General features: G+C 32.2%; 1 protein-coding gene across 1 annotated transcript; it reads right to left on the minus strand.

Moving 5' to 3' along the window:
- Positions 1 to 10,399: 10,399 nt before the first annotated feature.
- On the minus strand, positions 10,400 to 73,057 carry LOC126889902 (uncharacterized). Its single transcript, XM_050658617.1, has 3 exons — positions 72,965 to 73,057; positions 47,398 to 47,478; positions 10,400 to 23,175 (listed from the first exon to the last, which is right to left on the minus strand). Exons 1-3 carry the CDS (start codon positions 72,977 to 72,979, stop codon positions 22,045 to 22,047), a joined length of 1,227 nt encoding a protein of 408 aa, XP_050514574.1. The 5' UTR covers positions 72,980 to 73,057; the 3' UTR covers positions 10,400 to 22,044.
- Between the last annotated feature and the right edge of the window lie 71,122 nt (positions 73,058 to 144,179).

The raw sequence follows: 144,179 nt of genomic DNA on the forward strand, positions 1-144,179 counted from the left end.
TTATATCAGCGATACGATATATTTTAATTTTTTGCATCATGTTTCTCTTAAGTAAAATCAATTAAAGGGTTGTTTGGGGGTAAAAGGGATGAGCTCAAAAATCGAAACTATATCATTTCAAGAGCTCATAAATATCTCGTAATTCTGCCTCAATATTCCTATTTTTAAGTAGTAGGGGGTGGGGGCTGAGTCTGCCACCCCACTAAAATATTAAATTCCTGCTCAGTGTAACGAGCTCAAAATTTTTAATTTGCGGAATATGAGAGCTCATAAATAGCTCATAAATCAGGGCTATTTGTTTTTTAATTTTTACAAGTGGGGGGCCAGCTCAACACGGGTTAGATCTTTGTACCATTGACCTTACGGTTTAAATTGGAGAGATTAGAGCATTTAGTATCGTTCACAAATGCGTCTAGATTTTGCTGATTTTCAAGGGTACCAACAAATCAAAGATCTTATCAGTTGGCTTATCCATTTGATGGTGGTGGTCTTATGGCTTGAGCTGGAAACTGTTTCGGTTAAAGAACGGATTTCTACCTTTGTCGGGACACTATGAATGCTGAAATGTTCAGACGGTACATTATTGAGGATATTAGTGTTAATTTTCATGCAACTACTGGGAACCAGTTTTTCTTCCCGGCAATAATGCTCGACCATAATGCTCGACCACATATGTCTGCAGCTGTTATATTTTCAGCTGTCCAAGAAAGTAGAGATTTGCATTGAATTGCTCATTTGGAATTACTCACGATATCTCCAGACCTCAATTCAATTGAACATACTTGGGACATGCTATAAATAGGGCTTTGGGTAGAAAGATTTGAGACAAAAAGTCCTTTTTTTATTTACAGCAGCTTTGTTTTTAACAATTAAGATATCTAATTGGAAAAGTATTTCCTTTCAACAGAATTGTAACATCTCATAAGCGATGGAGGGGGAATGAGCTGTTAATCGTTTCTATGGTTTTTGTTTACGGATTTATAGCTTTCTTCTCTTAACGTGTATGTTCTTTTCGCATATTTTATAAATATGCATTATTTAAATAAGTATATTTTTAAATAAGCCAACTAATTTATTTAAACTGTTTTTTCAATTTATTATTTGAATAATTTTATGAAAACTAGCGCCATCCTTTGCGTATTAACTCCAACAATGTGAAAGTCTAGTAAAAGTAAACCAGGTAAAAAACAGAAAACTATTCTAAGTAGGTATCACAAACAAGCAGGTACCACTACATGTATAATATTAATTATACATATTAATAATTATATTAAGCCAAATTATATTAATATAATTATATTTATAAATTATATTAATATTAAACAATATTAATTTACTTTTTTACTATCATAATAATATTATCATGAGATAAAGTAATTTTAATGTTTTATTTTTTCTTTCAATTTATTTACACAATCTGACAATATAGGCGAAGCAATAAAGCACTAAAATCGACCTTACCTCCGAAAAAAAAACGACAAGACGGATCTTAATAATTCTTTTTACATTCGATTCGTGAATGCACCAGAAACTTTGTAACCTAGAACCATGATATAATAATGAAAAAATGCATTCTTAAAGTGCATCTCAATCAGACAATAAAAAAATTCAGAACTCGTCAATGATCGGCGGAAATAAGTTCAATTTTGTTTATTCAGAGGTTTTTGAGGTCGCTAAAAACGAATATGACGTCGAAAGTGATCTCCGGAATACCTCTTGCCCAGGGTACCTACTGTTTACCTCGTATTGTGGAGTTTTCGGAAAATTCATTAGAAAATTAGTAGAAAATCATTACTCGGGGGATTTTGGGGTCGCTAACGACGGATATGACATCGGAAGTGATTTCAGGGGTACCTAGTGCCCAGGGTACCTACTGTTTACCTCATCTTGCGGAGTTTTCGGCAAAGAAGTTATTAAAAAATTAGTCAAAAATAATTACTCAGGGGTTTTTGGGGTCGCTAACGACGAATATGACATTGGAAGTGATCTACGAAGTACGTGGTACCCAGGGTACTTACTGTTTACCTTGTTTTCTGGAGTTTTCGGCAAATTCATTAAAAAATTGGTCAAAATTCATTACTTGGGAGTTTTTGGGGTCTCTGACGAAGAATATGACATCGGAAATAGTCTCTGAAGTACCTGGTGCCCAGGGTACCCACTGTTTACCTTGTCTTCGCGAGTTTTGGACAAATTAATTTAAAAAATTGTCAAAAATCATTAGCCACGAGATAAACAGTAGGTACTCTGGGCACCAGGTACTCCGGAAATCACTTCCGATATCATGTTCGTCGTCAAAGACCCCAAAAACCAAGAGAATGAATTTTGACTAACTTTTTAATGAATTTGCCGAGAACTCCAGAAAACGAGGTAAACAGTAGGTACCTTCGGTACCAAGTACTCCGTAAATCACTTCCGATGTCATATTCGTCGTCAGCTACCCAAAAACCTCCGAGTAATGAATTTTGGCTAATTTTTTAATGAATTTGCCGAAGTTCCAGAAGAAGTAGGTACCCTGGAGACCAGGTATTCTGTAGAACACTTCCAATGTGATGTTCGTCGTTAGCGACCCCAAAAACCCCCGAGTAATATTTTTTGACCAATTTTTTAATGAATTTGCCGAAAACTTCACAAGACGAGGTAAACAGTAGGTACCTAGGGCAACATGTACTCCGGAGATCACTCTCGATGTCATCAAAAACCTCCCGAGTAACAAAATTAAACTCATTTCCGCCGATAATTGACGAGTTCTGAATTTTTTTTATTATCTGTTTTAGATGCACTTTAAGAATGCATTTTAGTATGGTATAACTAGACCCAAACCCAGACATCCAAAGTGAAAGTTATCCTTCAACACCAAATTGTTCTATATGGTCCACATAATGCTCAGAAAAAAGTCACACTATTTTGAGCGTCGGGTTTGGGGGGAGAGGGGAGAGAAATCGGTAAATTCGTAGTTTTTTAAGTTTTTCGCCAATATTTCTAAAACTATGCAGTTTAGCTTGAACAATCTTCTATACAAAAATATTCTACATAAAATTTAAAATAAAAAAGGTCCTATGCATAATCCTTCTAAAATGAACGGTTCCAAAGTTACGGAGATAGTATTTTATAATTGGTCCAAAAAAAGGCCTAACCCAGACATCCAAAGTAAAAGTTTTCCTCCAACACAAAATTGTTCTATATGGTCCTCATATTGTCGTATAAAAGTATGCTTTAACTTAAAATATGTTCCATAATCAAATTTTCTACATAACATTTAAAACAAAAAAGGTCCAATACATAATTGTTATAAAATCAACGGTTCCAGAGTTACGGAGGGTGAAAAGTTGGTGAAAAATTGCCCCAAAAATATTTTTGGGGCAATTTATAATATTATTACTGAAGAAAGAAATTTTTTTGTAAAAAAAATTTGCTATTTCAGTGGCCGATGGTATGTTAGTGATAAGCCCTTGATGAAAGGAGAACCTCACCACCCAAAATCATCATCAATTTTCCAAATAATATAAACAGTATCGAAAACCTCAACTTTTCACCCTCCGTAACTCTGGAACTGTTGATTTTATAACAATTATGTATAGGATCTTTTTTGTTTTAAATTTTTTGTAAAACAATTTTGTGAAGAACATTGTTTACGCTAAAGCATAGTTTTAGAACTATTGACGAAAAACTTAAAAGAACTACTAATTTACCGAATTCTCCCCCATCTCCCCCCCAAACCGGACGCTGAACATGATGTAACTTTTTACTGAAAAATATGTGAACCATATAGAACAATTTGGTGTTGGAGGAAAACTTTTACTTTGGATGTCTGGGTTAGGCGTTTTTCTGGACCAATTACACTATACTACCTCCGTAACTTTGGATACGTTCATTTTAAAAGGATTATACATAGGACCTTTTTTATTTCAAATTTAATGTAGAACATTTTTGTATAGAAGGTGGTTCATGCTAATCCGCATAGTTTTAGAAATATTGACGAAAAACCTAAAAAAACTACGAATTTACCGATTTCTCCCCCTCTCCCCCCAAACCCGACGCTCAAAATGGTGTGACTTTTTTCTAAACATTATGTGGACCATATAGAACAATTTGGCGTTGGAGGATAACTTTCACTTTGGATGTCTGGGTTATGCCATTATTTGGATCAATTTTATCATACTATTATTTGTATGCAGTTTGTCAATATTATATCATGGCTCCAGTTCGCACAGTTTCCTGACGCATTCACGAATCGAATGCAAAAAGAATTATTAAGATCCGTCTTGTCGTTTTTTTTTCGGAGGTTCAGTGCTTTATTGCTTCGACTAATACTATTGTCTTATAAAATTAGGCAGGCCTTTTAGAATAAATTGTAGGGGGTTAGCAGTTAGATTCACGTAAACACTGATGATGATCGGTTATCCGATCGAAAACTAGTTCTGTTCTGTGATGTAGCCCTGTATAGGGATTTTAACAAATATACATTTTATAAAGGATTTTATCGTTTTTGTAATATATGGTATACAGCCAACTACAGGAATACTTTTTCCTCCTGGATCTGTTGGGAGGATTCCAGTAAGTATTCTCCTTTCAAAAGTCAAACATAAGATTTATTAACCTGGAAAATATTTAAACAGCCTACTTAAAACCAAAACCCTGTAGGTCAGTCAGGTGGTTTGAATCTTTTAAGTCTTTTACTTTTTTGGTAAGTTTATTAGATCACTTGTTTGTTTGGGTGTGATTTCACTCCTTCCCGATAGGATCCACTAAACTTTTGATCAGTTCTTTAACACATGGAACGTTAATATCCCTTGAATTATGCTGTTGGATACATACCATGGCGCATTCATTAGTAGATATGCGTAATATCTTGTTTTGTTACCTTTGGATGATGGAGTTTGGATGGTCTATGTTGGAGTTGCTGGCGGTGATTCCTAGTTGTATATCATCCATGAAGTCCAATCCAGAGTGATGATAGTTTTGTATAGGAGGTGTTTGTTTTCGAGGTTGAGTTGTGATTTTCTTTCTCCAATAATACTGTTTCAGTTTCAGACCTAATTATTTTCTTTTGGCGAAGACCTGCTTCTGCCATGTTAATCTGCGGTGGTCCAGATGCATCCCTAAGTATTTAGCGTGATTGGAGTTTTGAAGCTGACGTCCATCAAGTTTGACTGGTGGACAGTTATCTCGTTTCATAGTTAACTTTATATATGAACAGATTTACTGGAATTTGCCGGTTCAGTTTTGTATGTTGTAAAGAGTGATTTTTAACCCTCGCAGAACTAACCTTTTAGTAGAAACGGCGAGGACCAAGGAGGGTCAATAAATGTCCACACATAAATTAATCAAAGACGTGCTTCTTTATTTAAACTAATTTAAAAATTACAGTTTTAAATTATTCCTAGACGTTAATGGAACAGTTAAAAGATACGAATTTATAATTTACCCGGAGTCTTCGGCTTCAGTGGAATTGGCATCATCGTAGGATACAGAAACATTTTTAACTTCTTGCTGGGTTTACAGCATACATACTTGCATTTTGAACAATGTATGGTTATTTTTGCCCACTTATTGGCCTTTTTTCTTTGAGATTTTGCTAATTTGAAACATGAATGATATCGTCCCTTTCCATTTTGGGATGGTGTTGAAGGTATTCAAGGGGATTATTTATAGTCCATTGTCAAGCTTTTATAAAAGTATTAGGAAATGAATTAAATCATAGAAATTCTAATTATGCCATCTAATAGGACAGTAGTACGCCGAAAACTACTAATTATTGAGATTTTTAGAAATAAAGGTATTTAGAAAATCGGATGTAATGCAATGTTGCTGATATTTTTTGACCCTCCTTGGTCCTTCTAGGGTTGTCTCTAGAGGGAGCTTCAGGCCTGGTATGTGATTCTATAATAACAATATCATCAGCCTAGGTTGCAACTAGCTTTGGTTTCGTTGCAGGTAGATCGGCAGTAAATAGCAAGTACAAGATTGGCCCCAGTATGCTTCCTTACAAAACTCCTGCAGAGATTAGAAAAATTTTGAAGAATATTACATATATTTCGCAAGTTTCGCATACCCAGATTAGATTTGATCATTTCATGTCATGGGAATGGTAAGTTTTGTTTTATTTTGTAAAGTAAAGCTTAGTAAATTAATAGCAGATGTATTTGTTCTTATAGCTGTTCAAATAACTCAAAGGATTATTCTACAACATAATATCGGAACTATTTAGTGTCCATTCGTTTATACACTGTACGGTAAATCGTCTTCTAATGTCTTCACTTCTTTTTCTATCTCTCAGCATATTTCCTGTAATTCTTCTCAGTACCCTCATCTCTGCGTTTTCAGTAGTCTTTGTGTTGTGGCTGTATCGGGTATTGTTTCTGATGCATATCAGAATAATTATTGGTCTTACACTGGCTGTATAAATTCTTGACTTCAGCTCAGTGTTAATATGTCGGTTCTTTCATATAGTATTATGAAGGCGAATTTATTTCAATTAAGGCACCATATCAGTCTCTTTGCTTTTTGCACTTGATATCCCACTTCTTTATCCAGGTCTCCGTAGTTGGACAATGTAATTCCAAGGTATTTTATTTTCATTACTTGTTCAAAACTGATGCCATTAATTTCTATTTTACATCTGACTCGTTCTTTACTGATTGCTATTGTTTTAGTTTTCTGAAATGAAATTGTCAGTTTGAATTGTTTTTGTCTTATGTTAAATTTGTGGACTAATTTTTCTGCAGACTTTTTCCATCTTGGTATATCAATATTGCGTTGTCTGCGAAATAGAGTATGTATTTTTACTTCTTTGTTTAGTATTCTGTACCCCCTTCCTTTGTTGACACTTTTGATAATGATATCCATGATTAATTTCCATGGGGCTCAATGAGTCTCTGTCTTATGCCTATATCTATAGATTCTGTAAGTTGTTCATCTATTCTGACTTCCATTTTGTTGTTTTGGTAGATGTTTTCAATAGGTAGTGTAGAGGTTAACTAAACCTACTTATAATATGCAGCCTGATTTGGAACCTTTTGTAATTTTTCACTATGAAGATTATATATTTTCCAATATCACAATTGCTTCATTGTTTTCTTAAAACTTTGTAATAGTTGAACTGCGTGAATCAGAATTGGAATATTAATAAGAATTGGTTATAGTAAATGCCATTGTACGCTATCGAGGCTGTACGTGATTTTTCTATAATTTGTCGTAAATTCAAATTTTGCTTTCGTGTTTTTCTTATCTTTACGTTCATGTATTATTTGGCTTGATGTAATCTAATCTATGTTATAATATATGTAGAAATTTTCTTGCATGTTATCAATGAGAAAAATCTATAGCTGTTACAATATGTAGAATAGTTTTTATGCAAAGAAACAATTACAGAGACGATCCACATTATCCAGAGCAGTCAGGTCATATTAAGGATTGTCCACATGAGTTGACAAAAGTAATATACAAGTTTTAAACTGGTCTTCCCATTATTTATATTTTTTAACAATTCAAATTATTCAAATATTATTACTTAGGTTATTTATGCAAGGGAAGATACAAGGGAAGAGAAACCCAGGACGACGCAAAATATCCTGGCTAAGAAATTTGAGAGAGTGGTTAGGTTGCAGCTCATTAGAATTATTCAGAAGTGCGGCCAATAAAATTAAAATAGCGATGATGATTTCCAACTTCCGATAGGGAAAGGAACCTGAAGAAGAAGAACAATCCAAATGAAATTGCATTTACACCAGGAGATTTATGTTGTACTACTTTCTTTACAGAAACTTCAATTTCTTCCAACATAATATCTGACTCTTTTTCATAACCATTTTTATCGATGTTAACTTCATATATATTAGAGTTTAAATATAGTTGTTCTTCTTCTTCCTTCTTGTATGTCAGCTTTAAAGCTTGTTTATTTTTCAATATTAACCTCCTAAATTGTTTAAATTATCGCACCACATTTATATTGATCTGCCAATACTTCTTCTTTCATTTGGTGACTTATCTCGTGCTATTCGTACTATCGTACCCTCTGCCATTCTACTAATGTGTTCGTTCCACTCTTGTTTCCGTTTTGTCACCCATCCATTTATATCTTCTACATTGCATGATCTTCTTATGTTTTCGCATCTCTCCATATCCAACGAACTTTTCCCTGATACTCTTCGAAGTATTTTCATCTCTGTTGTTTCTAGTAGTCGTCTCGTTTTAGATGTGTCAGGTCTTGTCTCCGCCGTGTATGTCAGTATTGGTCTAATCGCTGCTTTATATATTCTTGCTTTTGTGTCTTGCCTTTGGTGTTTGTTCTTCCAGAATATGTTATTAAGAGATCCCGCTGCTTTATTTATTTGTAAGCTTTTTTGTCGTACTTCCTCTTCAACATATCCGTAACTGGTTATAACTATTCCCAGATATCTAAACTTTGCTTCCTACTTTATTATTTCCCCATTAATTTCAATATTACATCATAGTGGGTATTTAGATGTTGTCATATATTTGGTTTTTTCTTCTGATATTATCATATTGTATTTCTTGGCTGTTGTATTGAAGGTGTGTGTTAATTTTTTGGAATCATCTTTTATATCGGCGATTCATGCGGCGTCGTCTGCATAACATAATATTTGGATTTCTTTGTTTCCCATTCTGTAACCAGACATTTACTTACTCGTTCTGTTATTTCGTCCATTACTATATTAAATTGCACTGGGCTTAACGAGTCACCTTGTCTGACTCCGCTTGGTACTGGTATAAATTGTGTTAGTTTTCCATTTATCTTTGCCTGTATTCGACTATGAAAATAGATGTTTTCGTTGGTTTGTATACTATTGATGTCTTCTATACAGTAAGTGTAAGATGTCTTTGACTTGGATGCGATCAAAAACCTTTGGCAGGTCTATAAAACACAGATATGCTGGTTCATTGTACTCGATGGCCTTTTCTGCGATTTGTCTTAGTACAAACGTGGCGTGTACACAGGACCTTCCGGATCTGAATTCTTGTTGTTCATTTGATAAAGTTGTTATTTTATTGATTTTGTTGGTTAGATGATTTTGTGATTAGCTTAAGTGCGGTGTTTATTAGATTTATACCTCTATAATTGTTGAGATCCTCTTTGTCTCTTTTCTTGAACATTGGTTTCATTATGCTGTTTCTCCATGCGTGTGGAATATTTTAGTGCAATATTAGTTTTCGTATAAGTTTTGTCATCTCTGAGGTTACACTTTCTCCTCTGTATTTTAGAAGCTCGTTGGTTATTCCGTCTGTTCCTGGTGACCTTCTATTTTTGAGTGAATTTATGGCTATGTCTACTTCCTGAAAACTGATTTCTATTTCGTGTTTTAATTGAGATGCGTTATTGTGTTCATTATTATTTTCCGTTCCTTTAAACTGTTCCGTCAAGTATCTTTCTGATTCGTTTTCTGGTATGTTATTGTATTCCTGTAATTCTGCCATTTCTTTCCGTTGATTTCTTATAAGTCTCCATATTTGTTTTTGTGTACCGTAGAAGTTGCTTTCTGCTTTGTTTCATTTCGTATTCTTCTATGTGTGTCTGGATTCTGGTGTATTTGATGTTTATACTTCGTGTAGGCCTCTCGTTTCTCTTTACATTTTTCTTTTTGTTCTTTACTGAACCATGGTGTATTGTTGTTGTTTCTTTTGTTCAGTATGACTTTGCGTTTCCTTAGAGCTTCTGTTGCTGTCTCTGTAATGTTGCTTTTAATTTTCTCCCAGTTCGTGTTTATATCTTTGATGTCGTCTATTTGTTTTAGCTCTATCTTTTGTGCTAGCCTGCTTTGGTACATTTTTCTTGTAGAGTCGTTCCACAGTGATTCTACATTAAATTTTTATTCGGTAATTTTCTGTATACAATGTTTTGGTGTTATTTTAATTCTTATTTTTGCTAGGACTAGCTTGTGTTCACCCCCTGCGTCTGCTAAGTTTAAAATTCGAATATCTAAAATCTCCTTTGGGTGGCTTTTTCTATAAATGACTATAAAATTAACCATAGATTTGTGTTCCCTGGATTTTCAAACGTATATTTTTACTAAAGCTTATGGTCGAAAAATGTATTATTGATTCTCAGTTCTTCGTTAAAAGCACACATATTAGTTATGAGTTCTCCATTTGCGTTGACATGGTTTTCATTGAATATTTGTTTTACTAGTATAGTTTAAATATACTTCATCTATATCTGTTAACTTGTTTATCTTCCTTCTTGTATGTAGGCTTTAAATCCTGTTTCTTCTTCAATATTAGCCTCCTAAATTGTTTAAGTTATCGCACCATCTTTTTATCTGTTAACAAAAAATTTTGTTAGCAATGTATACTGCACAGAATTTTGGTTGTTGATCTTGTCTACAACCTCGTTGGATAAATATGTGATGAGATGAGATAACTGCATAATAGAATAAAAGTCTAGAACAAATAGCATTTTTTAATCATTAATTTTATTTACAATATACAGTAATACTAGAAAACATCTTAACTTGGGTACTAAAATTTATGAACAACATAGATCTACCTTAAAACACTCAATATGTTTTACAATCTAAGAATGTTTGAATTTTCTAATAAATCAACAGAGAGTAAAATGTTAATATCTGTAACGTCTTATAGCACAAAGCTTTCAACCACTATAATTGTGCATCTATTTACAGGAAACTAGTATTTAAGTATAATAAGGAATTAAACAAATCAGAAAAGAGTACCCCCTTTAGGATACGCAAAATGCCCTCAATCCCAGAATTTAATTTTTGATATTGTTTTAAGTTTTTTGTGATTAAAAAACAAAATTCATCTCGATGTCAACACGCCACTACCTCCCAGCCCCCTTAAAGGGTTCACTTAATTTAAAAATATCAAAACAAAAATTCACAGGCAAAGTTCAGGCTTTTACAAAACATGTCCATTATTTATAAATCCGTAGGTTGACTATAAGTACATGACCTCAAAAAGCAGTCTTTTCGAAAAAAACATATAACCTTTTTTTGGAGATGGCTGCATGTCTAATTCTTTTTATTCTGTATATTTTATCAAAAACTATATTTCTAATTTTTGCCAGATTTTTTTATAAGTTGCGCCACCCTCAAAAATCATAAAAACAGTTTTTAAGAGGGGTTTTTGGTGATTTACCTCATTTTATAGAATTCAAAATGGATCAAATCAAGATTTTTTTTGGTAGATTACATATAATTTGAAGTAACTGAATTTTTTAAGACAGTCAAAAATTGGGCGAAACAAGTTCAAGCCCCCCAAAAACCCTCTTTTCAAGATTTTAAGGGTTTCTGCGATTTTTGCGATTTTTTTGCGTGGTTAATCATATTTTTTGAGATTGATACAACCTGAATCATTTTTTTAACTTTATTACTTGTTTTATGTGATGAAAAAATAAGACAGCGTAATTTCATCCCTCCACCCACTTCTCCTTTTTAAAAAACCGTCATTTTTTTCGTTTTTATTTGTTTAGGTGGGATGCAATCAATTTAAAAAATTTACATGTGCCGTTGAAGCTTTTACAAAACATATTCTCATAAACATATTCTCTGTTACAAAACACATAACTCCAAAATGCATCTTTGTGGAAAAATGCCTATAACTTTTTTTGAAGATGGCTAATTTTGTTTTTATTTTGGGTATTGGGTCAAAAACTATATTTAAAATTTTTTCCAGATTTTTCCTTAAGGCTATGGGTACATAATTCGCAAATATTTTACGACTATCCCTACCTTTTCTGTCTTTACATGGCAAATTACGTGTAGTAAAATTCACACTGGTATGGATATTTACATATTACTAGACTGTCATTCTACTTGACAATGTCATAACTAGCTTAAAGAGGGCTTTTGAATGTTCTTGGATAACTGTTATTTTTTGTATATTCAGTGATTGTAATAATTTATATGTACCTACAGCAAAAACTAATACTCAATCGAGAAAAGAGGAAAAGTGTTAAAGTGATTTTTTAATAATATATTGTTACTATGTAACGCTTACAATTTTGAACATTTTTAACAACAGAATACTTGGATCACAGAATATATCTTGATGTATTCTCTGCTTCTATCTTCCATAAATAATACACAATAAATAACTTTTTATAAAGTTCACCTCTTAACCTTTAACTACCCGCGCATCAAGTTATAACATAACTACCCGCGTGTCGTACTTTATACGCCACAAAAAATACACTTAAAACAGCGGACTTGTGTTTTTTTTTGAAAAAATACACTTAGTTGTTTGTTATAAACCTTATTCAGCATCAGTGAATACTTGGAGTTCCTTCTTAGTAAGCCAATCTGGATTTATAACTGGAATCATGGAATAACTGGATTCCATGATAAATAAAATTACTAATAAAAAATTTTTTGAAATGTGATTTTTTACAGGAGAAAAATGTTTGTAAAAAATTGTTTATAAAGAAAAATATATTTTGTGCCATAATGACTAAAAAACAATTGAAATATATGTACTTATATTACTGCTTACATTAATATATTCGTGATGTATATTGTCCACCACCGGAAACAACAAATAATTAACTGTAAATTACGATCTTGCCAGAACGCCGATTATAACGAAACTAAAACCAAATTGTAAAGCACATTCCAGTGATAGGTTATAGAGATCAACAAGGTCAAAAATTTAATTTTTAAATATATTTGCAGTAGAATTCTTATATCTGGCGTACAAAATACGCCAGCGCGTGTAATTAAAGGTTAAATCAATTATTTATCAAATACGCTATCCGCTCCGAGCTTCGCTGGTATCGCCACCTACAGGATTACTAGTATAACTTTTACCGGAAATTTTCTGGAAAGAAAAAAGTGTTGCCTATACTCTGTGAGTTTCGCTGGTATGGCTGCTATCGCCATCTAACGGTTGACTAGTGTTCCCATTTCGGCCGGAATTTTAAAGAGGACAGTAGAAAAGCAAGTAATAGTTGTTTCAAACTTATTATTTAATTCTTATCGTGTAATATTTACAACGTAAAGAAGTAATTGGATTGTAATCGATAATTAATAGCAGTAAGTACAGAATTTATTATTCATAGATTTTGCTTATCGTTTTGACGTTTATGTTGACAACTAATATTAAAAAAAATTTATTCTCCAAAAAATTCTATAATTTAATATAATTATAGTATTACTTCTTAAATATTAACTTATGAATGACAGTTAACGGCATTCTACGTTTGCTGTGATTGGTCGTTATCTTCACGCATTTAAATTTTGTTTCAGGATTGGATTATAAAATTAAAACCGTAAAATTTGAGAGTGTGCTAACTGATCCTTTAGCTCCTTTTCTACCGTTTTAAAATTAAAATTGTGTTTACTTACTTTTTTCTAATTGCATCAATCAATTTTTGTCGTTAAATCACCTTATGCTTAGCGACAGGAAAGTTATAGAATACACAGTTACTATTGTAACCAGTATCTCGACACTCTTTAATACAACAACTTTCTTGAGACATTAAAGCTATAATATGCAACTCTTAATGCAGAACGTCAAAAAGCAAATTTCCAGTAAAGGTTTACAAACTTGTCACTACTGGCGCTCGAGAATTTTTCATTATCCCCTCTACCTACGAGCTCACAGGGTATATATCAATATTAGTATAAGAGCTGTGAGACATTTTTGAGTAGGTATTTTAGGCAACCTGAAAATTTTTCAGGTGGCTCTTCTATGATAGCCTAATACAAAAATGCCGGTCTGGCTGGAGGGTAGCGGTTATTTTCCCCAAAAATCCCCCCAAAGTTAAAAAAATGGTAAAAATTGTTATTACAAAAAATATCATTGATATGACTTAAAAGTAAATTTAAATATTCAAATATAAAGAAAATAAACAGACCAGGCGATTTGGGGGCGATTTTAACTCTGCAAGATACTTTCATGGGCGCCCCAGGATTATTTTCAGGGGGTGTATCTGAACTTCAGAAGATTTCATCTGAATCTGTACATACTATTAACGAGTATAAAATATACAACTATACATGCATTTTTATTTACATTCCTTCCGGACAGGGAGGTGCAATTGTTATTTTGACAGGGTATTTTTTAATTTTAAAATTAAATATTCTAAAAAAGACAGGTTTTTTTGTGAAATTATCCAATTGCCATGTGATCAAATAAATTACGCGTGCATATAAATAAAACCGCTATAGGTAAGCAGCAGTGTGAGAAAAAGCGTATACCGATAGCTGTTTGCGTCCTCTGTTGTAGCTGAGCGAGTCCGTTCGCTCGAGAAAATCACGTGACCTGGCGATATCCATGTTGTTGTGCCTCGAAACGTTAGATTAATTATTATATATATATTATAGTTTTTTAAGTAATTTTTCTTAATTAAAGGAAAATAATACGTACTATACAATAGATTTTGCAAATATGATAGAAAAAGACAAATTTATTATTATAAATATATAGGTAGAAAAGTATAAAACTATAAACTAAATTAATTCTGTGTCCGAATCTTGTACTTCTTCTTCAAACTCCTCATCTGAGCTTAAATGTTCATTCTCTTCTTCTTCGTCAGACTCCCCTCGAGACTCAGATTCCTCTTCTACATGATCTGTAAATAGTTGTAGTATGTATTTAGAATTAATTAAAAATTAATCAGTGATTGATTAATTGAGTTGCTACGTATTTTCTGTCCTTTTATACGGAGTCGAAGCCTGGACAATCACTGGCGCATCTGAAGAAAGACTTGCCATTGTTGAGAAGTGGTGTTATCGAAAAATGTAAAAAATATCATGGACACATCACTTACCAAACAGGGAAACATTAAGAAAGATGAAAAAGGCAAAAGAAATACTCAACACTATGAAGGAAAGAAAAATGAGCTAAAATAAATATACATTCTCTTCTTCTTCGTCAGACTCCCCTCGAGACTCAGATTCTTCTACCTGATCTGTAAATAGTTGTAATATATATTTAGAATTAATGAAAAATTAATTAGTAATTAATTGATTGAGTTGCTACGTATTTTTACTTATATAACCAATGCTTAATACTTTTCCTTATATAACCAATCACATCACGTTTTTTATTTCTTAGTATATGACCAAAGTAGCTCATGTTTCTTTCCTTCATAGTGTTGAGTATTTCTTTTGCCTTTTTCATCTTTCTTAATGTTTCCGTGTTTGTTACGTGTGTCCATGATATATTTAACATTATTCAATAACTCCACATCTCAACAACGGCAAGTCTTTCATCAGATGCGCCCGTGATTGTCCAGGCTTTGACTCTGTATAAAAGGACGGAGAATACGTAGCAACTCAACTAATTAATCACTAATTAATTTTTCATGTAGAATTCAGATCATGTAGAAGAGGAATCTGAGTCTCGAGGGGAGTCTGACAAAGAAGAAGAGAATGAATATTTAAGCTCAGATGAGGAGTTTGAAGAAGAAGGACAAGATTCGGACACAGAAATAATTTAGTTTATAGTTTTATACTTTTCTACCTATATATTTATAATAATAAATTTGTCTTTTTCTATCATATTTGCAAAATCTATTGTATGCACGTATTATTTTTTTTTAATTAAGAAAAATTTAGTTAAAAAACTATAATATGTAATAATTACTCTAACGTTTCGAGAAACAACAACGTGATTTTTCACTAGCGAACGTGATTTTTCTCTAGCGAACGGACTCGCTCAGCTACAACAGAGGACGCAAACAGCTATCGGTATACGATCTTTCTCAAACTGCTGCTTACCTATAGCGCTTTTAATTTATATGCACGCGTAATTTGTTTGATCACCTGGCAGTTGGAAAATTTTACCAAAAAAAACCTTTCGTCGTTTTTAGAATATTTATTTTTAATATTAAAAAATACCCTGTCAAAATAACAATTGCACCTCCCTGTCCGGAAGGAATGTACATAGCTATGCATGTATAGTTGTATATTTTATAGTCGTTAATAATATTTATGTACAGATTCAGATGAAATCTTCTGAAGTTCAGATGCATCCCCTGAAAATAATCCTGGGGCGCCCATGCAAGTATCTTGCAGAGTTAAAATCGCCCTCAAATCGCATGCCCTGTTTATTTTCTTTATATTTGAATATTTAAATTTTCTTTAAAGTCACGTCAATGATATGTTTTTTTAATAACAATTTTTACCCTTTTTGTTTAACTTTGGGGGAGATTTTTGGGGAAAATAACCGCTACCCTCCAGCCAGACCGTCATTTTTGTATTAGACTATCATGGAGGAGTCACCTGAAAAATTTTCAGGTTGTCTAAAATACCTACTCAAAAATGTCTCACAGCTCTTGGACCGTATTATTTAATCAACAACTAAAAATATTCCCGATTCATGTCAAATAATTATTTAAAATTGTCACTGATTGTCAGTGTCTGACTGACAATATTCTTTCTATTCGACTAAGTGCGTTGTATGACAATGATAGATTTGGAAAATATTGTTGTTTATTTGGGTTTATATGACTGCGGACACTAAATCCATTCGCCAAGTGGAAAATATTACCACGGACATTGTGTTAATTTTTTTTGGAATCCTGAAAAAACCAATAAATATTTTTGAAAAATCTAAACGCAGAATGAAAGACTAAATTATTACCGAGGGCCGAAAGTCCCATAGAATAAATAAAAAGTTTATTTTGACTGAGATATTTGAAATTAAAAATAACACTAAATTTTCTCTTAGTTTTTCAGCCATGTTACTTATTAAAATAAACATTATAGAAGTTCTCAGGGACTTTCGGCCCTCGCTAATAACGTAATATTTCATTCTGCAATCTTTCATTAATTTTTTTAAAAATACTTATTACTTCTCTCAGGATTCGAAAAAAATGAATCCTTATTTGAATAGCATTGCCGCCGAAAAAACGTACCGATCCTCTTAAGGTGGATCAACTTCAAAATGCGAAAAACTGGTTTTATAAGGTTATTTGGGGATTTCTTTTTTATTTTATAGACCTCAAAATCAAAATTCAGAACAAATCAGCATTTGTTTATAAGTTACATAAAATTTGAATTAACCGAGTCATTTAGGACATTTAAAATTGAGAAAACCACTTTCAAACCTCAAAAACCCATGTTTTTGGTGGTGTGAGCGTGTTTCTCCCATTTTTGAATATTCTTATGGACTCCATAGGACACTGCTATCATAGAAAACCCTTGATTTAATCTTAATGGGGAAAATCCCCAAAAATCCCATAAAAACAGTTTTTCGAGTTTTTGAAGGTGGCGCACCTTACCGAAAAATCGAAAAAAAAAAAATATTAAAAATACAGTTTTGATAAAATACACAAAATAAAAAAAGACCTGCGGTTATTTCCAGAAAAAGTTATACGCTTGATCAAAAAAAAATGTAGTTTTAGGTTATATTTATTATACACTCAACAGTATAAAAAATAGACAAATTTTGTAAAAGTCTCAATTGCGTGTGAATTTTTTGAAATATATCAATTGATTTTACCCTACCTAAAAAAAAAAAATAAAAACCAAAAGCCTATTTTAACAGGGGGTAGTTATATCTTTTTCGGCTGGTATATGTCGCTTCTATTAATCTTTATTTGTTTTCAATGACATTGATACTAAAAAATATAATTTAATTCCTTGAAGAATTTGATTGTTCTTCTCATTACTTCTTCAATATCGTTTTTTGATTTTTTGAATTTTATTGCAGTTTAAACCCCTACTGATCTGTTTTCCTGGAAATATTAAATTGCTGATTTAAATTTTAAATGATAATTTTTTATGATTTTTGTTTTAATTTATTTTATTTTTTATTTTTTAAGTTCTTATATTCAGTTAAAATTACCATCACTTCTATCGACATATTATATTATTATGATTATTTTCAATAAATTTATTATGTAGTAGACGTATTTCAATTGTATACTACTATAGTATTGTTTTATGGCCCCTTGGCTATCTGAATTATAATTTCTTACATGCATTTACAATTTTACGTACTGATAATTTATTATGAATAAATCAAACTTTTTTTACTTTGGATGGAAAATGTTCGATATACAAATATAAAAATATAAATTAAAATATAAATAAATAACAAATTCTATAATCCTAAAAACTCTTAAAAATAATAAATTGGTATGAATATTGCACAAATATAAAACTTTACATCCAGCCAAGAAAAACTCTTATATCTAAAATGGCAGTTTAAAATTTGCTGGAATTTTTAAAGTACTCCAACTGGGCTTTGATTTTTTATAAGTCGATACAGGAAACGTGATAGATATAAATATAGAAAAATTTATATAATATAATCGGGTATAATTTTCTAATTATTATTATAGAATAAATCTAAATTAAGTAAACTTTTAATCGTTTCGAAAAAATCTATATTCATCAACAAAACCTAAAGGTGCGTACAGACATGCAACAAAACTTCGTGTAGTAACACCGTCGCTTTTTAAGGCTGGAGCGACTTATGTAACAGCGTAACACCGTAACATAGTAACATCGAGGCGTTCCATCAGTTGTCGATAATTTGCAGTCGTATCAAATAAATTTTGCTCGCTGATGTTGCACCACAGGTTTGGACACTATTGGATAGGTCTGCGTACATACTTGCGATTTACCTTGTGCTTCATTTATTCAGTTGAAATAATTGTATTCTTTATCAGTGGACGGAATAATCTACCGTTGATTCTATAACAAATATGTAGTTACTATAACTTCGCACACTTCCCGAACTATAACACTTATCGATTGTTTAGAAATTTGGAAAAGATATTGTAAACTAAAGGAATTATCAGTCGCCAAAAACGAATTGTTATTGCCAATCTTTCTTTGGCAGAAATTGCCCTTCTCTGGCTAGTCATACTATTTTAAGTCTTTCTTTTTCTTCTTCTTTTTCACGTGCCTTATCAGAATTATCTGACGTTAGTGATCACCATTGCGCAAGCTTCTCGATCTTCTGAAATTTCGAGTAAATTGTTCTGTATTCGATATCTGAGCCCATTTACGAATGTTTTTTAACCAAAAAACTTATTTTCTTCCCACATTTCTACGGTCCACTTAATGTGCCTTTAAGGATCAGTCTTAATAATCTATATCGATCTGCCTGGAGACATTCTGATAAAATTTTCAATAGTATTTTTTTTTCACCTATACAACTGTGTCTGTCACCAGCGCAGCGTCTTTCTGGCCACCCTCATTTTTTAGCAAAATAATGCATAAATATGTAAGCTTCCTCAGCAGCCCCCATTTCTTTAACCGTACTACACACCTAAATATGTGTTACGATGTTACGATCCGAAGTTTTGTTGCATGTCTGCACCCACCTTTATTATTAGAATATTACCAAATTTTAATACAACTGTATGAAATATTAAGTTTTTCATATAATATGATGAAAGGGTTGCTTGTGTCAGCACATATTTATGTATGTTAGGGAAATAACGCCTCTACTCAAAATCGTTTAGATTGTTTTTATTAAATTGAAAAAAGATTGGGTGACCGGTTTCGCTGTTTACCAATTTTAATACATTTTTAGGCCCACAAGAAACTAAGGCTAAAACCATACAGTGCGTGTAAATAACAATCCAAAGTGTAAAGTGTATAATATAACCATACAAACAAACAGTTATTAGGGTAGTACGCGGAGGACTTAAATATTCAGCTTATATAATACTAATTATAATAGGTATGCTTTAAATTAGATATTAAAATATTATATAATTATTAGATAAATTTTAAGTGTTGACCAGCTCTACTGTAATGTTGACTGCATGAGTTGTTTCTGTAAAAAGGTGGAATGAAAATATGAACAAATTTGAAAAAATGTAAAAGAGAATATCGGTACATGTATTGATATGTAAGTATTCTATTTTACAATTTTCTCATGTTTGCATTCCACCTTTTTACATTAATTTGTAAACAGCGGAACCGGTCGCTAAATCTTTCTTTCAATTTAATAAAAACCATCTAAAAAATTGTTGTAGATGACTAATTCCTAACATACATTTAGTCCAGAGAAATAAGAATTTTGTCAGGACACTGAATTATTAAGGTAGCTGACTACTTTTTTAGTTATTGTATACATATAGGCAGAAAACCTACCTGTTTCCTGCCTAGAGTTCGCGTTCGTTTTTTAATTATTAACAATTTAGTGCAAAAAATGCGAATATTTCGATTTTTTGCACCTCATTAAAAACCTCAATAGTAAAGATAAAATTACAAAATTTAATTTTTTAGAACGTTGAAAAAGCTTAAAAATGCCGATTTTTGAATGTTAAAAAGTCAATTTGTTGCTTCGCAAGTTGCAAAATAAATGAAAGTCGATATTTGTTAATAACTTATGTTTAAACTAGAACTATAGGGCTTCATTCAAAGTTGGGTATTGAGGTACTTAACAAACAAACCAAATTTGAGACCGATCTATTAATTATTTTAAAAGTCATAGGCGTAACCAGGGGGATTTTGGGGGTTATAACCCCCCCATTGGGATGTACTTTGAGCTCTATACGCTTAACACCATAGCCCTCAGAGACCTTCCAGTAGTTGTAACCCCCCTTTCAGGTAGTTGTAACCCCCCCTTAGGATCTTCCTGGTTACGCCTATGTTAAAAGTTATTCTATTTTTTATCCCAGAGACCTTTGTTTTGCAATATCATAAGTTAGAAGTCAGAAAATAATAAAGATAGGGCAATTCTGCGTCTGCCAAATGAAAGTAGAAGAGTGATACTGTCAAAATGTATTAAAAAGGTAAACAAATTATTTAATATAGTCAGAAATCCTAATGACACATTATTGAAATTTTGTAGTTTCCAAACATTTAGAATAACTTTTAAAATATTGTCCGCACAAAAAATATTTTTATATATTTGAGAAGGTAGTATTTTAACACGAATTTTCAAACTAAAAAATTTAGCCTAAGTTCATTTGGGCCAAAGTTAGCCATGTGTCTTTTATAATTCACAGCTAATTTGTTTATAATAATTATAATTTTTTGTTAAAAAAATTTGCACAAACATTGTACCTTCACAGAAACCTCAACGAATTTTCAAAAATGTAGTTTAAATGGTTACTAGAATAATTTTTAAACTAACGAACGGATCGGTCTCAAATTTTGAGGGTCTGTTAAGTACCCCAATGCCCAACTTTGAATGAAGCACTAAAGTTCTAAGTTAGTTTTACTAAAAGTTATTAACAAATAACGAATTTCACTTAGTTTGCAGTTTGCGAAGCGACAAATTAACATTTTAACTTTCAAAAATCGGCCTTTTGTAATTTTATGAGAACTATTAATGTAGCTTTTTAATCAAGTGCAAAAAATCGAAAAAATCGCGTATTTTGCACTAAATTGTTAATAATTAAACAATGGGAGCGAACTTTAGGCAGGAAACAGGTAAGTTTTCTTCCTATAGGTCTACAGTAACTAAAAAAGTAGTCAGCTACCAGGATATTTTGGTGTCCCGAACATGGTCTATTTCTTGCTTATTTCCCTGGAGTAATTAGTTTTTCATATTTTTTGCAGTGTCTTTTAATATATTAAAATTGTAGAGAGTCTCGGGTATAAAATAAACATAGACGGTTGCGTTTTGATTTAATTTAAGTCTGTTACCATCCTCTAACACGTGTTTCTGGGTCTACCCCTACCCGTTATCAAAGAGGCTTGTGGGAAGACTGAACTGAATCAAAACACACCGATCGGTTGGTAAATATATTGAAATATATGCTACCAACATGCCTTTACCGACCTCTAACGAGCAAATATAAAGAGAGCGTCGATAACGGTTAAAGTAAACTGTTAAACCCAGGTTTAGTGAAGCTATTGGGCAATTCTAGATTTTCTATTTCACTATTGCATCAACAGTTTACCCATCTAAAATATACCCGTCTCTGGTATGACACTTTCGCAACCATCTAAGAAAGATCAGTGACTAAATACTTCTAAAAATAAAGTTAAAGGACTTAAAGATATATTTAAGTATAGTTGAAAAAGACTAGCTTGTACTCGATTTCTTAAGAAAATTCTACCACTTTCCATATACTCGAAAATATATCTTACAGTTATTCATCTCTACCACTTTCCATATATTTGAAAATACATCTTACATTTATTCTTCTCATTGCTGGTGCTGAGCATATGTAGCATATCTCACATAACCTCGATTAGGTAAAGAACGATATAACCTAGTTACGTCTTTACTTTCCTTTCCTGGTGCAGCTTCTTCAGGTGGGAAATAATAATGAAAGCTTGGTGCTTGAACTGCGGTTGTCTGATAATAATTTGGAGCCATTTTAGGTTTTCTTCTCATATGTTTTGTACGCTGGATCCCTTTGGTGTTGTAGGTACTTAAACCTGGAGTTGTTTTGGGTTTTTTGTTAGAAGTAAACGTCCCTGGAATATTTGGTTGTGTGATGGTGTCTTTGGACTTGGTTTTGATGGGTTTAAAGCCAGTTTCTACATAAGGATCACTAGGTACATCGTTATTCTGAAGATAATAATCTTGAAGATACTTCCTGATTTCTGCTTCAGTTAGCTCATGTGAAGGCTGTACAGATACGTCTTTGGCTGAGTATTTGTGTGAATGAAACTGCTTACTTTCCTCTAAATCTTTGAGGTTAATCTCTACAGGATTAAGAACGCTAACATCGACAGGCTCTACGTGGCTACCTTTGATTACACTTAGATCTATTGGCAGTTCAGGAACTAAGTTTCCGTAATCTTCTTTAATAGTTAACTGGGATTTTATCGCGTTAGGATTATGAGATTTGTAGCGGTGTTTAGTTTTAACTGGTGTATGCTGTGATTCTTCTGCACTTTCTTCCTGGTGATTGTAGGCATAATTCTGTTGTAATAACTCTTCTTGTAATTGATGACTTGAAGCTTCAGTTTCATATTTAGCTTCTTCTTGTTCTGGATAAATATACTTATATTGAACATTGTACTCTGGTGCCTGATGCAGTTTCTGTGCTTCGATGCCCTGATGCAAAATTAACTCATGGTGACTAGATGGTTCGATTTTTGAATGTACGTGGGTGATTGGATGTTTAAAGGAACCTGTATGTTTGACAACTGCATTGAAACCACTGTGTTCGTCGGCGCTGTATTCAACGGATCTAATGGAACCATCTGGTTCAACGAGGGAGTAATGACCTGTTATTTTATTTCCATCTTTCTTTTCCCATTGGTGTTTGATGTCTCCTGTGTGGTAATCTTTTACTCCATAACTAAAACTGTAGTCAGTTGGTTTCTAAAAACAAACAAATCATATTAGTTATCAAATCGTATCAAAATTTAAGTTATAGTCCATTTTGCTGTCAATTTTAAAGAAACGCTTGATAGAAGAACCGCAATAAAAGCAGAGTAGTAGCAAATGGAAAGTAGATTCTTATTCGTCAAATCGAATATCTCAACGTGAAATAACTAAAAAATTAAGCACTTTTCGGGGAAAACTAATCACAAAGTTTTTATTGTATTAAAAACCTTTATTTTTGTTTTGGAAAATAGTTTCTAGCATCAAAAATAATTTAGCCTTTTTTTTGTTAAAAAAAAAATTGAAAAAATCACTCCTTATTAGCATCCCAAATTAAATTAAGCATTACCGCCTCATAAGTTACTTTAGTTACGTAGGTGTTTATAGGATCTGTAAGTGTCATTGTTTCAAAGTGATCATTTTTGAAAACATTTGGTTTATAATTAACCCTTATCCGGGCAAGGTGGGTCCAACGGGCCCGATACGCCGATTCTTTTATCATAAACTGATCAAAAATTTTTATTGAATTTTATGCATCACTGAATTTGTTTAGAAGTATGTTTCCTTCAACATAGTCATGAGCTATTCAAAATATTCATTATAATTTTTGAAATTATTGCGTCGAAAGAATTTTTTCACGTAAAGGGGCAATACGGCCCGTCGGACCCTATTTCTCTTTATGCTTAAAGTCTAAATTTTTGTTACAAAAGTTAATCTGGCATTCAGATAATGTTTTTGTGGATTATCTAAACGACTTTTATGATTCCGGAAATCCCATAATAGAGTCTAAAGGTGTAACGAACAATGTAAATATCTCTTTGATGTGGACATCAAAAAGATGCTTACAATAGTCGTTATATCTATTCTAAACTAATTTTAACTGAAAATAATTATTAGAATGCAATAATATTTTTAGGTAGGACCTATACATATTTTGAAATAAATAATGCATCTGCTATCAGTCGTTCGATATCGATGTTAGTGTCGACAACTAAGCTCCTGAAAATAAATAAATGACAAATAAATAAAAGAAAAATAAATTACTAATCTATGGTTTTTTATTTTTATTGTTTTTTTAACCTAATATTTAATAATAATTTAATTTGTCATATTAATTTGCTATTCTAGTTGGGAATAAGCTAATCTTGTGGCTTAGTCCCAACTAAAATAGTAAATTGATATGACAGAGTATTAATTTGTAAAAGTAAAATAATAATATTCTCCTGACTTATGCGTTTTATTCATTTTGTAAAGATAGCTTTTGTCGGTACTTTATACATGAGCTGCTAATTACAATAATATTTTCTCAGATGGGTTTTCACACAATAATAAAAGGCAACAACACCGTAATTTTTTCCAGGGTATGCGTAAACATCAACCCCTCTTTTCAAATAAAATGGCCTGTTAGATTTACAAAAGTTTTTATTTATTTATTAATTAAGTTTTTATTTGGCTCCAAATGTTTATTACTTGTGAATCAATATTTTTTCTACAAAAGTTTTTTGCGCACCATCGCACCCTCGAGGTAGACCGCATACTATAGTAGCACCTTTTTTTTTAATGTAGACAATTGAAATTTAACTTTAATAAAAAATCAAAAAAGAATATTAGAAATATATGAGTAAATATGAATAGTACATTTAAGAACAGTGGTGGAACCAACGTACCCGAGTTGCCCGGTTACGCAAGTAAAATTTGTTGCCCGGATAAGGGTTAAAAAAAGTGTTTTTAATTTCGACAAAAATTTAATTTTTAAAAAAACTTAAATATATTGAAATAAATATACAGGGTGTTAGTAAATAAGTATGAAAAATTTTAAGGGTTAATGCTACATGAAAAAATAATGCCGGTTTGCTCTATAAGCATATATCCGCAAATGCTTCGTTTGCGAGATACGGGGTGTTGAAATTTTTATTTCAAACTGCCAATTTATTTATTGCTCAAAGACCAGTTGAGCTATGGAAATAAAATTTGGTGAGTTTTAGGACGTAGTTATTGCGCATTTTTTGACATTCAATTAAGAATTCTGTATTCATCATTGGCGCGCCTACGGGTAATGATCTGAATTTTTTAAAGAAAAAAATAGTACGCCACTGAGATATTTTAAATTAAAAATTATTTTTAAATTCCACGTGTAATTTTTGATAAAAAACCTTTCTTGCCTTTTTTCATATGATGCACCGTTTTTATGCAGAAAAATAAAACATATTGGCGCGTATTTTTCATTTCTTAATACATCATCAAGAACTATCCAATATAATAATACTAAACTAGAATAATAACAGCAAATATTACTAACAAGATTTCAACTAGGTGCAATGCTGCAAAAAATATTTAAAATGATCTCCTTTACAGGTAACAGAAGAATTTTATATTCATCATTGGCGCGCGTACGGGTAATGGTCTGAATTTTTTGAAGAAAAAAATAGTACGCCGCTGAGATATGTCAAACGAAAAAACATTTTTAAATTTCTCGTTCAATTTGCGACAAAAAAACCTTTCTTGCCTTTTTTTCATACGAGGCGTCGTTTTTATACAAAAAAATAAAACATCTTAGAGCTTACAAAATATTTGAGGTGGTTTCCATATGCATAGAAACTTAGTTCAAATATTTTGTAAACGTTAAGATGTTTTATTTTTTAAAACGGCGCCGCATATGAAAAAAAATGCAAGAAAAATTTTTTGTCATAAATTGAACCAGCAATTCAAAAATGATTTTTAATTTGACATATCTCAGTGGCGTACTATTTTTCTCTAAAAAATTCAGACCATTACCCGTACGCGCGCCAATGATGAATATAAAATTCTTCTATAACCTCTAAAGGAGGTCATTTTTAACATTTGTTGTAGCTCTGCACCTAGTTAAAATCTTATTAGTAATATTTTCTGTTATTGTTCCAGTTTAGTATTATTATATTGGATATTTTTTGATAATGTATTAACAAAATGAAAAATACGCTCAAGATGTTTTATTTTTCTGCATAAAAACGGTGCACCATATGAAAAAAAAGGTAAGAAAGGTTTTTTATCATAAATTAGACGTGGAATTTAAAAATAATTTCTAATTCGAAATATCTCAGTGGCGTACTATTTTTTTCTTTAAAAAAATTCAGATCATTACCCGTAGGCGCGCCAATGATGAATACAGAATTCTTAATTGTATGTCAAAAAATGCGTAATAACTACCTCCTAAAACTCACCAAATTTAATTTTCATAGCTCAACTGGTCTTAGAGCAATAAATAAATTGGCAGTTTGAAATAAATATTTCAACACCCCGTATCTCGGAAATTAAGCATTTGCAGACATATGTTTATAGAGCAAACCGGCATTAATTTTTCATGTAGAATTAGCCTTTAAAATTTTTCATACTTATTTACTAACACCCTGTATATTATTAGTAAAATAAATTCTGGATTCTTTTATTTTCCTGTAAAACAAAAATTGGTTGAGATCAAATATAGCTGTTCTAAATTTGCATAAACTATTAATCAGTGACTCGTTAAAACCCTTTTACTTTCAGCCTTTTTGAAAATAAACACTTTCAACAGATTAAACTTACAAATCATAATAACCAATACATGATTTTCACGAATATTTTTTGCCAAAAAAAAAACCAAAAGGGGCCAACATTATTTTGAGCTCAAATTTTTAGTTTTGATGCTAGAAACTTTTTAAACACAAAAATAAAGCTTTTTTAAATACTTAGAAGTTGTAATGAGTTTTCCCCGAATAGTGCTTAATTTTTTGGTTAATTCACATTGAAATATTCGATTTGGAAGTTGACGAATAAGATCCTACTTTTCATTACTGCAAATCTGCTTCTGCTGGGTCTACAGATTTCATTATATACACCGTTTTTTTTTACTTTTTTATAAGCTATATTTTTATTAAGAATAAATTTTTCGATAAAATACTTACTTTTTGAGGGTTATACAAAAAACCGTCAAAAAACCGTGTTGTTTTTATTGAAAAATGGATATATTTACTCGCAATTATCTCGAAAAGTATTGACTTCGTGAAAAAAGTCAATAGAAAAACCGAAAGTTGCTTAGAACTAGTCAGTTTCAGTCCAATTCCGGACCTATTATGAACTTATATTTTTATTTATTATTATGTCCCTTCACCCACGAGAAGGGACAAAACTCACTCTTAGGGCAAAAGCACAGATCGGAAAAATATCACTTTTTTCTTTGACTTGTTAGCTATGTGTATGCCAAATGTCATGTCAATCCAAACGATTGTTTAAAATTTGAAGGTTTTGCAATATGTTGCCGTGAGTTAATGGACTATTAATCATTTGAGTGTAATAAATTTTGAATATTAATATAAATTATTACAAGGCAGATGAATAGTAGAGGCTATTTGCTTTCCAAGACAGCTGATGGAAAACTAATTACATGGTACTCGTTGATATCCAGAAAGCATGTATACATACAATTGTAGAGATTCTTACATCGACACTAAAGTGTGTAAAGAAGATACTAAATCATATAAATTTCTTTTTCTTTTTATTTCAATTGCATGTCCATTATTGATCGTTGCTTATCATGTTGGCTACCAGGTTTCCTATCTTAACTTTATTTATATCAGCTCTAAATAATGATGTAGTCTATATTTCTAACTATTGCCTTAGATTTTTTGCCATGATATATTCCTTCTACCAGCACCACTTTTATCTTGGATCTTTACTTGAATTATGTGATGTCAAAGCTCATATTTTCAGGGTATCTCATAATATGACCAAAGTATTCCAGCTTGCGTCTCTTTATAATATTTACCAGTTATGTTGTTTGGTTCATACGCCAAAGGACTTCCCCATTTCTAACTGTGTCTACCCAGTTTGCTACCATGTAGTAGTACTGAAAAGATATAGCAGGTTTATATTCGAATCGGAAGCTCAATAAGCTGATTCCTGCTTTCATTGATATTACTGTCGAGTTTCTCCACTTTGTCCAGTAAGCCATCTCTGACTTTTATACCGTCATTATTCTTCTTCTTCTTCTTCTTCTTCTTCTTTTATATAGGCAGTACTGCCTGTTTTTCTTCAACGGTGCCTTTCATTCTGCCCCTAAGTTATCATTCCATCTTTTCCTTGGGCGTCCTATACTTCTCCTGCCTAACGGTGACTTGTCCCTGGCTATTCTTACTATCCTTGATTCAGACATCCTGCTTATGTGCTCATTCCACTCTTCTTTTCTGTTCTTTACCCAGGTATTTATATTGTCTACTCCACATATGCGTCTGATTTCCTCACTTCTTACCCTATCCTGTAGTCCTTTTCCAGCAATCCTTCTTAAGATCTTCATTTCGTTGGTTTCCAGATGTCTTCGTGTTTTGCTTGTATCTGGTCTTGTTTCGGCCGTGTAAGTCATAACTGGCCTAATAACTGACTTACATATTCGGGCCTTTGTTTCCAATCTTAGGTGTGTGTTTGTTTTTCGAAATTGTGTCGTTTAGGCATCCGGCCGTTCTACTGGCTTTAATTATTTGGTCTTTTACCTCTTCTTCGATATTGTTGTCGGCTGATAGATTAATTCCCAGATATTTGAAAGTCATTACTTGTTGTATAATTTGATTGTCTAACTCCAATTTGCATCTTATTGGTTCTTTGGCAATTACTAAGCTTTTTGTTTTTTGGACTGATATTTTCATATTCATTTCTTTTGCGTTAATGTTGAACTCGTGCAATAATATTTGTAGGTCGTCTTCGCACTCTGCTACTAACACGGTGTCATCAGCGTAACAGAGTATATCTCTCTATTGCCCATTTTGTACCCTCTTTTTTTCTTCACTTGTTTTATTATTGCATCCAATATTATGTTAAACAGTAGAGGGCTTAGTGAATCTCCTTGCCGGATTACTGTGTTTGTTTCTATGGGTTCTGTTATTACTCCATTGACTTTCATCTATATTTTATTTCTTATATATATATATGTTTTCTATCAGTTTTATGATATCCAGTGGTAAATTTTTCTCATATAGAAGGTGTATCACATCTTTTAATTGGATTCTATCAAACGCTTTCTAATTATTCTAATTATAATAATAATAATATCTTACGGCATTTTTGCCGGGGAGATCCTTTCGGATTGTTCCGGCGCCATTTACATCTTTAACCTTGTTTCAAGTAACTAGTGTCGATGTACACTAGCCCAGGAGTACCGACGGCTTAACGTGCTCTCCGAGGCACGGTGAGACGGCTCGTATCATTTTTAGAAATGAAAAATTGTTTGTTTTTGGCAGGGCTCGAACCCACGTGCACTGGCGTATGAGGCCAGCGATTATGCCGTTACGCTACGGCCGCTCACTATTCTATTCTATTCTAATTATGCTATATTTAATTTTCTTAGCGTTGAGTTTTAATACATATTGATCACACGTCTGGTTTATTTTATTTATTAGATTTTAAAAGTCTTGACTGCAACTAGCCAGAACTACGATAGCGTCGACGTATATTTAATATTTTCCACCACCAATAATACTTCGTGTTTTCAATGTTCAGCTTTTGTTATGTTTTGTGTTGTTATTAAAAACCTTTTCAATTTTGTCTAGTGTTCCATTCTAGAGTAAATATAAATAAAAAATTAGATAAACAACTAGTAACAAAACTTATATTAAGAATGGTTTTGGGAGATTATACACAAGATACAGAGGAGTTAAAAATACAAACAGAAAGGCTAGGTCTGGAAATTAACACAGAAAAAACAATAATAATAGCTCAGACGAGAAGAAATATAGTCCAACAAAACATTATAATATAATGAAGATGACATTGAAACCGTTGGAAAATTTACATACCTGGGAGTAGAAATATATGCCGAAGGATCAGAAGATGGAGAAATACGGAAGAGAATAACGCAGGCTAACAGAGCTTATTATGCCCTTTCCGTATATTTCGGTCTAAAAGGATCCACCGAAATATAAAGATGAGAATTTATAAAACCTCAATTCGACCAATAGCATGCTTTGGCAGTGAAGCCTGGATCCCGAGAGAAACATCCAAAAACAAAGTCGACACATTCGAAATGAAAGTACTGAGGAGAATAACTAGGACCTGTGAGGGAAACGGAATATTCAGAAGTCGACACAACAGCGAGCTTTATCAACTTTATAAGGAAACACCCCTATTAGACTTCATTAGAATACAAAGATTGCAATGGGCCATACATGTGATAAGTATAGGAGAGGACAGACTACCAAAAAGAGCACTGAATGCTAGAATGCAAGGAAAGAGACCGGTTGGAAAGTCAAGAAAGCGTTGGGAAGACACAGTAAACAGCAACGCACAAGCCCTCTTAGGATTTCGTGTATTACTCTGGACTAATTAGCAAAATTCATGGAAAAGTTACTTACCAATAATTTTATTGCTGGAATCGAATTATAAGATCCTATATATTAATAATATAGGTATGCAAAGTCCGCAGACAGTGTGCTACTTTTTTTATAAACAAAATGGCTCTATAACTCCAAAGATTTTAACATTACAACGAAAACACTCAAATAAAAATTCACCGTAATTAAATTCTAGATAGAGATTTGTTTTTCCCGATTTGCTCCGACGAAAATTTTCCTCGGAAAATGCGGGTTTTCCAACAAAAACTTTTCAAATAAAGTTTTAGGTAAGTAATTATTAATCAATAATTAAATAACTTAGTGTCATCAAAGCTTTCTTGGTATAGATTGTAATTCCAGAAGCCGGTGAAAATTAAACGAATATTTTAGCAACAATTCAATTGTTAATTAACAATTTACGATCGCAATAATAACCAAAATAATCATGATACATTGATCAAACTTATAAAGATTATAAAGATGAGATGCTTATTTAATATTTTATCGACAAAATATAAATTTTTCCTTTTTTTTGCATAATTATTAAATTTTGAAAAAAAAAATAGTTATAATACGTGGGTCTAATTAGTAAAGTACAAAGAAAGGTTATTTACCAGCAATTTCATTGCTGTAATCGAATATTATGATCCTAAATATTAATAATGCAGAGTCCGCAGATAGTGTGCTACTTTTTTTATTAACAAAATGGCGCCCCCAAATCGTGTTTTTTTCAATTATTGGTCTATAACTCCGAAGATTTTAACTTTACACCAAAAATAGTCAAACAAAAATTCACCCCAATTTAATTCTACATATAGGTATGTTTTCCCGATTTACTCCGACGAAAATTTTCCTCGGAAAATGTGGGTTTTCCCAACAAAATCTCGAATTTTCAAATAAATTTTTTGGGCAAGTAATTATTTATCGATAATTAAATAACTTGGTGAAATAAAAGCTTTTTGGCATAGATTATAACTGCAGAAGCCGGTGCAAATTAAACGAATATTTTAGCAACAGTTCAATTGTTAATTAACAATTTACAGTCGCAATAAAAACCAAAATAATCATGGGACATTGATCAAACTTATAAAGATTATAAAGAAGTGATGCCTATTTAATATTTTGTCGACAAAATATAAATTTTTAATTTTTTTGCATAATCTTTAAATGTTTAAAAAAATAGTTATCAACAAATTAACATTTCTCAGAAATTGTTTACTTATTATATTCTAATTTTAAAAAATACGGTTTCAAAGGTCTTGAAAATAAATGCTTCAAAAAATTTTTCCAACTCTTTGCAAAAGAGTTATGAAACAGCAAAATAAATATATGATTGCTCCGTTGTTTATAATTTGTTTTAATTGTTTCAAAGCTTAAAAGTGAGTCTGTGGTACAACCTAATTACTCACAAAGAATATCAAATATTAGTTCAATGGTTCTATTTTAATCAAAGATTAAAAATACTTTTTTTTGTAATTTGTAGCGCAAAAGTAGGTTTGATACAGAGCCGGAGATGTTCACTCGAAGCGACTGACACGCTTTAAATTCGCACGAGTTGTGTATGTGGACGGGTTTAATACATAATACATAGCTACGGTACTGTATTAGTCTACTTTCGCGCGTGTAAATTATAAAAAAAAATATATTTAATCTTTAATTAAAATATAACCATTAAACTAATAATCGATCTTCTTTGTAAGTAATTAGCTTGAACTTTAAGCTCAGTTTTACACTTTGAAAGAATTAAAAAAAATTATAAACAACGCAGTAATCGTATGTTTAATTTGCTGTTTCATAACTTTTTTGCAAATGGTTGTCAAAAAGTTTTAAAATATTCATTTTCAAGATATCTGAAATACGCATTTTAACAATTTTTTAAATTAGAATATAATAGAAACTTTCTGATAAACGTTAATTTGTTTATAACTATTTTTAGATTTGTACTTTTTTTGTAATTTTAATTTTAACATTTAAAGATTATACAAAAAAATAAAAATTTATATTTTGTCGACAAAATGCTAAATAGGCAACTCAGCTTTATAAGATTTCAAAGTTGTATCATAATTATTTTGGTTATTATTTCGACCGTAAATTATTAATTAACAATTGAGTTGTTGCTAAAATATTCGTTTAATTTTCACCAGCTTCTGGAACTATAATCCAAACCAAGAAGGCTTTTAAGTCACCAAATAATTTAATTATTGGTATATAATTAGTTATCTAAAATTTTATTTGAAAATTAAAGATTTTGTTGGGAAAACCCGGACTTTTCCGAGGAAAATTTTCATCGGAGTAGATCGGAAGAAACATGTCTCTATCCAGAATTTAATTGCGGTATTTTTATTTAAGTGTTTTTGTTGTAAAGTTAAAATCTTCGGAGTTAGATAGAAATAGAGCAATAATTGAAAAAAAAACACGATAAACACGACTTGGGGGCGCCATTTTGTTTATAAAAAAAGTAGCACACTATCTGCGGCCTTTGCATACCAATGTTATTAATATATTGATGTGATCTTGATTATTGATATGAGATAATATTCTTATATGTCATTTAATTTAATCAATGTATTAATACTAATCTAATTAATTAACCAGATCACATATCAATATGTTTTCAATCTCAGAGCGAATTATAAATTAATTACTTACTTTCGTGGCTTCTGAATATTTCTTAATGGTTCCTAATCGGGATAGAAAAGAAAAGAGTAAAATAATACACATATATGGGTTACAATTATAATCAAATTATTTTTTATTTTATTTAAAAGGCAATCAATGCTTAATATTTGCTATTTCTTATTATTCTTAAACATAATATTTACAAATGGGAATCTTATTTCCTTTTGGTTTTCAATTGAAAGTTTTTATTAACATTTAACTATTAGGAGTTATTAGCAACAACTCTATTTAAGTTTGATGAAGCTTTTCTGATATTATTGATTATGTTATTCAATTTTTTATGTGGAATTTAATACGAAAAACCCATACATTCATGTCCAAACAAATGAGACTGACCTTTTCCTGGTGAACTGAAAATGACCTCACACAAGACCCGTTTCCTGCTATCCTTGGCTGCGATCAAACCTCGTCCTGGCTTCCAGTAATGTTCTCCTTTGAAAAACTAGCTCGAATAGCTCTCGTTCCTGCTTTTGTCGTGATGCTGTGTTCTACCTTTTTCGAAAATGCTATCAGCTACCGGGACACTCTTGGCTCAAGGAGGTTCTTTTACTCTCGACCTGGCCTACTTCTCGTTCCACGATAGATACTCCACACTCACGGAACTACACCGGCTTTCTCACTCTCCGTACACTACCGTCTACTACTCGACTTCACTTCTCGACAGCTCAAAACATTCTGCTCTCACTTTGTCATTCATTCACCTACTTTCTAAATATCCCTTCCAGATTCACAAATCAATCTTCCACCACCAACTCTCATTCGCAGTATTCCTCAAAACCAATTTTTAATCTTTCTAAATATGCTTAATGGATTTCAAAAGAAAATATTTAATTCCCATTCTAAAATAACTTTCTACTATTTACAAATTTTAATGACCTATTCTCTCTTTCAAATGAGTCTTATTTAGCATAGGCTAATGATCGAAACCTTCCGCGAAAAACGATAATGAACTATCATCTATTTCACTGAGTTTTTTCTAAGCACATTGTTAATGAGCGAACCTTCCGCGAAAAAACGATAATGGTACGCGTCATTCACTTTGTTTATTCTAAGCACATTGTTCCGAGTTTCGTACGCTTATTCTAATCACTTCTTAAAATTACATATAACAATTTGTTGTATACAGGTTGTTTTAAATTTATATGCCCGTGGTTGAGAAAATTGAAAATATTTTATATTAAATTGAATTTTGTTTATAATTATCAAAATTTAATTTTCATATCAAATAGAAATATAACAAATCCCCGCCTTGTATTCGATAAAATTTATCTGCATTTTTAAATAAATTTTCTCGAGGCAAAACCAACTCCCTGTATATTTCCTATGCGTTCCTCCATTTTCTTGTTGTTCTCTTCTATTGCTTGTTTTGTTTCCTTCTGATTTTCTTGCATTATTCTTTTTGTTTCATCTATTGCTTGTTTTGTTTCTCTTTGATTGTCATCCAGTTTTTGTTGTGTTTCATCCATTTTTTGTGACTGGAGTTGCATAAGTTGTAATAGTTTATCTATTCCTGATAATTCTTGCTGTTCTGATGCCATGATTGTCGTGTCTAAAATATCTTCTTGGTCTGAATATTCTTTTTGTTTTTTGTTGTCCTTGCTTTGGCTTCTTGTCACAGACATTTGTTTTCAAGAAGTACTGTCCCCGCCAAATATGAAATTTTATTAGTATGTTACCAAGACGACTTTTTCTCACCCAAATATTATAAATTGTCAATAAATATATCAAATGCAAATATCGTAAAAATAAAATATTAAATCAGCTATGTAAAATTTGTACCTAAAGAGATCTAAAATTTTATGTTATCACATGTAAGTATCTCACTTTTTACCACAGGCATATAAATTTTCAAATACCGGCTTTACTCTTTCTATCCTTCAAATTTGCCACTAGAAATACTTTACAATGCTTTCCACGTTGGACGACAGTTGATGTGATCTTGATTATTGATATGAGATAATATTCTTATATGTCATTTAATTTAATCAATGTATTAATACTAATCTAATTAATTAACCAGATCACATATCAATATGTTTTCAATCTCAGAGCGAATTATAAATTAATTACTTACTTTCGTGGCTTCTGAATATTTCTTAATGGTTCCTAATCGGGATAGAAAAGAAAAGAGTAAAATAATACACATATATGGGTTACAATTATAATCAAATTATTTTTTATTTTATTTAAAAGGCAATCAATGCTTAATATTTGCTATTTCTTATTATTCTTAAACATAACATTTACAAACGGGAATCTTATTTCCTTTTGGTTTTCAATTGAAAGTTTTTATTAACATTTAACTATTAGGAGCTATTAGCAACAACTCTATTTAAGTTTGATGAAGCTTTTCTGATATTATTGATTATGTTATTCAATTTTTTATGTGGAATTTAATACGAAAAACCCATACATTCATGTCCAAACAAATGAGACTGACCTTTTCCTGGTGAACTGAAAATGTCCTCACACAAGACCCGTTTCCTGCTATCCTTGGCTGCGATCAAACCTCGTCCTGGCTTCCAGTAATGTTCTCCTTTGAAAAACTAGCTCGAATAGCTCTCGTTCCTGCTTTTGTCGTGATGCTGTGTTCTACCTTTTTCGAAAATGCTATCAGCTACCGGGACACTCTTGGCTCAAGGAGGTTCTTTTACTCTCGACCTGGCCTACTTCTCGTTCCACGATAGATACTCCACACTCACGGAACTACACCGGCTTTCTCACTCTCCGTACACTACCGTCTACTACTCGACTTCACTTCTCGACAGCTCAAAACATTCTGCTCTCACTTTGTCATTCATTCACCTACTTTCTAAATATCCCTTCCAGATTCACAAATCAATCTTCCACCACCAACTCTCATTCGCAGTATTCCTCAAAACCAATTTTTAATCTTTCTAAATATGCTTAATGGATTTCAAAAGAAAATATTTAATTCCCATTCCAAAATAACTTTCTACTATTTACAAATTTTAATGACCTATTCTCTCTTTCAAATGAGTCTTATTTAGCATAGGCTAATGATCGAAACCTTCCGCGAAAAACGATAATGAACTATCATCTATTTCACTGAGTTTTTTCTAAGCACATTGTTAATGAGCGAACCTTCCGCGAAAAAACGATAATGGTACGCGTCATTCACTTTGTTTATTCTAAGCACATTGTTCCGAGTTTCGTACGCTTATTCTAATCACTTCTTAAAATTACATATAACAATTTGTTGTATACAGGTTGTTTTAAATTTATATGCCCGTGGTTGAGAAAATTGAAAATATTTTATATTAAATTGAATTTTGTTTATAATTATCAAAATTTAATTTTCATATCAAATAGAAATATAACAATATATAATCATAAGCTTTGATATCAGCAATAAAGTTGCTGGTAAATAACTTTTCTCAAAAATGGCCTATTCTCCGATAATCAGCCCAGACTATATGGAGAAGAGCAGCCAGAGACAAGCAAAGGTGGAAGCAAAAAATAAAGGAGGCCAAGCCTCAATTTGGGCTGCAGTGCCATAGAAGAAGAAGAAGAATACATAAGAAACCCATTAGTAAACTAAAATCATGACACCGATGAAAAACACATAAAATTATCGCAAAGATCTACTGAAAAGAAACAGAGAAAACAAAAATGTAAAATAGAATAGCTGATCAACTATGTAGTATTTAAAGAGAAGTACGTCAGGTTGCTTTTCATTTTATTTACTGTTCAATATGTATTCGGTGGAAATCTTCAACAAATCTTTGGAACAGATAATAATAATATACAAATACATAGACATATAATAATACGTTAACATCTGCCAGTAACATGGCAAAATATACGCAAATAACAATGATCATTGCTACAAAGGTATAAATATGTAGGATAGCCAGAAGAGTTGGGAATAAAACTATACATAACCAAGACCATCTTGAGGTACATATAATAATATGTAAGCACTACGAGCCTAGTAGGCCCATGGCTTGATGTACTATTCTTTTCCACTCCCTTTTGTCAGTCGCTTTTCTTTCCCAGCTCCTTACGTTAAGTCTTCTCATATCTTCCCTAACTCCATTACTCCATCGTGACCTCGGTCTTCCTCTTCGCCTTTTCCCTGCCAATGCACTAGATAGTACCATTCTGGGAATTCTAGATGGAATCATCCTCTGCACATGGCCCAACCATCTAAGTATTTGCGCCTTAATTACTGCTAATATGTTAGGATCTTGATAGAGCCCAGTTAGTTCCTTATTTGCTTTTCTTACCCATTGTCCATTTAAGTTTTTCACACCGAAGATTTTGCACAGTATTTTCCTCTCCCAAACTAATAACAACTCTTGGTGTCTTTTTGTTGTGACCCATGTTTCAGAAGCATACGTTACTATCGGCCTTATTACGGTCTTTTAAGTTCTTAGTTTTGCTTCTTAACAACCCATTAAGAGCAAATAGAGCGCGGTTGCCCGACATAATTCTTTTTTGTATTTCTTCTTCACAGTTAGAATCTCTTGTGAAGACAGTTCCTAAGTACTCAAATCTTTCAACTTCTTCGAATTTATACTGTGTTCCCTTCGCTGTTGTCATTGTTATGTATTGCCCCCGAACGAATTGCTTATTTATCCATTCCATATACTTTGTTTTGCTTCATTTATATACAATCCTTTTGTTGCTGCCCTCTCCTCGAGTTTCCTGACTGTTTCTTAAAGTTCAATTTTGTTCCTAGCCAAGATTACCAAATCAAATGCCAAGAACTAATGTTTTTTGTGGTAGATCACACCTGTTCTATTAATGTTCTTTTCCTGTATAACCTTTTCTAGTAATATGCTAAACATTATAGACGATTATGGATCACCCTGCCGCACTCCTTGTTTGACCTCAAAGTTTTCTGTTATAGTATTGTTTATCTTGACTTTGTTCATTGTTCTTTGGAGAGTTAATTTTACAATTCTAATAAGCTTTGGACAAACGTCCATGTCTTGCAATACTGTGAATAATTCGCTTCTTTTGACTCGATCGAAAGCCTGTTTAAAGACAATGTAAAGAACCATGGTGTCTTTATTATATTCGTAACTTTCAGCCTGTATTTCTCGTAGTGTTAAGACCTAATCCACAGTACTTCCACCTTTTCTGAACCCACATTGATATTCTCCTATGTTTTTTCAACCTTCGTTGTTAATCTGTTTTTAATATGCATAGCCAATATATTTTACGTTATTTTTAGCAGCGCTGGCTATGCCTCGATTATTCTGACAATCAGCCATATTTCCTTTTATGTGAATAGGACACAGTATTGCTTCCCTCAGGTAGTATTTATTGTTCCCATATATTATTAATTAGTTTATGGATTTTACCTACTAACTGATTTCCTCCAAATTTAATCGTTTCAGCCAATTTCGCTTACAGTCGGAGCCTGCTCTGCACTCTGTTGATTTTGTATTTCATTAACCTTTAACTACACGCGCTGGCGTATTTTGTACGCCAGATATAAGAATTCTACTGCAAATATATTTAAAAATTTAATTTTTGACCTTGTTTATCTCTCTAACCTATCACTGGAATGTGCTTTACAATTTGGTTTTAGTTTCATTATAATCGGCGTTCTGGGAAGATCGTAATTTACAGTATAGTATTTGTTGTTTACGGTGGTGGACAATATATGCCACGATTATATTAATATAAGTCGTAATATAAGTACACATTTCAATTGTTTTTTAGTTATTATTGCACAAAATATATTTTTCTTTATAAACAATAATTTTTCTCCTGTAAAAAATCACATTCCAAAAAAATTTGTATTAGTAATTTTATTTATCATGGAATCCAGTTATTCCATGATTCCAGTTATAAATCCGAATTGGCTTACTGGGAAGGAACTCCAAGTTACTCCTGACGCCGAATAAGGTTTATAACAAACAACTACGTGTATTTTTCAAAAAAAAAAAATAATAAACAAATCCGCTGTTTTTAAATGTATTTTCTTGTGGCGTATAAAGTACGCCACGCGTGTAGTTATGTTATAACTTGATGCGCGGGTAGTTAAAGGTTAAATACATCCCCTGTTTCCTCGTTATTATCGTCTGTCTTTTCAGGTCCATTTAGAAGCTCATCGAAGTACTGCTTCCAGCGTTCTAATATCTCTGGTTTACCCATAATTATTTCTCCATTTTTGTCTTTAAAATGTGCAGTTTTCGGTTGGTGTCCTTGTTTCTCAATTTTTATCCCTTGGTACAGGTTACTAATTTGATTATTTTTGTAGCTTTCCTCTATATTTCTTAGTTTAGCTTCATAATGTTTCCTTTTTTTTTCTCGTAGTATTTTTTTGGTTTTATTTTTTGTTTAGTGTATTTTCCTGCCCTTCTCTTGTTCCTTGAGTTATCATTTTTAATCGTAGCTTGGCCCGCTCTTCCAATGATTGTTCACATTCTTAATCAAACCATTCTTTTTGTTTTTTCTTTGTGTTGTCATTGGTGCTGGAAATATTTGCTGCTTCTTTAATTACATCTTTTATTGTTCCCCACATTCATTCTACATTCCTTTCATCCACTATGCTCTCTAATTTGTTGTTAATAATTTGTCCATAAAACGTTTGCTCACATTCTGTCTGTAATCTGATTGGTTTGTTTCTTCCGTATTTTAATCTATCTCTTTTTGTTTCGAAGAGTTGATAGTAATTGTTTCATCCATATTCCGACCAAATAGTGGTCTGAGTCCATATCGGGTCCGCTATATGTTCTCACCTTTGTTATGCAGTGTTCTTCGTTTTTATCAATTAAAACATGGTCCATCTGGTTGACTGTACGGCCGTCTGGAGATTTCCATGTTCCCTTATAAATGTCCTTTCGTTGGTGGTACGTACTTTTTATTATAAGTCCCTTTTCTTTGGCAAAATTTACCAGCAAATATCCATTTTCGTTAATCTCTGGATGTAAACTCTGCTTGTCTATAGTGGGCATTAATATTTCTTCTCTGCATATTTTGGCATTAGCGTCTCCAAGAATGATCTTCATATCATACCTGGGTGTAGCCTCATATACTTTCTCTAATTTGCTATAAAATTGCTCTTTCAGATCTATTCCCTTTTCCTCCTATTGAGGAACATATTGGCAGTAATTTAAACATTTCTGTTTCACTAGAAGAATTAATATACCTCTGTATTTTAGGTAGTGATTTTTACAATATCGCACTGTGCAAGAGAAACTAAGATAAGTGGTTTTGAATTGGCGAGTCATATGTTATGATCAGTTCGGTATCATCATAATATATGTTATCATCAGTATGTCATATAAATCATCAGTTCTCCTGGACCATCTCAAAGAAGCGCAAACATTTGACTTCACATTGGCAAGGTAACATTGCCGAAACGTTGTCTACTCTAAACAATGAAACGATGGTTTTTGTATATGTGTATGTGTTTGTGTACTTGGACTCTCTGATAACTAGCAATGGCAATTATTGCTCTTCAGAAATCGACCGTAGACTAGCAGTGACCGCGATAGCTAAATTAATTAAAATATAGAAAGGCAAAACAAAAACAAGGAATAGTAAGTTCAGATTAGTCAATGCCCTTATTTTTCCCACACTACATACGTAGCTGAACCATGGACACTCAAAAAAACTCGATAGGAGTTAGATCAAAGCTTTCGAAATTTCCCTAACAACACAAAACATTCCAGGAATGTACTATCAAAGTTTTATTAATGTTTGAATGTCCTGGACATTCAAGGAACATTCGGTGAATATCTGATTAAATTATTGGTGGTATGTTACCACAAGTCACTCTATGAACATCCTTCCAATGTCCTATATTTTAAGAGAGGCCATTTACTATTCAATTTGCGTTCATTTATAAATTTACCGCGCGTGTAGGGTAGCGTGGTCATCACATTTCATGATAACCTAAAAATTTCTGGAAACTGGAAATTAGTGGCCTTTTTTTTGCTGTTCTGTGTGTTAGTTTTGCTCTGCTCTGGCTGGCTCTCTTTTGTTTAAACAATTATATAAGTATTATAAAATCCTTCAATTTTCTTTTCTTTATGAAACGATTCATTTATGCATACCTGTAAATAGTACCTATTTCTTTTGATTTTTAATTGTAAATAATAGGAAAATTACCATTCATTTTAATTTTTTTTTTAGAATCAGCTGAAAGTGGTCTAAAAAACAGATATGACCAAAAGAAAGATATAAAAAGTGTATTGGCTAGTTGGAAGAAACTCCATATTGTCGATGCATAATAAGTTTACTTTATAAACAAATACTAAGACCTGTATGGACCAAGTAATATAAAAATTATACAAAGATTCCAGAACAAAATACTGAGAAATATTGTAGATGCTCCTTGGTATGTGACATCTCCATAAGGACCGAGGAATGGAACCTGGATATAATAATCAAGAAGATAGCAGGAAGTCACGAGCAACAACTTCATAAGTACGAGAATATTGAGGAAATTCAGCACCTTGATACTACTGGACAAACTAGAAGATTGAAGAGGACAAAGCCTTTTGAACTAGTTTGAGTGTCAGGTAATAGTGAAAAGCAGAGCATAGTGCTTGTGTGCCTGTGTATGTTAGAATAGTGCACGATCTTGTTAGATTAGATAAAAGACGCTATGGGGTAAGCTCTTCATTTTAAGGAACAGTAGTAATTTAGGTTAAATTAAAATTGCTCGTTGGTCAGTTATGACCAGATTGTAATTGTAATGTACAATTCAATACAATGAATCATCATCGTAGTGATGATTATGGAAAAAAATATATGAAAAGATTTTGTGCAATAAAAATGTTTATATCTATCAAGGATGTATTATTTGGTATGGCCACATATACTTCTGGTATATCGTCGGTGATGTGACAATACCTCCTATCTGCTTTTTCATGAATTTTGTAGAAGACGAAAAACCATTTTAGGGTCATCTCCTGTTTTCACATGTAAATTTTGACATGTTTTGTAGTAAGTAGATACATAGTTGAAATTCCTACAAAACATGTCAAAAAATATCATATGAAAACATGAGGCGACTAAAAAAGGTTTTAGTCTCTCTTACAAAACTCATGAAAAAACAAATCGAAGATATTATATCACATCAGCGACTATATTCAGGGAATGTCTAAAAAATATACTGTGAATGTCCAAAGAACATTCGTAGACATTCATGCAATGTTCCAATAAGACATTCAGGGAATGTTTAAAATGCTGACAGAGGACTTTCCTGGGATATTTAGGGGACGTTCTTGTGCTTTTGGGGACATTCCAGGAATGTTTTCAATGTGCTGTGTGTACATTCTAGGAACATACATGGAATGTTTGGTGTTTTTAGGGTTGGCTATACAGAAGAATTCTTCGCGTGGCCTGGACATAATACATAACTAACCTATTAGTTCTGGAAGAGCTTCATGTAAGGGATAGTGTGTTAAAAAAAGTAAACCGACCCTACCTAAATTACTTCGAGCAGCATAGCCAGAAGATTGGGGACCATAAAACTGTCGGTAATAGAAAGATAGGTAAAAAACTAACAATATTTAGAGTGTCAACATGCCCTGACCAAACGTCAAGGAGTACAACGTATGTATGTGTGTATAGATATAAGTAAAAAATCAAACAAAAATATTTCTAAACCAAGAATAAACCAATTAAAATTTTAAAAATAAAGTAATCGTATAATAAAATAATAAAAAAATGTGTAAACATTTTCAATTTCTTTGCAACACGAAAATGCATCAGCTGCATAATACTCTGGTTAAATCGGAGAGTGCAGGAAGAGTCTATACCGGTTTCGGAGATATTTTCCTCCTCATCAGTAGTCCCATATCCTCTTCTCTCCGATTTCCCCAGGTATCATACTTTGGGCCTTTTCGAATTGCAAAGAACGAAATGTCACGGATGAACTAGAGCCATCTACCGGAAAACAAAATAAGTTATCAATTGATGTAGCACAAAAAACGAGAAGAGGATATGGGACCACTGATGAGGGGGAAAAGACCTCCGAAACCGGTAAACACTCTTCCTGCACTCTCCGATTTAACCAGAATATTATGCAGCTGCTGCACTTTCGTGTTGCAAAGAAATTGAAAATGTTTTTACATTTTTAATTGATTTACTCTTTTGTAGAAGTATTAAGGAATCTTTCTTGTTGGAACTTTCACCACGCTGAGCAAATAAGTTATGAATTATTTAAAATTCTCTCATCTTAATTTATTCGGCATCCTATTTGATTTAAAAATTTTGAAAATCTCAGGAGGTGAATCCAAAGAAAGTATTCCACCTGTTGTCAGTCCAGTGGTATGGGAACGATATTTATTGTCGTTTTCTGTGCTACTTCGATTGATAACTTACTTTGTTAATAAAATAATCTTAATTATTTATTCCTGTATCTTGGCGATTATATAAAACTTGATACTCGCTGGTTGTTGTTTAGTTAAAAGTTACCATAAGGCTACGGCTCCACGGGCGAGAAATTGACGCTAGCAGTAGCAGTAAAATGAACTTAAGGTTCCGCGAAACTGAATAGGAGTAGCCGAACTGTACCGACTACGGGACTTGTGCGTAGTCGGTTCAGTTCGGCTATTCCCATTCCGTTCCGCGGAACCTTAAGTTCATTTTACTGCTACTGCTAGCGTCAATTTCTCGCCCGTGGAGCCGTAGCCTAAGGCTACAGTCAGACAAGCGACAATTTACGGCGCTGTGAAAGAAGCAGTAAAATGAAGAGCGAAAATTGGGTCCTATCCTATGTTGATATGTTACTGCGCGATATTTTACAGCTCAGTTTGGCCATCCACTACACTCACCGTGGGACCCATACCCCAGTTAATAGGTAAAAAAAACATGAAAAAATGTTAAGCACGGTTTTGAAGGTGCTAAACGGTAGAGGAGTGATAACTGATGATAATTCCGTGAAGACGTACAGCTAATTTTTCTTCTTATTTTTTTAAACAGTTACAAAGAATGAAAAACTCAGTTTTTTGACGATAAAAGGTTTTTTGTTCATTTTGGAGAAAAATGTTTCAAAGAAATATTGTAGACCTTAAAAAGTTCTTTAATTTGGTGGGACACATATTGAAATATATAAACAATTGACCGAGATAATTGCAAAAAACCCTCATTTTTGCACTAATTTATAAATATTGATAACTTTACTTTTTGCATAATGATATATAATTTAACAACTTTAAATTATGCTATTTAATGGGCTATTTAAGTGTGCCAAATTTCAACCAGATCGACCAAATAGTTTATAAGTTATTCAATTTGTTTATCCAAGAGAGCAATTGTTTATACAACTGTTCTTGCCCTAACAGTGACTCTAGAGATATTTAGCAAATCGCAATCAGTTATTCGAGACTCTATTTTTAAGATATATTAAAAAAATTTAACATTTTATTAAAATTGTTATTAAAAAAACCGTTTGAAAAAGGCCCTACTTTTTAGGTTATAAACAATTAGAATAACTTTGACAGTTTTTATGTCACACGTTTGCATGTAGGCTCACTGAAAAGCTGATGAAAAAATACATATTAAAATAGAAAAATTAATTGTATATGACTAATATGAATGAAGTTATTATTTTTTTAATAAATCAATTTTGCCTTGTTTATAAACATTAAGAGCTGAAAATTGAACATATTGTATTTATGGGAATCTATATTTTATGATCCAGTGTATAGATTGCATAGGCAGTGAAATAATAAAAAAACTTATTATTATAACGGTATCGCTAACTGACGGTACTCGTAAAACACCACCAACGAAAGTGAAGGTGGGAACTGTTCGAGCTTCGCTTCCTTTTTTGGAAAAAAAACTGCAATAAATTATCACCTTCCATAGCTCGCGCAACCTTCTTTTTTTAACTGGGTTAGCTCAAAAAAATAATAAAAACTGTGCAAATTTCAACTTCCGGGAAAATGGGAAAATCCCGTGAAAATCAATTGATTTAATTATACTATAAAAGTTATTGAATTTTACAAGTATTTCGTAAAAATTCTTTAAATTTTATTAAACAAAGTATATTTTTTATATAAGTATAAAATAATTATAAATTAGTACAATACAATGTTTATTTATTTTAATTGCAATAATTAAAAGTATATAAAAGGCCTTAATAGTTTTTAAAAAATTAATTTTTGTTTTATTATGATTTAATTGAAAGAAGCTATTAATATTTGTCTAGGTAGGCATCTAACAAGTATAAAAATAAAAAATAAAACATTGTTTATGAATTTTAATTTGATTATTCTAGTGAACATCTACAACTTCTAAACTTCTCGGCAAGTTACAGTTAGTTCATCGTCTACAAAGTCTGACTCGACATCGTCAAGAACCACTGCAGCGCGTTTGCAACATTTTTTCTCCTGTTCTTCCACTGCACACTCTGCACAGTGTGTACAAAGATCCGTACAGTTTGTACCATATTTTTTACAGCCACATCTTGTACTTTTGCAACCCGTTAAACATTTACATGCTATTTGTTTTAATATCACTTAAGGAGTCAAACAATATAAGGTGTAAATGGGTTCAAAATCCATATCAGTCTTTTTCTATCCATATTGGGTATGGGTAGCATCCAGTTTTTTACGTAACCAGTGTTGTAATTGATGATAAACGCAATTTTTTTTCCCTGTATTTCTTACAAATTGTAAAAATCGTAACTCATTTAATGCCAATATGTTATTGTGTTTTTTTATATGTAACATCAATTGCAGCAGAATACAAAGCAACAATGATATATCCGTTTTTCATGATGTCCTCCTTGTTAGCATTCTCGTCATAAAAAATATTTATCAGATCTAAAAAGTTGTATCACACCCAGTAAAACTATATAAGAAGAACCCAACGTATTTTCTTATATGAGATTGTTTAAACCTATTACAACTATAATAGATAGATAGATTGTCCTTTTTCGCTTTTTTTTTCTTTCAAAATATATGTAATTGTCCGGAACAGAGAGTTGCGTCAATACTATGATTATATCGGTATCATTACAAATTATTACAACGATCTTGTCAGGTTCATATGTATGTTCGTAAAGAGATGTCTGCACTATTAATACGTCTGCATCTTCATCTGCTACTTTAGTTCGGTACCCAGATTTGTTAAGCTCTGCACATAAAAGTTGAATTAATTGTAAATTGTTTTAAATTGGGATTCCATTCTAAAAAATAAAACGAAGCTATTCTCACCTTCACATTCGTTGGCGGTGTTTCACGAATACCATCAGTTTAACGGGTCATGAGTAGTCATGACTTTTTATTTTTTCACCGCATATGCAATATATGAAGTGGATCATAAAATATAGATTTTCTTAAACAACTCATTCAATTTTCAGCTCTTAATGTTTATAAACAATGGAAATATGATTTATTGAAAAAAAAATTCTAACTTCTGACCTATATTGGTCACATAAAATTCTTTTTACAATTTTAAAGTATATTTTTTCACCAGCTTTTCAGTGAACCTACATACAAGCGTGTATCATAAAAACTGTCAAAGTTATTCCAATTGTATATAACCTAAAAAGTAGGGTCTTTTTCAGACGGTTTTTTTAATAACAATTTTGATAAAATCTTAAAACATTTTCAATACATCTTAAAACTAAAGTCTCAAATAATCGATTGGGATTTGTAAAATATCTCTAGAGTCACTGTTAGGGCAAGAACAGCTGTTTAAACAATTGCTCTCTGGGATAAACAAATTGAATAACTCATAAACTATTTGGTCAATCTGGTTGAAATTTAGCACACTGGAATAACCCTTTAATTGGCATAACCTAAAGTAGTTAAATTAAATATCGCTGGGCAAAAAATACAGTTATTAACATTTATAAATTAGTGCAAAAATGAGAGTTTTTTACAATTATCTCGGTCAATTCTTTATATATTTTAATACTTGTCCCACCAAGTTAAAGAACTTTTTAGGATCTACAATATTTATTTGAAACATTTTTCTCTAAAATGTACAAGAAACGATTTATAGTCAAAAAACTGAGTTTTTCATTCTTTGTAACTGTTTAGAAAAAAGAAGAAGAAATATTAGCTGTACGTCTTCACGGAATTATCATCATTTATCCCTCATCTATCGTTTAAAACCTTCAAAACCCTGCTTAACATTTTTACGTGAAATCGATGAATTTTTTCCCTATTAACTGGTGTACCATTTTCGCGCTTTATTTTACTGCTTTTACAGCGCCATAAATTGTGGCTTGTCTGGCCGTAGCCTAAGCAATACTTACGTAATCTTCATGAGCTGGTGCATAGGAATGCAATGGATTGGAATTTGTGGTTGCCATAAACAGTAACAGCCCCAACAATTTCTAAAAAAAAAATAATAATTATGAACTGTTGGTCAAAGGTGAATGAATTATTAAATAACTAACTTAAATTGGTGAAAATAGTCAATTATTAAAAATATATCATTTTCATAATCATCTATATAACACTTTCATAACAAAAAACGGCGAACTATTTTTAACCATAGGATCTATAGTAATCGCACAGCGACAAGCTAGAAGCTAGACTTCATTTGCTTTAACATCTTTTGTTTGACCTGTACTTTTTGGATATTACAAATAGATCAAACGTAATTAGCGAATGTCAAAAATATATTGCTTTCTTGGACGAAAATCCAAATTACCTCTAAATAACAAATTACTTCTATGCAAGAAAGTCCTGAAATCCATTTGGTCATGTGAAGTTAAGTTCTGAGATAGATTAGTCAAAAGATGATAGTCAGATTAAAAATAATCCATGGATTTTTTTAATTAAAAGTTGTCATATGTAGTAAAAGCATCTTATTCTTTTTCTCATGATCATCTTTCAGTGCGTCACAGTTTTTCGATTTCTTTCTAACGCATTAAATTGTATGTGACAGAAAAAAACGTACGTCGCTGATTACAGACATTTACAACATTTATTCTAGTTATTCTAGTTGTCGATAGATAGCGCCATAATAAAAAAAATAATTTTTTTTTAAATAGATAATAATATTACAAATATAATCTGTATAATTTATAAGACTATACAAATCAAAGAAAATACCATTTTATAAATGCAAGAAACACATTTGATTTGTTTTTATTCCAAATTGAAAATAAAATATGACAACTGTCAGATTTAACTAAAATGTCATGTTAGAATAAATTTCATAAATGTGTATTATCACGGACTTACCGTTTTTCCTATCATTTGTTACGCACTGAAAAATGCTCATGAAAAGGACAATAGTGATTTACCATCCAAACTCCACACAACGACTTCACCGTAAATTATCTCTTATTAAAGACAAAATCCAGTAAGACAACTACTATAAAATTACAGTAATATGCTAAATAATCATAACAGCGACCTGAATTAGCGAGATGAATGTAGTACCACTTTTTTAAGTAAAAATATTAAGAAAATAAAAATTCAAAAATGATGATATAGGTAGTTTTAATCTCAGACAGAGCAGAGAAACTGCAGAAACTAATAGATATTTGGCAAAAAGAGATACAGAATTTAAAAATGGAAATGAATCTTAACAAAACAAAACTTATGATAATAATAGTTCAGAAAAATAAGGAAAAAACATATCCTGTTGGTGACACATCCCCCTCCAGGCTGAAACCAAATTTTTTTAATAGCATGGATATCTGTGTTTATAACCTATATGTTTCCTGCAGCCGATTTTTATAATATACATAGTTATAAACAAATGAAGATCAAAAAACGGTAAATTTTCGATTTTTTCGTCTATAACCAAAAAGTTAAGAATTTTAAACAAATTTGAGAGAAAGAAACTTATAAATCGTATAAAAACCTTCAATATAGCGTTCGCTGAATATGTCTATCCTTATTGGTTGCTTAGAAAATTGCAAAATAAATCATAAATTTTGAGTTTTTATAAATATTCATAACTTATGTAAAAATTAACTTAGAACGTTCTTATTACACGGAATGCTGAGACTTCTAGTGCTTAAAACATACCTAAATTTCAAAGCAATTGGCCAAATAGTTTAAAAGGTATTTAATTTGTTTATACCAAATTAATTTTTTTTGCAACGCTCTAAATCAGAAAATGATGAAGTTAACTTAACTAATACTTTGGATAGTTTATGAAAGAATAAGACTTATACTATTAATTTAATTAAAAAAAATGACAAAAAATAACTCTAAATAATGAAAAATTATTTTGCAAAAACATGTGAATTAAAAAAAGGGGGTCTAACTTCGTCCCTAATTGTCCGAGGACAATTGTTTTTCTTTCTAAATGTGTATAAAAATTCAGTCTTTCCAAATATGAAAAAATAATTTTTCTACGAGCATGCAAAATGTCTACTTTCGCGCACGCAATTTAGTTTAGAAAGTTTCACTTTTCCGCACGCGTGTTACTTTTCCGCACGCGTATTACTTTTCCGCACGCGGCTTTTACTTTACGCGTGTTAATTTAGATATGTTAATATGGCCTTAAAGTAATTATAATACATGCAATAAACTAATATTTAGATATTATTTACTAATTTATTTCAAATATATTTTATTGTGTTCCTGTTTTAATGAAATTAACGCGACAATTCGATGGAATAAAATTATTGACATAATATTCGAAAGTCAAATCGGTAGACAATAACAGTCGTTTTGAATCATCGTCATGGAAACCAAGATCGTCGTCATGCTAACTAATTATATTGAAAGTTTGGTTTTGACAACCTTGTCAAAGAATTAATTTGTGTATGTATTTTCATATTAATTAAATTAATTGATTAAGGTTTGGTAATTTTTTAAAAACTCTTAGAAAAAATATTGTTCCTAACTCTTTCTCAAAAGAATGACTTTCTGCACTTGTTAGGAAAACAACTATTTTCTGCGGGTAACGGTCAAAAATGTATTCTAATTGTTTATAAGTAAGCCAAAAATCGACGTGTTTTTGCAAAATAATTTTACACTGTTTAGAATTACTTTTTGTCATTTCTTTTTAATTAAGTCAATAGTATAAATGTTCTTTTTCCATAAACTGTCAGAAGGCTTACTGTAACCTCATAATTTTCTGACTTATAATATAATATTGCAAATAAAATGAATTTGGGAAAAACAAATTAAATAACTCTTAAACTATTTGACCAATTGCTTTGAAATTTAAAATATAATTTAAGCAGAAGAAGTCTCAGCAATTTGTATAATAAGAAGGTTCTAAGTTAATTTGTACATAAATTATGAATATTTATAAAAACTCAAAATTTATGATTTATTTTGCAATTTTCTAAGCAACCAATAAGGATAGACATATTTAGCGAACGCCATATTGAAATTTTTTAGACGATTTATGAGTTTCTTACTCTCAAATTTGTTTAAAATTATTAACTTTTTGGTTATAGACGAAAAAAGCGAAAATTTACCGTTTCTTGATCTTCATTTGTTTATAACTACGTAAAGGAAACATAAAGGTTATTAAGAGGAAACAGTAGTGATCAACAGGTATCAAAAACGCGTTCCAAGGTTGCGGATGTATTTTTAAATATTTTTTGAGATATTTGGCAAAAGTATTCGTAATATAATAAAGAATGGCGGTACAGAGCCCAATTTGAAAAATATATTAATATGTGGAAATTACTCTCTAATTAAATACAATTATAAAAAAACGAGCCTGTACCGCCATTAAGAAGAAAAAAAAAATACACTTTCTTCAAATAAACTTTTTTATTCGATGCCTATAGATTTTGTGTCATTTTGGAACTACTAAAATTTTTTATTTCATTAGTTGTTCCAAAATGACACAAAATCTAAGCATCGGATAAAAAAGTTTATTTGAAGAAAGTGTATTTTTTTGTTCTTTTTAATGGCGGTACAGGCTCGTTTTTTTAATATTGTACTTAATTACAGAGTAATTTCCACATATCAGTATATTTTTAAAATTGGGCTCTGTACCGCCATTCCTTATTATATTACGAATACATGTGCCAAATATCTCGAAAAAAATATTGAAAATTAGAGCCGCAATCTTGGAACGCGTTTTCGCTACCTGTTGATCGCTACTGTTTCCTCTTAAGATAGATATCCATACTACTCAAAAAATTTGGTTTCGACCTAGAGGGGGATGTGTCACGAGAAAAATCTTATTTCTCTGGACTATAAATGAAGATGAGAAAAAAGAAAGGAATACTAATATAATAGTAAGGGAACAAGTAATAGAACACGTATTTGCTTTTGAATATTTGGGAAATATAATAACATATGATGGGAAAATGGACTTGGCAATAAGTAAAAAACTGAAGAAGGCAACTAATAATACAATTTTTGGAAAGTCAGAAATAAACAACAAAACTAAACTCAGAGTATATAACAGCATAGTAAATCCGATAATGACATATGGGGCGGAAACATGGATTGTGCAAAAGAAACATGAATCAATGATAAACACGACCGAGATGAAATACATGAGAAGAATAGCCGGAGTTACGAAGTCTGATAGATTCAGAAATGAAGATATCAGAAGAGATCTGGAACAAGAACCGATAATGAGGAAGATCGAAAACAAACAATTAAGCTGGTTTGGACACATACAATGAATGGGGCAAAAAAGACTTACAAAGAAGGTACAGGAAGCCAAAATGGGAAACAAAAGAAAAAAGGGAAGGCCGAGGAAGACATTGATGGACCAGATCCAGGATATAGGTGAAAGAAGACACATAAATATGAGGGATATGAAGAACCTGGCCACCAATAGAAGCGATTGCTAGAAATGGTTAAAATCGGAACCCGAAATCCCACGTCCTGAAGGGCACTAAGGATTAGGAGAAAGAAGAAGTTATAATTATTATTTGTGATCATTAGGCTGGCAGGTATATGTGTGCCTTTGCGTGCCTCTTATATCTGGTGGAGGTAAGTTTAGGTACATATGCCTAAGTTGGCAGTCTATTAACCAGATACATACTCATTCAATTTTATAACTTTATTTTATTTTCTTTCTGTTATATTTTTAATTTCTCTTCAATTTAGAAAACTAGTAATTCAAAGTGGACATTAGGGTGGAACGAAAAAGGTCAAAAAAATAAAAGAAAAGAAAAATTCTTGTGGCTATCGTTTAAAAGTTGTGTCAGGTGATAAAAATAATGGGTGCTAGAGCATTTTGAAATAACAAAATATCTTGGGGTTCCATATTGCATTTGAAAAATGAAAAAACAAAAAAATTATTTTTGTCGAAAAAATCCATATGGCTCTGATCAAATTTCAATGATCGCGTTTTACCAACTAAGTGTGACATTCTAGAGTGCTTTCTCTTTATTAGTAATGAACTTAAGTTGACAAATAATAATAAAGATACATCTATCGCCGACGTCTTGAATGCCGTTGCAACAAAAGTAGAACAAATATGAATAAAAGATTCTATTCCAACATTATCGCATAAGTGCATTCAAGATATGATTAAAAATATTTATTCAGAATATCAAAATCTTAAGCGAGAGGTACACAAAAACTCAGCAAGCATCTGATTCATAAATAGTGTTTCGAATGCCAATTTCATAAATAGTGTTTCGAATTCCAGTTTCGAAAGGAGTGTAAAAAGTTACTGAATATCGCGGCTTGCAAGTGCCAAATGACTGGAACTGTGTGTGATAAAATCAAGAAAGTACCACAAAATGAGCGAATTTTTCTTCAAGATCAACGATCCTGTCGAAAAATGGCATTTGGACTAGTGGATATTGCAGCATCTGCAGCAATAAGGAAGAAAATGGAAAGAACCATGAAGGCAAAGGCAAGTTCTCAAAAATATAATACTGACGAAATCGTTCTTAAAGCATGTACCGTTGATTCCTCTAATCCTTCCATAAGTAGCAGCTTGTTTGATTCAAATTCTTCTGATGCAGATGATCATGAAGAAGAATTCATTGCTCCTTTGTCAACAGTTACAGTCCAACCGTCTACGTCACAAATACTGCGACACTTCACTTCAATGGCTAGTATGCTTAGCTCATTGCAATGAGCTACCTCTACGTCATCTAATTCAACAGTTAGATGGACGCACCAGTGGACCACTTGGTTTTTCAAGGCAAATAGGGAAACTTCCGAAACGCTGTGAAGAGAAGGCTGTTGTAGATTTTGTCGCAATCGAAAACAACCTAGCAATATAATTAGAAACAACAGACCTTAGTACCGATGAGAAGTACTTGTACCAAATCAGTCAAGCAATTGCTGCTGGAAAATGTCCTAATGATTTGAGCCTTAAAAAACCTGGGAAAATATCACACGCAAGGTGGCTGGCAGTTGATAATCGGTTGATTCGATTGTATGTTGGAACTGAATGTCATAGCCCCCAATTAATTGTGTTAGTAAGTTTCATCCAAAAAGTGTATGCACCAGTTTGGTTTTATATAAAACTGTATCCTAGCTGTTCTGATGGTTCAAAACTATATGGCGAATGATCCATTAATCACGATTTCTACCAGTTGACCAAAGAAAATTTGTCGATGCCGTTATCCAAAGGAATGCTTATTTTGCCCATCCCGAAAATATATTACTCGGTAACATAAAAGATGAACGAAAACATATACGAGAGCTAGGACTACGCAGAGTGCCAAAAGCTAGAGAAAGTCAGAAAGAAAAAAATATCTGGAGATTCAAAGTACCAACATTAAATTTTAGTGCTGCAGATTATTATGACATGACTTAATTTCTATTTCTGGATTCAAAGTTACGGCTCCTCCTTTGCTAAAACATATTTCCAATGAAGATGTAAGGGATAAGATTGATTCTGGGAATTACAACAACATAGAGGTCTTAAACTGCCCTTGTCATACAAAATCCGTGGTAAGAACTGTTAAGTTAGTAACTGAAGCATCAGCTGCTGTTTGTGGACCATAATCAAGGGATGGCTTTATTCGTTCAAAGTTGCAGTCTAGAAATATTATTCCGTTTTTTAACACAAAATCAGACTACAAATCTTAAAATGTATATTGTATCATAAAACAATTATTTAGATTCAAAGAACTGATAAAAAATAAATTTTTGAAATTTTATTTTATTTTTGTTATTCCCCAAAATTTAAATTTAATATGGAACCTGAAGATAGGGTCCACTACAAAAAATATTTCTTGCAGTTTTATTATACATCAAAACACAACTTTTTCGCACTAGCCCTATAAAAAATAATGACTTCTAATTTTTCGTTCCACCCTAGTGGACATGTTTTATTTCACAACGATACATTTCTACCTTGTTCTATAACCTTAGCCTTTTTTCTTCCCTTGTTAATTTTATTTTCATAAAAATTCAGACAACCATTATGTAGGTACTTCAATCTTATTTACTTCACACCATATTAACTTACTCTTATTTTTGTTTTTATTTCCTTTTTAATTTACATAAATTCAGGCAACCAGTTATACTTTTAATTCAATTCCTAGTATGTCATTTTACTGAAATTCCATATCATGACAGTCGATCTCCATATTATTAATACTTATTATTAATACTTTATATTTATTTTATTTTAAAACAATTTCTTTTTTCTTTTTTCCTTATTATTTTCTTCTTTTTGAACAAGTGACGTCATTGCCTTGTTGACAAAATTTTCGCTTTCAATATTCATAGAATTATCATAAATAATTATACTTATGTTATTATAAATTTAAACTGTTTTCTTTCTTATTTATTTATTTAATAGTTAATTAAATTCATTCATTTAGAATCTGTTTGCAACTTTTTTATCCGCTCCGAGCTTCGCTGCTATTGCCACCTACCTACAGGATTACTAATATAACTTTACCGGAAATTTTATGGAAAGAAAAAAGTGTTGCCTATACTCTGTGAGTTTCGCTGGTATGGCTGCTATCGCCATCTAACGGTTGACTAGTGTTCCTATTTCGGCCGGAATTTTAAACAGGACAGTAGAAAAGCAAATAATAGTTGTTTCAAACTTATTATTTAATTCTTATCGTGTAATATTTACAACGTAAAGAAGTAATTAGATTGTAATCGATAATTAGTAGCAGTAAGTACAGAAATTATTATTAATTATGATTATTTTTAAGATTTTGCTTATCGTTTTGACGTGCAAAGCTATCCCTGCAAAAAAATACGTATGTCTTGTTTTAATAGGAAAGATCGCCGGAGTGTGACGTCCCGGCCAACTGGGGCTATATTCAGTGTTGTTATGGTCACTTTCCAAACAAAGATTGAAAACATTGGGAAATTCTTCAATAAATTCTGCAAAGGTATCTCGGTTGGAGTAAACCCATTCTCCGTTAATTTTTTGGTCATTTCTCAATTATATTTCGAGCATAGATCGCTTGTGTTCATGCGTAAAAACCATTGTTAATAATAATTTTGTTTAGTAAAACTTGAAAAGTCAAAGTTGACGTACGTACACTGACAAGTATCAGTCAAAGTTGACGTAAACTGGAAAGTATATCTGAATTAATAATACACATGCACTGTATAGCTATCTCTGTCGTTCAGAGCCACCTATGGTGACAATAATTTTTTTTATCACACATTATAATAATTTAATTAAGTATTTTCTATGGGAAATAATCCACAATTTTACTAAAAAATGAATTTATTAACGTTTCGAAGCCCAAATCGAGTTTCGTTGTCAAAATACAAAATACTATTAAAATAAACAAAAATGTTGTTGCTAAGTAAAAAAATTCTTCTAATAATTTATTTAATCTGACTCATTTATATTGGCAATTCAGACGTATGTTATACATTTTAAAGTAGAAGACTTCAAAATCATATCGCCAATATTTATGAGTTGCGTTCCTGGGACGACTTTACTAAAAGATAGTTCATTCGATTACATGAAATCAATCCCAACTCAAGAATATCCGTCGCAAAAAAATCATAGCATGTGATCTGTCTTTAAAAAGACAACCAAATGCAACGATGACAGTAAAATTCTCGCGTAATATATCTCGTATAAAAGATAAATTCCTTTATCGTTTATAAATAAGGAATTGACAAGATTAGATCGAATGGAACAGAACAACTTAGAACGGGATCCTACAACATTCACAAGAAATAATACGAGGAAAATAACAATACCATATATAAAAGGACTATCCGAGAAACTTAAAACAATAGGAAATAAATTCAACATTTCAACAACATTCAAAACAACAAACACATTGAGATCTATTCTATCTAAAACTAAACCTAACAATGAAGAAGAAAGAACAAAGAATTGCATTTATAAAATACCTTGTGAATGCGAACAATTTTATTTAGGTGAAACATCAAGACCATTAAACGTTAGAATAGGTGAACATCAGTCTTATATTAAAAATAGAGAATTTGATAGATCTCAAATATGTCAACACGCATGGGATAATGAACATAGAGTTCAGTTGAGAGATTCAAGTATAGTCCTGAAAGAATCAGATAGTAAAAAGAAAAAAATCAAAGAATCGGCTCTAATTATGCTAAATGAAACCAATTGTGTCGCAAATTCGTCGGTAGAATGCAGTAGGATGTGGTTACCCATACTGAAAGGGGAAGTCAATAGAAAGAAAATACCACGATTAGTAAGTCAATAACATATCGAGTTAGTACAAATTTTATATTTAGTATTACTTAGTCTATGTATTATTAATATTATTTATAATTTAAACATATTAAAGTCGGAATTTGGTATTAGTTTTTTTAAGGTAAATTAAATGTAAGACCAAATACTTACGATGTCGGGATAGTATCACAAGGTTTTTTCCTGGTTTTCCCTCGTGATTTACTATGGAATCTCTTACACGAGAATTTTACTGTCATCGTTGCATTTGGTTATCTTTTTAAAGACAGATCACATGCTATGATTTTTTTGCGACGGATATTCTTGAGTTGGGATTGATTTCATGTAATCAAATGAACTATCTTTTAGTAAAGTCGTCCCAGGAACGCAACTCATAAATATTGGCGATATCATTTTGAAGTCTTCTACTTTAAAATGTATAACATACGTCTGAATTGCCAATATAAATGAGTCAGATTAAATAAATTATTAGAAGAATTTTTTTACTTAGCAACAACATTTTTGTTTATTTTAATAGTATTTTATATTTCGACAACGAAACCCGATTTGGGCTTCGAAACGTTAATAAATTAATTTTTTAGTAAAATTGTGGCTTATTTCCCATAGAAAATACTTAATTATAAAAATGCCATAAGGAAATAGCTTCAGAACAACATAATAATTTAATATAATTATAGTATAATACTTCTTAAATATTAACTTATGAATGACAGTTAACGGCATCCTACGTTTGCTGTGATTGGTCGTTATCTTCACGCATTCAAATTTTGTTTCAGGATTGGATTGTAAAATTGAAACCGTCAAATTCGAGAGTGTGCTAACTGATCCTTTAGCTCAAAATTTTCTACCGTTTTAAAATTAAAATTATGTTTACTTAGTTTTTTCTAATTGCATCAATCCGTTTTTCTCGTTGAATCACCTTATGCTTAGCGACAGGAAAGTTGTAGAATACACAGTTACTATTAATTACAATTATTGTAACCAGTGTTTCGACACCCTTTAATACAACAACTTTCGTGAGACATTTAAAAGCTATAATATGCAACTCTTAATGTAGAACGTCAAAAAGCAAATTTCCAGTAAAGGTTTACAAACTTGTCACTACTGGCGCTCGCGAATTTTTAATTATCCCCTCTACCTAGGAGCTCAGAGCGTATAATCACAAACCATACATACTCATAGACGTTTCACGAACATGTTAATATTTCGGATCGAATTAACGCAATCTCTTGATTGGAATGGAAACTAAATTGACAAATTTTAGTTACGTGGGAATTTCAAATTATAAATTTTGCGGGATTTTTGATGAAATTTCGCAGGAAACTAAAACAACAGAAAGACAATTCAATGTTTTGCTGAAAACTTCAAATATTCCAATTTGTTTTCAAAATGCTAAACGCTACTGCCATGTGTCACGTGAAAGCACTGATGTGTAATATTGAGTTGAATGAAAATTTTTGAAATAATCTTGTAGGATGATTGTTTAGATAAATACCTTATAATCTTTTACAAACTTCCAAAAATATATAGGCCCGAAATGTTGATGACACACTTGTGCTATTCGAATAAACTGTTTCAGGATCTATTATATTGTTTTTTTTTAATGTGGAAAAACACAACACGGGATGATCAAGGTAAACTAAAAATTCTACTCATAAAAACGGAGAGGAAGTTAATACAATTGATTAAAATTGTGATTAAATCTAATTAACAACGTAACACCACTATAATAAAATAATTAAGCCACAAACCGTAAAATAAAAAGTAAATAACAAATTAATTTAATTGTCAACTGTCAGTTGTTAAATATGACAAGAGAATTGACTGAAAGCGACATCTCTGGATTGAAATGGTAACTAATTTGCTGTCTTGACCTTGACTATTTACGTGAAACATCTATGAGTATGTATGGTTTGTATTTATAACACAAAATAACTTTACACACATAAATTCCCCTACCTAAAAGGTCTTGTCAAGAATCTTTCAATGTCAAATTTTAATCAGTATGTTTGCTACTGTCTTCAACATAACCATGTAGTTTGAAGCCAAGATGAAGACTCTATGTTTGTTTAAATATACCTTATTCTTTTAATATCGACTTATTGTCGCTCTCGATGTAGCTGAGATGGCTAATTTTTTATATTGGTAAGGTCATTCGACCTACCTCAGTAGCTAGTTCCAACTGCTTTGTATCTGGAGTAAGTAACCACATGTCTTAATTTTCCTTACTTTTTTAACAGTCAAAATTTCAACTTTTGTCATTTTTATACAGTGCTTTATTTATTTTAGGCTTTAACCTGATGATGGACTAATTAGTCCAAAAACGATTGTAGCCGTTCTTTAACGGTAAAATATTGCAAAACCTCTAAATTTTAAAGAACCGCTTGGATTGACATGAAATTTGGCATACACATAGCTAACAAGTCAAAGAAAAAAAGTGATATTGTGCCGATATGTGCTTTTGCCCCGGGGTGCTTTTCACCCCCTTTTGGGGGTGAAAAAATTTTCGTCCAAAGTAAGTCCGGAAATTGATAAACTGACTAATTTTAAGTAAATTCTGTTCTATAGAGTTTTTTCACTAAGTCAATACTTTTCGAGTTATTTGCCAGTGAATATGTTCATTTTTTCAATAAAATAACCACACTTTTAGACGGTTTTTTGCAAATAACTCAAATAGTACGTATTTTCTTGAAAAAACATTCATAGTAAAAATATAGCCTGTAAAAAATTTAAAAAATGGTGTATATATCACGTTTCTATACCTAGTAGAAGCAGAGCTAATTAAAAATAGGTTCATATTCGTCAAATTCCAAATGGAATAATTTAACGTGCAATGACCAAAAATGAAGCACATTTCTGGGAAAACTCATAACAACTTATTTAAAGTGTTTAAAAAAAGCTTTAATTTTGTTTTATAAAAAAAATTTTTAGGATGAAAAGTAAATAAGTTACGCTCAAAATAAAGTTAGTCCCTTTTTTTTGGTAAAAAAATTGGGAAAATCACCCCCTAATTAGTATCTCAAATGAACTTAATCGTTACGACTTCACAAGTTTCTTGACCCGTGTATGTATTGTTTATATGATCTGTAAGTTTCATCGGTTCAAAGTCCTTATCTTTGAAAGGGCTGTAGTTAAAAGGGGTTGAACGAGTCACTCATCACGAATGTATGCAAATTTAGAAACACCAAATCTCAATCAATTTTTGTCTAACAGAAAAACCAAAAAATACATTATATTCAGAAAAGCAATGCTGACTTTTTTTGTTTCACGAGATTTTTGGTATCTCTAACAATTTTTAAGTTATTTTGAAAAATAGCATATTTTTCAGAATTAAAATTTTTTTAAATTTTACTTTAAAACAAAATTTTTTCCAAAATAAGTATTTTGAACCGATAAAACTTACAGATCATATAAACACAACATAAGTAAAATAATTTGTGGAGCGGTAACGATTAATTTCATTTAAGTTGCTATAGGGGGTGGTCTTCCCTATTTTTTTTTGCCAAAACAAAAGCGACCAATTTTATTTTGAGCGTACCTTGCTTAAATTTAATGCTAGAAACTTTTTATAAAAACAGAAATAAAGCTTTTTTTAAACAATTTAAAAGTTAAAATGGGTTTTCTTGAAAAAGTGATTAATTTTTTGGATATTTCACTTCGAACTATTCTATTTGAAATTTGGTGAATATGAATCTATTTTTCATTGGCTATAACTCTGGTTTTACGAGGTCCAGAGACCTAAGGCGTACACCATTTTTTTTTTTTACTTTTTACAGGCTATATTTTTGCTAAGAACGTTTTTTTCGACAAAATACTGTTTTTTGAGTTATTTGCGAAAAACCGTCTAAAATGTAGTTATTTTGTTGAAAAATGAACATATTCACTCACAAATAACTCGAAAAGTGTTGACTTGGCGAAAAAGCTCTATAGAAAAAAAGTTATTTAAAGTTAGTCACTTTATCCATTTCCGGACTTATTTTAGACTTATATTTTTTCACCCCCAAGAGGGAGTGAAAGTCACGCCCAGGGCAAAAGCACACATCGGCACAATATCACTTTTTTTCTTTGACATGTAAGCTATGCGTATGCCAAATTTCATGTCAATCCAAGCGGTTCTTTAAAATTTAGAGCAAAAACCGTGAAAGTATGGACTATTGTTTGTAATGTACTAGTGATGTACCAACTTTGAGTCCAACTTGGATCTATTTTAGAAAAAAATGTGTATACATAATGTATAAATTTGTATAAATTACATATATACCGTCTACAAGGGAAGATTTTTACTTCATTAGTAATATTATATTCTAACTTACTAAATTACTGTGCAAATATTTTATTTTAATAAAATCTTAATAATACGAATGATATTATATAAATAATAAAAGTAATTATTAAAGTACATTAATTAAAATAAAATGCTAATCAGAGCAGTAAGAAAAGATTAATGGTATAATCAAACAAATCTATCTCACACATCAGAGACATAAAAAATAATCAAAAGCGAAAGTTTTTAGCAGTTAGTGAAATGATGTTTGTTTTGTTGAGGTATTTAAAAGATATTAAGTGAATTCATAAATATTTATATTATCTTCTATAACAGTTCATTTACCTTGAAATATAAAAGAATAATTTGTATCTAAACTGGTTTAAGAAATTAACGTAACTTCTGTTAAAAACACATAAAATTTAATGAAAATAACAATAAAAGGGATAAACAAAATAAAATAAATTTTACTTATAGTCCAGGGCGCATCGGTTTTGAGATGGACGTTGAGAGGTGACTCAAATTTTTTTGCAGAAATTGCTTGAAAATAAATCAGATAATAATAGTTGAGTTATCCTCCCTCTCAAAAAGGTCCGGAACATTGTTTAAATAATCAAAATGTCAAAAATTGAAGGAAAAATTCGATTTTTTTCTTGGTTTTTTGATTATAACTTTAAAAGTATTCATTTCAGAGAAAAGTTGTACTGACATAAAAGTTGCGTAATTAAATTTCCTACAATATAGAATTGGTAAAAAATTTAAAAAATAGTCACCCTAGTTGCAAAATAGCAATAATTGCGAAAAAACCATACAAAAACAAGTATTTGCATTTTACGTTTTTCAACCATTTATGCTACCCTTAGGACCTTCATATTTCATCCAGAAAAACTTTATGATACAGTAAAATAATACTGTAAATTTCATTAGGATCGGTTTAATACATTTTGTAAAATAAATTTTGCAATCCAGCTTTCGCAAAAAAAAATTCATTTTTTCAAAATGTTACAGGACTGAAAATAAAGCAGATAGCAAGTTGAATTTTTTTTTGCTTATAGAAATATACTGTACCTTTCATTTGCAATTTTCAAAATTAAAATCGATTAATTACCACGGCGTCAGAAAATTTTTGAAATAAACAATAATTTTTGGTGCTACGCGCAGGACAGCGGTGTTCGATTCACACAAGTTGACTTCCACCAAAATTTCTTCCAATCTTTATCTAATATATTATTATCTTATTCTATATTTTGTTGTATTTTAATATTTTAATTCCACAAAAATCAAACTAATTTTATTATTTTTTGTGAAATATTTTTTAAACAATTGCATACGTTTAAAAATAATAAAGTTTTATTATTTAAGTTAAAATATATGAACAAAGAAAGTTTTTGCGAATAAAAGTGTTATTTCAAAGGATAGAGTATGTGTTTTTATTTTGCAATTAACAAATTTATTTATTTATATCGAAATGTAATAAAAATTAAAATTTATCAATCATTATCAAAGGTCATTGGAATGCCCAATCAGAGCAAACTCTCCGAAGTCCTGCGCGTAGCACCAATAATTAATGTTTATTTAAAAAAAATTTCTGACGCCGTGGAAATTAATCGATTTTAATTTTGAAAATTGCAAATCAAAGGTACAGTACATTTCTATAAGCAAAAAAAATTTCAACTTGCTATCTGCTTTATATTATGTTTTTTTCACAATTATTGCTATTTTGCAACAAGGATGACTATTTTTTTAAATTTTTAACCAATTGTATATTGAAGGAAATTTAATTACGCAACTTTTATTTCAGTACAACTTTTCTCGGAAATGAATACTTTTAAAGTTATAATCAAAAAACCAAGAAAAAAATCGAATTTTTCCTTAATTTTTTGACATTTTGATTATTTAAACAATGTTCCGGACCTTTTTGAGAGGAAGGATAACTCAAATATTATTATTTGATTTATTTTCAAGCAATTTCTGCAAAAAAATTTGAGTCACCTCTCAACGTCCAAATGTACCAATATTTTTACAGATGCGCCCTGGTCTATTATGGCATTTAATGAGAACGTAGAAAAACAGTTCCAGTAACATATAAAAAACTAGAAAAAACCTGGAGAGTCGACCACTCAAATAACGGAATATGGAACAACTAACAGGAGGTTCGGAAATTAGCACCCGGGAGCAGATGGGGAATATCCCGAGCCCAAAAGAGAAACGACGGTCTCGACCAAGATTGCAAAAAAAAATAGCAGACGAGAATAACGATGTGGTACCTATGTTATTAAGCACCCTTAATAAAATGAACATTAAATATGTTTACGCTTGATTCTGAATAATGTATATATATAAAATTCTAATTCGTAGGCTTTGTTACCGTACTCCTCCGAAACCACTTGACCGATTTTCATGAAATTTCGCAGGTGGACTCGACCGGAGAGGGAGTAGGTTGTTATCTATATTTCATAGCCGTACGTCTAAAGGGGCTCTGCCCCCCTAATAATTTTTTTTTATTTTTCGACAAACCGATTTTTCTTAATTGTATATGATTCAGAAGCAAAAGATACATATAATCCTAAATTTTCACTTTTCTATCTTTAACCGATATTTTTTTTTTTAATTTCGTGGTTTATCATCTATATATATAAAATTCTAATTCGCAGGGTTTGTTACCGTACTCCTCCGAAACCACTTGACCGATTTTCGTGAAATTTGGCAGGTATACTCGACCGAGCATGGAGTAGGTTGTTATCTATATTTCATAGCCGTACGTCTAAAGGGGGCTCTGCCCCCCTAAATTTTTTTTTTATTTTTCGACAAACCGATTTATCTTAATTGTATATGATTCAGAAGCAAAAGATACATACATATAATCCTAAATTTTCACTTTTCTATCTTTAACCGTTATTTTTTTTTAAATTTCGTGGTTTAACATCTATATATATAAAATTCTCTTTCGCAGGCTTTGTTGCCAAACTCCTCCGAAACCACTTGACCGATTTTCATGAAATTTGGCAGGTGGACTCCTTGCTTAATTGCGAAAAAAACGGCGTATAAATCGTCTCTCTAGCTCAATTAGTTTCCGAGATAGCAAAACGAGGCCGTAGGATAACACGAGAGCACTAGAGACAACACTAAGCACACGAAACGAATGAGCGAAAATTGTACTAAAATCCGTGAAAATATAAAGTTTTTAACTTTACGATTACTATTTTTAATGTACAAAAAATATTTTAAAATTTTGCCGAAGGACCAGATCTCTGGTATAACAATCAAATTTTGGCGGAGGCGCAAATCTGGTATAATCGAAATTTTGGCGGATGCTTTTGGTGGAGGTTTGTAGTTGCCAAATTTAGTCGCGTGTTGGCTGCTGTACGATACGTGACGATACGATATCTGAAAGTTATGACGATTTGTCTTTTGTAATAAATGCAAGTTTATTTTATCTTATATTAAAGAAAAAAAGAAACACAGATATTGGATACATCCTATCATAAAGGAACGAAATTATAAGGAATTTTGTTACACATTATATAACGAAATTAATATAATAAAGGCCCAGAAATTTTTTTTAATTTTACAAGAATGTCTAAAAAATATTTTCAGGAGTTATTAGTAAGTATAAAAGAGCCGTTTTCAAGAAATAACACCATTATGAGGGAAAGCATATCACGTAAGAAAAACTATTTATAACGCTAAGAGGCTGTCCATTCAATGGTACGCCACTGAGCAAATACAGGTGTTAAATTGATGCCCCTCTATTATACCCAATTTATTGGGAAATAGTGATGTTTCACAAATTATTATTAACAAAAAAATTATTCAAATTAAAGGCACAGTACTTATCGAGAAAGACGAAAACCAGAATATACAAAACCGTAATAAGAGCAACAGTCACCTGCCGGATGTGAGATATGGGTGCTAAATAAAACAGAAGGAAAAATGATAAAGAGTTGAGAACGGAACGTACTGAGAGCTATTTTCAGGGAAAATAATACAGATACGGAAGACGGCTGTCATAGAAGCAGCAATCAAGAATTAAGGATGCATTACAAGGAACCAAGTATAACAAGATAAACAAAGTCATAAAGAATCAGATGGGCAGGTCATTTTAAGGGGATGGATAAGGAAAGAATGCCAAAGATGGTACTGCTAAGAAGACCAGTTGGGACTAGGGACGAGGTAGACTAGGACTGCAAAAAAGTTTCAGGAATATAATAGTATCGATGAAAATTACACAATGGGAAGGAAAGGCGAAAAATAGGATATAGTGGAGAACTAGAGAACTGGAGAACTATTTTACATACCTAGAATATAATAGTATCGATGAAAATTACACACTGGAAAGGAAAGGTGAAAAATAGGATATAGTGAAGAACTAGAGAACTGGAGAACTATTTTACATACCTAGACATCAAATAAAATTATATATAAGTTATTAGTATAAACTGTATTGTGTAAAATTTGAAAAAAAATTTATTTTTAGTAGATTACTTTTTCCAGATAGAAATATTTTACATAATTAAGTTGCTCTTTAAGCTATAAGATAAAAAATTAAAAATAAAATGAGTCACATATAAAAATAATTTGATATGGGAGTAAAAAATTCAAGGCAAAATATAGTTCAAGTCTGTAATTTCCATCATTAAACAAGCTTTGGCAACACTCACAACAAAATTCGCTAGAAAACAGCTCAAACGTCTGTGTTATACCACGATACACGCATTTATGATATGCCGTCGAAGTCGTAAAACCGATTGGCGACATTAGGGCGAGATATGGTTTCTAGGATGGGTCGCGGTAACGCCGCTGCAACGAAAATTTTAAGAGCGCCTGGTGTGTGTCACTGCATCAAAGTATAGTAAGGGATGCGTCGCTTTCGACATTTTAGCGGGGGTTCAGTCGACGTACGCCGTTCCGTCTGTGTTAGCGCATACTCCCTACTGAATTCCGAACATAATGGTACTATTTTTTTGTCTCTAGCGCCGTCCGTTTCCGAAATAGCGAACCGTAAGCAGTAGAAAAATTCTGAGCACAGAAGAAGAACGAGCGGGAAATTTTATAAAAGAAAAGTGCAACAGTTTAACTTTTGAACTCAAATTGAACAAAATATGAATTTCACATAATTTATCCTATTAAATGTACCTTTCCGTCTAATTTTTTTCTAATTTCCGAATATCATGTAATTGTCCTATTAAATGTACCTTTTTTTATATACCTACAAATTTTGCATTATTGCGAATAAATATTTAGACATATAATTTTATTTTTAATTCGAGGAATTTGTATTTCAATCAATTTTTATGTCGAGCAATTCATTTTCGAGCAATTGATTTTGAGTAAAATTATGACACATTATCTAATTATGACACACTATCTAAGGTGCAACGAAGTTCACCGGGTCATCTAGTATTATTATAATATAATAAGATGTTATTAACCCTATGCAAAGACACTGAAATGACCGTGAAATGAACGTGTTGTTGTAATATCCTTTTTTGCACGATTGATCATTTTTGACTATTTACCGTGACAGATTTTACGTCAGTAGGTGACATTTACTAGCAACTCGACGGTAAGTAATTCACTTACCGTCGAGTTAAAAAATATCTTAATTTTAATTTATTTTTTGAAAGAATAAAGAAAACTAACAAATTATTTATTAATATTGAAACTTATGGTACAATTTGTTAATTTTTCTCTTCAAATACGCGATCAAAGTTGAAAACTTGGAAATATCAATGCCATCATAAAGAAAAACGGTGGATTTAATCATTGAATGAATATTCTGCCCAGAGGCTTCCAGGAGCTTTCAACTGCATATGTCTTTGAACGAAATATGCCAATAGAGTCTTTTCTTCTATTCTTAAATTCTTGCCTTCGCACCATTTTTTAAAACTTAGGTAGGTATTTTGATAACGGATTTTGGATTTTTCGGGAATAATTGCGGAACACCCTTCTTCCTAAGCCCGTTCAATTTCTTCAAATTCACTTTCGCTCATATTTTAATTTATAATAATCAAAATTGTACTTAAAATTATTGACAACTAAATAAAAACTCAATTCTCCATTGTTATGTACCCTAGTTACTACCTAACAACCAAAGTATCTATCTTGATAAAATGAATGAAACTAGTCAATATGACGAAAATGTTTCATTTTATAATTTATAATGGTATCAATCGTGCAAAAAAACGTTATAGTCCATTCTTTCACGGTTTTTGCTCTAAATTTTAAAGAACCGCTTGGTTTGTCATGAAATTTGGCATACGTATAGCTTACATGTCAAAGAAAAAAAGTGATATTGTGCCGATGTGTGCTCTTGACCTGGGGGTGACTTTCACCCCCTCTTGGGGGTGAAAAATATATGTCCAAAATAAGTCCGGAAATGGGTAAACTGACTAATTTTAAGTAACTTTTGTTCTATAGAGCTTTTTCGCCAAGTCAACAATTTTCGAGTTATTTGCGAGTGAATATGTTCATTTTTCAACAAAATTACCACATTTTTGGACGGTTTTTCGCAAATAACTCAAAAAGTAAGTATTTTGTCGAAAAAAATGTTCTTAGCAAAAATATAGCACATAAACAATTAAAAAAAATGGTGTACGCGTTAGGTCTCTTGATCTCGTAGAACCAGAGTTATAACCAATGAAAAATAGATTCATATTTACCAAATTTCAAATAGAATATTTCGACGTGAAATATTCAAAAAATTAAGCACTTTTTGGGGAAAACCTATTTTAACTTTTTTAAAGTGTTTAAAAAAAGCTTTATTTCTATTTTTACAAAAAGTTTCTGGCATTAAATTTAAGCAAGTTACGCTCAAAATAAAGTTGGTCCCCTTTGTTTTTGCAAAAAAAAAATCGGGAAGACCACCCAATAATTAGCAACTTAAATGGAATTAATCGTCACTGCTCCACAAATTATTTTACTTATGTTGTGTTTATATAATCTGTAAGTTTGATCGAGTCAAAGTGCTTATTTTTGAAACAATTTGGTTTCAAATTAAAAATTTTAAAAACTTAAATTTTGAAAAATATGTTTTTTTCAAAATAACTTAAAAATTGTTCGAGATACCAAAAACCTCGAAAAACAAAAAAGTCAGATTTGCTTTTCTGAATATCATGTATATTTTTGTTTTCCAGTTAGACAAAAATTGATTAAGATTTGGTGTTTCTAAATTTGCATACATTCGTGATCAGTGACTCGTTCAACCCCTTTTAACTACAACCCTTTCAATAATAAGGACTTTGAACCGATGAAACTTACAGATCATATAAACAATTTATACACGAGTCAAGAAACTTGTGAAGTCGTAACTATTAAGTTCATTTAAGATACTAATTAGGGGGTGATTTTCTCGATTTTTTTTACCAAAACCAAAAGGGACTAACTTTATTTTGAGCGTAACTTGTTTAATTTTGATGTTAGAATTTTTTTTATAAAACAAAAATGAAGCTTTTTTTAAACACTTTAAAAAAGTTGTAAAGAATTTTCCCCGAAATGTGCTTAATTTTTGGTTATTTCACGGTAAAGTATTTCATTTGGAATTTGACGAATAAGAACCTATTTTTGATTAGCTATAACTCTGCTTCTACTAGATAGAGACGTGATATATACACCATTTTTTTAAATTTTTTTACAGGCTATATTTTTTCTAAAAATGTTTTTTCGACAAAATACTTACTATTTGAGTTATTTACGAAAAACCGTCTAAAAGCGTGGTTATTTTGTTGAAAAAATGAACATATTCACTGTCAAATAACTCGAAAAGTATTGACTTAGTGAAAAAACTCTATAGAAGAAAAGTTACTTAAAATTAGCCAGTTTATCCATTTCCTGACTTTCTTTGGACGAATATTTTTTCACCCCCAGGGCAAAAGCACATATCGGCACAATATCACTTTTTTTCTTTGACTTGTTAGCTATGTGGTTGCCAAATTTCATGTCAATCCAAGCGGTTCTTTAAAATTTAGAGGTTTTGCAATATTTTACCGTTAAAGAACGGACTATTATAAGCATGTCGAACGTTAAGTGTAACCGATCTCAGAGAATAATTGGAGTCGTCGCTCCGCTCCTCCTCTAAAACAATTGTCTTCGATCGGTATAAAACCCTTACCTTCTCCATACTTAATATACTATTGTGTATAAAACTTTGACCAGAATCATGCGTAAGTTATTCGTGTATATTAAGGGTGGTTAATAACGTACTACAACGAGAGAAACCAGTTTTTTTACAGAAAAAAAAATTGTACGCCACTAAGATATTTCAAACTAAAAATGCTTGTTAAATCTGTGACAAAAAAATGTTTATGTCATTTTTTCGTATGGTGTCCAGTTCTTATGCGAAAGAATCTTCTTCTTCTTCATGTACCATATCCTTTCAGGATGTTGGTAGCATCATAGCTATCTTCATTTTATTCCCTGCCACTTTTACTAGCATGCTTGTATCAACACAATACCAATCTCGCAAGTTCTTCAACCATGAAATTGTTCTTTGTCCTGGACTGCGTTTGCCCGCTATTTTCACTTCGATACTATTTTGTAGCAACCTATATTAATTTGGGACCTCTTATTGCATGTCCGAAATACTCCAGCGTTTGCTTCTTGGTGCTTTTAATAATCTCAGAAGTCTTGCTGAGAAGTTCTAGTATTGTGGATTTTCGAATCATCTCCATCCAAGAAACTTTTAAAATTCTTTTATAACACCACATTTCTAAGCCATAAGGCGATTGGGATAGATTTAAAAAAAATATTAACGCGTATTTTTCATTCCTTTAATACAATATCAAGAACTGTCTAAAGTCTAATACAATTACATTTCAACTACCATAAATTAACACAAATAAAATTTTAAATGGATGTAACTCTGCATTTGAGATTTGGTGCTATAAAAAGATTTTGAAAATACCATGGATTCAACGAGTTACAAATGCATAAGTGTTAAGAAGGCTATAAAAGAATTGCGAGGTGATAAAGAGCATCAAAATAATAAAGCTGGAATATTTAGGTCACATTACCAGAGGTGCAAAATATGAGAAATTAAGGCTCATAATGCTCATAAGGTAAAATTAAGGGTAAAAGATGAGAAGATGAATTTCCTGACTAAGAAACTTAAGAATAGAAGAGAGTGGTATAGTTGCAGCTCAGTGGATGTTTTCAGAGCAGCCGCCAATGAAAGAAAAAACTAACCAAAAACTACAAGAAGAAGAAGAACTCTACAATGCTAGTATAAACATAAATTCTCAAGACATTAACATTTTAGATGAGTGTAAAATAAACTATGGATATCTTCTTCTTCTTTACGTGCCATCTCCGCGACGAAGGTTGGCGATGATCATGGCTATTCTCACTTTCGACACTACAGCCCGAAAGAGTTCAGTTGAGCTGCATCCAAACCATTCTCTGAGATTTCTCAGCCAGGACATTTTTCTCTTACCTATGCTGCGCCTTCCTTGAATCTTTCCCTGCATAATTAATTTTAGGAGTTCATATCTGTCAAAACGTGTTATATGACCCAAGTATTGAAGTTTTCTTATTTTGATGGAATCCAGTATCTCCCTGCTCTTCTGTATTCTCCTTAGTACTTCCTCATTGGTTATTCTGTCTGTCCAGGAGATTCTCAGCATTCTTCGATACGTCCACATCTCAAATGCGTCCAATCTATTGAGGCATTGTTTATTGAGAGTCCATGTCTCCACACCATACAAAATAACAGAAAATACATAACATTTTAGTACTCGCTTTCTAAGATCTAGGCTGAGGTCTCTACTACACAATATTTGTTTCATATTAGTGAATGGGCTTCTAGCCTTTTCTATTCTAATTCGGATTTCTTTGGTATAATCGTTTGTTTCGCTAATGTTCGTCCCTAAATAGTTATAATTCTGAACTCGTTCTATCGTCTTATTATTTACGTGTAGATTGATATTTCTAATATTTTTCTTTGATATAACCATGAATTTCGTTTCCTTTATGTTTAGTGACAGACCAAATTCTTCACTTGTTGCAACAACCTTATTTAAAATTCTTTGTAGATGTGTAACAGTTGCTGCTATTAGTATTGTGTCATCGGCGTATCTAATTTACACATATGGGTAGGCCAATTATTTTTATGCCTACTACTTCATCTTCTAATGCTTTTTTTCTAATGCTTCTAATGCTAAAACTAAGGACATAAAAAACTCCAAATGTAAAAATTTAGAGGATTTAAATCCGGTGATAGAGCAGGCCAATATTCCGTACCTCTCCAACGGTATATTAAATACACTGTATCTAAGTAATAACGTATATTAATGCTAAAATGGGCGAGTGCAGCATCATTCATGAACCAGAAGTGTTGCCGCAACTATAGATAAATTTCTTCACAAAGAATAAGTAGCTCTTACTGTAGGAAGAGTTTCCTAGTAACGTAAGATTTGCCTGTTAGTTATTATGGAAGGAAATATGGATGGGTTAAATTACCATCAATTACCCAATCCACACATTTGTTAAAAATTTTTCATATATTATGGTGAAAATCCATATCGTAAATACATTAAGGGCATAGGCGCAAAATGTCGCCTGTCAAAATGTTAAATGTATTTTAAATGTATTAATTTTTTCGAATCCTGAGAAAACTAATAAATATTTTTGAAAAATTAAAGCCCAGAATGAAAAATTACGTTACTACCGAGGGCCGAAAGTCCCTGAAGACTTCAATAATGTTTATTTTATAAGGTACAGGGGTGAAAATAAAAGAGAAAATATGCCCTTAATCAAAACATGCATTATTAAAATCTGACAAGAAAAATGAAGCCAAACAGAAGCAAAATCGAATTTTTTTTCCAGATGACACTTCTACTTTACTACCACTCCCGGCTCAAAAACATGACCAAGTAGTCATCAACAACTACTGCTACTAGTTCAAACAAAATCTACACATGGATACTACATCATCTCCTGGAACCCTTAGCCGATTTCCCTCAACTTTCAAGTAACACTTTCAGTGCCAAATATACTGATAGACTTTTCGTCTACTAACAGTTATATCGATAGAAAAAATGCGACACCATCCGAAAGAAGTCTAAGAGAAGATATTTTAGTGAAACAACAAAAAAACGGAAAAGTTTTTTAAAAAGTAGTTTACTGTAAACCATAGTTTATAACAACTTACAAAGAAGTAAAAACTTCGTGTTTAAAATGGAATATTTTTTTATTTTTTATTTAAAAAAACTTTAAAACCATCCAAATGGACTACACAATCTCAAAAAAGAATTTTGTCAGTCTAGTGAGACCATCATGAGTGGAACATTTTACTGGTAGTTGAAACTAGCTCACTATATGGTTATTAAAAACTTAATGTTACATGATTATGATATTAAAATTAAAAATTGAAACGAGACTAGGTCCCTGTTACTGGATTAACTTTAAGGGAACATAGATGTTCCTGCTCGAAAAATGGAGCGACCTTATCGCTAAAAGTGATACAGATCAAACCCAAACAAATAAAAAAAATATACCATTTTGCACACAAGCTTTTTACTTATTTGTAAGTTTTTTAAACAATAAACTTTCTCAAACATTGTAAACTGTGTAACAAACTGTAAGATTTCACAAATACTGTGTATTTTTCAAAACCGCTATGTACATCTAAATATATTAAGTGTAAGATTTTTTTCTAAATTAAGAATGAACCACCCTGCTAACAACACTAGGGGTTCATGCTGTTAAAAATATCTGAATGTTATATAAAAGTTATATTATGATGTGTCCTTTTGGGTGTTTCCTTCTGGTAATGGTAAAATTTGAAACATCATTATTTTATATTATTAAACCGAAAAAAGTACCTCAAATAATATTAGTTAATTTAAACTTAAAACTGATTTTTATTTTATTAAAAACTCATTCGACAGACCATTTGTTGAATTACCTCGTGGTTTATAAAAATAGCTACTAATAGTCTCAAATTTTAACGTTACAATATCTCTATTAAAAAATCGCTCTTATTAATAAACTCATTTATTAAATAATTATCAAAATATTGCAAATAACTAACAAAACAAACCTCGTATATCCACATTGTCGTTATTGGTAAAACAAATCAAGTTCAAGTTTCTGTGGAAGCTCACTTCACTAACAACAACTACTTTCACATACTGCCTCCCAGCTAATCTCTAGGATATATTTATAATCTCACATCTTTTCTTGTGATTTCTTGTCATCCCACCCAGTCATTTTTTCACCACCAGACGTTAACGTTGTGACATAAAATGTTGCTAATTACTAAACGGCATCAATATAATCAATGATGAGTAATTACTATTGAAAAAGCTGATTATGTATGGTAGTATACTTGGTAACATAAAAATAATGGATATAAAAAATATCGATATTATAGATATAGTAGCTTTCCAATTACATTATGTTGTCAAATCCGTTACAATGTAAAAATAAGCCAAGACTAAAAAATCGTTAAACGCGGTAAAAATGAGTGACGCGTACAATACTCCAGCTACAAAAGTGCTGTAGGCGAAAAAATGTAAAATGTATATTCATTTTGATCGAAAATAAAATTATAGTTTTATAGTGAAATATTTTTCCATAGTACATATTTGACAAATTTGAAGTAAAGCGCGCCACAAAAGAGCCTCAATTTACAAACTTTACCAAACTACCGTTTTACTTCAAATTTAGCAAATATGTACCATGGAAAAATTTTTACAGGTAAAACTATAATTTTTTTCAATCAAAATGAAAATATATTTTTGGGCCACGTAATATTCATAAATATCAGCTCTCTTGCAGGTGGAATATTCTATGCGCCACTCATTTTTTTTCCTTCCGCGGTTTTTTATTCTTGCGGTTTCTGAACTTGAACGACATGTTTCTCGATTACACGTAAAGCATTATAAATGGTCGCATTTGTCGAATCACCGCCCAAACGGTCTAATGGTTACGACACTAAACATGTGATAGGGCAATCTGCGTTCATATCCCAGCAATCCCAATATTTTTTTCAATATATTTATTTGTGTCCGTCGAATATACAGTAGATTTTTTTAAGAAATGATTGAAAAATAAATGTTGGGATGGCTGGTAAATGAACTTGAGTTTTCCGATCAAGCTTAGCGTTTTAACCACTAGACCATTTCGGCGATAATGGTTAAATGAATTATATTTTGAAGCTCGATACACTCTAAGCGGTTTTGAACCGATTTCGATCTATAAACATTAGATTGAAAGGTATTGAGAAGTAGTATCTGACACACCCAAGGTCAAATATGATATCTGAAGATGTTATTGGACTTAGTGAGCTTGAAAAACTGTTTTTTTTTGTTATAGAAGATGGATTTGATAATAATTATGAGGCCTCCAACTTATACAATAGAATTTTCCCGATACGAGATACACACTGTTAGACTCTGTTTAGAGTCATCCTAGAAACACTCAGTTATTGGCGCAATTCGAAGGTGGAAATTTTGAGTAATTGTCGAAAACCTAAAATATTTAAAGTTCAATTCTTCAATTTTTTGGTTATACTGACCAGTGTCTATGTCCGATCCTGACCGCTTAGGCACCATTTGAAAGCTGAGCTCAAGCGCTATAGATTTTGTGTATTTGCGGTTTTCCCACCTCTCTTTGAACATGAAATAAATTTATCCAAAAGTTTGCCCTGTTACCCAGTCTGTACTTACCCTGTCCCATAGCAAGCTTATGGGTGGGTTAAAGTAACAAACTATATCGGTTATGAATCGGCTCTGACCCCCTCTTGAAACATATATTAAACTTTCAGGTCAATGTAATTACCTCATTTGATAAATGAGGTAATTACCAGTCTCATTGTACCTCCATTTTCGATATGAACCTGACTTAGTACCGGCCTTGAATTTAGTTTTAATCTGTTTGTCCATTGTCCGGTGTGGGTTATATGTTATTTGTTATTTTCCACCATCATTTTACTTTACGAAACAAATATTACGACATTCTAGTATACCTTTCTGATTTGACGAAATGCCCCTGATTATGCTCTGGGAGCGAAAGTATACTTTAGTTCAAAGCAAGATTTAATAAAATCAGTGCTCGATATCTGCCTTTTATTTCCATAAATTTACTAAAACATTATTCAATGTCCCATTTTACAACGGTAGACGAAATGTTGTTAGAATTTCGTGGAAAATTTGGGTTTCGGGTTTTTATGTCCAACAAACCACGGAAATATGGCATAAAAGTATGCTCTTGTAGACGCGAAAATGTTTTACACCTCCGCAATGGACCTTCTGAAAAATATACTGCTAACATCGCGTTGCTACTTCGTTTTTGTGAATCTATAATATAAGAGGTAAAAAATGTAATCTTACCATGAAAAAAATCTTATAGGTCTGGATCCCGCGTATGAAAAAAAAGTTGATTAATAGCAAGCTGAAAATTTGTTAATAGCTTAAAGGTGTCTAGTCGGATAAAATTTGATATATGGGAACACTGTAACAGGAGCAGTTTTAGTTGTGGAACAGGTTAAAAATTTGGAACGGCCAGACCACGAAAACGGCACATTTATTTTGTCCGACAGAACAGACTTAAACTCTCTGAACAGAGATTAAACTGTCACGCAAAAATCAGACTGCTATTTATCACCCGTCATAATTCCTGTCATTTGACATATTCTACATGTTCCACTCATTAAAACGCCCATTTGGTGATAAATAGCAGTCTGACTTTTTCCATGAGAGTTTAATCTCTGTTCGGAGAGATTAAGTCTGTCGGACAAAATACATGTGCCGTTTTCGTGGTCTGACCGTTCCAAATTTTTAACCTGTTCCACAACTAAAACTTCCCCTGTTCCAGTGTTCCCGTATATCAAAGTTTGTCGGACTAGACACCCTTAAGCTATTAAGAAATTTTCAGCTTACTATTAAACAACTTTTTTTTCATACACGGGATCCAGACTTATTACCGCTCTAATAAATATGACACGTAAAAAAATGTTGAATGGGTTGCATATGCGAGTTCATTTTAAATGAAGTAAAAAACGGACGTATTCGCAATCATTTATTGTTTAACTTCCGACGACCGGTTTCGTTCTCTACAATATGCAGAGCATCATCAGGTCAACGGTTACAAGTAAACTAACTGATGACGTTACAACGAGTTATTTCCATAGTCTTCAGTAACATGATTTATTGCTCAAATTATGCCAATGGGGATTTGATTGGATATGATAGACGGACAATACTGAATAGGTTAACAAGTATATGAGCAACCTATGCAGCATTGTCCGTCTATCCAATCAAATCTCCATTAACGTAATTTGATCAATAGAATAGAATAGAAAATTATGCTTTATTGTCACTGAAAATTTTTACAATTTTATGGACAAAGTCAAAAGAAAATTAATATCAATAACAAATAACAACTTCAATTTACTAAAACTAGATAAATCGTCAATATAATGTACAGTATATATACAGAGTGGGCGAAATAAAAGGATCCGCCTCGATTTTTGGCAGTATTTATTAGATTTTAAGGAAATGCCGAAAGATGTCGATTTTTGATCCAAGGGGGACACATTTTTACGGTACATACATGTGTCATTATTTGTCAACCACTCTCTTCCACATCCCCCACCCCTTATTTTTAAATAGGGAATAGGGATTATGTGCTAGCTCATTTTAAAGGTTATTCAATTCTCTATTCAGTAATATCAACATTTGCATATTTATTTGTACAGGGTGTCCAAGAAAAATTATTTTAAATTAAATTAATTGACACAAAAAGAAGAATGTATGTAATTTCTTTAATTCAAAATACATTCTACTGCTGACAGAAAACAGAAAAAAATGTTTATTGATAAATAAACATTGTTTGTTGCTTACATTCAATATCCAACCTACCAAGAGGCAGATAGGTGAAAACTTGACCATTGAAAACAAGCAAAAAGCGATGTTTATTTATCAAAAAACATTTTGTTCTGTTTTGTGACAGCAGTAGAACGTATTTTGAATTAAATAAATTACATAAATTCTTCTTTTTGCGTCAATTAATTTAATTTAAAACTCCCTCCGTGGCTCAGTGGTAAGAGCGCCTGCCTTTGGATCGAAAAAAAATGCGAAAGGTTGTGGGTTCGAATCTCACCAGGGTCAGAAATTTTTCATTTATTATAAATTAATAAATGAATATAGTTTCTGTCCTTGTGGGATCGGTACTCACCGGAGGGACCGCAGACGTTCGGATACAATTAGCGTCTCTTTGCAAAGACAATGACGTCGACTTTGCAAAGTAACAAGACACTTACTCAACACACACACTACACATGACACTAGGTACCTAACTGTTCAAAATTACCGTACCTACCATGCCAATGGCCATTAGTTGTCGAGGCATTAGCTAAATAAAAAAAAAAAAATTTAATTTAAAAAAATTTTTCTTGGAAAAATTATGTTAATGTTTATACAGGGTGTAACAAAAATGCAGGTCATAAATGTAATCACATATTCTGGGACCAAAAATAGTTCGATTGAACCTAACTTACCTTAGTACAAATGTGCACATAAAAAAAGTTACAGCCCTTTGAAGTTACAAAATGAAAATCGATTTTTTCTAATATATCGGAAACTATTAGAGATCTTTTATTGAAAATAGACATGTAGCATTATTATGGTAGTAGTATCTTAAGAAAAAATTATAGTGAAATTTGGACACACCATAAAAATTTTATGGGGGTTTTGTTCCTTTAAACCCCCCCAAACTTTTGTGTACGTTCCAATTTAATTATTATTGTAGTACCATTAGTTAAACACAATATTTTAAAAACTTTTTTGCCTCTTAGTACTTTTTTGAAAAGTCAGTTTTTATCGAGAAATTTTGAATATTTGTCAAATCCACCACATATTTGTATATGGCTAAGTACGATTATGGAGACTTGGTAATAATATGAAAATGTATTTATGATTTACATTTTTAGGTATATTTTGAACCATATTAAAAAAGAAGTAATATCTCGATAAAAAGTGCCTTCTCGAAAAAATACAAAGAGGCAAAAAAGTTTTAAAAACACTGTGTTTAACTAATGGTACCACAGTAAAAGCTTAATTGGAACATACACAGACATTTGGGGGGTTTAAAGAAACAAAACCCCCATAAAATTTTTATGTAAACATATTAAAAAAGAAGCCGCAACTCGATAAAAACTGCCTTATCGAAAAAATACTAAGAGGCAAAAAAGTTTTAAAAATATTGAATTTAACTAATGGTACCACAATAATAATTTAATTGGAACGTACACAAAAGTTGGGGGGGGGGTTTAAGGGAACAAAACCCCCATAAAATTTTTATGGGGTGCGCAAATTTCACTATAATTCTTTTTTAAGATGTTTCTGCCATAAGAATGCCACATGTCCATTTTCAATAAAAAATCTCTAATAGTTTTCGATATATTCAAAAAAATCGATTTTCATTTTGTAATTTCAAAGGGCTGTAACTTTTTTTATGTGCATATTTGTACTAAGGTAAATTACGTTCTTTCGAACTATTTTTGGTCTCAAAATATGTGATTTAATTTATGACCTGTATTTTCGTTACACCCTGTATTACTGAATAGAGAATTGAATAACCTTTTAAATGAGCTAGCACACAACCCCTATTCCCTATTTAAAAATAAGGGGTGGGGGATGTGGAATGGAGGGGTTGACAAATGACAAATATATGTACCGTAAAAATGTGTCCCCCTTAGATCAAAAATCGACCTGTTTCGGCATTTCCTTAAAATAAAATAAAAACTGCCAAAAATCGAGGTGGATCCTTTTATTTGGCCCACTCTGTATACATAAGATATAAAAGCAAAGACAAAAACAATTATTTATTGTAAAATTTATATAAATTGCAAATTAAATATACTTACAACAAATAAAATACAACATTAGGAACTAACAAGTTTAAGCTGCGTATGAAACCCAATTTTCTTAGTTATTCATTAAGAAATTCTTCTATTGAATAATATGGTCTTTTAAATAGATAGGCTTTTGTCATTTTACGGAACTTTGGAAAAGATTGTGCAGGTAAGTTGTATAGGGAGATGGATGTATAATTTTTTTGCGGAATATAATATTTTTTTTTACTAACTCAGTGGATGGGATCGGTAAATAAATACCAAAGATTGAATTTCTGGTGAAGTAAAGATAATTGGCCCTTACTGAAAAGATACGAAGGTGTTTACGAATTAAACAAATCGTTTCTAGAATAATATATAAAGATGGAAGTGTTAAAATACCGTGATCTCTGAAGTAACTTCTGCAATGTGTAGATTTTCTGAAGCCAGACAGATATCTTATTGCTCTTTTTTGCAATTTAAAAATAACATCAGATTGAGCAGCTGTACTAGAACCCCAAAAAGGAAGACCATATCGAAGATGAGACTCGAACAACGAAAAATATGTTATTTTAGAAAATGCTAAATTGATTTCCCTTGAGACAGATGATTGCGAGTACTTATGTTTTTTACTTCATTCAGTGACAAGTAAACTTCTGAATGAGCACCAGCTAACGATAATAAATACAATTAAAAAAAATAAGAGAAAGATCCGCCCGGAATTTTTGTACATTCGTCGACCAATAAAAACAAGTATTATTTTCGGCATCCAAAAGAATTCAGCGAAGTAATAAAAATGTTTATCTACGACTGACACATAATATATGTATTATACTTGTGGTGTTTGCAATATAATGCCATATAATAATCCCTTAGGGATTAATAATGCGGGATTAATAGCTATTAATCCCTCTGGCACAACAATCACAAAATTCACCACGGAAACAAAATAATCAACCTCAAAAAGTGTCACTGTCAAACGAATAGTATATTTGACAGTTTGTGTTGAGATGGACGAAAATGAAGAATCTTTTAATTGTACACCACCAGAAATTGTAGAACTAGCTACAGCAACAGCATCTACCTTAATACCTGAAACATCGAAATCCATTTATAATAAAACGTACGCAACCTTCAACGAATGGCGTGTTCGAAACAACGCGAAATCATTTTCCGAATATGTTCTGCTGGCCTATTTCGCTGAATTAAGTGCAAAATATAAACCGTCTTCATTATGGTCATTCTATTCAATGATTAAATCTATGTTGAGAATAAACCATGACGTTGATCTGGAAAAATACGGCAAACTAAGAGCGTTTCTAAAGAGAAAATCGGAAGGATTTCAAGCAAAAAACTCTTCCACTCTAACCCCAGAGCAAATTAGGAAATTTATTGACAAAGCTCCTGATGAAATTTATCTTTTACATAAGGTAAATATACATATTTAATTTGATTTATTCAAAAACTCATATGCTTATTTGCTTCAGGTAATATTGATCATTGGAATTATGGGTGCATGCCACTCAAACGAACTTTATCAAATGAATATACAAGACGTGAAGGATCTCCAAACAGATTTATTAATAACAATCCCCAAGTCTAAAACCAAAATTGTACGAAAATTTACCATAAACAATACGTTTTACAATATTGTGAAGAAATACATCGATCTCCGTCCGTCACATGTGAAAATAAATGCATTCTTTCTAAATTATCAAAAATCTAAATGTACAATACAACGTATAGGAAAGAACAAATTTGCAGATATTGGTAGTCAGATTGCCAAATATTTAAACTTGCCAAATCTTCAAAGTTATACCGGCCATTGATATCGCAGATCATCTGCCACTCTGTATATTGATGGAGGAGGCGATTTAACTGGATTAAAGCGTCATGGGGGCTGGAAGTCAACACAGGTAGCTGAAGGATACATTGATCAGTCTATGAGAAACAAGGCAACTACAGCAGATACTATCGCTAAAGAGATAAACAGTAATGTACCATCTTCTTGTTCTACAGTCTTCTTGTTCTACAGCAATCGAGATCCCAAATATTTGTATTAAAAACTCTACTAAAGTTAATGATGATTCTCAACCAATTCAGTTTATTAATTGTACTATTACTAATTTTATCTACGACTGATACATAATATATGTATTATACTTGTGGTGTTTGCAATATAATGCCATATAATAATCCCTTAGGGATTAATAATGCGGGATTAATAGCTATTAATCCCTCTGGCACAACAATCACAAAATTCACCACGGAAACAAAATAATCAACCTCAAAAAGTGTCACTGTCAAACGAATAGTATATTTGACAGTTTGTGTTGAGATGGACGAAAATGAAGAATCTTTTAATTGTACACCACCAGAAGTTGTAGAACTAGCTACAGCAACAGCATCTACCTTAATACCTTATGTAAATATTTGTATTAAAAACTCTACTAAAGTTAATGATGATTCTTAGCCAATTCAGTTTATTAATTGTACTATTACTAATTTTAATATTTTTAACAAATAAAATTGTTCATTAAAAATCTTAAATTAATTAATTTGTCGTAGATAAAGTAGAGTATAAAGTAGAGTAAAGAAAAGGAAGTTGAACTTACAATTAAAGAAAAGAAGCTACAGTATCTCGGACATGTGATGCGGGGCGAGAAGTATGGCATCCTACGACTCATAATGCAGGGAAAGATAGATGGCAGAAGAAGCATCGGAAGAAGACGAATTTCATGGTTGAAGAACCTGAGAGAGTGGTTTGGATGCAGCTCGAAACAACTATTTAGAGCTACTGCCTCAAAAATTAAAATAGCTATGATGATTGCCAACCTCCGTAGCGGAGATGGCACCTGAAGAAGAAGAAAGTAGAGTATACTACTCGCAATAATGGCTCTCATTCCCTCGGAATGTTACTCCCTCGCCGCTAACGCGGCTCGGTTCGTAAATATTCCTCGGGAATAATAGCCATCATTATTGACTCGTGGTATAATCTACTATTAATGTTTTTAACAAATAAAGTTGCTCATTAAAAATCTTAAATTAATTAATTTGTCGTAGATAAAGTAGAGTATACTACTCGCAATAATGGCTCTCATTCTCTTGGAATGTTACTCCCTCGCCGCTAACGCGGCTCTGTTCGTAAATATTCCTCGGGAATAATAGCCATCATTATTGACTCGTGGTATAATCTACTATTTACTACTTTGAACTATGTATTTCTCATATAAAATTGATGAAGATATTCAAAAGCCGGAAATCATCAGAGAATATATTATGTAATAGAACTAAACGGGAGTAGACGTCCTGGATAGGCTGTCAGCTTTTTAGGCTGTCTGCATAACTGCTCTGATTGCCTCTGGCCAATGGTTTTGTTTTATGGTGCAACAACTACTTTTACATACTGCCTCCCAGGTAATCTCTAGGATATATTTAAAATCTCATATTTTTGTCTTGTGATTTCTTGTCATCCCACCCATCACCAAACGATCATTCACATTGTGACATAAAATGGTTGTAATTACTAAAAGACATCAATAATAAACGATAAGGAATTATTATTAAAAAAGTTGATTATGTGTAGTATATAAAGAGGTTTACTGTAAAGAGGCCGAAATCATTAGACCGAAAGCAGTAGACCGAACTCATTAGACCGACAAGCACTTTACCGAAACCTCACTAGACCGAATAGTATGAGACCGAAAAGCATTAGGTACATAATACAGGGTGCTCAAAAGGATTGTACTCTGAGTAAGGATAACATCAACTTCCCTTCACCCTTTATCCAGGCTTAAGGTTGGCAGCACAAAGTACTGGAGAGTTAAAAGTTTGTTTTTTGCTTTGTTTTTTGTTTATTGTTTTGTTTTTATTTGTTTTTGGTTTATTTTTTTTACTATGTACAATACTAAAAATTAAATATTAAAAATGGTCTATAATATATAAAATAATACAAAAAAAAAGAATGTGTGTGTACTTTGTACGCACGTAAGAAGATATTCTTCTATTATATAATAGGTAATTTAAACGAAGTAAATATACTTAAAAGGTTATTTGTAATTATTTTATTTAAAAATCAAACTAATTTTCTTATCTACCACTTTCAAAAAAGAAGAATATCTTCAAAAATTATATAATAATATACTTACAATCATAAAATCTATAAAAAAAATAAAAAAATAATAACTTGCTTGGGGCTCAAACCCACTTCACGTCTACCGCGCTGTACGAAAGTTGACGGCATTTCAAACTGCACCATATTCGCGTATACGTCATGTGGGAATATACACAAACTAAACGTTTACACCATAAATTTATATGAATTTAATAAATTAGTTTGATTTTTGTCGAAATAAAATACAACAAAATATACGCTCTGAGCTTCGCTGTTGGCGCTCCTAGCGGATTACTAATTCAACTTTCACCGGTAATTTTTAAATTTATTATTTAATTGTTATCGCTTAACATTCACAACGCAAAAAAGTAATTAAATTGTAATCGATTTTTTTAAGATTTTGCTAATCATTTTGACATTTTATTGATAAAATATGAATTTCTTACTTCAGATACTTTCACAATTATCGTGTAGATGGCTAAGATTTTTAGATTAAATTATAATTACATATTACGGAACATTAAAAAAATTTAAAATCAGTATTTAAAACGTAAGTATATTTAAGGTAAAAATATATACCACAGCTTTGACCAACTAATATTTTTTATAATTAATGTTTTTAATTTTAATTTTAAATTAATCACTTTGACATTTATGTCAAATTTCCGGTAAACGTTTACAGACTTGCCACTACTGGCGCTCGCGAATTTGTAAATATCCCCTCTACGTACGAGCTCACAGCGTATAGAGTAAGAAAACGATATATGAGATGAAGATTTGTAGAAAGTTTGTTCGTAATCAGATTATGTAAATTAAAGCATTGCCTACTAATAGGTAACTACATTATTTTGTTTACATTTTAAAAATAGATAGGTATTTTGAAACTATTAGGTATTTCCAACTGAAACATTTAGAATTACGTACCTGCGCTTTTCAAAACTATTTAAAAAGTCACTATAATTATAAATTTGATTTTATTTCTGTCCACACATCAATAAAAACTAATATTATACAATATTTTTGTTTACCGATAACCTCCATATTGAACAATTATTGACAGATCATTTCAAAACTCCAATACCCAATCAGAGCCCGTATAACGACTAATACCATACTGTCGGTGTGCGCATGCGCGCGGATCAATCAAATTTTACCCTCAATCGATTCGCCGCTAAAGAAGGATATCTTCAAATATAAATAAAATAAACAAAAAGACAGATATACAAAAGCTTAGCAAAATTCACTGCAATCTTTTTTAATTATTTATGTACCATTTCGGTCTAATGTTGTTCGGTCTAATGATTTCGGTCTAATTGCCGTGTACCATAATATAAAGATATCGATATTACAAATTTAGTAGCTTGCCAACAAAATTATGTTGGTAAACCTTATTACAATGTAAAAATAAATTATTTTTGAATGTAGACATAAATTAAAAATATACATGAGGCGTTCAACTGACTTAAGCGACAAAAAGTGTCAACTTGCGATTTCTATTCTATCGGCTTCTGTGAGAGTTAAATTATGGTGCCAAAGTGGTAGAAACGGCAATAACAAGCGGGAATATCATCATTTTGTTAAAAGTTCATTTTGGCAACATTCACAAAACGTTTTCGTTTGATGCCAGTCTGACTTAAGTGCCACATTACATGTGACTATTGCATTAGAACACATTCCCTGTTTGCAGTGATTTACTGATCCGATTGTTGTGTGTTAATAATAAGATGTCGAGTTTTAAGAGCAGGACTAATAGAATTTTAAATATTTGTTCTTCAATGTGTAGTGCAGTTATCACTTCTGGTAAGTTTATTTATTAAGCATTCTTATGTTATTTTAGACCAGAGGTTCCCAAACTACTTTTTCTCGTAGACCACTTTTAAAAATTTACTGGTTTCGGTGGACCCCCAGCAGAAGTGGTATTTCGTAGCTGTGCACGTCAGTGGCGGGTCTAGAAAATTGCCTGGGCGTGAGGGGAACTTGGGTGGAAAAAAATAAGACATTAATGAAGGTCGAACCGTCTATTTCTTCTTTTTTTCTCAAAATATCATTCCAAGCGATTTTACAGTGATTTGGAATTTATTTAAACCTTGCATTTTTTTATCGTAAATATCAATGGAAAAAATAATGTTTTAATAGAAGGGACTCAAAAATGTGATTATTAGGCATTATAACAAGTTTCTTTATTTAAAACATGTTTTTGATAAAATTTTAGGGTAGAAAACCTGTAGAATACTGTTTTTTTTTACATTTACCTCCATTCCCAAAATACATGTTCTTCTACTTGGCTGAAAATTTGCCCAGAGATAGTCACAACACAGGACTTTAAGTTGTTAAAAGAATTTGTATAGCTTTACAACACAAGAAAAGTTACATGCACTAATATCAGAGTCAAAATTATATAGTCCAGTCGGGTTAGCATTTGATCTTGCATGACGAGCTACCCAAGCAAGATTCTATTTTTCTAAGCTTTAGGGGGTCAATAGTAGTGTAAATTTAAAATCGCGAATGAATTCTGTCGTTGCGTTAGCCGCCATCTTCATTTTAAAGGAGAACCGTTTTTACTCAATATCTCCGCTATTTTTAACTTTCCGACAAAAAGTGTAAGGACTGAAATTGTTGAAAATTTGATTTCCTATAAGTAATTTCTTTTATTATAAATTTTTTTGTGCCGTCGATATTTTCCGAGTTATGAGGGGAAATAGTGACAATTAGAGCCTAATTATTGAATTATCTCGTTTATTATTAGTTTTATAACAAAAATATATATATACAAAAGTAAACAGAATTAAATTTTATTTAATTTTTTCTGCTTTCATTTTTTTGCTAAAATCAATATTTCAGGTAGTACCTACGTATGCGGTAAAGGCGCGAGCATAAGACCTGATTGGTTTGATAGCAGCGGTTTTTTAAAAATTTTAACTACTTAAAGTCCTGTGTTTTGGCAATCTGTGGGCAAATTTTGAGTTCAATCTAAGTACATGTTTTTTGGGAATAGAGCAAAATATAGAAAACGGTATTTTAAGGTTTTCTACACAAAAATAAAATTTTTAATCAAAATAACTTATTATAATGCGTTATAATGACATTTTAGTTTAGGCGCATTTTAGTTTAGAAAGTTTCACTTTTCCGTACGCGTGTTACTTTTCCGCACGCGGTTTTTACTTTTCCGCACGCGTGTTAATTTAGATATGTTAATGTGGCCTTAAAGTAATTATAATACATGCAATAAACTAATATTTAGATATTATTTGCTAATTTATTTCAAATATATCTTATTGTGTTCCTGTTTTAATGAAATTAATGCGATTATTTCATTCATAGGAGATTCTAACCAATAGAAAGCTACAGAAATCTGAATTAAATCGATAATTTTTGATAATTGTCCGTCGTTAAGTATATTACGTCAGATGCCCTTCGTTGGTACGAAAAAATACATTCAGTGACATTAATGACAATTAATGTTTTAAAAATTATAAAAGTGATGACTTTCAATCGTCAAATATTTATAAAAACTTTGTGTTTAATTGTACTAATACTTACATAAATAAATTACAATAAAATGTTGGTTTTGAACAGTTTTATTCATGAAATAATCGCAACAAATTGCACTGGAACTCTAAAATTAATATAGAATTTTAGAGCTCTTGTGCAATTACTACTGACAATTCGATGAAATAAAATTATTTTGACATAATATTCTAAAGTCAAATCGGTAGACAATAACAGTCGTTTTGAATCATCGTCATGAAACCCAAGATCGTCGTCATGCTAACTAATTATATTGAAGGTTTGGTTTTGACAACCTTGTCAGAGAATTAATTTGTGTATGTATTTTCATATTAATTAAATTAATTGATTAAGATTTGGTAATTTTTTAAAGACTCTTAGAAAAAATATTGTTCCTAACTCTTGCGGAAAAGAATGACTTTCTGCACTTGTTAGAAAAATAACTATTTTGTGTCCCTACTATTAAAACAATATTTTTTCCATTGATTTCCATTAATATATTACGAAAAAAATGGAAATTTGTTTAAATAAATACCAAATCACTATTAAACTTTCGTGGACCCCCACTTACAACTTGTGAACCCCCATTTTTATTTCTCGCCAACGTAGACCCCCGTTGAGTCCCTCGTGGACCCCTGGGGGTCCACCTGGACCACTTTGGGAATCACTGTTTTAGACGTTAAAAATCTTGTAGGTTATGTGAATGGATTCGTTTTAATAAAAATATTTCTAATCATAATTTATTTTTTCAGGTATAATAGATAAAAAGAAATCTTCGATAACAATACTTTACTAAAACAACTTTGAAGTTATTATTTTATGATTATATCTAATTTATTATCAATATTTTAAATGCGCTGTCACAGCTAAATATACCACTATTTTTAGCGCATAGATCTATTTGTTCACAACGAAAGCGTCCAAAATCTATAAAAGCTTATAGAAATTTGTATTATTAATCCTCCAGAATTATGTAATAAACTATCTCTTGTGAATTTTTTAAAAAAATATAAAAAAAACCGCCAAATTGGTACTTAAGCTACTTTCGCATTTTTAAAATTATTTCCTAGTGGTTCATAACCTATATTTTGGTAGTTAAGCTACTATGGCACTGCCTTTATGTACTCAGTTCAATTTATAGGAACGAGTTTAAGTAAAGTCCGGATTATAAACATTTTGCTTTTTTTGCTTATAATTAGGATTTTTAGTAAAAATGCTTGTTTTAAAGGTATGTGGCTATCTTTGTTAATTTTACTTCTTATGATAAACTAGAGTGAAATGTGAAATTTCATATTGTTTCCTATAAGCAAAATTCTATGACGTATCTATATCCCTGAGGCTTAAGAGATACACAGGGAAAACCCATCGTTATAATATACCTGTCCATGTAATAAACTAATATTTTGCCAGGCAGCCCAAATTTATTAACTTGTAAAATATTATCGGTACATTTGTCTAAATTTAAATACGCACCAATCACATCTGCAGATGTTGAAAGAACTTTTTCTTTCAAGGTATTTCAGGTAGAAATATACACTCTGGGCCAAAATTAACTGCCCACCTTACAATTGGGTAATTTTTGATGTTCATATTTTCTAAACCTGTTGTCCGATTTAAGTGATTTTTTCAATATGTTATAGCCTTATTCGTTAGATAAATTTTCATTGTATACCGGGTGTACGACTAAAACTGTGTCTATTTCTCAAAGGTCGCATCACCTTGTGTAATATTCTAGCATTTGTAAAACACATACTAAAATTAAAACCCAACTGTAGCCTAATATTTTCTCAACATTCTGTTTTTTGATTAATTCGCTTATGTTGGATAATAGAAAGTTAGGTACTTTAACATCTAGCCATGTTTTTCATCAATACAGGGTGTTTTTTTAAATAAATATGGCAAACTTTAAGAAGTCATTCTGCATGAAAAAATAATGACAGATTGCTTTACAAAGGTTGGGTTTTAATTTTAGTATTTTACAGATGCTAGAATATTTTACAGAGTGATGCGAACTTTGAGAAAAAAACACAGTTTTATTCGTACACCCGATATACAATGAAAATTTACCTGTTTACCAATAATATTATTAAAGAGATATTGCTAAAGAATAAGGCTATAACATATTTAAGAAATCACTTAAATCGGACAACAGGTTTAGAAAATATGAGACATCAAAAATATTAACCCTTTTTAAGGTGGGCGGTTAATTTTGGCCCAGAGTGTATGTATACAGATACATAGAATACATAGCGTTTTATAAGAAAATTGTGAAAAACATATTATTGTTAATTGTTAGGTAATAGCTAATGGACATGAATAAAAAATATAATATATTTTAAAATAGATTTTAAAAATATAACATATTAATATGTTAATTATTTTGAGAAATCCAAAAAAAAAATTTAAAAATATATTTTTGCCAAAAGATTGGTCCAAAGTTGTCACTTCGGCAAGAAAAAAGAACCCATTTGTAGTTATGGAAATGAGCTCTAATGATTTCATTTCTCAAAGTAAGCTCGCTGGAAGAATTACAAATAGAAAATCGAATGTCGAAAAAGAAGTGGTAAACTGAAGAAAAATAATGCATCTCCAAGTTAACGAAGGAATAAGTGATCTTTTAATGTTATACAAGAATAGTTTGGACGATAACATTAAATTTGATGAAGTAAGTTTAATGAAAAGAAAAGCTCCGACTAGACCAGATACTTTGCCTCTCTTATATCCCCGTGGAAGGAAAATTGACGAAAAAAAGCTTAAGGACATCAATGATTTGATGCCTTTTATTCCACCCATATCACAGGAGTTTTATCGCAATTTGACTGGTGTTAATGAAACGGATGAATTTATTTGGTCAAGCTCTGATGAAGAAAGTATCGACTGACAATATGGACAATTATAAAATGTACCTGTTTTTATTTTTACAAAATATATTTTTTAAACAAATTAGCAATATTTTTTATTTTTATTACTTTGTGTTAATGATTTTATGTGGTTTTAATACAATCTTCTTAACTTAAGTAACTAAAATTTCAAAATGAAACAATTTAATGTGTGCCAAACTGGCCTATGCACCAACTCAACTTTTCTCGCTTCTAGAATCTTCTATTGTTGTTTCTACTCTGCTTCGATGATGTTTTAGCTTACAATATATAATTAAAAAGATATGTTATGTCTAAAATATTTTAAATGTTTAAAATATCGACATATTGATTGTAACGCCAAAGTGACCTATCCACCAGCAATTTATGCTTTAAGTGCCATTTTAATGGATATCTGGATGGGCCAAAGGAGGCTAAGTGCCATTTATTTTAGTAAATAGAGTGTTTTTATTCAGTAAACCATAAAAGTAACTAATTTTTGATCAATATTACATTTAATAGTATCTTTTTCGTAGATATCATTAAAATTCTAACAGGAATGTAATGTAGGCTTATCTTTAACCGCCATTTTCCAACATTCTGTCATTTGGTAGTTAAGCTACTTTGGCGATGAACGCAGAAAGCTACTTTGGCGCTGAGCGCTGAACGCTGAAATAGTCTATAATATATAAAATAATACAAAAAAAAAATAAAATAAACAAAAAGACAGATATACAAAAACTTAGCAAAATTCACTGCAATCTTTTTTAATTTATGTACCATTTCGGTCTAATGTTGTTCGGTCTAATGATTTCGGTCTAATTGCCGTGTACCATAATATAAAAATATCGATATAACAAATATAGTAGCTTGGCAAAAAATTTTATTGGTAAACCTTATTACAATGTAAAAATAAATTATTTTTGAATGTAGACATAAATTAAAAATATACATAATAACACTAACAAAAGTGTTAGCTGTGAAATTAAAGATTCATTCATTCCACGAGGACGAAATTTTTTTATTATTTATCTTTTCATTCATTCATTCATTCCACAAGGACGAAATTTTTTTAATATTTATCTTTCCAATTCTTTTACAATCTGTAAATCAAGTTACAATAAGTAAATGTTATGACCACTAGCGTAGGTGTACAAAATTTTTTTACTCTGGGATTACACATTACATGTGAGACACATTAGTGTATCACTGGGTGTATTACGTCTAAGTCTGCGTTTAATTGGTTGTCTTATCAGATTTCTCGCTAATACGTTGGGATATTGTGTCAATCGGTCTTCGTATTTCTGAGCAAAGCTACTAATTTCTTCTTTTGCCGTTGCAATTTCTAATTCGTGTCTAATAATATTCGTTGTAACATACCATGGGTCATTTTTGATAATTCGAAGATTTTTTAACTGGAATCTCTTCAAGATTTCATTGTTGGAGTTTGATGTAGTACCTCAAACTTATCACGTAACTACATATTGTTCTGGACATCGAAGTTCGGGACATCGAAGTAAAAATCCAAACTAAACAAAAATATCGAAGAGGACCACAAAAAATCAAGTGGTGGAAGCTAAAAGATGAGAAAGAAGGCCTATTCAGGGAAAGAATAGTAGAAAAAATATGTTGGAACATGAAAGGAAGCCCTAACACAATTTGGAGAAAATGCAAATATTATTAGAGAGACGGCTATTGAAATACTTGGGAAAACGTCAGGAAAGAAGTTTGAGGATAAAGAGACTTGGTGGTGGTCAAATGAAGTACAAGGAAAAATAAAAGAGAAGAAAAAATTTTTTATAAAAAGTGGCAAAAAACCAGATCGAACATAGATCTTCATAACTATATGGTCGCCAAAGAGGAAGCGAAAGTAGCAGTGGCAAAAGCTAAAGCAGAAGCGTATTCAAACTTATACAATCAACTTGATACCAGGGAGGGCGAAGGAAATATATCGATGGCTAAAAGGACAAATATTGTATGTCCAATATTGATGTTTTCGGTAAAATCAATTTAAAAGTTTGTGTTATTCGTGACAAACCGTACGTACTTTAATAGTAACTAAATTACGGTTAAGTTGGAGCTACGCCTTTTTTATATCTTATTCAGTTCTATTTCTGTTTGGGTTAAATATTATTCACATTTAACAAGCTACAAGTAACCCCCTGTATTATGGACATACAATAAATGTGAAGTAAAACATGGACATACAATATATTATTTCCATACTGCAATTGTGAAAATATCATAAAATCAGGTTTAAAATAGTACTAGTAGTACAAATGAATTTTTTATTAAGGGCGTAAGGGCAAAATTTCGGACCAACCCTTTTTTATTTTTGAAAAAATTAAACGCAGAATGAAAGATTACATTATTACCGATGGCCGAAATTCATAGTGTGGACAAATATTGTATTTTCTTTGGAGATACAATAATAGAGTCGTTTGGTTTGAATTTTGTGAACGCAAAAGTATTGTATTATTGGATATACAACAATTGTGCTCTAAGTTTATGATGTTGTTAATGGGCATGTCTTTAATATTACTTTAGTAACTAGCAAACCGTTCTAAGGGAATATACACTATTTGAGCACAATAAAGATTCCATCCCGACTGGTATAGACCAGGGACTATCCGATTTTAAACAAAAAGGGACATACAATATTTGTCCTCTTAGCCATCGATATATAAAACAGTTAAACAGAGAGCAAAGAAAGCAAGAGATTTTAATCTGTTTAGATGTATCCGAGATGAAAATAATAAAATACTAATTCACGAAAAGGATGTCAAAAAGAGATGGAGAAAATATTTTGACAGTTTATTAAATGAAGAATTTGACAGGCAGCCTATGGAGTTAACGTAGACAGTAACAGCAATGGTTACCAGAATAACAAACGAGGAAGTGGCTCACGCGCTTTAAAAAATAAAGAAAGGAAAAGCAGTCGGACCAGACGATATTCCTGGGGAAGTATGGAGAGCATTGGGAGAGACAGGAATAAGTTGGCTAGCAGGTCTATTTAATAGAATTATGGAAGTTGGCAAATGCCAGACGAATGGAGAAGCAGTATATTAGTACCTGTCTATAAAAACAAGGGAGCCATACAACTATGTACAAACCACAGGGCTATAAAACTACTTAGCAACACCATTCAAATATGGGAGAGAGTAATTGATAGACGGATACGTGAAGAAACCGAAATATCCGATAATCAATTTGACTTTATGCAGGGCAGATCAACAACAGATGCAATTTTCATTGTAAGGCAATTGATGGAAAAATACACGAATAAAAAGACCAACTCTCATATGTTATTCATTGATCTTGAGAAAGCATATGATAGAGTTCCTAGAGAGATTTTGTGGTGGGCACTCAATTAGAAAGGAGTCCCTGGCGAATATGTAAAGATTGTGAGAGATGTGTATGAGGAAGTAACGACTAGTGTTAGGACAGGTGTGGGAAAGACTGATAAATTTCAGGTGAAAGTAAGATTGCACCAAGGCTGGTGCGTAGTCCTTATTTATTCTCATTAGTTTTGGACCAGACAACAGTGAAACTACAGGGTAGCCTTCCATGGTGTCTAATGTATGCTGATGATGGAGTGTTAATAGGAAATAGTGAAAGAGACTTAGAACAAAAACTGGAACAGTGGAGACAAGCTCTGGAGGAAAAAGGTTTAAAACGTAATAGGACAAGAACAGAGTATTTGGAATGTTCATTTAAAGATGGAGTTACTACAAATAAAATGGTATCTTTGGATGGTGAAATGATTGTGGAAAGCAATAGCGTTAAGTACCTAGGATCGGTATTACAGAGATATGGAGAAATAGATGCATGCAGTAGAATTAGGGCTGGATGGATGAAGTGGAAAGCAGCGAGTAATGTGTTGTGTGACAGAAAAATTCCAATGAAGCTGAAGGGAAAATTCTATAAAACAGCCGTAAAACCGGCTATGATGTACGGAACTGAATGTTGGGCAGTGAAAAAGAAAAAGGAACAACGAATGCATGCGGCGAAAACAAGAATGTTTAGATGGATGGAGTGACAAAGAACGATAAAATTAGAAATGAGTATATTAGGAGAAGTATAGGTGTAGTACCAATTGATGCCAAAATGAGAGAGCATAGGTTAAGATGGTTTATTCATGTTAAACGTATGGTGTTAACGACGTTAATCACCCAATAACAAGAATAGCTGAAGTGCAGATTCCTGGAAGGAGTATGAGAGGAAGACCAAAAAGACCTGGGGGGAGACGATAAGGCAGGACATGTTGGTAAAGGGGACTAACATTAATATGACCTAATATAGAATTGTGTGGAGAAATGCAATTAGGGAAGCGGACCTCGCATAGGGATAAGGCAAAGAGAATGATGATGATGATATTGTCTTCAGGATTGCTTTGTAGATAATTACTTACTTTATTAGTTATTGAAAGTGATGATTTTGTAACCAATAACCAGTACAGATTCTGTAATTTGAGACCAAGTTGTTTACGTTTTATAAACATGTGAGGTTTCCAATTTAATTTTTGGTAAAGGTGCATTCTAAGATATTTGACTGTTGCTTGCTGTTTTACTTGGTGGTTGTTGATATATACAGGCGTGCAGTGGGCTTTGCGGTTTGTAAAGGTAATGTAAGTCGACTTTGTTTCATTTGTTTGAAAACGCCACCGTTTTACCCAAGTTTGCATTTTGTTGATGTAGTCCAATAAAATTGTCCAAAATAAACAAAAAAATTGTGAAGTGGCTGTAACTTGATATATACCTTTGAAAATGTATATATTTCAAGAAACCAAGGAGTCCCTAGCCATAAAGGGTGTGCTGGAGTGGCCACGCTTAACATTTTGCAGTACAACGGGTCTCTCAGAGACCCACAAGTAAATAGTATAATTTTTTGATTTTTTTTTCATGTAAATCACTATCAATATTGACAAATTTGGTAAATTTAGCATCCTAAGATCTAAAATAATAAGTAAAGAAACAGTACCATAATTTTGTTTCTGTTAATAATATTGTTGAAATAAACAAACAAAATTGAAAAATATTTAAATGAATTTAATTTTTAAAAAAATATATGTATGTATACACCGTTCTTAGGCGTCAACGCCCTTCGGTAGGGATCTATGGAGGAGTATCACCAAGCCGGAAGCCCTTATCCCTTCCCGTACCGCTCCTCCATAGGTCGATCAGACGCCAGTTTATTCCAGACCAAGCCGTAGACTCTATTGAGTTTTATACTACGGCGTTGGCCTTTTATAAATTTCATGACCTAGCTGAGGCTCGAACCAGCGACCGCAAATCGCAAATCCACTAAACTTGTCGATCGACTGAGCCCCAGCTAACTGGACCGTCAAGACCGACGGACATAAAAAAATATAAAAACTTAAACTTGAAATTTCGTACTCTGAGGTTTTCGAGGTCTGTTTCGATTACTTTTGATACTTTATTCGATTGTGATAAATATTTTCATCCAATTGTACATTTATTTTCTTAGAACTGCTTCACTAGGTGTAATATTCTAGGTGTGAATATTCTGTAAAAAAATACACATTAATTGCAAAAGTGATGATTTTCGAGTCGGTAGTATCTGCCTCGTAAAAGATATCTTCTAATTCTTTGCTCGCATGCTCGTGTACTGAATCTGTATCGGAGTCGTCAAGATTTTCGCAAATTGGCTCCATGTATGAATTGAGGCACTGCATTCCTTGACAGTGTCTACAAATTTCCGAGCATCTTAACGCTGCTTTTCTGCACCCACATCTCGAAGAACAATCAGATGTACAGAGTTGCAGGAAATAAGTTGTAGTATCGATTCTGGTGCTGGCTGATGGAATGTTTTAATAGGTTGCAACGAACCGTTGATTTTCTTTCATCCCCACTGTTCCGTATTTTTGTTATTGCCAAGCCATAACTGAATTTGGTAGAAAGCTCGTGATGAATGTTGTGCAGCTGCCTCTGATATTCGTGGTAATAATTCAAGCCTTGATTTTTGTTTTTGCAGCGAATTTTTAAATTGGTCAAATCTGTATGAATCAAGTGAATAATTTCGAAATTTCTTTGCACCGTATACCATCAAAAAAACAGTTTCACCAGCATCTCTTACTTCTGATTGGGTTGAATTTTCGTTATTGAAAGTTTTCACGACATTAGCCAATCCAAATTCATTTTGCAGGAGTTTGAAAATATACTATATACCCTTCTGAAATATACTAGACGTTGTATCACAACCACTGAAGGCATGGGCCAGTAAGATTGTATCTTTTATATGCTGATACGATTTTTGGATTTCTGACGATGAAAATATTTTCCTGTTGATTTTGCCTGTGTCTGGTTTCATGAGAAATATATCTTTATTTTCTGATGATAATACGATCAAGAGAAAAAGTAGATCAACATCCTCGCCGACTACAAATGTTCGACCATTATTAGACATTTCTGTGGACAACTATCAAATCACTTTCGCTGAGTAACTGGTGTTTGCCATCTCCTCGTTCTTTGCTGCAATTGCTTAAAGTTTGTATGGCTTCTACCAGCCGTTACAGCATCATCCGAGGGTTTTTCACAAATAAAATACTCATTGTTTTCAGTCATATTGAAAAGTGTTCATGCACATACAAATCCACCCACAGAATGTTTAAAATGCACAATAATAATTGTTGATTGTCAAGTTTTTCTAATACTGCTCAACCGAAATATCTTAAAACATACGATATTAGACGCAGACTATTTAAAAGGCAACTAACCAGTACGCAAGCATTTGGTCGAGTGCCGGTGACCGTTACGTAGTTGTGGAGGGGAGCGCCGGGGTCTTTATACCTGGATTTCGGGTCGAGCACAACATTTAATGCTCGGGACTCATCGGATTTTTCATAAGATGGCCTGGGGCATTGGAGCGAGGTGGGGTGATCCCTGTATATACTCAGGTCAAAACACCTCGCCCCAATGAATTGTTACACCCGAATGTACTCTTTCGAGAGGGTGGACATTCCCACAGGTCGGGTTAAATCAAATTGCTTGCTTGCTTGATTTTTCAAAAGAATGTGTTTGGTTATGAGTGTAGAAAGTTACAGCCACTTCGCAATTTTTTTGTTTACTTGATGATTTACGGTTTAATTTGCCTGTATTAATGCTAGTTTGCAGAAGTTGAGGAGCTGTAAGTGGGTCTTGTACTGACATCACTGCTGTGTCATCTGAATATGTAGCCGTCGTGTTATACAATAGGTATAAGACTGGCCTCAAAACACTGCCATATGGAACTCCGGATCCAACTGGTATTAGTGATACGCGCTCATCTCTATGTTGTACCAAAAAGTAACGGCCATGCAGGTAAGATTTTAGAATTAAAAAAGTGAAATTAATCATTCTTGAAGTAAATAGTTCTTATCGCACGGTATGGAATTTTGACGGTACTAAAATCGTTTTTGTCGTCATTCAAAAATCGTGACCCTAGTAGTAACCTTGCGGTATACCGTAATACATATCTCTACTCTTATTTTAACTTTTCTAGTAAACTAAGTACCGATCCCGAATTCTCTATTGTTTGACTGGTTTCAGGGTGATTTCAACAATAGATACCGAGTTTTAAATTATTGACTGAGTTTTGCGTGGTTTCAGCCCTATGGGGGTGATTTGTTAATTTTTTTAAACATTATTATGCAGCACACGATTATACTACAACTTTAAATAAAATTAAGTGAAATAAATAAAATTAAATAAAATTAGGTAAAATTAAACAAAATTATATAAAATTAACTATTATTAATAAAATGATAGAAAATAAAATAAAATGTTTAAATAAAATATTATACCTAATTTGTTATTAAAATTTATGTAAATTACCAGTGCTGCATTTTTGCACCAGCAGTAAATTCAATGAAATTAAATATTTAAATATTGTTTAAATACCCCCTCTGTGGCTCAGTGGTAAGAGCGCCTACCTTTGGATCGAAAGGTCCGAATGGTCGTGAGTTCGAATCTCCCCAGGGTCAGAGATTTTTCGTTTATTTTAAATTAATAGATGAAAAAAATACACACACACACACACACACACACACACACACACACACACACACACACACACACACACACACACACACACACACACACACACACACACACACACACACACACACACACACACACACACACACACACACACACACACACACACACACACACACACACACACACACACACACACACACACACACACACACACACACACACACACACACACACACACACACACACACACACACACACACACACACACACACACACACACACACACACACACACACACACACACACACACACACACACACACACACACACACACACACACACACACACACACACACACACACACACACACACACACACACACACACACACACACACACACACACACACACACACACACACACACACACACACACACACACACACACACACACACACACACACACACACACACACACACACACACACACACACACACACACACACACACACACACACACACACACACACACACACACACACACACACACACACACACACACACACACACACACACACACACACACACACACACACACACACACACACACACACACACACACACACACACACACACACACACACACACACACACACACACACACACACACACACACACACACACACACACACACACACACACACACACACACACACACACACACACACACACACACACACACACACACACACACACACACACACACACACACACACACACACACACACACACACACACACACACACACACACACACACACACACACACACACACACACACACACACACACACACACACACACACACACACACACACACACACACACACACACACACACACACACACACACACACACACACACACACACACACACACACACACACACACACACACACACACACACACACACACACACACACACACACACACACACACACACACACACACACACACACACACACACACACACACACACACACACACACACACACACACACACACACACACACACACACACACACACACACACACACACACACACACACACACACACACACACACACACACACACACACACACACACACACACACACACACACACACACACACACACACACACACACACACACACACACACACACACACACACACACACACACACACACACACACACACACACACACACACACACACACACACACACACACACACACACACACACACACACACACACACACACACACACACACACACACACACACACACACACACACACACACACACACACACACACACACACACACACACACACACACACACACACACACACACACACACACACACACACACACACACACACACACACACACACACACACACACACACACACACACACACACACACACACACACACACACACACACACACACACACACACACACACACACACACACACACACACACACACACACACACACACACACACACACACACACACACACACACACACACACACACACACACACTACACATGACACTAGGTACCTAACTGCAAAAATTCACCGTACCTACCATGCCAATGGCCATTAGTTGTCGAGGCATTAGCTAAATAAAAAAACAAATATTGTTTAAAATTTGTCCGATTTCCACAATGTTTAGGTATAATATGACAGAAGTTAACAAAAATAAACCGCTTAAACGTTTATAACATTTAGTGGTGCACAAACGTTGTTCCATAATATAGAAAACACAAACTTTCAATTATTTATTTTTTATTTTTGTTTTAATTACTCTAATAATATACTGCCAAAAACAAGGTTTTGAAAATATTTTTCTCATTACCCGTTAAGTATGAGTTAAATAAAACTGGAAGCGAATAAGAAACCGTTTGACCGTTGATAGGTAAATACCTATACAGAAGTATATTTTTCAATCAATGTAATAGTAGGGGAGCAAAGTATGCTAAATGCTATGTTCAGTCACACAAGCGTTATGGGGACCTATTGGGTTGTGAAGAGTAGGTCCTAAAACCAAAAGAGTTAAGTAAAGTTTTCCATTTTAGTGGGCGCTTGCTATTTTTTAATTTAATTTTCCATTTCCAACAATGGTTTTTTCCGATTATAACGCCACCTATCCATAATTCGAAAAAATGTTTCGAATAAAAGTTACTTATATTTACGTATGGAATCCAAATCTGCAATAAAAAATGGGGGCTGCTATTTAAGATTTTAAGGTAATCCCCCGCACCACCTCCGTGGGGGGTCGTGTTTGGTGCCATTCGATAGATATTTTAAGTGTATTTTACAGTTTTTCGATTTGATGTTCATTTCGCCAAATATTGCGGGATTCGTATTTAAAATATTAAATTTACCCCCCACCCCTCTCCGTGGGAAGTCCTGTTTGGTATCATTCGATAGATTTTTAAAAAATATTGAGCATATATTTTTTAGTTTTTCGATCTGTCATTCATTTCGCGAAATATTCGCTTTTTTCTTGTGAAACTTTGGGACTCACCCATTTCCTTACGGCCGGCCCAAATCGACAGAGTTTTGAAATATACACTCTCTTGCATGTACTTAACTTACCTTATCTTAATCTGACAATTTCGAGATTTTTTAAGGATAGATTTTTTTTTGGGGCCCCCTTAACCCGGGAGTAGTCGCGCTCACTTCTGTATCGTCGATAGTCGCGTGTGAGATTCTATCTCAAAATACGAATTTAAAACAAATTTTTATTTTGTACTATTTTTATCTACTTTTTATATTGAAAATATATATTTCTAACAATTTTATTAAAAAAATCCTGTGTTAACGGCCACCTGCCAACATCGGCCACAGTTTAAAAATTTACCAAACCAATTATATGTAGACTACAAAAACTGGCAATACAAAAACTGTCCACCTTTCTATATCGGCCAATAGTTCTTTCATTTTTAGTGGCCGTTACTGACAAATTTTACTGTACAGTAAAACCTGTGTTAACGGCCACCTGCCAACATCGGCCACCTGTCCTAACAGCCAGTTTAAAAATTTCCCAAACCAATTTTATGTAGACTACAAAAACTGGCAATAGCGGCCACCTTTCTATATCGGCCAATAGTTCTTTCATTTTTAGTGGCCGTTACTGACAGGTTTTACTGTATTACGAAAAAGGATGAAATGTGAGATTCTATGTAATGGCGCGACTACTCCCGGGTTAAAGCTAATTGGCTCTCCCCAAAGCCATAAATTCCACAAAAAGAAGAAGAAAAAAATTCCTACGCATTACTACACCCTTGCTCGAGGCACTTACGAAATTTTTTCAAAATTGCAAAATTTTTCATCAAGTTATCGCGAAAAAGGATAAAAATTGAGATTCTATCTCACCGCGCGACTACTCGCGGGTTAACGAACTCCCCTGTGTTAAAGGCCAGTATATGGTAGAGGGTCCAGGGTACCAGGTTTCTCCCCATATGATAATCTGAGGTGCTCGAGTAACTGCAAAAATCCCCGCTTGGGCTCCCCTACCATAATAAGTAAATATATTTTTTATTCATAAATTATTATTTATTACTTAGACACATTTAAACTGTTCTGGTTACACTTAAATAGTAAAAACATACATTAGCTTTGATTTATATTAGTGAATTTTAACATTGAGTAACTTTTGTGTTTCAGCTTTTCCATACTACGAAATCGAAAGTAGCGTCATCTGGTGTTTGCCCTGCGGCCCTGATGAGTTGAAGTTGTAAAGATCATGACCATTCTTAAATAATTGCGTTAGGTGCAGATGAAACCTGCTCAAAGTTGTTCAACAGATGCGAGATGTATATAAAATATCAATTCCAGCGTAAGGAGGTTTGAAGAAAGTGAAATAAATATATGTAGTAAAAGTTAAATCAATTTTTTGCGATCATATAGTTGTATCGGATAATGGCGAATCCCGTTTGGAATAAATTCTGCGAATAGATTGAGAAATTATATAAATACCTTACTACACTGTAAAAATTGTTTAATATTTCTAACAATACATAATAGTTATTTATGTATTAAGTTAGTAAATTTACTCTTTATCGAACGAGTCTGATATTATGAGCGAAGCGAATAATAGACGAGTTCGAGATCAACATGTAGATATTTTTAAATACTAAATTAGTTTAATTAAGTTATCTCAAAAGATGCATAGTGTTCCCGTCTTTTGACTTTGAAACTACAATATTTAGCATTTGAGGATGAAGAGTTAACATATAATAAGGTATAGATCGATTACTATTGGTCTTAAAGAAAATATAAAAAAACAGTTTTGTTTATTTTTCAAAAGATACATTTTTGTTACGTAAAGTGTTTTGATAAAACGAAAACTTTTGGAGTTATTAGCAGAAAACTTATTAAAAACATTGATTTTTTCGATAAAAAACTAACACTTTCGATAGCGAATAAATCGAAAACTACCCTCACCGGCACAAAATTCCGCCAACCAAAACTTTTGATTAAGTTTGACCATTTATATCTTTATTATTTGTACCCCGATTTTCAAGATCGCGAATGATGAGGAAGAAATGGACTACGTGTTTAGAAAACTAAAGAAAGAATATGAAAAATGGGGCCTCAATATGAATATGTCAAAGACAGAATATCTTGAAATAGGGGATGATGAAGAAGCTCCAGAGTTAGAAATTAGAACCACAAAAAGATGTAATGGATATAAATATCTTAGATCTATAATATCTAAAGAAGACACTACCAAAAGAGATAGCGAAAAGAGAACGCAGCAGAGCAAAAAAGCGGCAAACATTCTAAGCTCTTTACTGCGGTCTGAAAATATAAGACAAAAAACGAAATTGACAATCTATCGTACCTTGGTAGAGCCTATTATGACTTATGGGGCAGAAGTTCGACAGATGACAAAAAAATATAGAAAAAGAATAGAAGTAGTAGAAATGGATTATCTAGGGAGAGCGTGTGGTATATATAAAAAAGATCGCATCGGGAATGAAGATATTAGAAGGAGGACACATACTGTATATTCCAGTGTAGAATGAATTGAAACAAGACAACTAGTGTGGTATGGTAACGTGAAACGAATGAATGAAGATATATGGCCAAAGAAAGCTTTGAATTACATACCACACCAAAGAAGAAGAAGGGGAAGACCTTCAGTTGCCTGGGAAGAAAATGTACGGCACATCATGAAAGATAGAGCCATCAAAGAAGACGAATGGATGGACAGAAAATGATAGAGGTGGAAATGCGAGAAGCGGCAGAGGCTGTAGGAACCTCGCTTATAGATAGATAGATTTTCAAGATTTTTGCACCAGTGTGTAGGTACATATGTGTGTATTAATATCGTTTGGTATTATTCCGATAACACAAAAATTTTCCTTGCATGGCATTATACGGGGGTGAATAAAGGCGATGTATTTCCTCTTTATTTAAAACATTTTGTGAAAAAATGGAAGAGCTGATTTTGTTTAATAGTCCTGTCATGTTATCCCGGAGGCATAACTAAAATTTTGTTTTTTGAATTATCTGAATATCTCTTTTCTTGTAGGATCTGATCTGTACCATTTTCAACGAAAACTTTTTGTTTATAAATTCGCAAAGTCTGTGTGTTATTGCATTGCCGCTCCTGCAATACTCAAATCAGATTTATTGATGGATCCTTATGTAGTTTTTTCTTTTGAATCCAAATCTTAAAACTGCATATCGATATCTCTAACCGTTTTCGAGATAATCGACCACAAAATCTAAAATATGACGTCACAATCCTTTTATTTTCTGCCGACACACTAAACGTCAGCGGAAATCGTTGCTAGTAAGTAGGCTAGTTTTTAATCTCGATTTGTTAAGAAAAGCATCATAGGTTATTTACATTTGAGTTTGACACTTCGTGAATGTCAAACTAAATTTTAATTTGAGTATTAATAAAATATCAATGACATTTGATAGTGAATTTAATTATTATATAATATAAATAAGATGTTCAAAAATATAATTTGAGTATATTTTAAAAGCAATAATTTATTAACAGATTTAAAAAGGTTTATACAAGTATACGGCACCCCTTTAATGGGAGTACCTAATGATAAATGGACTGTTCCATTTGTTATGAAATGAAAATTGTTATTAATAGTCGGTTCGCTAAACTCGACAAAACTGGCTAGTAGTTTTATTAGGTAATTTTTTTGTTTTTTGCGAATTTTGCCAATTTTTTTTTAATTATTAACTAAAATCACTAGCCATTTGTGTCTGAGTTTAGCGAACCAACTATATGAACTAATATTGTTTGCAATAAAAAATTATCGTCTGATATGTGCAATTACATCCTTCTAATGGAAAAAATATTTGAAGATTTTTCTCAAATTTTGGATACCAACAACATTTATAACTCTTTTATTTTTAATTTGGCGAAGAAAAGTTATTCTTCATAAAAAGCTCTTCATGTTCTAAGATTTATGATGCAACAATCATATATAAAATTTTATTAATTTTATACGAGGTATATAAAAAATATAAATTTCGATCAAGAGTAAAGTACCTTTATAGTTCATAACATTTAAATTAGTATGATATAATGGCACATCAAAACATAATTATAAATCTAAACAACTTTTCATAACAGCAATTTTCCATATTATGAATAAAATACGTAAATAAACAAAGTTTTCGTTATGCTAATGCTCGCATTTTCAGCTTGTTTGTAAATAAAAACATTTATTGACTCATAAAATAGAGGTTGGTTTGATAAGATTAGAATGGCCCGCCTGCAGCCCAGATCTCAATCCTATTGAGTATTTATGAGATGAATAAAAAAAGCTATTCGCCGTCATCCTAGGCCTCCATAGAATTTGGTACAGTTATGGCCCTGGTAGAGGCATATCGGGCTATTCCCCAGGCAAGGATAACACATCTTTATTCGATGCCAAACAGATTGCCAGCAGTCGTTGCTGCAAGAGGTGGACATACGCGCTATTTAATTGTTTTGTTTTGTTGTTAATTTTGTTTTCTTTTGTTAATTTTATTGCGTTTGGTATTTTTAATTAAAAAAAACCTTCAAAGCTGTGTTTTTATTTATAGGTCTTACAAGAAAAGGGATATTCGGATAATTTAAAAAAAAAAAACATTAGGAATACCTCCAGGATAATAAAAAAGGAGTATGAAAGAAAATCAGCCCTCCAATTTTTCCACAGAATCTTTTAAAGTTAGGAGAAAATACAACGCTTCCAGTCACCCCCTTATAATGCCATCTAAGCAAAAATTTTTTTTACCGGAATAATAAAAAACGATATCAATACATGTACGTACAAACTGGTGCAAGAATCTTAAAAATCGAAGCACAAACGATAAAGTTATAAATTGTCAAACTTAATCAAACATTTTGGGTGGCGGAATTTTGTGCCGGTGAGTGTATTAATTTCATCATAAAGATGTATAGAACGTTTTTTGCTTAAAATGAATGTTTTTACCAACTTTTGCAGTCAAAATATAATGAAAAATTTCCACCCACGAGATGGGGTGGCGACCACTCCCATGGTAAAAGCGCCTTTCCGCATGATATAGATTTTGACCCTTGGGGTATCCACTACTTATTCTCAAATTTTCAAGCAAATCGTTCCATTCTGTAAAAATTACTAGGTTTTGTCCTATTTTAAGCTTCATTACTTGGACTCTTTTTGACAAAATTAAGAATATATACATTAAGAATATAACAAAAATATAATACAAAAACCGAAAATTACCAACTAAAGAAATGTTTACATAAAGTAATCAAAACTTTTTTCTGTAAAACTTACCTAAAATACATTTAATAATAAGCTTCAACAATAATAAATGTTCAACTAAAAAAATTTTTTTAGCTCTTATACAGTATGTCTGCGTAAATTGAAACCGATTGATAACTTTTTATTATCAGTTTTACGAAAAAAAGTTATTTTTTATAGAATACGCATCATTATGTATAATCTAAGATTCAACCATCAAATATCAAATTTTATTAATTTTGTACGAGGTACAACACCATATTTTTCAGCCAACTTTTGTGAATTTAAACTGTACTTTTGACTTGCTCAGCTACATATTATATTTTGTATATTAGCGACAAAGGTTTTCTATTTTACAACATATTATTATAGAGCTTTAAGAAATTTGTGATCGTCGACACCGACCCTAATTATTATGCAGGTTATTTTTAATATCATTTTAGACAAAATACGATAAGTAATAAAATAGTAAGGTAAAGTTTTTATCCTAATAGCAACATTAATAATATGGAAAAATATTAAAAATATTACTAAAATATTTTTAAATGAAATCTTTTTGGTCCATTTCCCTGGTAAGACCTCCATGGATTCTAAAATTTGCAAGCCAGATGAATGCTGCAGTGAAGAAGACAAGAGGGAATTCAAAAACTTACAATTCACGACCCCGTCTGTTCAGCTGGTAAATTCCAACAGAAAATGGCCCTAGTTACTTAAAGGACTAAAAACCAATATAAAAATAAAATAAAAATTTCATTTTCATTCAGCTGCAATGCGAAGGCAAAACAATCTTATTTTTCACTTAGAATAGTGAGCGCAGATCAACACTCTGAATCGACGATTTTCGACTCTTATTGGAGTCATCATCGGAGAGGCGTAGACCTGCTGCTCTCTACTCGAAGTGACCCAACCATGAGAGTTTATCCCCACATTACAACTGACTCCATACACATCAGTTGCAATGTGGGGATAAACTCTCATGGTTTGGTCACTTCGAGTAGAGAGCAGCAGGCCTACGCCTCTCCGAGGATGACTCCAACAAGAGTCGAAAATCGTCGATTCAAAATGCTGATCTGCGCTCCCTATTTTAAGTGGAAAACAAGATTGTTTTGCCTTCGCATTGCAACTGAATAAAAATGGAATTTTTATTTTATTTTTAATAAAATATTATTGGGTATTTCCCAATATTTTGTATTATCAACAAGTACCTATACAAAAATATTTTGGCCGATATTAACTGGTAAATTTTTATGAAATGGGTTTTAAAAATAATGAGATTATTTTGGCCTTTTCCGTATTATAAAGGAGAATTTAGAAAATGGCCTTTAGTACAGGTTGCCGATTTTGACAAGTGGCCGTTAACACACGTTTTACTGTAATAACATTTAACTAAATTAAAAATTTGTTTCATGAGAAGTAGCTAATTTTTTGGGCTTAAATACTTTCAAATTCATTAAATTTTTTATAAGTATAGATCAAACCTATCAGAGGTAAACTGCATTATGTCACTGTAAATTACCATTAATTACAATAATTAGGGCAAATTTTAACCTTTTATTAGTTGGATTTTACAAACTAGTTATATGTTTTGATTAAAATACGATCACATTGTCTTTCAGCCGAAAGATACCTAATTATGGGATATATAAGATTTTTAAAATATTCAGAGGTAAAATGCCTATGTCACTATAAAATACCATTAATTACAGCAATTAGAGAAAAGTTTATAGGTCTGGATCCCGCGTATGAAAAAAAAGTTGATTAATAGCAAGCTGAAAATTTGTTAATAGCTTAAGGGTGTCTAGTCGAATAAACTTTGATATATGGGAACACTGAAACAGGGGCAGTTTTAATTGTGGAACAGGTTAAAAATTTGGAACGGTCACAGCACGAAAACGGCACATTTATTTTGTCCGACAGAACAGACTTAAACTCTCCGAACAGAGATTAAACTCTCATGAAAAAATCAGACTGCTATTTATTACCTGTCATAATTCCTGTCATTTGACATATTCTACATGTTCCACTCATTAAAACGCCCATTTGGTGATAAATAGCAGTCTGATTTTTGCATGAGAGTTTAATCTCTCTTCGAAGAGTTTAAGTCTGTTCTGTCGGACAAAATAAATGTGCCGTTTTCGTGCTGTGACCGTTCCAAATTTTTAACCTGTTCCACAATTAAAACTGCCCCTGTTCCAGTGTTCACACATATCAAAGTTTATTCGACTAGACACCCTTAAGCTATTAACAAATTTTCAGCTTGCTATTAATCAACTTTTTTTTCATACGCGGGATCCAGACCTATTAACGATTTATCAGTTGTGTTATACAAACTAGTTTTATGCTATGATTAAAATATGATCAAATTTAGTGCAGTCACTGAAGGTTTTCACCTCCGATTTCGTTGAACCTCAATAGATTTTCATGAAAATTGGTGAGCAGTTAGAGGATACCTCAAAGAACAAAAGTGACATGATGCCAACTTGCGCTTTTAGCCTGGGGGTGGATGCCACCCCTTTTCTGGGGTGAAAATTATTTTATTAAAAATAATACAATAAATCGATAGAGGGACAAATTCTAAGCAAAAAAAGACCTACGCCTTACTACAACCTTCTTCGAGGGATTTACTCAAGTGGAAAGCAATGTTGCAAAATTTTTCATCAAGCTATCACGGAAAAGGATAAAATGTTAGATTTTTTCTAACGGCTCTACTGCGCCCAGGTTAAGCAAATCCGAATTCACTGAGCATGGACTTATAGATCCGAAAACATTTTGAACATTTATGTAATCAATTTATATAAATTTACGCGAATAATAGTTAAGAGAATGGAAAGAAAGTTAGGGACTTATCAACCAAGAGTTCAGGCAGGATTCCGAAAAAGTTACGGAACAAATGACCATCTACAAAGTATAAAAACCCTAAAAGAAAAAGTAGTGGAATACAATAAACCTCTAGTTCTAGTTTTTATAGATTTTCATAAAGCCTTTGACACAGTTGAGCTTAGAAAAATATTACAGGCGCTTAAAAAACGCAGGCTAGATTATAGGTATACAAAATTATTACATAAAATATACTTACAAGCAACAACCACTGTCAAATTACATACTTACAGTGATCGCATAAAAATAGAACGGGGGGTTAGACAAGGAGACTCAATGTCTCCTAAACTTTTTAATATGGTCTTAGAACATGCTTTCAAGAGTTTGGATCGGATGACAAAGGGAATAAAAATAGATGGAGAATACCTAAACAAATTACGTTCACCGATGATATAGTCGTAGTAGCTGAGGATCTAGGTATGGCAAGAGAGATGGTACAAGAACTCGTTGTGGCTACAGAAAATGTAGGTTTAAATATAAACATCTCGAAAACACAAATAATGTCAAATTTGGTACCCAACCAGAACATCAGTATTAGTGGGAAGGAAATAGAACTCGTAGATAGATATAAATAACTGGGACATGAAATTACGATTGGCAGGGATAACCAGACTCATGAACTGAAGAGAAGAATAGGTCTTGGGTGGGCAGCATTTGGAAAACTGAGATAAACTTTTAAAAGTGAGTTGCCCACATGCCTAAAGAGAAAGGTATTTGATCAGTGCGTCCTCCCAAACTTGACGTACGGATTAGAAACACTTACCTTAACTAAAGTCTCGGCTACCAAACTAAGAGTCACGCAGAGAAGAATTGAATGGTCAATGTTATGAATAACTCTGCGAGACAAAATCAGAAACGAAGAAATCAGGAGAAGAACAAAGGTGACTGACGTCATCGAGAGGATAGCCAGGTTGAAGTAGAGATGGGCAGGACACATAGCCAGAATGACAGATGGGCGATGGACGAAGACGTTATTGGAATTGAGGCCAAGAGAAGACAAGAGAAGCATCGGTCGACCGCCTACAAGATGGACTGACGACTTAAGAATGGTAAATAAAACTGGATGAGAGCGGCGCAGGATAGATGGGGTGGGAAACGAGGGAAGGAGGCCTATGTTCAGCAATGGACTTTTGAGGCTGGATGATGATTTAAATTTTTACAGATTTTAATTTTCAATTAAAACTATGCCTATAAGAGGTTTTTTACTTTGATTTTAAACTTTGAGTTATTCATATATTACATAAAAACCTAACCAAACTTTGCATAACAATCTTTGCCCAACAACGCTATCATCTTTAATTGAATCATCTTGACCATAAAAAGGTATAGTTAACATTCCGTACTGAGATTTTTTCCTTGTTGGCTGGCCTACAAAAGCAAACGATATGATATCTATAGAATTAGAAATGAAACTTGCAACAAATGTTATGTAAAACTTTAATACCGGTACATCTTCCTCTTCAAAGTGTAATATTTATTTAGTTTTATTTACATAAAGAAAGTTAAACAATTACCGCACGCAGGTACTTTGTTGTGTGATTAAAATTTGAATTAATTGTTATTGTCTTTGCAATAAAGGAAAAACGGAAACGGTTTTGTATACTTCCCATAATTTCATCATAGCATTCCGAGTTAAATTATAACTGTTTTGGCTATTGTGTAAACCGTTAGATGTAATGCATATTTTTAAATTATTTATTTATTTACTATTTTATTTGGGAAGAAGCCACCACTTCATCAACAAGTTTGAAATTAAGTTTATTTGACGTTTCGAGTTCCACCCACTTCGGAAATCGTTGTCAAAATACAAAACATTAATAAAATAAACAAATTTTTTCTTTGTTGCTTATTCAATCAATACTTCATTCAATCTCAGTTAATTTGATTAATAATCGCGGCAGGTAAAGTAAAATTCTTCTTTCAGTAGAATAAAGTGTTACTTTCCTGCCGCAAATGGCGGCAAATGAGTACAATAATGAATGACTTTAGTGACGGTTGGCGATAAAATAATTTTATCTGACTCATTCATACTGACCATTCAGAAATATTATATTATGTGTATACATTTTAAAGTAGATGCGTTTCTTGGACGACTTTGTTGGAAGATAGTTCATTCCACTACAAGAAATTTAAAGTAAAATTTAATAAAAAAATTTTGTCCTGGTAAAAGGTATATTAGTTTAAAAGCCCCTATAGGGCTACAAACATATAAACACAACGTTTTCGCTCTGTAACAAGAGCATCATCAGTGTTACAAGCACATGGTGAGCCACCCAAAAATACAAAAGTTGAAACCTTTTACAAATAGACTAAAAGTCTTATATAAATATAAACATCCTAAAATTCAAAGGATGGATAAAATTCCTATGGATGTGGCTTTAGGGCAACATATGACTCCCACAGGTGGTAAGTGGGTTAATTAATTAGGTCATTGTGTTATCATTTTACAAGAAATTTACTTTAGCTTAAGAATATCCGTTATAAAAATCATAGCATGTGATTTGTCTTTAAAAAGACAACCATATGCAATGATGACAGTGAGTGAAAAAACTCTATAGAACACAAGTTGCTTAGAATTAGGCAGTTTATCCACATCCGGTCTTATTTTGAACCTATCACGTTTTTTCTTTGACACATTAGCTATGTGTTTGCCAAATTTCATGTCAATCCAAGCGGTTAATTCGGAGGTTTTGCAATAAGTATTTTACCGTCAGGAAATGGATTCTTGGTCAGATACTAGTGGTTTTGTTTAATTAATATTTAAAAAAAGAAACTGCGAAATACTTAATTTAACCTGCCTTTAATATCCGTTATCGTCAAATGTTTTCAAAGGACGCCGCAAGTTGCGGGGTTGCTTTTTTTCTATAAGGAGTGTTGCGGTCCGCAAAAATCCTTACAGAAAAAAGGCCCCGGTCAAATTTAACAAAAGTTCGGTCAATGATAGTTATCAGTGCGTAGATTAAAAAAGTCCATGGGACCTAGGTCTGAAAAACTATTATTCTGAAGCTACAACCTTCTGAAATTATTATTGGATTCAGGTGCTCGGTTTACGTTAAGTGCATTAATTCACGGTCAAGTGAACGAAAGTATTTATTATTAAAAGAATAGAAACTCATTTTCTTCATGCATATTTGCGTGTTGCATATGAATTCGTTGTCAAAAATATATGCATCGTTTTTTAGTCTTCAGAAAATGTCCGAGAAGTCATCAAAAAACTGAAGAAATGCGATAGAATATGTTCTGCTAGAGGGACAGACCAATTATCATGGTTTCGTGAATGCTTCACACTTATCCGACACCAGCATGGCTGCAGTTCCGCCTTATCTTTAGAAAAATACTGAAGAGTGGCGCGAATCTACGGGGAAATAAGGGAATTTCCCCCGTAACAAGCTCCAGAATTAATGAAAAAATTGTTGGCACATAAAAAATATATTAGCTGACATGAAACTTAAATTATGTCATTTGGTTGGCGTTTCATGATGTTTCATTGGGAATCCCCCCCTTCAAGGAAAATGTCCATAAATATGACTATTTTTAGCCACGAATTCATATGTAACACGCATATATGCATGAAGAAAATGTGTCTCTCTCCTCTCAGTAATAAATATTTTCGTTCATATTATGACCGTGAATTAGTGCACTTAACATAAACCGAGCACCTGAATCCAATTATTTTAAAAGTCTGTAGCTTCGGAATATTATTTTATCAGACCTAGGTCCCATCATCACTATCATCATTATTTGGCTCCACAACTCCATGTGACCCTTGGCCGCTTTTATTATTAATTTCCCTTCATTGTTGTCGGTCCTGAGCAGGTAGTTCCCATTGCTGTACTCCCATTTTGCGTAGATCACTGGCTACAGCGTCCTTCCATCTCTTTCTTGGGCGACCAACTAACCTTTTACCATCGGGCTTTCCCAGAATGTGGCGTTCAGAAGTCTTTCGTCAATCGATCTTAGCACGTGGCTCGCCCATCTTATTCGGTTTGCTTTAATGTGGCGTACTACTTATGTTTTAACCTCCATATACTGTCTGGAGTTTATCATTTTGTCTTCTCCATTCTCCTGTTGTCTCTTCTTTGCAAGGCCCATAGATAGTTTGCAGTATCTTTCTTTCAAGTACCAGTAAATTTGTCTTTTTCCGCTGGTTCAGAGTCCATATATCGCTTCCATGTCTCGCTTCCATACGTTATTGTGGGTCGAATTATTTGATTTAAGTACGGTCATTAATGAGTAATATGCCTTGTTTCCTGCAACGATCCTGGTTACTACGTCCTTTTCGTATTTATTTTCAGGTGTTATGATCGCTCTCAGGTACTTGAATTCTTTGACGACTTTAAAGTTGTATTCATTAATTGTTACGTTTTTTCTAACCCTTGGTCTTGAACTCATCGTAACCACCATGTACTTGGTCTTGTCCTCGTTGACCTTAAGACCAACTTCCTTGGCTTTGTCCTCGAATAGGGTGAAAACTTTTTTTGCATCTCTGGTGGATTGTGCAATTGTGTCCACGTCATCCACAAAGGCCAATAGTATTTTTGATCCTTGGGCGGCAAATCCGTTTGTCAGTTGTGGTTGAGCTTTCTTTACTGCATGCTCCAGTGTGAAGTTAAACAGCAGGGGCGAGAGGATTTCCTTGTCTAATCCCGGTGTCAATGAGGAATTCCTCCGACGTGGTTCTGCCAATTCTGATCCGGGCGGAAGAGTTCTCCGTACTCGCCTTTGCCAATCTTACCAGCTTTCCAAGCACTCCCATTTCTACCATGGTCTCCCACAATGCTTCTCTGCTAACAGAATCGTAAGCTTGTTTAAAGTCCACGAAGATTTGGTGTACATCGCAGTTGAATTCCCAGTTTTTTCCAACACCTAGCGTAGGACGAAGATCTGGTGTATGGTCGACCTTCCCGGTCTGAATCCACTTTGGTAGTCGCCTATTATTTCCTCTGCGTATGGAGTTAGTCGTTTTAACAGTATTATGGATATAACTTTGTATGTTGTATTTACTAATGCTATTCCCTCTATAGTTCCGGCATGTTTGATTGTCTCCCTTCTTGTGGATATGTACGATATGGCTTTCATGCCAGTGTTTCGGTATTTCTTCTCTTTCCCAGACTTCTCTTATAAGATGATATATCTCAAGGTGGAGTTTTTCTCCCCCTTTTTTTAGTAGTTCCGCCTGTATGCCGTCTGGACCTGGGGCTTTATGGTTTTTTAGGGACGAAATTGCAGACTTTACTTCAGCTAATATGGGTCCTGGTATTTCAGGTTCGCCTAACTGGTACTGTCTTTGTTGCTCTGTCGTTGTTGGTTTTTTTGTATTTAAGAGTTGCTCAAAATACTTTCTCCATTGACGGCTTATCTCCTCGTCGTCTGTGAGCAATTATCTGCATCGTCTTTTATAGGTCCCATGGACTTTTTTAATCTACGCACTGATAACTATCATTGACCGAACTTTCGTTCAATTTGACTGGGGCCACTTTTCCATAAGGAGTGTTGCGTGGTCCTTTTTACATAAAACATACTTTTAGTGTGAGCCCACCGTAATAAAACTACGCAGAATAATATTCGTTTCAAGTATGTTCCAGTTAATTAAACTTTCCCTTTCATATTGGAATCTTTCTGTAATTAGCAATTTGAACATAAATGTTTAGCTGAAGATAGTGCAATTATTTATTAAAAAAAGCTAACTTAACACATATATTGCTTGTTAAAGAACTTTACTAGATCATTTAAAACATCCTATTCAGTGAGTCTTATTACCGATATCTACAAAGAGATTCGGTATGAAATTTTCTCTTTTCTTTCTCCCTTTGAATTTCTCTCTAAAACATTTGATGTTCCAAATAAGTACAACCATAACTTTAGAAAACAAGTATCGTTTACAGAAGAAAACGGTAGGATATATGCAATCTGTGTCAACGACAGTGTAACGATTTTTATACAGAGTTGTGCTATTTTTTGTTACAATTTTGAGCAAATTTTTAAATATAAAAATTTGTGTATTAGGCCTGGATCCCGCGTACCAAAAAAATTGATTAATAACAAGCTTAAAATTTGCCAATAGCTTAACGGTGTCTCGTCGGACAAGCTTTGATGTATGAGAACACTGGAAGAGGGGAAGATTTAATCGTGGAACAGGTTAAAAATTTGGAAAGTCAGACTACGAAAACGTCCCATTTATTTTGTCTGGCAGAACTTCCAATTGATTTGTTACCATTTCATTAAACTCTGATGCTAAAATCAGACTGGTATTTATCACCAACTGGGCATTTTAATAAGTCCGACACGTAGAACATGTCACATGACAGGAATTATGATAAATATTAGTCTGATTTTTGCATGAGGGTTTAATGAAAGGGTAACAAATCAATTGGAAGTTCCTGAGTCCTGACGTTCCAAATTTTTAACCCGTTCCACAATTAAAACTTCCCCTATTCCAGTGTTCCCGTACATCAAAATTTGTCCGACTAAACACCGTTAAGCTATTAACAAGTCTTCAGATTGCTATTAATCAACTGTTTTTTGGTACGCGGGATCCAGGACTATATACTTTATACTACTATATTACGACACCTCATCGAACAAGGTTGTAACTCAGTTTTAGCGATTTTACAGGAGAGGCAAAAAACGAAAACATGAGTTGTTAAAAATTTGTAGCGAAATGATTAGACTCTTTTACACTAATGTGATATGATATTTATATCATAGTATGGAATTACTGTGAATATGAATATTCATAGAAAAAGGTTGTAAGTCGCCTAACAACCATTTTACACTCTCTGTGTTAATTATTTTTCCCGTTAAACTATTAAAAGGTTGTTTGTTTTGAGTTATTTGCAATATAGCTAGGAGAAAATGAATTTTTACTTATTGAATATTTAAACAAAATATCAACTAACAGTTTTCACAATTTTATTTGGAATTTATAAATTTTACAATAACAATAAAATTCTATCACTACAAAAAAATCGTGGTATAAAATATGTCAAATTTTTCGTATTTTTATTGCATATCTGTAAATACTTAACTCTAGACCATTTTACTTGATTACTTTAGTGTTTTGCTATTAATATCTACTTCAAAATTAAAATGTGTGTCGTTAAATAGGTTAAAATTTAGAATTTAGTTCTGATTTAATTCAGTTACGGATTTAGGCTTGCCTGATGCTTTGGGATATCGTATCATTGTTATCCATTGTTCTGGAGTATAATTAGGACTTAATGTTTTTTCCGTTTTTCTATAAGGGCATGCATTGAATCACCCTCGTTTTGTGAATGTACTATTTCCAAAAATACATGTGTAATGTTAATATTACACTGTTTCATTATATATAAGTATTTAGCAAAAACTTACTTACTTACTTAGTCCTAAGCCTTTCTACCTTTAGGTGTAAGGCTGGTGGAGTTGAGTTTGGCATTGTAGTCTCCATGCTTTCCGATCTTGCGTTAGGTTTTTTGCACTTTCCAATGTCAATCCCTTCTTCTCGACTTCTTTCCTGATTTCATCTACCCAAATAACTCTTGGTCTTCCTCTTTTGTTTTTCCCCTGCACTCTCGTTTCAAACACTCGTTTTGTAAGCCTCTCGTTCGACATTCTACACACGTGTCCGAACCATCTAAGTTGTCCCTCCACTATTTTTCATTGATTGGTTCCAGTTTTAGGTTTTGTCTAATTGTTTCGTTTCGTATTTTGTCTGTCCTCTTTCTGTTTGCTATTTTCCTCAGGAACCTCATTTCCATAGCATTGACTCTGGATTTTTGTCTCCCCGTCAATGTCAATGTCTCGCTGCTATACATGATTGTTGGTCTAACTACTGATTTAACGACTGCCGTTTTTACTTTCTCCGGTATCTCTTCTTTCCCCAAAAATGTTGTTTTCGTAGCGTTAAATAAGCTTCCTGTTCGTCCCATTCTCTCGTTTATTTCCATGTCTTGTTTACCATTTGCTTCGATTATTACTCCTAGGTATTTAAAATATTCCACTTGCTCTAGTTGTTTCCCGTCTAATTCTATTGCGTGTGTCTTCTTCGTATTTGAAATTATCATTGTTTTTGTTTTCTCTGTATTAATTTTCATATTTATGTTTGATAGTTCTTCTTCTAGGATTTCAAGATTGTTCTGTAGGTCTTCTCTGTTTTCTGCTATCAATACCATGTCGTCTGCGAATAGTAGCTCCGATAGTTGAGTCCGTTTCATTTGCCAGTATCCTAATGTTAGTTTTCTCATTCTCCTCTTGGCTTTCTTTATCGCTTCATCCAGTACCACTGAGAATAGCAGTGGACTCAGCACGCATCTATGTTTGACGCCTTGACTTGTAGTAGATTCTCTGGATTCCTCGTTATTGGTTCTTATTTTTTTTGAATTATTTTTGTACATATCCTTTATTACTTCCATTATGTGTCTGTCGACTCCCCTTTCTTTTAGTGTCTTCCATACGTCCTTTCTTCGGATTCTGTCAAACGCCTTTTTCAGGTCAATGAAGCACATATGTATCTCTCTATTCTTCTTGACTACCTTCTCACTTACTTGTCTTAATGTGAATATTAGGTCTTGCGTGCTTCTGTATTTCCTGAATCCACATTATGTGTCTTCCATAGTTGTTTCTATTTGGGTTTTTATTCTTGTCTCTATTATTCTTGCGAATACCTTCCCAGGGATACTTGATATGGTGATACCTCGGTAATTATTACAGTTTCTCTTGTCTCCTTTTTTGTGTATTGGTAGTATAATGTCTTTCCTCCAGTCTTTTGGTAATTCTGCTCTATTTATGATATCATTCATTAGTTCTTTCATGCTATCCATTCCCTCTGTCCCCATGAATTTTATCATTTCCGGAGTAATATGATCCTTGCCTGGTGCTTTGCCCAATTTTACTCTTTATATTGCTTTCTCTAATTTCTCTCTTGTTATGGATTCCACTTGTTTTTCTTCATTCCTTTCTTGTATCTCCCCTATGTTGTCCGTGTCTGCATGAGTTAGCTCTTTAAAATGTTCTCTCCATCTTTCCATTATTTGTTTTTCTTCTGTTAGTACGTTTCCATTCTTGTCTTTTATATTCGGCATCGTGCTTCTATTCGGTGTTCGTCTCGTCATATTACTCTTGTCAAAATACAATTCATCCCCATTATATTTTTTATTCTTCGATTCTTCGTCGCTACTGTATTCGTTCCTTCTATTGGTTTCCTGTCGAATTGTTCCACCACTGGCAATTTAAAATTAAATTAGTAGATGTTATCGTCAGCACTAATATAAATATTATTATATATATTTTAAAATCTATTTCGCACAAGTACACTTTTATTCTTTAACGATTATCGATAACGATATAGGTATATAACGATATATAACGATAAAAACCGGTGTTTTTATTGTGATAGGTTTTGATTCCGAATTTACCTTATCGCCAAACACACCGGCCCACAACCTCTCGCTTTGCTTGCCAAACTCGAACTTCTAGCAAAAACTATTCTATATTAATTTTGTCCACCGCAACTATCAAAATGAAAAAATCCTTAAATCCTTTTTTATTTTCATTTCGACAAATTGACTTATAAGACACAGCATATGTTTAAATACTTTATAAAAATAAACATACGTACAACAAAGTTGTAACTCATTTAACAACCTTGTTAATCGTCAAGTATACTTTACTTAATCAGTAGACCCATTTGTACCTTTCGGTGTGGGGCCATTTATAAAACAATTCATTAAATTACAATATTTTACAATCTTCTGAATTGTCCTAGCTCTTAACGAACTTTCTCCATTCCTTCCTATTGGATGCTATCTGTGTTGCTTCCTGCCAAGTCTTACCCTTACTCTGCAGTATCTGCGAAATGTCATTGTTTCATTCTTTAATGGGTCTTCTTCTTCTATTCTTACCTATTGTCTTGGCATCCCACTATCTTTTCACTTGTCTATTATTGTCCATCCGGGTTAGATGTCCGAACCATGCCAATTTTTTCTCCTTGATTGAGTCGAGTATCGGTTTGATTTTGAGTCTTTCTCTTATTTCTTCATTTCTGATTCTAGCAGTTCTTTTTACTCCGAACGTTCTTCTGATGTATTTCATCTCTGCTGCCTGTATTCTGCTCTGATGTCTTTTGTTTAATATCCAATTTACTGCTCCATACGTCACCGTAGGTCTATATATTGTTTTGTATATTGTCATCTTGGTCTTTGTTGATATTTCTTTGTTATTAAGGAATCCTCTATTTAGTGCTTGGAATAGTTTTCCTGTGTTTTCCATTCTGTTGATAAGATCGTCCTCTATGTCTCCTTTGTTGTTGATTACTGTTCCTAAGTATTTGTATGAATTTGTCTGTATTATTTGATGTTGGTCTATCATTAGTTCTATTTGATCTTCCGTCCCTTGTTTCCTTGATATTTTCATTATCTGAGTCTTCTCTTTGTTTACGTTTAAGTTGTATTTGATTGCTTCTAGGTTCCATTTTTTTAAGTTGTATTTCAGTTTTTCTGCTGTTTCCGCAATTAATACTATGTCGTCTGCAAATATACACATCTCAGCGTTTATCATTTGCATTCTGTTCCAACCGATGCAGTATTTCTTGAAAGTTTTCTTACATTCTTCCACTATCTCATCTATTACATTTATGAATAGCACTGGGCTGAGACTTCCCCCTTGTCTTATATTTGTACTTTGAGTTACTATTTGTATTTTGTACAAATGACTGTATATTTAACATTCTAACTGTATTTGTTGTTTTCATGTATATACTCTTTGTTGCTTCTATCAGTTCTTCACCTACTTCCTTCTTCTTTAGGCTTTCCCATATATCTTTTCTTTTGACTGGGTCGAAGGCTTTTTCCATGTCTATAAAGCTCAGATATATTTCTCTATTTTTCTTTAATGCTTTTTCTATTACTTTTGGCATGGTGAGTATATGGTCTTGTGTGTTTTGTCGTTTCCTGAATCCACTTTGACGTCCTCTAATTTATGTTCTATTTCTTTTCTGATTTTCCTTTCTATTATGGTTTCGTATACTTTTTTACTTTTTTTACGAGACGCTTACAGTCTCTTGTGTTTCCTTTCTTGTATATAGGTGTAATTACTGCATTTGTCCATTCTCTGTGTATTACTTTTCTCTTCCTCATTAGGTTATATATATATAACAATTTTTCTTTTGCTTTTACTCCTATATATTTCATCATTTCTGGTGCTACTTCATCGCTTCCTGGTGCTTTTCTAATCTTTATCTTTCTTATTGCTTCTTCTAGTTCTTCTTTTTCTACAGTTTCTGGATTTTCCGTGTTTCTCATGGATAGTCTCTTGATGTGGCTTTCCTTCTCCATTGTATTCGCTTGATTTCCATTCAGTATCAGCTGGAAATGTTCCCTCCATCTTTCCATTATTGTTTTATCGTCATTTATTATTGTTCCTTTCTTGTTCATTATTTGTTTAAGTTTCGTTTCTTTGTTGCTTCTTAGGTTTTTTAGTGTTCTATAAAATAATTTTACGTTTTCTGTGCTGTTTTCTTCCATTTTCTCTCAGAATTTTTCCCAACTTTTCTTTTTCTCTTTCTTACCTATCTCTTTAACTTTTGTTCTTCGTCTCTTATAATTTTCATATTTTTGTTGTGTTTTGTCTTGTATGTATTCTTTCCATAATTTCTTTTTCTCTTTTATTTCTCTTTTTACTTCATCGTTCCACCAAGACGTTCATTTCCCTCTGTTGTTATTTCCTGTAGTTCCACATATTGATTTAGCTGTTTTTGTCATCGCATTTTTAAATTTTTGCCATTCTTCCTCTATTGTTTCTGTTATTTCATGTTCATTGTCCATCTCTTTCTCTAGCCCTTCTGTGTATCTTATTTTCGTTGTTTCTTCCCTTAGTTTATAAATTTTTATTATTTCTTTGTGTTTTCTGTTTATGTTCTCATTTTTTTTTCTTTTGCTTTTGAATGTGGTTTCTAGTAGCTAGTGGTCACTACCAATTTCATAACTCCTTTTCACCCTTACGTCTCTTATCCAGTTCTTCTCTGTTTTTTGCACTATAGTGTAATCTATAAATTGATTGTTCGTCTCTTGATTTGACTTCTCGTGTGATCTTGTGTATCCTTTTATGTTGGAAATGTGTGTTCATAATCACCAGGTTATTGTCTAGACAGAATTCAAGTAGTAATTTTCCATTTTTGTTTATTTTTTCCTCCCCATAAGGTCCGATTACATTGTTCCATTTTTCTGCTTCTTTCCCCACTCTACTGTTCATGTCTCCTGTGATCCCAATTTTCTCTGTACAATAATTTATCACTTCTTGTAATTTGTCCCATAACTCATTCTTTTCGTTTTTTGTTGCGTCTTCATCTGGTCTATAGCATATGATTAGGTTTGTATTGGTTTCCTCTGGATCCATATATATGTCTACTCTTAGTATATGTTCGTTGTAATATGTCCAATTATTTACTTTGTTGAATCGTCAAGTATAAAGAAAGTAATTATTTAACATAGGGAGTATCCAGCGTTACTGCCTTTTTCACGCTAAAATGGCACACATAAATTAAAATACAATTTTTTTCAATGGCGTATTAGCCAAACTATTGAGAATTAAACTATGTAGTTTATATTGACGTGCCAATTTTTTGCTGAATTCGCCTGTGTTAAAAGCTGAAAATAGATGTAACTTGAGTTATAACCTTGTTCGATGGGGGTGTTAGAAACTTACTAATACGACATGAACTATATAATATAATATAGACCTTAAACAAGCTTTGGATAGTGGCAGAAAAACAAAATGATAGAAGACCTTCGTAATATAGGTATACCTAAACAATATATCAGCCTCATAAAATGACGTTGCAGGGTTCAAAAGCCATAGTTAGAGTAGCTGAAGAACTGACTACCCTATTTGATATCAACGTGGGAGTGAGACAGTGAGACGCACTATCAACCGTGCTGTTCAACCTTGAGGCAGCCATCAGAAAAACCAATGTAACCGGGCACATAAATACCAAAAGAGTACAAATTACTGCACATACAGAATATGTAGCTATCATTAGTAGCAGCAAGAAACAACTAATGGTAACGTTCAAGGAAATTGATCCTGAAGTACGAAAAAGAGGAATTAAAATAAACTAAAACAAAAAAACAAAGTACATGACCGATAATAGAACACCTGACAGTGAAGATAATGTCACAATAAACAACGATACCATTTAACGTGTGGATGCCTTCACATAGTTGGGGACAGAAATTAATCAAAAGAATTTCGTAAGTGGCGTATTTCCAGTGGGACACAATATTCTAATGAAAAATTGATGACATCAAAATTATTAGACAAAAGAACCAAAATGACTATCTACAGAACATTGATTAGACCCAAAGTAAGCTATGTTTGTGAAAAATGGGTAATGACAAAAATAGATTAAGCCCAACTCAAATCCCGACAGATTATTGGCATAAAAATTTAGATTTTTCAAGACACGATATTGTTACTATCTCTCGACTAAAATTTGGCCATGCCTGCTATCTTGCACATCTATATAGAATCAATGTAATAGAGTCGGATTTGTGCGAAAATTGCAATACAATAAGTGACTTGGATCATATATTTTTCACATGTGACAAATATGTGACACAAAGAAATTTATTGAATATGCAGCTATTGCAAGAAAACTTTGGTTTTATAATAATATGATAAACTTACTAGCTTTGAACAAACCATCAATCTTTAGGATTCTTCTAGATTATGTTAAGTCGTGTAAATTGAAAATTTCGAACTTTCGATTAGGTCTAGCTTTGCTGGTAACCGGTGAATTGCTCGAATGCAATTGCTCAAAATCAATTGCTCGAAAATCAAATGCTCGACATGAAAATTGCTCGAAATACAAATTGCTCGAATAAAAAAGAAAATTATAATATCTAAAATATTTATTCACAATAATACAAAATATAGACATAAGAAAAATTCTTGAAATAGGACAAATTATGTGATATTCCACGTATATAATCGTATATTAATTTATGCTGAAAAAGTTTTTTTCTACAACCGTGTTAAAAATGCAATTTTAAGCACTCCATACGAGCGTTAAAAATGCTACTTTAAGGCACTAGTGATTTAAAAAAAATTTAAGGCACTGCAGTTCATATTGACCGTGTAGGCAATTTTGATGTAATGTCAAAAAATATAAAAATGGAATGTCAGTCAAGTTCAAGTAAAAGTTTTTGTAGATATTGTCCTGTAATTACGTTTGTAGAAAAAATATTGTATGATATGCGTGTTAAAAAGTATATTTTTAAGGCACTTCTGTGAATTGCAGAACTCACTATCGCTCATTCTGCAAACTTTCACATGCGTGCCTTAAACGTGTACTTTTAACACTTATATCACTTATATCACTTATATCACTTATATAAATAACTATTATTACAAATCTAAAATATCTTTGAACTTTTAAAATAATAAGAAAAATATCAGTTTTGATTTTCTCTCAATATGATAATTAGGGATTATAATAATTTCCAGGTATTAGGGAAAAATTAAAATCATTAAATATCATTACCAATATTACTTTATTGGGTATGTATTATTATTATTTTGTATTATTGTGAATAAATATTTTAAAAATAATAATATACTAGTCTCTTTTGTATTCGAGCAATTTGTATTTCGAGAAATTTTCATGTCGAGCAATTGATTTTCGAGCAATTAATTTCGAGCAATTCATTTCGAGCAATTGCATTCGAGCAATTGACCTAGAACCAGCTTTGCTACCTTTGCCTTATCTCATTGATAATAATACCCCGTATCCCTATACTTAGTCTGTGGTTAGTTACCCTGAACGACCTGGGTGCGAAAAGTTTTTTTTCCACCTATCTCTACTGAAAGTATACTTTTCCGGACGTGATTGTAGGGAGCAAAGTTGTACTTTTCCTCCCTAGGGAGGAAAATATTTTTCCTCCCTAGGGAGGAAAAGTAAAAGTGACGTCATGGTATTTCATTCATGAAATATAACTTATTGGCGCCCTGTACAATATCTATTTTCTATTACGTAAGTATCTATACATTTTAACGTTTATTTAAAAACATTCTCTCTTTTGCAGAATGGTAAAAAACAGTAAATTGTTATTCTGATTTAACAGTGTTTACATTAATAATTTGACTTATATTTGACAGTTGACAGTTATATTGTACCTACTTGTCAGTTTTAGTTCTAATAAATTTTGTTGGTTAGTTACATAAATAAATTAAGTAAAAATGAAAAAGGGAGGAAATTATTTGAGGAAGGCGGAAAAACCATATGTATAACATGGGAGTAAAGTGCCTTTTCCTCCCTTGAATGATTACTGCCCTCCGCTACGCGTCGGGCAGTAAACTTCATTCTCGGGAGGAAAAGGAGCACTTTCCTCCCTTGTTATACAAATAGCTATTCCCTTCCCTAGTCTTGATTGTTCGATTGGATTCGTAATGATCTTGGTATATGGTATGTTTGGATAGGCGTTGATTTTAAGAAGTGTTGCTGAAAAGAATAAGAATAAAAGAAAAAAAAAGCCCAACTCAGGAGATTCAAGAGAAATTTACTAAGAAAAGTTAATGGCCCGGTACAAGAGGAAGGCGGCACATGGAAAATCAGGAGAAACGACGAGGTTAATGAAATATATGAAGGGTATGATATAGTAAGATTTGCGAAAAGTCATGGCTGGGATATGACCAAAGGCAAAAAGATGCAAAAACAACAAAGAAAATATTACAATAGAAGCCGAAAAAAAGGAAGGCCCATAACTAGGTGGTTGGAACACGTGAAAGATGACCTGAAAATCATGAACATGATAATGGAGGAGAAGAATACAAGATAGATCTGAATGGAAGGACATAGCCAAACAGGCAAAAACTCATCCAGGGTTATGATATCAAAAGAATAAGAAGAAGAATTTGTGTATAGTTCTTTTGCAGTACATATAAGTATATGTATGTTTTTATTACACAGAAACATACAATACTCTCGATCATAAGGAAATGTATTTAAAACATTTTTCCTCGTTAAAAAAAAAATCAAGTGCCTTTAAAATGGTTTACCGTAGAAAGTTCTACATGTTCTATTTTTTAAAATTAACCATTATAATTTTTTTGTTGGTACAGTTAGGTGTAAAATTACATTACATTACTAAATTATACATATATTATACAGTATGCGGCAAAATAAACAGTACTGAAATGAATATTGAAGTGTTTATGATTATTTATATATCTATAATATATGATATATAGCCTTGCAAACATCATTCACGACGACGCACGTTCCCGATAAAACAGATGTTAAAGATGCCCTATGGCCAGTGGCGGATCTACGGGGAGGGAAAATGAGTAAATTTTCACCCTAACAAGGTCTAAAATTAAAGAAAAAAAAAGTGTTCAAACATAAAAATATATTAGCTCATATGAAACCGAAACCACAAAATGAAAAATTCAACCCAATAAACAAACTAGTTAGGAAAATTAGGGAAACTTAATGCCTATAAGTTATTATTTATGTCCTTTATGTAATCTGAGTTTATCTTTTTTATGTTTTTGGGTTGGTTTTTCATTGGAAGTTTCCCCCTAAAGCAAGTTTCCCCTCCCAAGACAAATATCTAGATCCGACACTGCCTCTGGCACGAAAAAAATCTTTAATTCTAGTCCTCAATTCCGAAATGGCAGACGGTGATCCCTTCAGTATTCCCCATATGTACGCATCTGGTGGCGTTAATTCTGGTGAGTCGCAGCTCCAAAAATTATCGAACAGTGTTCGGAGAGACTCCCTGGCAGTGTGACAGGTTATTCCGTCCTGCTGAAACCATTGTTGATTTTAAGCTTAGACCATTTTCATGACCTTTTCCGTATGGCCGAAAATAGTACTACACTATAAAAATTTTTTTCTGCAAAACTGAGAAACATCCTGAAGTATCTAACATTAACATGATATTGACAAACATTACAACAACGTTCAGAAACCACTCAATACGGTTCGGCATATGACACCTACAAATTTGAGGCATACGAATTTCAGTACTGTTTATTTTGCCGCATACCGTACTATACGTTACTATGACATTAATACATACGTTTACTGACGTATTACATTTAATGGACGTAGTTCATTAAGTGGAACGGACGAACGGTGGCTTAACGAACGAACGAAAGCTAAGATCAAAAAAGAAAAGAAGCCAGAATGGATGACAGATAAATTATTGCAGATGCTGGAAAAGCAACAAAAAATTGGTTCTGAAAAAGTCATACTGTATATATATTAATATTACCTAAATATTTTTAATACGCTGATTTTAAAAATATCTACTTTTTTCATACTACTTTCCTTCCTCATATCCTACGATCTAGTATTGATCGATCGTTTCCTTTGCTCGTCTGTGTCGAGTATTGATCGATCGATTCTACTTTTCTCTCGCTTAGGCTGAGTATTGATCAGCCGTTCCTACTGTTTTTGGGTATTGATCGAAGATCATCCTCAGTTTCCATTTTTGTTGTGCATATTGTATATAACTAAATTTTATTTTTTGTGTTTATTTGAATATATTCTTATTTAAATTAAATTCACGTGTAACCTAGTCTGGTGTTCAATATAAGCTACCTGTCATACAGAGCAAGCAGTGAAATTTCGTCGAAAAAATTCGGTAGCTATCAGTAATTTGGGTTCTACGATCGTAGGGATTTCCAAGTATCTAAAACAGGGTAATTTTATCTTTATGTTACCCATAAACTTTTAGTTTTGAACTGTAAAAATATTTTATTTTACCTTTTATTAAAATTGTACAATTCATTCTAAAGGAGAGCCGAGGCTAAAAAAATCATCAGTTTTAAAATCAATGCAGTAAAAATATTTTTCTACAATCACTTGATAAAGAAGACATTTTCACTTGTCAGTGGCAACAAAAAGTTGACGTTTACTGAGTACCGTCACTTTATCGCTCTAGCGCGTAAAGTTTGATTTTACGCTAGTCGTCCGTAGCAACCGTACAATTACAACCATACAATACAAACACATTGAACATTTAAACTGAAAGATATAAAAGCTAATGTTATGACATTATAATGACAGATATAGAATAGTTACAATAAAGTTAATGATTTAAAAATGGTTTTATTTTATTAAGTGATTGTAGAAAAAATGTATGTATTACAAGCACAAAGTAATTGCTTTCGAGTAATTACCGCCCTCCGCTACGCGTCGAGCGTAACTCATACTCTCAAGCAATAATGTATCACTTTTCGCTCTTAATACATAAATAACGATTTTAGATAATATGGGTATGCAGAATTATTAATTTTCTAGAACCATTTTTTTTAAATGTTTTTAGACTGTATTTTTTGGGCGTTATATTTATTAAAAAAATGTATTTATCACAACAGTAAACATGATTTTATTACCATCTATCCTCGGATGTACAAACTATAAGAAATTCCGCTTTTTAAGAGTCTTCCTTTCACTACCAATGAACTTACTTTACAGAGTTCTACCGTGCGAAGAAAAGAATAGTACACGATTCAGCATTATAAAGCGCTTATATGGGTTTTGAAATATTTTGATATAGATTTATTGCTAGTGTATAGTTTAAAAAGACGATCATGCTAAAAGAACAGATATGTTGGTCGATACAGAAACAGCTAAAAAAAAATAAATGTTTTTTGACGAAAATTTTCATCTATTTATCAGTTAGGCCAACTATAAGAAATTCTTATGTTAAAGAAAACGTCAAAAAAAATTTTTGGTAACTATTAAATCATAATTATTAACACATTTTACAGAATTCTACTAAGTAAATCAAAATAACTACCTAATTGTAGTGGTACAAATATAACCATTCTATATTCCTTGCAAATATGTATCGTATTTTATGAGGGTGGTACCCAAACCTAACTCATAGAAAGTTAGTTCATCGAATCGCACCTCTCATACATTCAAAACGCATACGTAAACGCACCAAAGCATATAATTTTTAAAGGCTTTTCTTTAGTTCAATCGTTTGTGTCAAATCTTTAGACGTTAATAAAATTGAATTGCCCTTTCTTAAATAAAAATGAACGAAAATTTGCAGACATATGCATTCGCGGGAACAATACACGAATAATAGTCAATAAAAATATTTTTTTATGTTTATTAATTGTTTAAATAAAAAAAAAAAAAACGATTTTAATGAAAAATGTTTAATTCTCTTGTTTTTTACAATGACGGAACTTGAGACTTTTACATGTTAATTGTAGCTAATTATATGAAATATATATAATTTCACTTTTTACGTTAATTGTTTACGTTATGCTTCATAAATAAACAATAAAGTTTCAATTTTTTTGCCGATTTTGACTAATTTTCATGTTTGTACATCATGTTTTATCCATAAATATTATAATAAACATGACGATATATTTTAATGTTTAAAAAGTGTAAGACTAAGTAAAAAATAAAAAAAAATAAGAAAAACCATTTTTAAGAAGCGCTTTTCTTTAGTTAGGAATGACTAAAATTAAAAATATTTTAAAAAAATCTACTAAAAAGCAAAAAATAAAAAAATTCAAGCTCGAAGGATTATTTGAAAAAAACTGAAAAAAGACAGATTAAATATACAAAAATCTCTCACATTCGTTAAAGAAAAGCGTGGGGCGCGTCTTTATGGAATAAACGGTTTTCTCCCCACGATTTTCTTTAACGAATGTGTGAGATTTTTGTATATTTAATCTGTCTAACAGTTTTTTTCGAATAATCCTTTGAGTTTAATTTTTTTTTATTATTTTTAAAATTATTAATTTCCATAGATTCTAATAAAGATAGCTTAAGGCTTTTATTTTGAATGTGAAGAATTTGATACTGTTCATCACAATAATGATTATGATCTAGAAGGTTAAGTGCGTACGTGGAATCTGCTTTTCTATTATTGAAAGCCCTTTTGTCAGAAAGCCCTGCTATGCGTTTGTCAAAAGGTTCCGCCAGTTTGACCGATGTAAGTTTTTGGAGAGTCATTACATGTCAGTTTGTATACACCACTCTGTAGATAGCGTAGGTACTTGCTTTTTCATTTGGATCTTATTGTTCTTAATGTATTTTTAAGTTTTGTGATTAGTTCTTAAGGCTGGTGTTATTCCTTTCTTTTTTATGTTTTTGACAATTTTTGTTGATATGTTACCTGTATCCCAAACAACCAAATAACGTTTACAAAACGTTGAAAAGACGTCATAATTATCACCAAACCACGTATGTTACCTGTATCCCAAGCAACCAAATAACATTTACCAAACGTTGAAAAGACGTCATAATTATCACCAAACCACGTCAGTTTGTCATGTTTTTTCGACGTCGAAAGTCACGTGAATATGTCTCACCATAACTGACGTCATTTTTATTAGGTTTGAAATACGTGATATAAGAAACGTAGTTTTTATGTCGTTTTTTTAGATTATTTTTCATTTTATGGTTTTAAAAATACACAATAATAATTATTTGTATGGGCATTGTTGGTATTGCAATTTTTTGATTTATCTGTTTTAAATTTAGCTTATAGGCGCTTATAGGTTAAAAGTAAAACCAAATGCATATAATTACATGCAACATGCATAGAATTGCCCTCGATGCAACATTATAGAATTTTCACTTTTTATATAGGTATAGGTACTTACTGTGTCAAAGCTGAAACAACATATAAATTAATAAATAAGTTATTAACAAATTAATTTAATTAAACTCGATAACACATAATTAGTTCATTAACAGAAATTATTTACCAAAACAAAACACATAACCTCAAATCGATTTCAAGAAGAACTATTGTATTAAACTAACTCACTTAAGAAAAACAAATAAAAATCTCTTAATTAACACGTTTCTTTAACTAAATATCTAAATAAAAAGTTTATTTTAACCCTCGTCAGGCTGTGCGGGGTGCAGCTGCAGCACCTCAGACCTCGTTTTTCTCACCTATCTTTTTTAATATTTTTTTTTTGATTTTTGGTAATTTTTATATTCGCATTAAATTCAATTCTAAACGCATTCCACCCATTACAACATTTAAAACTTATTGCATTTACTTGATTTTTTTGGAAAAATGACTGTAGGTTACAAATGATGAAAATTTCGTATCCTGAATTGGACGTTTCTGATGTTCCACCTGGAGCTAACAGAGATACGGGACAAGGTCGGTGTTACTTATGTCAGAGAAAAAAGACAGAAAGTCCCGGCATAACTGTATTGAGTGTAAAAACTTTGTGTTGCTCACTCTCTGGAAAATTTCATCTGTTTGTCTTGCAACGATAATAATTTTTTTTTAAAGAAGAAATGAGTACTTTGTTTGTAAAATTATGTTTCATAGTATAATAAACAAGTCCTAATTATCTTTCAAATCAATTTCCCCGAAGTTCACATATAAAAAAAATGGATATACAGATGGGGTGCAAATGCACCGCCTTACGAGGGTTAATACCACACAAAGCACGTAAACAATAAATGAAAAATTTCTTATGACAATTTAAGCTTATAATCGAAATTGTTTGGAGTCAATATCAATATACAACATTAACATTATAAGCATTGACTGGTTAAGCTCCTCCCATTTTTGTGACGTCAGATTTGGGCTGTCTGAAATGAAAACGTGTTTTTAAGCGTATTTTAACGTCATTAATCTTACGTATTTAAAATCACCTACAAAAGACGTTTATACGACGTAATGTTCAAACACGTGTATAATATATTCTACCAAAAGCTGACGTTTCCTCGACGTTATTGACGTCACTTGGTTGCCTATGATAATATGTGATAGAGCAGAAGGTACTGGATTTATTCTCTGGTAGTGAAAAGACTGATTTCAGGGTTTTCTTATGCAGTTTTTTGTTTAAAATTTTGTTAATTGTTTGTTCAATGTTATGTGTTATGTGTACAACAAACAAACACACACTTATAAAGTTTTCACGAGTAAGATTTTATGGACTATGAATTTTCGAATTTAATATTTTCATTATGACTCTTTTGCTAATTTTCTTGGGCGTTCTGAGAATATGGCATATTCAAATAAGTCACTTCGGCTTTTAGCATATTTTCTTTGTTTTTATGTATCGGTACCTTAAAAAGACTAATATGTATCTCAATTTGCCTCAAATAGAAAATAAAATCCGTAAAATGAAAATGCAAGACTTTGTAACAGGTTAGCTAGTAGGTGTAATGTACAGTGAGGGATAACATATGATTTAAAAATAAAATTCTTAAAATATCCATATATTTTTAAAATCTAATTTATAATGTGAATGTGAAGATTGCATATTTTTCTCATAAACGATTGCCGACGATGGTAATAACATCGCATGGAACTCGAATACCATCTCTTGTTGTTTTGTATAAACATTCAGTTCTTGTAGGCGCAGGTTACTACAATTCATTCAGATGGTACTTACCACTTACTTTCCAAATACCGTATATGGAATACCGTATACTACTGCATACGGTACCATGGCACCATGCAATAATCCGTGAAGTTAATTTTTGAGATTTTTGTAGAACACTGTACTTGTAAAGGATACTATTAAGAAAGTTTCTTGGGCTTTGATGTCAGTCGGTAGATGGTCTAATACATGTTTTATGTGGAAAAAATATATTTTTTTGTTTATAAATAAATATATTTTAATAACAAATTTAAAACCATGTATGGTTCAGTGCGTAGGCGCAAAATTTCACGCCAATGTGTTTTAAATGCATTCATTTTTTTCGAATCCTGAAAAAACCAATAAATATTTTTGAAAAATTTAAACGCAGACTGAAAGATTATATTATTACAGAGGGCCAAAAGTTCCTTAGAAAAACCAAAGGTCTTACCTTAGAAAAACCAAGTTTCTCTTGAATGAGATACCTATTTGAAACTAAAAATCACACTAAATTTTTTCTTTTTTCTTTTCACCCCTGTAACTTATTAAAATAAACATTAGAGAAGTTTTCAGGGACTTTCGGCTCTCGGTAATAATACAGTCTTTCATTCTGCGTTTAACTTTGTCAGAAATACATATTAGTTTTCACAGGGTTCGAAAAAGATGAATGCATTTAAAACACATTGGTGCGAAATTTTGCGACTACGCCCTGAGAAGCAGAAGATATTGTCATGACGCAATATTTGTAATTACGCAAATAGATGAGAAATCTCTAACATAATCGCAGTATAGAATTGACTGGATATAGGTCTCTAGGGACCTAGATTAATATTCTTATATTTATTTCGCTCTTGGGTTCTTCTTCTGGATATGCCTATTCGTGGCGAATGTTGGCAATCATCATGGTAATTTTTATTTTATCTGCAGCAGCGCGAAAAAGTTGCACAGATATTGTGTTGAACCAGGTTCTGACGTTCTTCAACCAGGAAGTTCTTCTTCTTCCTGAACCCTCCTTTCCCAATAGTTTTCTTTGCAGGATGGCTTGTACGGAGCATAATTGACTTTATTTTAATTTAATTGATGTGTCCAAAGCATTTCAACTTTCGAGATTTGATAGTGGACAGTGCCTCTCAGTTTTTCTTCATTCTTCTGATGACCTCCTCATTTGTGAATCGGTCAGTCCAGGGAATTTTAAGTATTCTTCGATGTTGCCACACGTCAGTTGCTTACAACTTGCAGCACATATCGTCGTTCAAGTTCCACCATTCAGCACAGACCAGAGAAGACGTCGCATCTCAGCAACTTTACTTTTATACCAAGAGAGAGGTTGTGGCTCTTGAAGAAGGCCCCTATCGCTTGGTCCTCCGAGAAGACCTCTTATCTCTTGGTCGTTGGTCCATTCTTCATTTATTACGGCGCCGAAATAGTTGTAGTGCGTCTCTCTTTCTACAGGAGTTTGGTTTACGTAACGCTGACCTTCTGTTATCTTTTTCTTGATAAGGTTCATAATCTTTATCTTTTGTACGTTTTTGTTGAGTCCCTATTGTTGATTGTAATACGTGATTGTGTTCATAAGGTCTTCTAGGTTGCCTGCAAATACTATCGTGTCATCAGCATATCTGATGTTTTTGCTGGTACCAGTTCAGTAGAATACTTTTTTTAGTTTCGTGCAAAGCTTTGACAAATATTATTACAGAGTAGAGATTAAAGATTAGAAGAGACAAAATATAGCATTGCCTCACTCCCTTAGTGTTTACCTTCAATTATAAGATTTGCGGTCTGATTCCAGTAAAGGTTTCTAGTTATTTTCAAGTCTTAGTTGTTAATTCCTGCTTCTTTTAGCATTTTCATCATCCTGGCGTGCTGTACTCGATCAAAACATTTTTCGTAATAAACCAATCATACGTATGTTGGAATTGACGTCTCTGCATATCTGGAAAAATACTTAACACGTGGACGGACAGTGCCTCAAATCTATAAGCAACTGTTGTGACACTATAAAATAGGTAAATTGTTGAATTTCTTTTAGCGCTTTTAGTATATGGAAACAATGAGTTTTTTAACATTTTTTGTAAACATGGACGACAACCATGTACCTATGTCGTGTCACATTTCATATGCATCTAAATGTATTTTGCAGATGTACAACTCGTTATTTCATAAATGTCGTCTATAGACGTTGTGTCATATTACATCAATGGAAATTAGACGTCTATAGACGTTTTGTCCGTTAACGTGTTAATTTGAGAACAAAGGCTCTTTCTCATCAACCGAACTGGTTTGGAGCAAATCTAGATTGCGCACAGGTTGTAAATTCTCTTTTAAATTATAGTCCAGGGCGCATCTGTTTTGAGATGGACGTTACGAGGTGACTCAAATTTTTTTGCAGAAGTTGCTTGAAAATGACTCAAATAATAATATTTGTGTTATCCTCCCAGTCAAAATGGTCCGGAACATTGTTTAAATAACCAAAATATCGAAATATGAAAGAAAAATTCGATTCTTTTATTGGTTTTTTGATTGTAAATTTAAAACTATGTATTCATTTATGAGAAAAGTTAAACTGACATAAAAGTTGCGTAACTAAATTTCCTACAATATACAGGGTGTCCCGAAAAGAATGGTCATAAATTATACCACAGATTCTGGGGTTAAAAATATGTTGATTGAACCTCACTTACCTATATACAATAGTGCACACAAAAAAAGTTACAGCCCTTTGAATTTACAAAATGAAAATCGATTTTTTTTCATATATCGAAAACCCCTCCAGATTTTTCATTGAAAATGGACATGTGGCATTCTTATAACAGCAACATCTTAAAAAAAAATTAAAGTGAAATTTGTGCACCCCATAAAAATTTTAAGGGGGTTTGGTTCCTTTAAACCCCCCCAAACTTTTGTGTACGTTCCAGTTAAATTATTATTGTGACACCATTAGTTAAACAAAATGTTTTTAAAACTTTTTTGTCTCTTTCTACTTTTTTGATAAGCCAGTGTTTATCGACCTATTTTGAATATTTGTCGAATCCACCACATATTTGTATATGGTTTAGTACGATTATAGAGATCTGTTAATAATCTGAAAATGTATTTATAATTTACATTTTTAGGTATATTTTGAAAAAGAAGCCATATCTCGATAAAAGGTGATTTGTCAAAAAAAGACAAAGAAGCAAAAAAATTTTAAAAATAATGTGTTTAACTAATGGTACCACAATAATAGTGTAATTGGAACGTACACAAACATTTGGGGGGTTTAAAGGAACAAAACCCCCATAAAATTTTTATGTAAATATATTAAAAAAGAAGAAGCATCTCGATAAAAACTGGCTTATTGAAAAAATACTGAGAGGCAAAAAAGTTTTAAAAACGTTGTGTTTAACTAATGGTACTACAATAACGAATTAATTGGAACGTATACAAAAGTATGGGGGGGTTTAAGGGAACAAAACCCCCATAAAATTTTTATGGGGTAGACAAACTTCACTATAATTTTGTTTTAAGATGTTACTGCCATAAGAATGATACATGTCCATTTTCAATAAAAAATCTCTAACAGTTTTCGATATATTGAAAAAAATCGATTTTCATTTTGTAACTTCAAAGGACTGTAACTTTTTTCATGAGCATATTTGTACTAAGGTAAGTTAGGTTCAATCGAACTATTTTTGACCCCAGAATGTGTGGTATAATTTATGACCAATCTTTTCGGGACACCCTGTATAATTGGTTAAAAATTTAAAAAAATAGTCACTCTTGTGGCAAAATAGCAATTATTTCTAAAAAAAAGCCATACAAAAACAAGTATTCGCATTTTACGTTTTTCAACCATTTATACTACACTTAGGACCGTTATATGTTACCCAGAAAAACTTTATGACATAGTAAAATAACACTGTAAATTTCATTAAGAGCGGTTTGATAGCTTTTGCAAAATTAATTTTGAAATCCAGCTCTCGCAAAAAAAATTAATTTTTTTTAAACGTTGCAGGACTGAAAATAAAGTAGATAGCAAGTTGATTTTTTTTTCTTATAGAAGTGTATTTTTTAAATAAACATTAATTTCTGGTGCTACGCGCAGGACAGCGGTGTTCGATTCACACAAGTTGATTTCCACCAAAATTTCTTCCAGTCTAATATATTATTTTCTTACCCTATATTTTGTTGTATTTTAATATATTAATTTCACAAAAATCAAACTAATTTTTTTATTGTTTGTGAAATATTGTTTAAACAATTGATATGTTCAAAAATAATAAACTTTTATTCTCTAAGTTAAAATATATGAACAAAGAAAGTTTTTGCTAAAAAACGTGTTATTTCAAAGGATAGAGTATGTGTTTATATTTTGCAATAAACAAATTTATTTATTTATATCGAAATGTTATAAAAATTAAAATGTATCGATCATTATCAAAGGTCATTGGAATGCCCAATCAGAGCAAACTATCCGCTGTCCTGCGCGTAGCACCAATAATTAATTTTTATTTAAAAAAATTCCTGACGCCGTGGTAGTTAATCGATTTCAATTTTGCAAATTGCAAATGAAAGGTAGAGTACACTTCTATAAGTAAAAAAAATTTCAACTTGCTATCTACCTTATTTTTAGTCCTGTAACATTGTGAAAAAATGAATTTTTTTTTGCGAAAGCTGTATTGCAAAATTTATTTTGCAAAATCTATTAACCCGCTCTTAATTAAATTTACATTATTGTTTAACTGTATCATAAAGTTTCTTCTGGTTGAAATATGAGGGTCGTAAGTGTAGTATAAATGGTTGAAAAACGTAAAATGCCAATACTTGTGTTTGTATGGTTTTTTCGCAATTATTGCTATTTTGCAACAATGGTGACTATTTTTTAAATTTCTAACCAGTTCTATGTTAACTTTTATGTTGGTACAGCTTTTCTCGAAAATGAATAATTTTAAAGTTATAATCAAAAAACGAAGAAAACATGGATTTTTTCCTTCATTTTTTGACATTTTGATTATTTAAACAATGTTCCGGGCCTTTTTGAGAGGGAGGATGACTGAAATTTTATTATTTGAGTTATTTTCAAAAAATTTCTGCAAAAAAAATTGAGTCACCTCTCAACGTCCAAATGTACTAATATTTTTACAGATGCGCCCTGGTCTATTAGGTATTGGGTTATGTGTAACAATTATTGCTCTGCTGTTAAATCTGTTCACTGTCACATATTTCTCAATCAGGAAAGTTTCTTCCTCCCGATCCATTTCTCAGCAAAGCGATAATTAATTTGGTTTGCTTCTTTTCAAAATCTAAGTTGAACATGTATAAGGGCTTTTTTATCTTTCAACACCATCGAACGAGTATTTTCGTAGAAAAAGTGCCCCACTAGTTTCAAGGTATCAAACCAAATTGCTCTGGATCCAAATTTCCTCTCATTTATTAATTTTTTTTAATGGACGTGCAACACTATTTTTATAGCATGGGTCATCAACCGAATGAGTCTACAATTTCTACATATTATCTTAAAGTTTAGTTTCTTAATAAAGATCGGTTTTAACCAGTCTGATGAAATTTAACTGGTATTGTACGTTTGACTGACCAGTATAGTCAGTTGTCAGTTGTTTTTTATTCTCATTTGAGAGTTTGATCCATTTACTGTATATTGAATCTGGTTCTCCAGCTTTATTGTTTTAGGCTTGATTTATGGCTTTTTCTATTTCAGCTTTTAATGACGTATTTGAACTTAAGTGTGGCAGTGATTATCGCTCATCCTTAAAAAAGTCTTTAATGTAGTTTTCCCATTCACCCATAACTTCTTAATTCTTAAGCCACTTCTTCTTCTTCTTGTAGTTCCTTCCCCTATCGGAGGGTGGCTATCATCACAGTTATCCGTACCTTATTGGCAGCTGCTCTGAAAAGATCTACTGAGCGGCAACTATACCACTCTCTTAAGTTTCTCAGCCAGGAAAACCTTCTTCTAGCTATGGATCTTTTACCCTTAATTTTGCCCTGCATTATGAGTCTTAATATATCACTTTTTACACCTCTGGTATTGTGACCCAAATAGTATAGCTTTCATGTTTTGATGTTCTTTATCACCTCGCAATCTTTTTGTAGCCCTCTTTACACTTCCGCATTCGTAACTCGTTGGATCCATGATATTTTCAAAATCCTTCTGTAGCACCCCATCCCAAATGCTTCCAACTTCTTTATATTGTCTACTTTTATTGTCCAGCTTTCCATTCCATACAACTAAGTCGAGAAGACGTAGAACCGTAATACTCTTGTCTTCAGCTCCAAAGGAAGGTCTCAATTAACAAACCTTTTTTTTCATCTTTATAAATGTTTTTCTTGCAATTTCAATGCGTGTCCGGATTTCTCTACCTTGGTCAATAGTTTTATTTACCCAGGGTCCCAGATATTTGTAGTTATTCACTCTTTCTACTTGTTTTTCCTCGATATCTAGCCTTCCTTTTGTGTGTTTCTTAGAAATAATCATGAATCATGAACTTGGTTGCTTAACATTCATTTGTAGTCCATATTTTATACTTACTTGATATAATCTATTTACTAATCGTTGCAGTGCTTCTAGACTGTCTGCCAAAATAGCGGTGTCGTTTACGAATCTTATGTTCAAGATTTTTCCGTTTATTGATATACCCCGTTCTTCCCCTGAGACTGCTTCCTTAAAAATAGCTTCGCTATACAAGTTGAATACCAATGGAGAAAACATACAACCCTGCCTAACACCTCTTTTGATTTCTATCGTTTCCGTTTCCATATTTTCGATTAAGCCAAGATTGATTATCAATTAAAATTACATTTAACAAAAAATGACGTTTTGATTTCTACTCCATAAGTCGTTTTTCAAGCATTATTGGAAAAGCCGACCGAAGAAGCGATAAAGGAGAATGATCAAAATAATGATAATTAGAATTTATTGTTAGTTTGATATTTTTAACAGATACTTTCATTTTTCTACATCCTAAATATATATACAGTAACAAAGTACAAAAAACTTGAAGAAGTACCACAAAGGTTTTTTTATTAAAAAGATCAATAAAACTGGACGCGTTCCGGCTCAGCAAGAGCCATCATCAGCATATACATGAGTACAGGAACACAAACATCAAGAACTGACCTACAATATAATATTATAAATAATTAAACATAAGAATTTTTGCATGTGGTGACAACTCCCACCTCAGTTAAGAAACTTACCAGAACAGGAAGGAGGAAGAATCAACTAGGTTAAAAGACAAATATTACTGCACAAACTTTCTTTGGTTTTGCTGTTAATCGATTTTAACATTGTATTATACATAAAAAAGTAATTGTGTAAGGACATCTTCATGTAGGTAGAGGAACCATCTTGCGAACAGATCAGGTGTAAAGAGCCTTCCGGTGAAGTTTCAAATTACTGTCAATGATGACATAATATAGTACTCTAGAATTATATGTCATTGATGGCGGTAAAACTTGCAACTAGAAGACCACACAGACTAAGGAAAGGAAAAAGAAGAAGATTAAACGTCAAAATTTAATTTTTAAGTGGATTGAACAGAGTAAAAGATAAAACTGAAGACTATTAATATACGAAGGAGATGGAAACGACGAGGAAATGACTAAAAAATAATTATGAATAGCAATAACCGCTATTATTGGATAAGTATCGACTGAGGCGGACAAGAACCAGCAAAGTGTTAGTAGTAGTAGGACAGTTTAACAAAAATATTCAATTAGGACAAAGCATATTAAGGTAGCATCTTATAAATTTCATTAAAACAATCCATTCACTAATAGCTATCACAGTCAAGAGATGTAAATATAAAATAAAACATATAAATCACAATTTTTGTTTCTGTAAAAAAGTTTAACAAGACCCAGCTCACTCAGAAGTGTTTAAAGTAAAGTGTAAAGTAAAGGTACTTCTTCGAGTTTTTGTACTTTGTTACCTCCAGACCACATTTGTGAAATATGGATAATTCTCTTCATGTATATGTATACAGGTCCAGCGATATTTAAACGGATCATAGCCAATACATGTATTTCGGCTCTAGGCGGTTGGCCAACAAAATATTTTCAAATAATTATTATATTATACAAGTACAATACCTCAGTCGACTGCTGGATTCTGAACTAAGCTACGTAAATGAAAAAGCCCGCCTACATTTACCATTTCATTCTGTTTTAAATCAACGGAACGAGTCTAGAGGTGGGCTAATTTACGATAGTGATATTTTATTCATTGTGATTTTTGTCTGTAACTGAATCAGTCATTGTGAAAACAATTCATGTTACAATGTGTAAACTTTTAAGGAAACGTAAAAATATTTTCATTAATAGTTGGATATTCCGAGATAATACAATATTTTATACAGTGAGCACGTAAAGGTTGAAATAAATTCATTTTCTCGAGAATGGACGATTTTGGTAAAAAATTCCAAAACAGGTCAATTTTTATTTTCAAATTGCGACTTTTTGACATATGTATGATACTAGTGACGTCACCCATCTGTACGTGATGACGTCATCTATAATTTTTTTAAATGAGAATAGGGGTCGTGTGATAGCTTATTTGCAAGGTAATTCAATTCTCTATTCAGTAATATAAACATTAACTAATTATTTATACAGGGTGTCCAAAAAAATTTTTTTTAATTAAATTTATTGACAAAAAGAAGAATTTGTGTAATATATTTAACTTAAAATACATTTTACTGCTGTCAGAAAAAACAGGAAATAATGTTTATTTGACAAATAAATATTGTTTTTTGCATAAACTCAATATTAAAGCCGCCACCCACCTTCCTCTTAACAGTTTGAACATTTGATTTAAGCGAAAAGGAATGATTATTTTCCAAATAAACATTTTTTCTGTTTTCTGAGAACAGTAAAATGTATTTTGAACTAAATAAATTACATTCATCCTTCTTTTTATGTCAATAAATTTAATTCAAAACAATTTCTTTTGGACACCCTATATAAATAATTATGTAAATGTTTATATTACTGTTGTTCTGAAGCTATTTTCTTGTGGCATTTTTATAATCAAGTATATTTAAATGGGAAATAAGCCACAATTTTACCTAAAAATGATTTTATTAACGTTTCGACGCCCAAGTCGGGTGTCGTTGTCAAAATACAAAATAATACTAAATAAATAAAAATGTTGTTGCTTAGTAAAAAATTCTTCTAATAATTTATTTAATCTGACTCATTTATATCGACAATTCAGACACGTATTATACATTTTAAAGTAGACGACTTTAAAATGATATTGCCAATATTGATGAGTTGCGTTCCTGGGACGACTTTACTAAAAGATAGTTCATTCGATTACATGAAATCAATCCCAACTCAAGAATATCCGCCACAAAAAATCATAGCATGTAATCTGTCTTTAAAAAGACAACCAAATGCAACGGTTGCACTGAAATTCTCGCGTTAGAGATTTCATAGTAAATCACGAGGGAAAACCAGGAAAAACCTCGTGATACTATCCCGACATCGTAAGTATTTGGGTTTACATTTAGTTTACTCTCAAAACTAATACCAAATTCTGACTTGATATTTTAAATTTTAAATAATACTAAAATACTAAATATGTACTAACTCCATATGTTACTGATTTACTAATTGTGGTATTTTCTTTCTATTGACTTCCTCCTTTAATATGGGTAACCACATCCTACTGCATTCTACCGAGGAATTTGCGACACAATTGGTTTCATTTAGCATAATTAGAGCCGCTTCTTTGATTTTTCTCTTTTTACTATCTGCTTCTTTTAGGACTATACTTGAATCTTATAACTATACTTAGGATATTCTTGAGTAACTATCTTTTAGTAAAGTCGTCCCAGGAACGCAACTCATCAATATTGGCAATATCATTTTAAAGTCGTCTACTTTAAAATGTATAATACGTGTCTGAATTGCCGATATAAATGAGTCAGATTAAATAAATTATTAGAAGAATTTTTTACTAAGCAACAACATTTTTATTTATTTAGTATTATTTTGTATTTTGACAACGACACCCGACTTGGGCGTCGAAACGTTAATAAAATCATTTTTAGGTAAAATTGTGGCTTATTTCCCATTTAAATATACTTGTTTATATTACTGCATAGAGAATTAAATTACCTTTCAAATGAGCTATTACACGACCCCTATTTCCATTTAAAAAAATAATCGATGACGTCATCACGCCCAGATGGGTGACGTCACTAGTATGATATATATATATGACAAAAAGTCGTAATTTAAAAATAAAAATTGACCTGTTTCGGGATTTTTTTCCAAAATTGTCCATTCTCGAGAAAATTAATTTATTCCAACCTTTACGTGCTCTCTGTATAAGTATTATGGGTTATAAATGAATCTTTCTGAAAGGCAAAACAAGTTTAAATGTTTATGTATAATGTAATTGTAAATTTAATGGCGTTGAAAAGCGTCGTCATTTTACCCAAAATATGGTCTTAGATTGTTTTCGCAATGACCGATTCAATTGTGATTTAACAGAGCAACGAAATATTCGTATATTAAACTCCTAATAAAAAGTGTTACCACTGTGGACCATCGTAAAATTCTACACGTGTTATTACTTTGTTTAGGTCACTATTACAAAATTGGGTTTGCTATTAGAACGCATACCATGCCATTAGTGATAAACAAAAATAGAAAAATTTAGTAGTTTATGGAACGTTTTTATATAAGTGGATGATAATTATGCATCATGCAATATTTGTAAGATAAAGCTGTCTTATCAAACTTAGAGAACTTTTTTTTTTTTTTTTTTTTGTTTTTTATGGCATTGACTTGGGTGTCATTTAGCCAGTCACAACTTTTTTTTTTTGTTTTCTGTTCATACATAAGGAAGGCAATGAGGTCCTTAGAGTTCCATAGCAAACTCTTCTACAGCTCTCTACTCAGTTCAAAAGCTGGCCGCTATGGACTGTCCAAGTTGCTCACCACATTTTCCATTATGTATCTTCTTCTTCTTCTTCTTCTTTTTTCATATGTACATAATATACCAAATTATCAGGATTAACAAGTTTAGAGATTAATTTTAGTTTCACAGATAAATTTCATTAAACAATCATATATATTCTTGCTGTTCAGAGACAATAGATAGGATACATTGAAAGGTGGAAAAACATTACATTTTATTAAATCTTGGATTAAATTATATGTGCATGGAATATATTTTGCGCACTCAAAGAAAGTATGATTTAAGTCACCAACCTTCTGACTTAGAAGAACTTCTGACTTAGAGAACTTAGAAAACAAAATTTTAATACATTATTGTTTCCTATAATGCACCAAATGTTAAAGGTGGTACAAAATGATGTGAAAATGAAACATTTTGGATGCTTTGCACACACAATAAATAAACTTTATTGTGAACGATGGCTTAAAGGATGAGGAAATCAGCCACAATTTAACTTAAAAAAATGATTTTATTGACGTTTCAACTTCTACCTCAGATGTTGTTATCAAAAGTGATATAAGAAAATCATTAAAAATTTAACCAAAATAAAAAATACCATTAGCCACTTTAAAAAGAGTTCTACAAGCAACTGCTAAACTTTTAGATTTTGAAAAAATCCAGGAAACGGGAATCCTCTCAAATTACTGCAAGATGTTTCCACATGTTGTAATTCGACATTTTATATGTTGGAAAGATTTATTCAGCTAGAAGAAATTGTTAAGGCTATTATAAGCATAACAAATATATACGTAAACACTAGTTCAACAATGTATGAGTATTTTATTAAACTGTCGATAAACTGTTTCAACTTTTCTTGGCAGAATAAGGTTTCGACTAATTCCTTTTAAGGATCCAACAAATGCGGAAATAACACAGAAAATAGAATCGCTCTTATTGCAGAAAAACTTGGAATGGAACAAAAAGATAAAGGATTTACGACTCAAATTTTATTAGAACATGAGAAAACATCTGCAGATCCGGATACCAAATAGTAACTAATAAGTATTTGTAGCAAATACTGGCATTTAAAGTTTACTTTGTATTTCGTTTTTAAGAGGGTAGGCGCAAAATTTCGGGACAATGCTATTTAAATGCATTTATTTCTTTCGAATCCTAAGAAAACTAGTAAGTATTTTTGAAAAATTTAAAAGCAGAATAAAAAATTACATAATTACCGAGTGCTAAAAGTCCCTGAAAACTTCTATAATGTGTTCTATAACTTCTAATATAAGTTACAGCGGTAAAAAGAAGAGAAAATTGAGTGTGATTTTTAGTTTCAAATATCTCATTCAAATGACAGTTTTTTTATGTTAATGGACTTTCGGCCCTAGATAATAATGTAATCTTTCATTCCGCGTTTATATTTCTCAAAAATACTTATTATTTTCTTAAAATTCGAAAAAAATGAATGCATTGAGAAAGCATTGCCCGAAATTTGGCGCCTATGCTCTTGTTAGATTTTCTAATAACAATTAAGACAATGAAAAAAACATGAAATTATTTATTAATGCAATATTATTTTCATTACAAAAACTCTTTTTGAATAAAATTGTTTCTCATTCTAACAGACCTAATTTTATAATCATGACCTAGACTCTAGACAAAATAATAACTATTTTGTTGCTCTGTTAAATCACAATCACAGATAAAAAATACGATGGGTTACGGTTACATGATTGCAAATACTTCTAGCCCACCTCTAGGTCAGAATCAGGTATAAGAATTATTATACGACCGGTTCCTATGGGTCCGCCTCGCGATCGCGCCAAGGAATAGAACCGAACCGACCGGCGACCTGACTACTAGTCTAAGAGCTAGTGAACCTTTTGACTAACGGTCGTCCTGTAAGGCTAGAAATTTGTAGAGTGATAATTCATAGCACACCAAAGCTAAAAACCATGACCTGGCAGGCCTCAGCGGTGCACGTGTATCTACCAGGTGAATCGAAAAGTGCAAATTTAGGGGGTAAAATAAACTTTCTCCTGTAAGGTTTAAATTTAAGTATGTGTTTGAGTAAGTCATTTAAAAGAAATGTGTAAAATGACAGGCGATTCTGAAGAGCATAAGACCTTGCCAGGCGAGGGGAAAGATTAGGGGTTTTTCCTAAATTTATTTTTTTTGCATCGAACAAATTTTTTTTAAGTTTTTTGAATCATTCCAAACAGAAAAGGTCTTTGGTGATTTTTCTCTTAAGTTAATAGTTTTTGTTATATAAGCGATTGAAAATTTTGAAAATTGCGAAATCGACCATTTTTAACCCCAAATCGGATATTTATCTAAAAATCTCAAAGTTGCCAAGGTAGGTAGATATTCTTTAAACATTGATTGATGAAATCCCAAAGAGTTTTTTGCAATACAATATCGGAAACCCCTTTGTTTTTTAATTGCTAATCAAGCGGACGCTTCACTGTAGTATAAGTGAGGACGTTTGAGTTGGCATAAATTCATTATCTCGAGAATTGGCAAATTTCAAGAGCAATCTTCAGACAGGTCGATTTTTATTTTTAAATTAGGACTTTTTGGCATATATATAATACTAGTGACGTCATCCATCTGAGCGTGATGACGTAATCGATGATTTTTTTAAATGAGAGTAGGGGTTGTGTGATAGCTCATTTGAAAGGTTATTTAATTCTCTATTCACTAATATAAACAATAACATAATTATTTATACAGGGTGTACAAAAAAATTTTTTTTATTAAATTAACTTTGATTAAATTTGACAAATAGAAGAACAAATTTTTTTGTACACCCTGTATAAATAATTATGTTAATGTTTGTATTACTGAATAGAGAATTAAATAACCTTTCAAATGAGCTATCACACAACACCTACTCTTATTTAAAAAAATAATCGATTACGTCATCACGCCCAGATGGATGACGTCACTAGTATTATATATATACCAAAAAGTCCTAATTCAAAAATAAAAATCGACCTGTCTGAGGATTT

The sequence above is a fragment of the Diabrotica virgifera genome, chromosome 8 (genome assembly GCF_917563875.1).
Source record: "Diabrotica virgifera virgifera chromosome 8, PGI_DIABVI_V3a".
NCBI classification, from domain to species: domain Eukaryota; kingdom Metazoa; phylum Arthropoda; class Insecta; order Coleoptera; family Chrysomelidae; genus Diabrotica; species Diabrotica virgifera.

What these genes read in the sequence shown, in the direction of transcription:
- LOC126889902 (XM_050658617.1), bottom strand. An exon ending in CACCAGCTCATGAAGATTAC is followed by an intron (nt 23,176 to 47,397) that starts GTAAGTATTGCT and finishes GTTTGTTTTTAG; the next exon opens with AAACCAACTGACTACAGTTT.